The sequence below is a fragment of the Ursus maritimus genome, unplaced genomic scaffold, assembly GCF_017311325.1.
Source record: "Ursus maritimus isolate PB19 unplaced genomic scaffold, ASM1731132v1 scaffold_15, whole genome shotgun sequence".
Taxonomy (NCBI): domain Eukaryota; kingdom Metazoa; phylum Chordata; class Mammalia; order Carnivora; family Ursidae; genus Ursus; species Ursus maritimus.
The window spans coordinates 2,744,509-2,888,687 of NW_024423897.1; the positions used below are offsets into that span (position 1 = coordinate 2,744,509).

Genomic DNA, 144,179 nt, shown 5'->3' on the forward strand with positions numbered 1-144,179 from the left:
TGATTTATTGATTTTTGATATATTTACCCTCTCCATTGTGTTTCTATTCATTTCTACATTTCCATTTTTCCAAATGGGATTATCTTCCCTCTTCCTATAGGAAAGCCTGAACATTTTACGTTAGTACGGTTGTATTGGTGATGAATTCCCTTAGTATTTGTTTATCTGATATGTCTTTTTGTAACGATTTTTAAAGAATATTTTTGCTGGGAATCAAATTCAAGGCTGTCAGCTATTTTCTTTCAGCACATCGAAGACATTCTATTGTTCTCCAATTTCTATTTCTTTTAAGAAGTCAGCTGTCAGTCATATTGCTGCCCGTTTAAAAGTAATGCATCTTTTCCCTCTGCCTGTTTTTCAGGTTTTCCTTTTGTCTTTGCTTTTTAGCGGTTTTATGTGAAATGACTCATTATGATGGGCTTTTCATCTATCCTGCTTGGGCTGCATAGTTCTTCTTGAATGTGTGATTTGATACCATTTATCAGTTCTGGTCAGTTCTAGGCTATTATTTCTTTGGCTCTTGCTTCTGCTTCATTCTTTCCCTTTTTCCCTGAGACCCCACTACACATGTTAAATCTTTTTACCCTGCTCTGTATATCTCTTTTGCTCTTTTCTGTGGTTTCTGTCCTTGTTTCTCTCAGTGCTTCTGTCTGGTTATTTTCTACTCATCTGTAGACTAGTCCACTAATCCTCTTTTTAGTACTATCTAATCTGCTCTCCTCAGGTGTCCCAACTTAAAGTCTAGGGCACTTACTAGAGCCTCCTTGGGTAACCCTGAACACCAGGCTGCCACTCATAAACTGGGCAGCATCTGGTGGGGGAAAGCTCCAGTGTACAGTCACCTTGGTGCTTTTCTTGTCCCTGGAATCTTGACCCCTTGAGGTCCTCTCACCTCAGCCCAAGCTCTCCAGTCCTTTTGAACAGATTCATTGTTCCTTTTTAATCCAGTGTTTGATGATTTTCTTGGCAGGAGGGACAATGGATCTGACACAAACTAGCGCCCTCTGGCCATAGCAAGAAAGGGGCAGATGCAGGGAACGGAGAAGACCAAGGCTACTGTACCTCGTGAGCGTATCGTGGCCTACCCACGTGGCACAAACACAGATTTCACTCTCACAGCCCCTGTCCCCTGGGGCCCACCCAGCGCACCCCTAGCAGTCAATGGGGACGTCCACTGACAGGATCACCAGTGGGATGTCAGGAGAGCCTGGCAGGGGAAAGGAATTCACAAAGCCAGAACCTGAGAAGGAGCCACCCTGGGTCCCTCTCTCCCTGTCCCCAGTCCCTTCCTCACACATTGTCTTCACCACATTTTTAGAAAATATCTAATTTAATGACTTACTTCTTGATTGTCACGCCACAAACCCTACAACTGCTACATGAAAGCAAGGACCTTGACCCTTTTGTTCCCACAACATGTCCCCAAGCAGTTAACACAGTACCTGACACAGGCATTCCAGACTCATGTGCTGTAGCTTTAAAGAAATACGTAAATGAATGACTAGACACGTTAGAAAAGGCCAACAGAAGGAAGTTGCTCAGCTAACATCATCCACCAGGTGGCAGTCACAGCTCCCATATAAAAAAGAATCTCCCTTTTTTTCTCCCCACCCTTTAAAAGAGAAACAACTCGATTTTTATTTTTACCAAGAGTAAGTGGCCTGAATTCAAACCACGGCTCTTTCATTTGAGCTTTTTGAAAATAACACTTGGAGAAAATACATTTCCAATCCCTATGCCCCATGGGGTGAGTGGCCCGGGCTGCCGGTGCAGGGGGCCGGCTTGGGTAGTGCACTGCATAGAAAGACCAGGAGCAATTGTATAAGATGTCATCGCAGCCCACAGAAGAGAGCATTTGCTCCTCCCCCCTCACCCCTCCTCAAACAGCTGCAGGAGCTGAGAGAAAAACAAGGGCTGCATATCCCTAGTCATGAATTTCATTTGGCCAGCCGAAGGCGTGGGGACATATGGTCCCCCAAGGAGACAGCCGCAGAGGACTGCCGGAAAAGGGCCTTCCCACCTCATCTGTGCCTGAAGTGCGGTTCCTTCACCATCCCCTGGTTCTGACAAGGCCTTCCTGCACCTTCCACCACGTTCCTGGGAGTAGAAAGGGTGGGGGACCTGGCATGGTCCCTGCTGCTCAGCCAGCCCCAACTTTCAAACAGCTAACCCCAGGACTTCTTGAGGAAGAAAGGGACCCAGGCCAATTCCATCTCAGGGGGAAGGAAGCAAGAGAGAGGGAAGCTACAATTTTTAACATGAAGAAATTATGATATATTTAAAACTGCTTACATTAAACAAACAAAGCTTTAACTCCCAAAATAGGACAGAACAGAATTATGTGTTTCTCGAGAAAAAAAGGCGTTCCTTTTTAAGACTGGATTCTTTATGTGTTCAGGGCAGAGGACGGAGGACGTGATAATGGTACCCAAGCATAAATACGTATGATGGTTCTATTCTCACACCTGTCGGCGGATCTCTATGGCCATTGTTTACCCTGAGATAATGTCTACTGTCTCTGTTTTAGTGGCCCTTTGTGAATGAGAGAACCTTGTGCCCCAGGGGACCTAGCTCAACACCCAGTTTGTTGCAACCGAATGAATGGGAGGACCCTGCCCTGTGGGGAATGCGGAGAAACTTTGCTAGACCCGGTCACGGGGAAATTGAGCATTCCCTCCCTCCCCTGCCGCCTCACCACCACCGACTCAACACAGGCTCTCACATGCACGCATGCGTGCACACACACCTCGGCCCCTGGTTGTTAAGCCCGTCTCTAAGATTAATTAAATTGTCTGTGTCACCCATCTATCTCATCTTCCTTCCCACAACCCCTCTGAATTAAAATAATGCTTAATCAGAATTAGAGCCTGCTCAAGGCGTCGAAGTGCATTCATTACTTGTTAAAGCGGGATCTCGTGCCCTTTCAAACCAGCAAAGAATTTCAATGAGACCTCCGAGGACAGGGAGGGGAATGGGGTAAAAATTTCCCTTTGTAATCGATATCCTCCTTTTGAAGCTTCTGTGTGTCTAGGTAGGATTAGAACGGCCTTGTTTCCTTCTGGTTCCACGAAGGTTTTGCTTTTGCTGAAGTGTTCCAGGGGAGTGGGATTAGTACTGCATGGTAAATTGTGTTTCCTCCAAAAATAGCACAGCATGTGGGATTTTGCCAAAACCCAAGCCATTCTCCCGTATTTGTCACTGCAGCCTGTAGCCCTAACGTGCCCACCTCTCTCTGTTCTGCCGTCAACCTGTCCCACACCACCCACATCTGCCAACATCCACCGTCCTCCTCACTCAAGCACACGGCCATCCCTCCTAAGTCGTTCTTCTGCTCCCATTCTTGCTCCCCTACAAACTCTTCTCCACGCCATCACCAGCGTGATCCTAAATCAGGTCCCGTCCTCCCCCTGCAGCTACTCTTCAGTGGCTGTCCATCTAATTTAAAATAAAGCCCAAAGGCTCTACCGTGGCTCACACGGCTCTGCCTTCTCTGGCCCTTTGGCCTCTCTGAGCTCATATTATGACCTCTTCCTCTTGTCCCTGTGTCCAGCCGCACCGGTCCTGCCTCAGGACTCCTGCATGGGCTCTTCCCTCTGCCCAAAGTACTTTTCCCTCACATTTCACTGTGGCTTGTTTTTCTCATTACTCGGGTCTGGGCTTAAATCTCACAGGTCAGAAATGCCTTCTCTAACCTCCCAATGAAAGCAGCTGCACTTCTTGTCTCCTCGAATTATCCAGTTTTATTTTCCTCATGACACTTGGAACATTTTCTTGTTTATTTATGCGTTTTCTTGTTGGTTATCTGATTTCCCTTTCCGAATGTAAATGCCAACAGGACAGAGGCTTTGCTGGCTTTGCCCCCACAATATTCCCAGAGCCTGGAATAGTACAAACACTTGGATGAATGATTGAATGAACAAGGAAACCCCTCCATTTAATTCTCCTTTGCAGATTTCCACCTTTGGCTTACAGAGAGCAAGTTCACCATTCAGATGAGTGGTTCCGTGCATAATAATAATGCATTACCTTTGTCAGGGGCTATCTCCTGAGAATCTCCGGCAACTCCCTGTGCTGGGAACAGGCATCACGTTTCATCAGGGCTCAAAAGCTGAAATGACTCACCCAAATCACACACACACACACACACACACACACACACACACACTTGAGGTCTCAAATCCAGGTCTTTGTTTCTAGGATGTTAATGCCAAGAGGACAGAGACTTTACCTCTCCTGTCCCCACAGTGTTGTCATGATAAGTAATGTGCAGATATTTGCTGGAGAAAGGAGTGGATACATGATGAGCAAACTCCTGGATAGAAGTCTAAGGCACATTCCAGCCTCTCACCCCATCTGGCTGGTCTGCTCTGTCCCCTCCCGGCCCCTGGGTCCTGGGTGCCAGCAGCTTCCAGCTAGGATGTGCAGCCACAACCCAGTCCAGGTCTGCTGTCCCAGCCACTCCGCTCACCCTGTCCTTGGTACTCCAAGGTTTAAAAATCCAAGGTTCTCGCAAGGACTGAGTTCTTGCTTTTCCGTATGGTCTCAGAAGCAGCAGGGTCAGGTTCGCCTGAGAGCTGGTTAGAAAGGCAGGGTCTCAGGCGCCCAGCCATGCTGAATCAGAACTGGCGCTGGAACCACATCCCCAGATGGACTTGGTGCCCAGGAGCACTGCAGGGCTCTGAGCTACCTTCCTTTGGCATTCTGATTTCTATTTTACTTGTGAAATACCTGAGCCTTGGGGCCGCATTAGCTGTCAGCTGCCCCCCCCCCCCTTTTGAGGCACAGATCCTCTAGTGGCTGTTTTGAGAGCAGGTCTAGGAAAGAGAACTAATGACCGGATCCCGTGAGTCACTGGTTCAGTAAACATTTATTAAACACTTATGATGTACAAAGCACATGACTGGTCCTGAGGACACAAATATGCCGAAGACAATATTTATCTCCCCCGCCCAGAAAAGCCAGGTAAACAAATTACATATAATGCTAATTACACACTGTAAGAAGTACTAGTCAGAGGGAGTGCTTCCGATAACAAAGTGTGACGGCGGGGGGGGGGGGGTGCTTTAGAAAGAATGACCCAGCAAGTTCTTCTCAGAGGTGATGTCTAAGCTAAGTCCTGCAGGGCAAAAGGGGAGATGAGCTGAACCCGAAGTTGGGGAGACAGGGCAGTGGGGCAGGCAGATAATTTCTCATTTAGGAAACAATGGGACAGGGGCAGAGGGTGGGACGGGGAGAAGACCCTGCCGCAGGAGAGGGGCCTTGCATCAGAGGAACAGAGAGAGGGCCACAGTGTGGCTGGAGTGCACAGTGGAGAGGGGGTGGGGATGGAGGCCGGGACCAGACGCCACAGGGCCTGCGGGCTTGAGAAAACAGATGCAGATTTATCTCCAGGGCCGTTGGGATGGTGTTGGAGGGCTTGGCAAAGCCAGATTCGTGTGCCAGTCCAGCTAAGGAGTGTTACTGTTCCAGGGCACAGTCCCTGGGAGTTTGTGCTCAGATCGGCAGCCCAGATTCCTGACCCTCTGCTGCAGCGTATGGCTTCCCACGTGGGAGGAATCCCATTCCCAGTCCCGTTCCCAGCGCGCAAAGGAGACAGCAAGAACAGGGTGCAGCAACGGCAGGCACTTGGCCGGGAGCCTCCACACTTTCTCTGTCACCATGGCAACTCTGGCAGGCTGGATGGGGCAGAACCCAGAGAAGACGCAGAAGGGAAACGATGTGGGATGGGGCAGCAGAGGGCTCCTGCCTGCCACACGCAGTCACCCTGCCACCCGCTCCTGCCTCCCACCCAGCACAGGGACTGGCACTTGGTAAATGTACAGATAATAGTAGCAACAAGAATCATGAGGATGCTAATCGTAATAGTTAACATATACCCAGGGCACTAGCCGCTATCGGGAACAGATTAAGACATGCCCAGACCCCGCTTGCGAAGGTCCCGGAGCTGCGCTCTCCATATCAACTCAAAGGGGAAAGTACTATAAAATAAGTATAATGAGAGCCAAGAAAGATTCCCATTTTCTGCCACCGTGGGCGACTACTGCCATCAGTGCAAAATGTCCTCGTTCTGGAGGAGAGAGGAGATGGTGTGGAAGGCTGTGGCCCCAGATGCCGGCCTTGCGTGTGGAGGAGGTGCTGCTGACTTCCGACACAAAACTGTGTTTGATAACTGAGTTCCACTCCCCTTCTCCCCCTGTCCTTCCCATTCCCCCTACTGCCCACCTTCACCCACCCTCGTTCCCCCGACCCTGGGACACCCCTCAGGGAGGCCTGCCGATTCTGACGTGAGTAGGACACCTTAGGGGACCAAATCTGGGTCCCCATTTGTATCTCTTCCAATTTTAGAATGTTGTGTTTGGTCTTTGTTAGATTTGAATTCTTTGGGTGGCAAAGAAAAAGGAAGCTGCTGACGACTGTATTTGGCTGTGGCCTTAATGTCTCCCTCAGAAGGGCCTTCTGCGGCAGACAAGGCTATGTTCGAACATTCTACGTGGGTTCTTCTAGGCTCCACGGCATCACATCTGTTCAGGAAGAGCTGTTCAGGCTGCAGCAATGATCGAAGCTCTGCAGGGCTCTAACAATGGCAAACACTACTCTTTCTCTTTTTAAATGTATATATAAAAATCAAGAAATATATATAAATATATAATCTCTGCAGAAATCTATTTGAATGATTCTGACATCTCAGTCCAAAAGCAAAATATTCAAGTGCTCTTTTAAAATTCACCAGGAAAATGCATCAGTAAGAAAGCCTCTCCCTGCTCTTTTGGATTTCAGGACTATTTTTGCGAGATTACAGAGACTTTGCCGAATCTCAAAGAAAGATGCGTGAGGGAAGGCTTGATTTCTATATATACAACGTGTTCAATTATAGTTCCACGGGAAGAGATAAAACCCTTTCTCTTGGGTGGGATTTTCCTTGAATCTAAAAAAAAAAAAAAAAGGATGTATGTATATAATATGTATGTAAATCTGTCCGTCTGTCTGCCTGCTTACCTACTTACCCACCCACCCATCCGTCCATCCGTCTGGCTAGTTAGATATCCTTTCTTGGCACCCACGTGATTTGGTTGGTTGCGCCACTCCTCAGTTCTCTCAATTTAGGAGATGACATAACTACCACAAAAAAATAGCCATCACAGTATTGTTAAAAACATCCTCGTCAGACAAAATAAAGGGAAATGATTTTGTGATGCATTTGTAAAATGGTAGCCTTTCAGTGTAACTTCTTGGTGAAATCTTCACGAAATTCCTCTTTGGCTGGTTGGAAACTCAAAAGGGGCAAGGTGAAACAGGACCTGGAATGTGTGTGCCCGGGTCTGAATCCTGGCTTTGCGGATGAGTTAACCTTTCTGACCGTTAGCCTCCTGAAAGTGACCACACTAACAGTACCTATCGCATGCAGTTATGGGACGTCGAAAAGAGGAAACCCCTCTATCGAGCAAGATGCCTGGCACTTGGTAAGCACGGCATCCATGCCGGTTGTTGTTGTAATTACTGTTGACCTTCTCACTTCCAGAACTGCTTGTGGTTCTGGAATTTGGAGGTTCATAGTACTAGAGAAAACGGTCGTTTTTCTTTGTTTCCTGTCCTGGACTGATCTGAAAAGATCTGCATGAAGAAGTTCCTCAGAGTGAATAGAAATGACACTTCCACTCTTGCCCCTACTCCTGGAATGAACGGTACTCCAAGTCTGGCCGCCGAACCACAGACTCACACTTAAGGGAAGCCAGTAGGCAGGCAAGAACCATAGAGGTAGCCAGAGCCACCCAGGCTTGATGACAGAAGAAGGGCTTCCATCTGGCCTCCTTACCTGGTCTCCACTACCCCACTCCATGACCTTGAGTGAATCCCTCAAGCAAGAGTCAGTTCTTCGGAAGCAAGTAGCCTCATGTTAGAACTCAGAATCAAAACTCCCGTTCTCTCCTGCAACTTTAGTTTCATCTTCTTGTCTCTATACTTTCAAACATGATACCTAACACCCAGATTAATTTTAAGAATGAAGCTTCTGTTTTAAAAGCAAATACCGGGGGCTCCTGGGTGGCTCAGTCAGTTAAGCATCTGCCTTCGGCTCAGGTCATGATCTCAGGATCCCGGGATTGAGCCCTGTCTCAGGCTCCCTGCTCAGTGGGGGAGTCTGCTTCTCCCTCTGCCTCTGCCCCTCCCCCTGCTTGGGCACTCTCTCTCTCTTTCAAATAAATAAACTCTTTAAAAAAAAAAAAAAAAAAGCAAACACCTATTGAAAAAAAACAAAAAAAATCCCATCCATTCCTACTCCCCTGGCAGTGACGTTTATAGGGGAAAAGCGTGGGATTTGGTAGATGGGGATTGAATCCAGCCTTTACCACATACACACTGGCTGTGTAACCTTGCATGTCACCAACTTTTCCTGGAGATAGTTCTGTGTTCTGTTCAGCGCCTCACGTGGGTGCTAATTATGCTGAAGTATGTAAGTACCTGACCTGCCAAGGTGCTCGGCAATTACTGGTCTCCTCTTCCAGAACCATTGCTGAGTTAGGAGAGCGAAGAGTCCCCTGACAGATGAGGCCATTCCACAGCCCAGCCCCCACCTTCACCCCCCACCCCGTGGCCAGTCTTTGGAATCAAATCCTCAGCGAGCAGTTAAACACACAAGGGGCTGTTCACTTTTCCCTCGGCTCTGAGAGGTGAATGATGCCTCCGTTCATTCAAATAAGGAGGCTCAGGTCTGTACTGGACCCTGCCTGAAACCTTTCATGCGGTTTCACAGATCCTGATGACCACCAGGTCTCATCCTGGGTAACTCATTTCAGAACAAATGTTAAATGCCCTGTGTCGCCCTCAGTGGGCTCTGCAGCAGGGCGGGTGTGGAAGGGTCGTTCCTGGGGGTATGTTTGGTTCTTTTCTCTCTCTTTTGGTGTTGGAGGGGGGGTGAGAGAGGAGTTGAAAATAATCTCTTTAAAATGGTGACATTTGCTTCATCACGTTGACATTTTTATGGCATCCAAGCCCTGCTTACTGAAATAGAACTCCAATGAAAAGGATAAAGCAAGCTCAAGCTTCGCTTCTGGCATTTGTATTCACTGATTCACCACCCTCCACCCCCCACCTACCCACCAGCAGTTTTTCACTGACACTTCATCACATTACACCCAGTAGAAAACACTGGTGGCTTGCGCATGCACTGGGTTTGGACGCCACTGTTCATTTTTAACTTCCAATTGAGACAAACTGTACTTTTCCACGTCTGGTCACCACACTGGATCACAATACGACACTTTTTCCAGCCAGTCAACGATGACACCCAACTTGACTAGAAAAAGATTCGAACTTAAAATATCTCGACAAGATTCAGGCATGCCAAAACAAAATGTTCTTTAATAAGAGAGACTGAATTGGTACTGCCGAAGAGCTCGTAGAAGGGCACGAATGTTCATTTTCTGAATTCTTGGAGTTTATGCAAAGCCTGTGGTCCCTATTCTCAGAGCATCAGCAGAGGTGCAGGGGGACTTTTCCAAGGGAAAATTTTCAAAGGAGGGAAATTATATAAATGATCAGAAAGATGGCATGTCATGAAGGGCAGGTTCAAACGAGCTGCTTGTCTGAAGCAGCACGTGGGGTGGCCCTCATGAGAAATAAGGGCTGATCTGAGCCAGGGAGTGGCATAATCAAAATAGCTTTGCAAGGCAGGATGGTTCATTCTGCAAAGCAGTTTCTCTCTTCTGGAACTGGGAGTAGAGAGAGGGGAATTAAGGAGCTGAACTGGAAATGGTGCAGGGGTCAGAAGCAAGGCAACTGTGTGGAAACCCTGCAAAGTCAAATGTGGGCGATGACAACAGCCCTGGGTATGACTAGCGAGGGACAAGAGGGACAGGACCAAGAGCCCTTGCAGAACAAAAAAACAAAGTGAGATTCTTTGACTTCCTGATGCCAGTAAACATACCAAAATGTAGAGCAATGTATCCCAAATATGTCCCGTGGGATCCCATGTTATCTGTAATCAGAGACTGTGGGCAGAGAAATTAGGTGGGAGTGGGGGGAAACACTCTAAACAAAGAAAATAGATTTCTTCACTGTACAACTTCTCAAAGCCTTAATAAGCTAGTTGCATATTTTGATTTTCTATGAAACAGCGTACCCTATTTTCTAAGTTTATTTAAAGACAGAACTTAAAATTTTTTTTGTCTGTTTCTTGTAGAGAACTACCTGAGTGCTCTGAAGATCACAATTTGTGAAATAAATATTAAGAGTTTCTTATTTATCATCCCATCATTACATACTTCAGAAAAAGAATTACTCTTTCAATGTTTTTATTTCATTGACATCTTCACAGTTCTTTAATTTTTAAAATCAGAAATTTACTTTCCCCATGACTTTTGACCAGACCTTAAGGGACTATTTATCAAACTTAAAAAAAAAAATTCCTAAAATAATTATTTTCCTTTTGAGCTGGGTATGGATACAAAGCCATTACCAAAAGAGGTTATGAAATAACTTAATTGTTAAGAATGGGGTAGAGAACTTTCCTTTTTGGGCAAGTTTGGGTGAACTACCAGTGAGTAAGGAAACACAGCCTAGATGGCCTCTCACACCCTTTTCAGATTCACCATTCTGTGATTCAAAACACCAAAGTACTGCACCTACACATTATTTCAAGATTCAGTTGTTACATCAAGATTATTTCAAGATTTAGTTGTTACATCACTTATAGTCAATAGGCACTTGCCTAAAATAAATATTTCTAAAATAAACACAATCTACTCGGGGTTTTTTTTGTTTTTTTTTTTTCCTCTTCAAGTGCCTAAACCGACCCAGAATGCCAAGGGATGTTGTCGAAGGTGGCAACCCCATCTCCAATGTCCCTGGGGCTTCCTTAGGGGCCCTTCAGTGAACTCTGAAACAGAAGTTTGGGCTACTGTCAGCCAAAGCTTCTGTGACCTGGTATCCCTGGGAGATCCCATGCACTGCTGGTTCAGCCCCTCAGGCGCCCCCTACAGTTCAGAGCGCGGCATATTGGGAAAAGACAAATTTAGACGCAAAAGACCTCTATAGTCCATTTGTCTCAGAACGAGAATTGCTTCTTCTAGGCTTAAGAATACTATACTCAAGGTGAGAAAGAACAGAAATCAAATTTGACAAAACAGAATATCCTCCGTGTCATACTTTATGTCATAATAAATCGTTACGTTAAAAGTCTGAAAATGCAGTTTAAAATGTAAATACTAATACATCACATACTCAGTAGTCCACACGACTCATGGACCAAATCAAAGATAGTACTTTCAATTCACATGCTATAGAGATTATTATCCTAGAGGTCATATCCTATGATGTTAGGATCTCAGGAGGAACTGAGGGTTGAAAGTCAAACCATGATCCTCTTGCACGGTGGCCAAAAATCAAGGCTCTTCATTAGCAAAGACCACAAACTAAACCTTAGATAGTGACCTTCTCTATGAAAACACGTGTTCCCTTACTTTTGTTGGACATTTGGCCTTACACAGGTCACTTGGCCTTAAGCTTGGATCCTGACTGAGGCCTCGCACACATACCGAAGGCTGAAAGAAAGAAAGAAAGAAAGAAAGAAAGAAAGAAAGAAAGAAAGAAAGAAAGAAAGAAAGAAAGAAAGAAAGAAAGAAAGAAAGAAAGAAAGGAAAGAAAGAAAGAAAGAAAAAAAGAAAGAAAAAAAAAGGACTCTGCAGGGCAGTGTGTGAAGGAATAGAGCAGATCAAAGACAGCAGCCCACCGACACTTACAAACTTACATAAGCAGGGCACACTTGCCCCTAGTACTTATCTGACCGGACACCTTTTCCTATCAGTTTGTTCTGCCTTGGCCCAAGAGTATATACCTAATATTTTTGAATGATACAGTCCTAATCATGGAAGCATAATCTACTTATGTTGACAATAAATAAGTATATTAAAAGAAAGCTGAGTTAAAAGTTTTATTCATTCAACATCTCACATTACAAATATTTAAAAATTATATGCATACTGGTATAAATAGTCATTTGCAAACTATTTAATAACATTAATTTTCCACTAGCACTTCAACAAATGAACTCTTTTAAAAAAGGAACTGTGTTATATAACTTAAGAGTAGAACATACAAAAATAGGAACTTAACGTGAAAATGACTTTAATAAAAAATGAATTACCCTTATTTAAAATGCTATAATAAATACTACAACCTCCCCATACACAGTAAAAACTATATGGAAATTCAGCCAAGTAGTACAATTAACTGACATACTTAAATAACTTTTCCTTCTGATAATATGAGCAATACACTGGAAAAAAAAACATTAGGGATTAGTAAAAACTAGACACCCACTTGCTAAAAGTTTCACTTCCAAAAAATATAACAAAAATCTGATGAAAATTATAAAAACTAATTATACTTTAAATTTTAAAAATATAAAAAATAAAACAGTTGAATACAATATTGTCCCAATTCTTACAATGCTATCAATCACAGTAGCTTTAAAATAAGATAATAAAATAAAGCAAATGACCAAAACCTCTTTTATTCCATTTTTAAAAATAATCTCAAATTTACATTAGTAGAAAGATTGATTTCTGATTCTTTTCTTTAGAAACACCAGCAAGAAAGAGGATTACTCTTAACAGTAGAAAATGACATTTTTAAATGTCTGCAATTAAAAACAAAGAATTACACTGCAAAGATCTTTCAAAAGTTTGAAATAAGTATTGCACATAACTTGAAGTTAACTTGCCACAATTCATCACATTCAAGTTTTAAATCACCTTTTAACAGAAGATTCAACTCTTCAAAACAAAAGGGGTGAATTATCAAGTCTTTCCAACAGCACTCTCATAAAATGCTAAATTCATTCACTGCAAGTTTTATTTTGCATTCTGCAGAGGTCTGTGTATGGAGAAGTATATATATTATACCAAAGCGTGGGGACCAGAAGGGCAAGGGAGAGGGTTCCTTTACATAGAAAATAATCAGAAACACTTTATTTTACATTGCAAAAATAACCATGTAATTACTCTGTAACTACATTGTAAGTACATGGCTGGTGCCATGCTAGTGCGCTAGAACTACATGCTTGGTAAATTGAAGTGACACCCTAAAATCTGTAAACTAATTACATGTTAATTATGTTTTGAGTTACATGGTAACTCCCAACTACAATCCCATGTAATCTGAAGGACATGTAATCAATAAAGTTCAGAGTAATAGATAATAATTGTTTATGCCCTGTAAATTGAAGTGTAACCAAATAATCTGTAAACACGCTTGTCACACAATCACAAGTAAATATTAGTAGAATAACAATTTCTTACATTAGTCATGCATACTAACATTACACACCTGTCCCACGGCAGGCTATTTTTTTTTCTTTATATATAATTAAAAGAGCAGACATCTCTGAATCAAACACTTAACATCAATTTATTAATATTAAAAATGGCTAAACATTCACCAAGAATGTCTGCGTTATGAATAATTTTAAAAACTTAGTAAGAAGCTGTAGACAATTTTGTTATTTTAAATTTCTACCCTATGCTTATGCATTTAATTTTTTTTTTCTTTTTAGGAACTACAGTGTTATCTGTCATTTTCATGCGAATTTTTTTCATTAATTTGTGACTTTACATAAACTATTTCTTAAATTATAGGTACACCAATAGCTGGTGCTGGGGAAGGATGTTTAAGCAACATGCTTTCTCTTCTCTGCAGACTCTAAAATAGCATTGCCAGTGCACAACATTCATAATTTAAAATGTATGCAGAGCACTGAAATGTATAAAAAGCAGAATATAAGAAAATAAAATTTATTAAAATTATTTATATTAAAAAATGAAGTATATGAAGATCTCTCAGTAATAAAAGTACAAAAAGCTACTCTTTGCAATATGAAAAATTGAGGTATTGCATAAAGAGATATCCCGTCAGTGAAAAGTGTGCCTAAAAATGTTCACTGTTGGAAAAACAAGATATACAAAAGTAGTGCATAACAAATATACATTATGTGCATGACAAAATAAGTTAGCTACAAAAACACTGTACCGAAATTCAGCAGGTCATGTACAAAGGGAAAAATTATTATTCAAAGCTAGTTCTCAAACAGTGTTATTTCTTGTTAACTCATCACACCTGTTTACTGAGTAGGAACAGCACAATAGCACACCCCAAGCCACCTACAAGCATTTAAAAGAATAAGAAGAGGCAAATGAACATTTCGATTAGAATTATGTAGTTCAGGAGAAAAGAAAAAAAAGTCCCTGACCAGCTACACAAGAGCACCCTCCATTCGCATGACTGCTTTCAATATTTGCAGGGAATTCTTTAAAAGCAGCTCCCTTTCTATGTCTGACCATTAGACAGCATATGCCTCCATTTTGACCTTTGGAACTTAACAGGTATATAGTTCATTAAAGCCCGTACTCAAAATAAAGGACTGCTTTTCCTAACGATAATCAGTAGGGGTCATCAGCCAGGTGGTTCCACCGTAGTGCTGGGGCAAGTCTTTGGTTTTGAAGGATCCAAGATGGTACTGTTAGGTAGCACAACTAGCAAGATTGCCATTAGATTTTTTTTTTTTTAACGTTTTGCACACTGGTAATAATCCTTTTAATGGTGGGTAGGGCATTTGATAAGAGAATGTCAATTAAAATAAAAGTTACTTCCATGACCAGGGCTTCAAGAGACTATTTTAAATTTACCCCTGAAGCATACTGTTCAACACATAATAACGCCTTTCAAAGCTAGAATTTTATTTATAATAAAGCATGCATTACTTGATGAAGTTGGCACTTCAAACACTGACTATGTCCCATGCTAAGTTCTGAAACGGTAATGTTATTTTATAGGAAGAGTAAGATAAACATACGTACCTTTGCACAGATTTACACAGTTACTTAGTTCAACAGTGCAAAACACTTTGCAACTACTTAACTTTTTTTTTAACTTTTTTTTTCATTTTCTATGTTACAACTAAATTACAGGATACCCAAAGTGACTTTAAATCTACAAGTAAGCCAATCAGCAGCCAATTTGTATATTGGTTTGTCGTCCAGTTTTGGCTACAATTGTACTCTAACACAAAATCAAAAATGATATCCTTGAGGTATCTCTAGATCCGGTCTGTTTTGTCTGGTTTTTAACGTCAAAATGGAGAGCAAAGGCTGACACCTGATGAGTGTTGGTAAATTAGGAAATAGAGTTTCTATATAACATCAAAAATAAAATTTATACATTTGTTCTTCAGGAGAGGAAATGCTAGTTTTCCCACCAGTTGTCGTTAATTCTAGCTTTGGTAGGTTTCCTGGGGCTGTGACCAGATAAGGAAGTTCAAAAAAGAAATAAGTGCACTCCCCTCAGTAGTAAATTTACCCAATTTTTACATTCTGAAGTTTTAAAAATGGTTGAAAAGAAAGTAAACCTAGCTCTGCCTACTTTAGTATTTCTTTTTTTTTCCGATGTGGTAGTAACTCCGAGGCGTCATGAAATTCTCTTCGGCCTCTAAACCCTTACGATTTGTTCTAATGCTGCTTCAATCTTGCTCATGCATTTGTGTTTGCTTTAGCATGCTCTTTCCTGTTAATAATTGTTAACTTCCTCCACTGCTGTTAAATGAACAAAAAAGGGGGGACGGAAAAACGAGAGGCAAAAAAGAAAGAAAGAAAGGAAGAGGCAAAAGCACTTCTCTGGGGAAAACCTGTGTCAGGCCAGACTGATAGTGTTATTGGTGCATGGTTAATTTTAATAAAAGTATTCTTATATGTTATATTATTAACAATAATTTAATTAAAAACCCAAAATACTCTATTGTTTCATTTCTCTTTTAATATTTCTCTTTCTCCTCTAAGAAAATGTTACAGGAAGTTTGGATCCTCTTGGTCTCCAGCAAAACAAGAGAACAAAACTTCCGTGCAACACGATGGCAATATGAAAAAGGAGTTCTTACATATTGTTTTCAGTGACACAAGAATCTACAAAACACCTATATTATAGGTCATTCTTTTCATTATACTATTGTTAAGTTACGGGCTGCTACAAAAGGACATGCCAGCGTGAAGAGGTTGAGGAAGGGGTCAGAATTAACAGAAGAGTGCACTTATTCTGAGGCCTGAAAATGAGCACTGTAGTTACCCTTTAGTTCCAGCGGAATGAAATATGTCGCGGACGGTCACCGCCTTCCTTCACCAGGGGCTTGTGGAATTCCCTGCCAGCACGAGAATGAATAGCAGCCCAGCAATATTCACAGTAATACTGCAGACAGGTAACATTAGCACAGAAAAATGGAGCAAATTTTCCCCCACAACGGGCCCCCTGACATTCATCACACAGCTGATCATCCAAGACATATGGCTTAACTTCCACCTGCAATCAAAAATAAAAGAAACGAGTTTACATTTTTCAGTGAATGGCCCAGGCAACTCGGACTATGGTGTGTACATTCCCATCCGCTGTCTGAGTGAATCTATGCCAGGCTGCCCAGAAACAAGGGTCAATAACTCTTCTATTGAAATTAAGATAATCCATCTCCTAAGAACCTGGTAAGGCTTTTATACCCATCATTTTACATTTCTGTCTTATTAAATAGCCACTTTTCGAAAGAAAATGGGATTCTACCAGAAATAAAAAAGGCAAGCCAACTGTTTAGAATGTTATGAGATTAAACCCACAGGAGAGTATTTATAGACACAAACCGTCACTTTAATTAGTGGACCTGGATTTTTGTCATATGTGGAGTTATAATTTAAACAAACCAACTAAGAGCTTCCCAGTTCCACAAAACAGCACTTCAATATTCACATCAGAGGGAAGACGCCTGGCTTCTGCGTCATAAGCTTCTAAGTTGTAATAAAGCCTGGGTCAGGGTTTCTATTTACAGTGTACACATCTGGGGTTATAATCACAAACTCAGAACTCTGAGAAAACAAGATGCGGCCATGGTACTCACAATCCAAAACCTTGCTTTGTTCTTTGTCAGTAAGAATGGTTGACTTCAGTCTAGAAGTCAGAGGTGAATTTATAAAACTGGGTCTGTTCCAGTGTTCAATAGGCCAACCTGTCATTTGAGTCTCTCAAGCATTAAAAATAACCTGGCTATTAATTCACCAGTGAGAAAAGAGTTGGTTATTTTTAGTCTTGGAGAGACTCACGGCTCAATTCCCTATACCAAGCTATCACTACCACTCGTGCCATCCAGTTCTGACAAGGAATTCTGACAAAGGTTGGCGGTGAACAAAAGAAGACGAGTGACATGAAGACAGGAAGAGCAGATGAAACTAGAGCATTAGCCTTCTGGCCCTGAGGCCATTCCACAACGTCTGTGGAGTGGCAAGAACACTGGTCAAAGATCTGATTGCAGAGAAATACAAATGAAGTCTGCATTTCCAATGACGAACCTTACACCTCCGACACCTTCGGTGGGATGACGCAGCAAGGCAGAAGACACTGCTTGCGGGGACGTAGATGTTTTTTTAGTGTGCATAAAAAACAAGTGGGCTTGTTAACGTATACTGCAACTTGTCTTGCCCTCTTCCCCTGTGTTTATAATAGAATCTATATCTTTCTTTTTATAGAGTCACAATACAGTATTGTGAATCTTGTATTTTAGACTGACACTGAAGGAGCATACACATGGAATGAAACATAAGCAATAAGTGTAAACCACTATTGACTTGATAGTTTCTACATAATGAATTGGGAACAGCACAATACAATCAATCAATAAGGACCTTTTTGAGCACAATGCTCAGAGTGTTGATATCTAAGTCAGTCCTAATGAAAGTGCCAGTCTCCCATGAAATAAGGAGCTGACACCAGAATATAAATCAACGCACTGCTTCTCTCATCAAGAGGGTCTTTCTACAGGGAGGAAAAAACAAAAAACAAAAAAGTCAGCTGAACTAAACATTATGCTTACTAATGGAGTTGATTCACATTCTGGTGTAAATTCCTATCTCACCACAAGCTAGTAACCATCGACTGCTGGAAGTCGCTACCCAGGCCACACTTTGAGTAGTTTCGGTATAAGATACAATTATATTTATCAGAACACAAACTCCTGAGGACAGGGACTTCTTGTCCTAGGGGCTAAAACATTTGTTGAATGCATGAAACATAAAGATAAGAAACAAATCTGTGAATGCAAAGAAGTAAGATGGATAACGGAACACAGAGTTTCAAATACAGGATCTTAGAAAACAATGGAGAACACTATCTCTGAGGTTTTCTCCAGCTTTTTAATTCAGAAGCTAAACCGACAAAGAGGAATTTAAAGTGCTGAAAATAATGCTAATTACTAGACCTAATTTCAGGTGGAGGAATACACTACAAATAGAAAGATTATGATTTCTTATACTTAATCTGTTATAATGAAATATTTCTAAGATACGCAGTCCTACAAGTGAATTTATTCAGTCATTTGTTACATAGCGCACTGGAAAAATAGGGCTTACTGAGGTATTCATGATTTTTAAAAAAAGGTCAGGGGATCTCAAGGGCATTGGTGTTTGTACTTGATATAATGATATATACTGAATGATTGACTAACTGAATAAATGAATGAATGGAGGCGATAGCTTAGGAGATTAAATTGCCCCAAGTAAATTGATACAGCATTCTGGTTAGGCTACTCAAAACACTAAGGGATAGGAAAACTCATAGGAATCCTTAGATGTATTACAAAGCATACACCTAATTGGTCCTAGAGGCATAGCTGTCAGCTGCCAATTTTACTGTCATATAAAATCCCCCATTCCAATCTTGGTAATGACACACTGAGAGGGCCATTTCTAGAACTTTCCAGAATATAATCTAGGACTTACCCGTTTATCTATCTCTCCATGCTGCAGCTGAACAAAGCGGGCACTGATAGCAGCTATGTAACTCTGTTGATTAGAGAATGCGACTCGCCCAGCTCCTTTTGGGTATTTCAGCTCCGGGTCGGTATCAATCCCAGCATAGCATACACCTCCATAAAGACGATCCATTATCATGGCAAGCTCCACTAAATGAGAAAGAAACAAAGAGGGTATTTGAAATCAGGAAAAGCCATCTAGTTCACCAAAGATTCCATCTAAAGCAATTCATCTGTATTCTGACCTCACATCCTTATAATAATTACTAAATCAATCATTAATCTTTAATCTTTTAAGTAAGGGCAGGGGCTCTGCTGGGTGCTTCACATATGTTCTCTCTTAAGCTTCACAACGACCCTAGGAAGTGGGTAGCAATTTCCTGGGGAAATCAAGGCACAGACAGTTAAGTGATAGTGCTGGGCTTGGGACCCTGGTCTGATGCTCTATACCATGTTGCCACCATAGATTCATAGTTAATAATGTATTGCTTAATATAAACAATCACGTGAACACTAGAAAATTGACTGGCAGACTTTGTGTGGAGGTCCTTCTAGATTATCTCCATCAAATCCTTGTTACCGTTCCCTACAGTTTAGCTATTCACCGATTTTTTATATAAAAACCTGAAATAATGCATGTATCGTGTTCTCCATGAAATATTACAATTTTAAAACTGCGTTCTTATTCATTTTATGTTCTTTTTCTCACTTATATCAATAACCTCATTCTACTTGAAGTTGGGGATGAAATTTCTCCTGTAAGTACTATTAAAAACATGATGCACTGTTGAGAACCCTACTATATTTCAGAGCTCAGTAAACAGCTGGTAAGCAAATGAAGGCATGGGAAACAAACCCCGAAATTCTTGACATATAATCTACTCTTGAAGGGTTTTTCCAGATGATGATGAGAGCAATGCTCACTAACACCACACAAAGCACTTGGCACTTTCCCATCTAATCCTCAGAACAACTCTATATGAAGCACATACACTCCATTTGACTGCCGCGGAAATTGAAAATTAGGGAGAATAATTTGTCCAACATCACTCAACTATTAACTGAGAGCAGAGCACATGAATTCGAACCCCGATACTTTGATTCTAGAACTCTCGCTCTTGGACATTAACTCCAATGCTTGTGGAGAATTTTTCCTAAAAATCTTTATAAGGGATTTCTTATGCTAAAGGGTAAAGGGGTATTTCTGTTTGTTTCATCATACCAGCTCGTAATGGTCGAGGAACACCACCAACAAATATAGTTTTTCGTGGGTCAAGAGGCTGTGAACCATCCATCACAAAGTCACTGTCACTGAGATTCCAAGGCCGAATCTGTACCTAGGGAGCAGACAAACCAAAATGTTTCATTCTTAATGCAGACAATTTATGAGGAAATAAGTTTAAAATTATTGCAGAGTATTTTATTTTAAGAGCAACAATAATCCACATCATTATAAATCAATAAAACTGTAAAATAAGACTTACACACATAGCATAGCCCAACCCTTCATTTCATTTTTAAGAGTAAACCAAGTGATTTTTTTAAGTGAACCATTTTTAAGTGAACCAAAGTCAAAAGTTCAATTTTTATTGTCTTATAAGCTAAATCCCTAACATGTCTTTCAGCACTGGTAAGTTAATTAGCTGTTTTTCAAATTATTTGGGCTTCTATCCTACCCAATCCCCAATATCCACATAACAGTAAGTTAGCACAGTATTTGATGTTGATCAGAATATAGTGCTAAGTAAACGAGGATTATGTGCCCAATCCTACAAATGCAAACGACTCCTGATACTAACAAACCTGTTGCATTATTTCAAAAAGCATTTCAAAGTAAAAATGTTGATATCTGCAGTAAACTTATGATAAAACACTTCAATGTATCCGCTGCTTTAGTCAACCAAGAATCGTGTACCTTATTTTAATTGTTTGCATTTATTAATTGTTACAAATGCCCATACCAAAGGCTATGGATGGGTTCATAGTAGGATATTCCCAATATGCACATCAACAAAGTCCTAAGCCAGAGGTCCCAAATTCAAATACCTATGGGGACTGCAAGGGAACATAAACAAATCAAGTATAAAGAATCTATGCTATGGAAACTCTGGGAAAAGTGCTCCGGACTTAGACAATCCCAAGACGCCAAGAGGAGCTCCATTAATTATTGCTTGAGCTGAACCCACAGGCAGCTCCATTCTGAACAAACTAGATCTGGCTGAGTGATAATAAATTGTTGATTTGCCAGATTCGTCAAAACAGGCCAGTTGCTACCATTCCTAAAGACTAAATTTTATGATAAACTTTTTCAAAAAGAAAAAACAGTATGCCATATACATTTCTGTATATGCATAATTCATTTTACTTTGGGAGAATACCTTGTGCAAAAAGTTAAGGATAGTATTGGGTAAAATTTTGATCAAAGAGAGGAAGGAGACAGACAAATATCTATTTGTGATTTTTGAGTTCTATTATTCAGAGGAAATTCAGCTACTTTATCTTATCAAATGCATTATCAAGTTAAATCTTTTCATGGTAAAGACTTAACAATATTTTAATTGACCAAAAAATTCAATGTAAAAATAATGTGTATAAATAATATAGAATGTCAACATCAGGAGGTTGACAACAACAGCAGTTCATAAGTAGATTACAAACACGTCAATTAACAGATACATCAAGATGTCTGTGGGTTTTCAAACAAAGCAGAGATAAAGGGAAAAACAAGACGTTATTTTCATGTTAGCACTCACTGGCTTATCTTTGATAGTGGGACTTGACACACACAGGTAGAGTTTTCCATCTTCTTCAATACATGCATCAATCAGAGCCTGAACAGAGCTTTCATCTTGAAAGAGCAGGCTTATTTGTTCCCTAATTTTTTTTCTAATTTTTCAACAGAAAGGAAGTATAAGCTGAAACTAAGGAAGGGAAAAAGAGTAAAAAAAAAATTAAGAAAATTTGTATCTTCCTACCCGAAGTCTGATAGTATCAACATTAAGTTCAGTTTGATATCCTGGAACATCTTTTGAAGTAAAACTAAATTTGAACTGAAAGTATGTATTAGGTATAAATTTTAAAGATGCATTTGGGAAAATGGAAGTTTAACAATGGAAAATCTTACAGCAAAGGTAAACATTTATGAAAAGTCTAAACATTAAACAATAAAAGGATACACTGTACATGTATAGTGAATCTTGAGAATTACCTTTAGGAGGAAAATAGGATTTGCTCTCTGCTTTGTGAGGCCAATCCACAATCAAAGGGCCAAAGCGACGAAAACTAGCTGTGATCTCATCTAATGAACAACAAAGTAAAATTTTTAAAAAAGTAAATTTAAATATTTTTATAATCATTTTGGGAAAGTAGTTTAGAAACAAGTTTCACATCTACTATTTACAAGAACAATACAAAGAACTCCCGCATCCCCTTCACCTAGACTCCCCCAACTGTTACTATTTTACACATTTGCCTTCCCCTTCTTCCTTCTTCTTTGCCCTTCTTTCTATCTCCATGTATGCATGATTCAACCTATCTACCTACCTACCTATCATTTTTTTTCTAATGTGATGCTCTATAACCCAGAAATATAACCACTGGCACCTGCTCAAAGCAAGGTCACTTCCTCATATACTACCATGGAACCCTCCCAATCAGGAACTCAATATTCATACATTACTCCCCAATTCACAGACTCTACCCAAATTTCAAACTAACCCAATACTATCTCTTTTCCCCTTTCTGATCCAGAATCCTATCCAGGACACATGGTACACTTAGATGTCCCATCCCTAGCGTATCCATATTCTTCAGTTTTGGAACAGTGTCTCATTCTTTTCTATCTTTTACATCTTTGACAGTACTAAAAGTATACAGGCCAATTCATTCTGTAGGATGACTCCCAGCCTGTACCAGTTCCTCATGACCAGACTCATGAGTAGACTATAGGAAAATAAATTTCCAAAGAACTTCTGGAAAGAGTAGGTAAACATGTATAGATAAGACCTGGGAGGAGGGCAGGACAGAGGAAAAGAAGAGATGGGAGATGTGTTCAAACTCCAAGCTGGTAGAACTATTTTCCTTTCCTCCAGACTGTGAAACAGTACAGTTTGCTCTGCTCTGCTGCCCATTTCTGCAGTACCATTTAGCTCATGTAAGAGAGACTGGTAAACAGAGGAATAAAATTGCTATAACCTGGCAGTTGTACTGGTTCGTAAATGATTATTCCTGGGCAAAGTGAGCTAGCATAGTGGGAGTAGAATTATAACCTTCATCAGGAAAAGAAAGAGCCCCTAGCTTGTCTGATACGCAGGCAGGAGCCCTCCTACTCTCTTATAAGGAAGTGAAAAAGGAGCACAGCAACCAGGGCTCTCTTGCTAGAGAGCTACACTCCCAACCTTGCAGGGCTCTCATCTCCTGGGAGTGTGCACTTTCTCAGGTGCTCAGAGGTCCGGTTACATCTGTACTACCTCAAAGCCTGCAAGACAGCATTTCTGCTCTGTTGGTTTTGTGCATTTTCAGTATTCCTTGAGGCAGCCTCTAACCACACTGAGCTACTTGCCTAAATTGTCCAAGTTATTTCCAAGGTATTAATTCTGTTTTTGTTAGTGCTTCCAGTACAAAGCTCATTGGGTTCTGAATTATTTGGTACTATTTCCCCAGAAACCTTACCATCTCCTTTGCCAGACTAGTCATATTTACCTGTGCTCCTAAGGATTTTAGAAATTGCACATTTAAGATTGCTCAGTAATTTTCCAAAAAGATATAGATTATCTGGGCCAGAGAAGGAGTTTATTCCAGGCTAGGTCAGATAAAATTCAGTCTTCTTTCTCTTTTTGTATGTAAGCATATAATTCATTCATTAAACACCATGTGGACTAAAGACTTGACTTTCAAGGGTCAAAAAACCAAGAATCCACAGTACTAAGGAAAATGAGGATTCCAGGCAAAGAAAAGAGCAGGCCACACCCAGGAGCTTATTAGAGAGGCCAATATTGTGACCACACGGTCAGCCCAGGATGAACACTTTGGAAAGCTAGGTCCTCTGAGAACAGGATGAAGACTGATTCAGTCTAGCCTGAAATCCCAACACAGACTCCACCCGAGATAATTTTTCATAGATTAAACAAAACAAAAAAAAAAACTGTGTTTATTTCAATCTTTGGCTTTTTGAAAACTTTTTTGGTCTCAACCTTCCAAAAGTTTGACCATCTTAAGGAAAATGAAGTGACTCAATACATTTAATCTCAGTCTAAATTGGAAGTTATTAAACCTTATTATTAGACCTTATAGATTTTTAGAGAAAACTATTCTATTCTCCATAACATTAATTGGTTTATTGCCATTTCCATTTAGGAAACCAAGACAAAAGAGGTTAAGAAAACAACCACCATGACGACCACCACTAAGGATATATGGTTGCTCTATGGTCTGCTACTTGAATTTTATTCTGAACTTGAACCAGGGTCACTTAGACCCATAGATGAAGAAAATATTACTGAACACTAATCCTCTAAACCTTTGGCTGGCTCCTAATGCAGGTCTCAGCTCAAATATCACTTCCTAAAAGAGGATTTCCTTGGGGCGCCTGGGTGGCTCAGTCAGGCGTCCAAATCTTGATATCAGCTCAGGTCTTGATCTCAGGGTTATGAGTTCAAGCCCCACATTGGGCTCCACACTTGGCATGGAGCCTACTTAAAAATAAAAAGAAAGAAAGAAAGAAAAAAGGAAAAGAAAAAGAAAAAAATGAGGCTTTCCTTAACCACCTAATCTAAGAAGATATCCTGTTATATCACAAAATAGTGCAATATCATGCTATTTTCTTTTCAATACTTACTCTCGGATATTTTTCTTGCATGATTACACACTTTGTATCTGTCTTCCCCTACTAGAATTGAAATTCTATGCACACAAAGACTTTCTACCTTGGTTATACTGTAAACAAGTCTAAGACCAGTGCGTGACTTTTAAAAAGCCTGTAAATATTTGTTAAGTGAAAAAATATTCAGAAAATGATAAAACTCTTGAGATTTTCTTTCTTGTGGTACAACTTTAGGGTTTATTTTTCAAAAGTTCATCCTTAATCTAAGATTTCAAATTTTCAATTAACTACATTTCTGGAGCCAGTAGGAAAACATACTGAATCTGGCCAAGGCAGCACACAGACAAAAACTCAGTAAGCACTATGTTTGCCCACAAGAGACCCCTTGAGACGGTTTCCCAATGACAGTTACTCTTTTCATTTAGTCCAATCACTTGCTTCAGCTGGCTCCCAAAGTCCTGTGCCCCTTCCTCTGTAAACTAATCTTATATGCCATGATAGAAAGAGGACAAGAGACCAATGCAATCAAAACTGAATACTTGGAGGCAGATAAGATTGTTATTTTAATAACAGCAACCACTATGTATGAGTTACCTACTATGTGCACTGTGCAATTAATGGTTCTTTGTAAATATACCTTCATCGATGTCAGGAGGTAATCCGCCCACAAACACCTTGCGAGAATATCGTTCCACTCTTTCTCCATTCTGGTGAGTGAAGCAGTGAGGTGAACCCAGGCCACTATGAAGAGGTTGATCCCCACGGCCATCATCCAAGAATCCATCTTCCATTGGAAACAGTGAAGACTGACCTGGAATAGAAAGCAGGAAAAAAAGCTAAGAGCAAAGGTTCCTTGCCAATGCTGACCTTACACAAGAAACAAGGAAAACGGCAGATTTAATAAAACGGCTTTTATTTTTCTCACTGAATAACAAATCACTTAGATATGCTCTTGAATTCCCATCACTTTAAAGTCTCACTGGAGTCAGAGAGAAAGTACATGGTTAAATAGAAGGCTGCTCAACTATCCCTCTGGGATCCAGAAATGTCAGTGAGGTGAAATGGAAGTACAGAAGGAGGGAGCACTCTTTTGAAAGCAGTTGGCAGTAGACTGCATTGCCTGAGCAGGGCCCCATGGCCACAGGCAGCCTAGACATGTACACTAAGTATTAAATTTGACTATCAAGATGCTAGATCACTTAAATTTTTTTTAAAACACCAAATAATACAGCCTACACAATTTCCTCTAAGACTGTCCTTAAAATGAACAAGTCGATTTTTAAAGTGAGCACTCATCGTGGTTTACCTTAATGGGATATAACCAAAACCCATTTAACGCTCTTATCCAACCTCACTGTCTAGTCTTATAGAATTTAAGATTTTTAGGCAAGCTAAAGATATATTTTCTTTTAGCTGACTAATTACCAGCTGCCACTGGTACTATCTAATTCTAAAAACTAGTCATTAAGTTTGCTGTTTGAAAATCCTATCATACAGGATATATAAGCAAAAAAGACCAGAGATGTCAATGTGGTTAATATTATTCCCGTGTTTACCTGACAACAAAATATGAACTTTGGAAATCACAAGCAAAACACAGAGCTACAAATAACTAGAATCTCTCAAGCACTGTTTTGTCACTTTTCAGGCTGCCAATTTACTCTCGGTACTAGAGAAGAGGTTTGTTAATGGATCCTATAGAAGTGTAGCTTCAGTGCTCTTCCTTTACTGAAACATTCCATGTCCTTTGTTGCCACACTTGTCTTCCTTTCAACTTTCCTAACTAAACGCAAGTAATAACAGTATATTTTTGTTATGAATTTACCCTACAAAACTACAGCTCAAGAGTTATAGAATGAAGATAAAAATGACTATAAAATTGGAGGTAATTATTTCCTAAATAATGTTTAGAAGTCCCTTATATTTCAAAGTTGAGCTATTTGACTATCTAATTTACTTGCTTTTAAAAAGGCAAAGCTATCACAGGAGGCAAAAATAAGGTTCATTCAGGCACCTCTAGGAAATGATTCTTTAAAATTCTCTAAAATTTCTAGAGCTTTTTCCCCCAATGTTTGAAATTTATAGGAATAGTCATTTATTTAGCTAATCTCATTTTAAACCAAATGTATCATGTTGACTTAGCAAAAAAAGTAGACATAAGGTTTTCAAGTATAATTGAGCTTCCAATATAATCAAGTACTTTGAGACTAGTCACACGTTATATTTTCCTTTTCAAAGATCTTTAATTTTTCTTCTCTCAAGAAATTCCTTTCAGAAAAGAAAAAGGAGAAATAAATCTTCAGATATAAATAAGTTGAGTATAATTCAGGGACATTATTAATTCAAATCCAAATCCTACCATTCTGACTCCTTCAAATTAGAAAGTCTATAATCTTAACCATGACATATAAAGTATGTATGGATCAAAGCTACGTTGCATTTCCCCCTCCCCTCCTTTCCCACAAGGGTAAGAAATTGAGCAAACTCGGGTCCTCTCCAAATACAACTGGTACATTCAAAAGTTAGAAACAATAATGTTACCTCTCCTTCGCCCATATGTCCTTGCTGCATGTCAAATGAGAAAAAAAAAAAAAAACAACCTTTCAAACATTGTCAAAAGAATCAACTGTGATTTCATCTACCAGATTTTGAAACTGAAAAAAAATTGGCTATGTTCCTCATTTTCTAGTAAATGTCTCAAAAACAAGGAATTTGGATGGTGAGAGGTCAATTTAATGCACGCTTTTTTTTTTTTTAAGTTCTTCAAGGACACTGTAAAGCCGTATTGACTTTTACTTGTTAAGAGAAGTAGTTGGCTGTAACTGTCACCCAGGATCCAGACTAGTATGACACTAAGGTAATATGTAACATGAGCTAAACCAATTCCTACCATACTGATCTTAAATGCTCCCAGAATTCCCTGCTAACTAGCAATTCAGTAAATATTGCAATATTTAGTAAATATTTCAATATTTAATTCATGACTTTTTCACCACTACAGGATAAACAGCAATTTTATACCATGACTTTATGATTAATCCCTAATAAAGAAAATCATAACAAATGAAATCTTTAGGCAATTTATAAATTTCCTTTTAGGCAAAGGAAGTTTCTTGTCCCTTGTCAAATTTTCCACCATGTCCCAAATGCTGAAAAGTAAAAGGTTTGGCATTTTATTGCCAAGTAGGTTACAGCTGAGAAGAGAAGTATATAATATATTTATATGTATTTCCCTGAATACTTGGGAAATGGCAGTACAAACTTCCAATCAAGAAACTTTTGAGAAAATGTCTTCCTGAAACAAACTGGCACTTACAAGCCCAGCTTGTCCAATTACCTCAATCCTATTCAACAAACATTGCTGAAATGCCTGATCTTGCTAGGGACTATGGAGAAACAGCACAGGTCCTTGACTACACGGAACTAGCAACCTTAAATGCCAGACAGCCACATAAGCAAATAATGACAATGCAGCATGCCTACTGCTACTGAAGTTACGTGTTAGGGGCAACAAGAACAGAGGAGGAGAAGCAACTGGCTCTCATTAAAGAATCAGAGAGGGGGGTGTGGCATTTGAGGAGGAGATAGGACGGCATTTGAGACCTTAAGGATGACTGGATTAAGAAGCTGTGGTCCATATATACAATGGAATATTACTCAGCCATCGGAAGGAACTATCACACAACATTTGCAGCAACATGGACGGGACTGGAGGAGATTATGCTAAGTGAAATAAGTCAAGCAGAGAAAGACAATTATCATATGGTTTCACTCATTTATGGAAAATAGGAAGATCAGTAGAAGGAAGGGAAGAATGAAGGGGGGGTAAACAGAAGGGGGAATGACCCATGAGAGACTGTGGACTCTGAGAAACAAACTGAGGGCTTCAGAGGGGAGGAGGGTGGGGGATTGGGATAGGCCGGTGATGGGTATTAAGGAGGGCACATATTGCATGGTGCACTGGGTGTTATACGCAAATAATGAATTATCGAACTTTACATCAAAAACCAGGGATGTACTGTATGGTGACTAACATAACAAAATAAAAATTATTATTAAAAAAAAGGAAAAAACAGAGAAAAAGCATCGCAGGCCTGGCAATGCAGCAAAGAAGGGTGTTGTAATGTTCAGGGAAAGATGCCTAGAACAGAAGCATATGGACCTAGTGAGGGTTTGGCTAGAGAGGAGTGTTCAAACAGGAAGCTGGGACAGATTGCGGAGTTAGAAAGTGTAGCACCTTTAAGAAGTCATTATACAGACTGGTCAGGGTTTTAATTCTTAGCCCGCTAGAGAAATGCTCAATATGTATACGTCAGTTATAACTGAGTTATAACTTAGAAGTACCATGTGCGTATTTTCCAAAATAATCTCATACTAAAATATATTTTCTCCCATTACTAGATACATTGAATTTCATCAAAGTACTTGAACAAATGGATTAAAACCACATAAAATTTCCCTCAGCTAGGATTTCACTTTGCTAGAGGTCTTAAATTTGGGGTGGGGGGGGGTATTTTCTCAGTCAACCTGACACAGGCTAAAGAAACAAAAGATATCGTAAAAAACAGATGCTTAAGAACATTCTATTCCTATGACTGCTTCAATGATAAGGGAGTTTGGGAAAATGAATGATTTGAAAATCTTGGTTCTGTCAATTAAAAAGTTGATTGATGCTGCTTAGATTTCCAAGAAAACAAACATTTGAAAAGAACAGACTTTTAAAAGCTACAAAATTAACATAAAGCTCTCACAGCTTCCATTTATCAAAAATAAATATAGTTTCAGGAATAGTAAGTGCTACAGATTAAAGGCAAAAATCAAATAAATCTCAAAATCTTTAAATGCGTACTTTCAAACTTTGATCTTGTACCACAAAATTAAGCTGGTTAATATAAAAGAATTCATGGTTAAATTCTGAAAACTACCTAGAAATGTGTTCCCACATTAAAAGAAAATAAGTTACAGGTGTAAAATGCTTACAACCATAAAGGCTGCCAAATCAGAAAGGGAAATTAATATAAATTAGCACCAAAAAAATAAAAACAATGATACTCTGGAACACACAAAATGAGAGTGTTTAATTTTTAAAAATTCTACTTATTATAATGCTGTTAATAACTATACATTATTTTTAATGTAGATTTTGACATGACATGTATACAGAAAAGTACACAGAGCGTAAGTACAGAATTCAATGAATTTCTGATAACATGAACATACCTATGTAACCAGAACCCAGACAGTAACAAAATGGTAAATGGTGCCCCTTTATCCTACACGTGAAAGATATACTAAGCACCTTTTTCCCAACTATTTCAGATTATACTTGGCTTAAGATTATTATGATGCCACACTTGTAACACAAATCTTTACCACTTTACTGAAGAAAGTAATCCTTTCCTACATAAGAAGACCTAATCATCTTTGTAAAGAAGATGAGGGATAAGATATTACTAGATTTTAGTAGGCAATGAAAGACTGATCATACTCAAGCTACTCCGGCCCACCTCAGGCCCTCCATCTACCTCTCATCGCGCTCAAATTGAGAAAGCAGATAGCAATTCTATTTGGAAAAAACAAGGGGAGAGGGCCCAGATTAAAAGATGTTATCAAATAACTGATTTTTTCCAGTAGGACTAAAAAAAAAAAAAGTATGTAGGGGAATTAGTCAAATTATACTTAAAAAGATATACGTCAAAAGCTGGAGGCTGAAAGAAATTTATCTGTTAACAGAAGAATAAAGATGATAAGAACCAAAAAGCAGACAATCATCATAAAGACCAGGGCATACAATCCAACAAAGATGCAAAGAATTATTTTAAATGATCTTACAAATCAATCCCTAATGTAATGGACTGACTCACTGTCACAAAATTATTTTAAATATATGCCTAGTGGTTAGAATTTCATATGTCACATTGGCTTGTGTTTATGCTAACTTGTTGGTACAATATTCAAAGAATGTTGATAAGATACAATAAAGATGAGACAAAGATATTCTTTGTAAAGAGCTTAGAAAAGGGCAGAGAATGGGACTCTAGTTTCTCTACATCCCTAATCCTCAGTTTTTTACAAAAATGGAGAGCCGATGAGAGAATAACAAAAGATACCCTATGTATACATGATGACCACACAGTCAGATGTTCAGTAAGTAGTAATTTTTTCCTTTCCGCAAAAGTAAACTCCTGTGTCTATATTCTGAGGTTGGTCTTCAATAACTACTCTCAGCTTTTCATTACTATTCTAAGACTAACAATTGCAGAGCACTTTAGAATTTACAATATGTTTTCATATTTTCTTTTTCATAAAGGCATCTTTCAACATCCTCCTCATTGTAGTAACTAGAACCACATTATATACATTTTCAGTAAGTGACTATAATCTACATTTCTCATGGGTACATTATACACTCCCCCCTTTCATAGATTTCTGTGTACCACCCCCCCCCAACCCTTAAGCAAACAATCTTCCTCCTTTCATTCCAAAGAACTATAATTAAGAGTTGTTCTATGCTAACCTTCTTTTAAAGCATCTCTTAACTAATCTCCTCCTCTGGGACAAGCAAATATTTTAGTGGATGTTTCCAAGTGAAAGACATCCACAGAAAAAAGGAAATACATACATGATTCTGTTAAAACCTAATATGTTTTGCTGTTATTCCATAACTTTCCCTGCCAGAAGTTTCATTTTTGAAGCAGTTAATCCTATGGGCTAACGCAATGGAATGGAAGGTTGGGGAAAAAAGCACTATGCATGAGCACTTTTATACAGAGGTGGTTGCAACTGCATGTTAGTTTTCTAAGGCAAAGTAAGTTTTCAAGATGGGTAAAGGGAAAATTAACCTTTCAATCTGATGTCTATCTCAAAGCTACACCAAGACATACCAAAGGAATCTGAGGTAAGTCTGGCCCAGGCTTAGCACTCCTTCCTGACTTGGCTGAGAAACTGAATCAGTTTCAGGCTTGCTTTTCATAATCATAAAATGGATGTTCTAACTATATTCCTATTACATAAAATTTACTAGGAAAAGGTATCTGTTCTGGGATGAATTGTTTTCCCTCCTCAAAATTCATATGCTAAAGTCCTAACCTCCAGAACCTCACAGTAGGACTGTATTTGGCAACAGGGTCTTTGAAAAGGTAATTAAGGTCAAATGAGGTCATTGAGGTAGGCCCTAATCCAATATGGCTGATGTCTTTAAAAGAAGAGATTAGGACATCATTCGTGCACAGAGGGAAAATCATGTGAACACAGGGAGAAGACAGCCATCTACAAACCAAGGAGAGAGGCCTCAGAAGAAATCAACCTTGCTGGCACTTTGATCTTAAACTTCTAACCTCCAGGACCAGAAGCTGAAATTTCTGTTCAAGCCATGAGTCTGTGGTACTTGTTAAGGCAGCTCTAGCAAACTAATACAGCATCCAGAAAGGAGCTATGAAGTTTGGGTTTTTTATATACTTAAAATCCAAGGATTTCCCTCAAGAATGGCCTCTAAAAAAATCTCTACAACTAATAACAGCAATGAACTGAATAATTTCCCCAGAATGTGCACCACAACATTCGTAACACAGTTATCAATTATAATTTGTTGAATTACACTGGCAGTGTCTTTCGAAAGTCATGAGTGGTATATGAAGGTCACTGCATTGCACAAAAACTGATGACTGCGCGTGGCCAAGGGGAAAAGTAATCTGATCCACTCCATGAGTAAGCCCTTCTTATCTTTGCACGCGCAAATCCCAACACTACTCCAGTATAAACTGCTGAAGCTGGTAGACTACTCTGAATTCTTCTTTCTTTTTATTTATTCAGGATTTAAACCCCACTTCTTTTCCAAAAAGCTTTGAGATTGCTCGAAATTTTCAAAACAAGTTATACGATGAAAATCATAGTCGAAATTCAGATGTTCATCTGGAGAAAGTAAACAGTTCTCACATATTTTTATCTAAACAAAAAAGAAATAGCTTTCAGCTAAACAGCAGCTTGGAAGAAAAAGCTCTGAAACTTACAGTAGAGACAAAGTAAAGTAGCTATATAAATAATCACCTTTCTAAAGGTTTTTAAGCCTGAATAGATTATTTATGGTGGACACGGAAGAACAGCTCCTTATAGAGTTCCTTAAAGTTTTAAAACTGAATAATGAACGTAAAGCAACACAATGTACTAGGCTTTTATTTTCAGTTTTAAGAAAACACTGCGTGGATATGAGATACGAAGGGACCGCATTTAAAAATGAATATAGTAATTTTTATGTTATCTATTTTAATAATCAGCCAAAGACAGCATGTTCAATTATAGATGATTTTTACACTCATCTTAATTCCGTTTTGTTTTTTCCTCATAAATTTTTACCACTAATATTCCTAACCAAAACATATGTGTGTATATTAGCACTAATATTCCTAGCCACAAATATTCCTAACCATTCTAATTATTTTATCTATGTAGCAGCTCTACTCTAAGTGATGTACGTGCATTTCATCTTCATCACAATTCTTTGAAATGGGTAGTATTTGTGAGTCCAAAGTTTACCTTCATTAAACACAAACAGTGCTTTACACTAGATTTATAAGATGGGTATCCCCAAAACATGAACTAAATTGCCAGCAAAGTTACTAAAATATTAATACACAAATGAGATTAATTTATCTATAGAAGCAGTCCACCATAGAAGAGGTTTCGTAAATTTGACTGAAGAGAATGGGCAATGCCTACACCCACACCAACATGACTAAAAATTGCCTCAACATCCCTCCACCCCCACCTTGCTTTAATTTCATGATTTTAAAGTAACCTGCTATAATCTGGACTTTGCTATTGGAGAAAGAATGATTCTGTCAGTCACCACCAGCATCTGGTCTACCTAGTTTTATTCCTAATTAAAATTGTATGAATTGGCATCTGGTCCTAGTTGGTTGGTTATTAAGAACTAACACTTGATCAAATCTGGTAAAATCAAGTTCTAGGATCCTCTGAGATGAACACTGGATCTGAGACCATGGCAGTCATAACCCATCTGGGATTATGCTTAAGGAACCAGCAAGTTCTCCCTCTTTGACAACTCTTTGTTCTTTACCGTGTATTTCCATGTACGTGACAGCAAAAACCATCCAGTTCTTTCTAGAGTCTATGGACTAGTAAAATCTCGAAACATAATTATTTGGGGGAAAAATTACCTTTATTTTTCTTTGCCAAGTAAGGGTCACAGAAAATAATCCAATCATAAAAGAAAGGATATTAATGGCAAGAGCAGAGAATGCAATCTCACAATAATAGACTCTTAAAAAAAATGAACTGAATTAGCTTTAAGGAAAACTCATTAGAAAGTCTCACCTCAACAAAGATGGACTCCAGGGGCAACTGATCTAATTTAGCAACTGCGTGAGGAAACTGAGACAAAGAAGAGTGACCACTTTGCCTAAGAGCGCACATCAGCATCTCAAGTCTTGGGTTCATTACCATTTCCAGCACACAGACTCGGGAACTTGTTCCACAGGAAAAGCTAAAATCCTGCTATAATGGCAACCTTTATATTATTTCCCCTTATCTTGATGCCATTATCACCACTGGGTTTGGTTTTCGGTCTACACACATTATCCTGAAATATTATATTTTGGCATTATTTCTGGTAGCTGTAGCATGAAAAAACCAAAGTCTGATGAATAAGTGAGGCTTTTATAAACTATATAGTCTTCAGAGGATCTGATGCACCCATGGCAACTCTCATAAATCAAATTTCCTTTTAACTTTTCCTGGCTCAACAATCCTATGTTCTACAGAACACTGATGTCAAATACTAACCAAAAGTAGATCCAGTCATAAAAATAATTTTTAATCCTCCATTACAATATACCATCGACAAGGAGTACAAGATTTGTTTTTCTGTTTTGATTTTTGGGGTGTTTTGTTTTGTTTTGTTTTCGGAATCATGAGAATATAGCTGTTTAGCCAAGAACACTTCTTAGAGGTGGTGGGACTTACAATGAGCTTTGACAGATGGAAGGCATTGTGAACACACAAATTAAAAATCCATATTCAATAGTGATGAGTAGAAGAGAAGTAAATAGACTTCTGTATTTTACCCAATTAAACTATAGTAGTACAAAACAGATACTTTTTGATTCTTTAATTCCTTCTATGAGGAAATGCCCCTTCCTTGTGAAATTTAGTCTTCTGCAGCATACGCACATAAAAGAGAACTCAACAGCACATTGGTAATATTTAGAACCAGAAAGGAGAATTTACCAAAGGCACCGCAAAAGCCAATAAAACTTCATTTTTCTTGTTCTCATTAGACAGCAAATAGTGAATGACCTTGTCCTTTACAATGTCAAGCCCTGTGGTCTCAGACTGCTTTTTCTGGTTTCAGATCTCTGATTACCCTCCCTTTCTCCTGGAACATTTTTCTAACTACATGGAAATGGTTTTCATGTTGACATTTCAAAGGTCACTCTACAGAATCTAATGGTAGATTAAACCATTCTTCATGTATCATTATGGGATTCTAATTTATTCTGTCATCAATTTCAAGACAGAGACTAAGTTATAAGTTAGTTCTCAAAGTTCAAAGAAGTTACTGCTGCAATTTGGAGGAAAAATAATGATTCATTATACAGCCAATAAATTAATAGCAACTTGCAATTATCATTACAGAATAAACTAATGTCATTTTTCCACTTGTCAAAGCATACCTACTATATTTTCTCATCTAGGACTAACTTGTTTCAGTTCTGGGAACTTCACTAGGGTAAATCAATTATCACTTACCATTAATAAGCAGAGAGCTATCGGATCCTGGATATGAATAGTTTAGACGACCTGAAGGTAAAAGAAGGCCGTTACTAAATTTATTTTTTCATAGATGGTTTAAATGTATTCAGTAACAAAGCTGAATTAATAGCTTTAATAGGTAAGGTATTTTTAAAAAGCTTTATTACGGGATAAGACTTTGCTGTGCTAATGAACACAATGTGTCAGAGGACATAGCAATCAGCATGTTCACAAACATCCACAAAGGGCAAATTTGAAAGTGGGAAAATAAAATATCCCTCATATTTAACTATTTGGTCTCTAATTTCCCAATTCTCATACAAAGTAACTTTCTTTATAACATTATATTCTAATAGAAACTCATAATAATAGTTTTTTTGTCCCATAAATGTGAAAATGTTTTCATGTGTGTAATTTTTGTTTTTTAAAAGTACATAATTAGCAGGAAGATTTCTCTATATAATTCATAACAAAAGTGCCAGGCTTATGCCTACATGTACAGACACACTAATGGGTTTAAATTCTCACTTTGGAGGACAAGTATAGAAAGTAAAGAAAAACACATCACTGTACTTACATGCGACAGAAAATATCAAACCACATAGCACAATGCCCAGAGCACAGCACGTACTCAAAAAATGCTGGGTTAGTTTCCTTCTAATTTTGAAGTGGTTCAAAATCTAGTTTTGAACCTGAAATGGACACCCAAGATGTCCCATTAAAAGAATTTGTGACGGTATTAAATTTTTGGAGGATGCAACATCTTTCCAAATTGGTAGCCACAAATAAAGAGGGGAAACAGCACTGGGATTTCTCGCTTTATCAGGAATTACATTTCTGTTTTGGAAGAGTTTCTACACACTGAGCTGAGGTATCCAGACCATATACTATATCCTCCTTCTGAGTACCATACCATATGCCTAGTTCTATGCTGTGAGTTATAAAAATCATTAGGGCAACATTTTTAAGTCTCCATATTCTACATCTACACCCACCTTCATAAAAATGATGGAAACCCCTCTACAAGTCTTGCTCATCTAGAGAATGAATAGGAGAATGTGACTGTTAATTTACTACCACAATCAGCACTCTGTAAATTGGGTAGTGTGAGAATTTAAAATTGATTCGTAATTACAGGCATTCCATTAGGAAACAGCAGCCTAAACTCTAATCCCACAGAAACACAGCAGACTCAAAGCTGTGGAAAAAGTGGGGAAGCAGAGGTTCTCCCATGCCTTAAGGCTGAGGCAAGCCTTCCAAAATGTCAGGAAGGCTCTATCTAGTTCCACTGAACACTATGGGAACCAGAGCTAATATGTGGTCCTACCAATCCACCAGCCATATATTTACAATTCTTTAGAAAGGAATGTTAGGCCTCAACTCTCCTTCAACTTTCCAAAATTCTGCTTCTTTGAAATAGTCTCTAAAGAAATGAACCCACACCATCAAAAAAGAAAACCGTTTTCTATTGCTAATAGCTTTAATTAACCCATATCCAAAGCTTGGGGGTCTAATATGAAACAAAATCTGAACTTAACAATTTTCCTACAATTTAAAACCAAATACAAGGGTTATTAAGTCGTTAATTAGTTCACTTCAATTTCAGCTTGTTCCTACTTAGAGTGAAGGTAGGGATGGAGATGGGGAAGGAGATGGCAAAAATTAATTTTGATATTTCAATTTCTTCCCAAAAACTGGCTCAATTACTTAAGGCTAATATACAGAGCCAAGTATCCAAATCTAGTGAATTCCATCTGAACTGTTTTCAACTATAAACCTGGATCGTATGACCTGTCACAAGCACATTTTATTTTTTAAAAAGCACAGACTGGAACTACTCGAAAAAGAACATGACCTTAACTGTTACAAAAGTCAGGAGGGGGTGAGTAGTGTTTCCGAATCAGTTAACTCAAAGTAGCAGCTGATTTTCTGGAATGGAACACATGCATAATTTTATAGCTGTAAAAACCCTCTAGTAAATAAACTAACAGAAGTATCACACATACCATTTTTATTTACCATAAAACATTTTTTTAAGTTGATGTAGGTCAATACACAAACAAAAGTATTTAACTATATTAAACAAAGTTTAAGAGGACACTTTTTATTTCAAAGAAGATATTCTAATTTTTTTAATGCTAACATTTCAACTGAAACCAGAACTGTTCCATATGAACTAAATGCTTCTCATCTGATGCCAAGAAGGGATAATCAACAATGAGAATCCAAAAGACAAATTACCAAACTGGCTCGCCCAGTTTAAACAAATCAAGTTCCACCTTATCAAAAACTCACCTTTCGGGTACCTCTTTTAAGGAGAGAGAGATAAGAAGACTATTTCAACTTGACAGGCACAAAAATGTCCCTTAACTCAGTTCTCAGAGTTCGCCTCAATGCACAGCTCCTGAAGAGATCCACCCTCTACCGCCAAGGCAGGTGACCTTTGATACTTTTTCTGCACTTCAGATTTCTGAATGCAGTAATTCTACCCCTCAGCCAAGACAATAGAGCACTAAAGAATCATTGGCAAAGTTCATAGTTTAACTCTGAAAGTGATACTTGTTTTTAATTTTCTAACCTGGTCTTGTGATATGAGTCCTGTCAGGCTGGAATCAATTTTGGCCTCTGAGTAACAAATAAATACACCTGTGACATTTTGTTAACTGATCAGTAATGCTTTCTATTTCAGTTTTAAAAATATAAGCAATGACATTTTTTTTTAAAAAAACTCTTTTTTAACTTCATAATGCTTTACCTGCCTGTCCCATCCCGCTGTAAATTTTTCCTACGATTAAAATATCTAGAGTCATCCATTCACGACATCTATTACGGATAACCCATATCACTTCCTTTCTGGAAATCTGTAAACTCTCATTATAACCACCGTGGGACTTGCAAGTCTTCCTTTCATTCTCCTTGTACACCTTTTCATTCTCCTTGTACACCCTTCATTTCTGCTCTAAGATCCTCTCTGTTCTATAGATGCCAATTTACACAGGCATTTCTGCATTTTCTATCCCACAGCTAGATCACTGACAGTCCCCTCTCTTGTCTGAGACAGTGCCCTCTTCCTTTGTTCTCAGTGGAGGTTCTCTTTTTTTTTTCCCCCTTCAGATTCACCTCTTTCAGGGCAACTTTCCCAAAAAGGCAACCCCCTTTTTAGATTAATTCACCAACTTTTCTTTCTAGCTATGTTGCAAAAGTCAACCTTCTTAGGTAATCATTTTAGCTACTAACTTTTTTCTCTCTTAACCATAATAGCCCCCTTTAAGAATAAGAGCTTTTTTTTTTACCTAGGTACCTTGAGTTTCCTGTTTGAGTACCAGGTAAGCATTCAATGAGTTCATTCCACTGAACTTAAAACACCAGCATTTCACAAATGAATAAAGAGAAATAAAATAAAAATAAACAAGCTATCTGAAGCTGAATATAATCCAGTGTTTGTGGGTTTTGTTTGTTTTTGATAACTCATCTAACTATAAATATAACCCAGGTTTTAGCACATCTAGAATTGAATTTCTCAAGGAGAAGGAGGGCTTTGGGATTTCAGGCAAGTGAACCCTATCTGGTGGATAAAATTCAATCTTTGAAGGCTCTTGGTATTGATTGTGTTACAAGTATAAAGAAATACTGCCTGATCAGCAGTCCTAATCTTATGACAGGACATTATGACAGGAAAGTAGTAGTCTCTGGAGGCCAGCTGTGGCATTTGGAGCCAGAAGCCTGGCATCCATCATGCAGAAGGCATAGACTATATTTGGTGATATGACTCAACCTAGCCAAATATAGGCAACTGATACAGTGTGACTCTGGGGAACTACACTACCAAATTCTACAGCCCAGAAAAGATCCGTACTTCAACTAGGCAATTCTATGCCAGGCATTTGCAAGTTGGAGAACCAATATTTACCAACCAGACTAAGAACTGCTTGGGTGAGTAAGTGCCCAAAAGAACACTATGTACTATCATATTCTTTTAAGACTAAAACTAAAGTAACCTAGTCAATGAGATGAAAGGAGGAAGGACTAGAAGGAAATATTCTAATACATCAGAGTATATAAATGCATGTATTCTTTTCAAAATTACAGAAAAAGTTATTTTCCAAAATGTAACCCAGATATTATTGCTACTGATGATTCAGCATGCTATTTCAAATATACAAACACTGAAAAATATCAAATGTTCTACAGAGCTATTAGATCTCATGCTGTGACCTTCTCTTTTTCAGTCATACAAGCATTGTTGGTGATGTGTGTGGTTAAGGAATGGTAACATGGAATAACTGCAAGGTTATCCAAAATACAGCATACAGTCCTATAAAATAATAAGTAATGTGAAATTCTAAGTTAATTTTTTAATTGACTTACACTATAAAAATTTGGATACTCCAAAGAAAATGGAAGGGTTTTCAGTGGACACCATTAAAAATTTCTAACAGGAAAAGGTAAGCATGGGCTTAGGCCCATTTTTAAGGCAGAGCAAAGATTTACACACACCACACACGCATACATACATAAACATACACATACATTTGTTGTTGTTTAGCTAGAAGAGTTCCTCCTCTTTCTGCTCCTGCTAGTTTTTCTTAGTTCACATTTAAGTAAGTCAAAGCTGTACTGCCACAAATAACTGTTTAAAGGAGGTGCTGCTCCACCTGTCTTTCTGCATCTGTTTTTACCAACACTGCCTGAGACCTGCAGCAAGATGGCGCTGTGGGGACCTGGACAACACAGAGCAAGGCTCAAGAAATGTGAATAAATTCAGTTACTGAATAGCAAGTTTATACTTCTACAGATGCAGAATACATATCAATATGAACTAATAAAATGTGTTCAATATATTCTATCACTTAATTATATAAAGATAATTATTTTTAATAAATTATTCTATTGACCTAAAAATAGCTCCCCAAATCAAAATCGGTACCTTATTCTACCTATCTGTGATATAACTAACTTCCAGTAAAGATGTTTCCATGCAAAATCACAAAGGAGGAGCTGGCTGGGACTGACATCAGCTGGAGAATCTTGCCCCTAACCTACTCAAAGAGCCATTTAAATCACACACACATATACATTTTAGGCTAAACAAAACCCCTCTCCGGTAAAGATGTGGCTTTCAGTTTTTTCAAAGCCAGGGCTTACTAAAAATTCTTGACTCCTCTTGCCTACCTCTCCAGGTTCATCTCTCCACACCACCATTTCCCTTCCCACATTAGGTACTCCAGACATTCAGAACTACCGGCCCATTAATTTTTACTTCTGGGTTCCTCCTTCTGTCTGGAATGGCCTCCTCTCTTTGTTCCCAATGTTTCACCACTCATGCCACTACCCTTTTGCCCAGGTACCTTCTATCTCGGGCCTCACATCTTACAGAAAGTCCTCTCTGCCCCAAACCATCTGTTCTCTGGTTCAGATGACCCCATGCACTCCATACAATACCCTTTACACTTACTACACTATATTTAAGTTACCTATTTCTAAACTCTCTTTCTCTAAGGCAACAAAATCTTTAAGGATAAACTTTGGGTTTTGCAACTCAGAGCTTGGAGCAAAAATGCTTAATAAAAAGCTGTTGAATGAATGAATGAAGCAAAGCCAGCAACTGGTGGTCTCTCTGCCACTGAACATGCAGTGGAAAGAGTAGAGTCAGACCAATGCCATCTTGTGAGCTAGGTCAAATTACTTAGCTTGTATGAACCTCAGTAAAACAAATATTTCCATTTACTTCACAAGGCTGTTGAGAAATTCATGAGACCATTTTTGCAGAATGCTCAGGAAATTCCCCCGGTATAGAATAGGTGCTTTATTAATATTAAAGCTTTTCCCCTCTCAGAATATAAGCCAGAGATAACTAATTATTTCCACTTGTGAAAGAAAGAGGAAGGATTCATTTTAGCCAAATAAAATCCAAACTGAAAACTTGGGAGAAAGGAGTGGCCATCTGGGGGATTTTTCAGCTTCAGAAAAATCAGAGTTTGCTAGTGTTCTTAGTTACAAATGGATGTAATTCTTTAGGGGAAGAAAGAGGGAACAAAATCAAACTCCTTACTTTTATAATAGCCAAACTGGCAAAGTAGCCGAAGTATTTTAGGAAATGAAAACTGAAAATTCAACTGGAAAATGTTCCTTTTAAAAAAAACTAAGGAGGTCTTCCTTTTGTACCAATGGCTCAAATTTACTTTTTCAATTGTGATATGAGACTGTAATAGTGGGGAAAAAAATTATCCATAAGATAAGGAAAGTCAATGGGTAAGTTTCTATAGATTACAGAAGGTTTCATATAAAAGAAGGACGGCTTTGACTGTAAGTCAGGGCAGGTACGAAGTTGCGAGATCTAAAAGCATCTAAGAATTTCAGGCAGAAGGGAATGTCTAGAGAGAAACTAGCGAAGAGCTGACCCAATTAAGGAATTCAAAAGATTTCCTACTGCCAGTAAACCAACAACAAGCCAGCAAGCAGGAAGGCTATTTTTATCCCTGCCAGAGGCCTTCTGACTCTGGATGCTACATTTAGAGGACAGAGCAACAAGATAACTTGCCTTAAGAGGATGTTATGATACCAGTGATTAATGACAATTTTTTAAGCTTAAAACACTAGGCAGAGTTTTTGTCCAAATTTAAACTAACAAAAGCCAGTTAAAAAAAAAAAAAGGATAATATAATGGAAAGGAAAGTGGAAAAACAGACAAACGGGTAGTAGAAAAGTTTTAAGTTATCTAGAAAAAAGTCAAGGCGGTAAGCTAAAATTCTCCTACCTTGCAGAAAAAGGTTGATTAAAAAAGGCATGTGTTACAAGAGACACATTTGAGAAGAACCAGTGAATAAACACAAAGAGTTGTAGATCTGGCCCCAAGGTAAAAATGATTTTTGAGAAATGGCTCTCTGTACTGACATGAACATAAAAGATCAAGCCAAACTTAGGAAATCTCTAGGGACCATGAGCCAAATGCTTGTAAAATATTGAGAACTTTAGAAAGAAGAGTGGTAAACTGCTCTTAAAACTGGTTACTGAAGTCCAACCCCAAAAAGCAATCAGTAAAGTCATTAGTTGGCTTTCTGCATACATACCTATCATCAACTCTAATCACTTATTTAATACAAATTCTGATGACTTATTGAATCTTAATGAAGAATATGCCTGAATTTCATACCTGTTGTAATTTCACCTTTTGTTATTTCTCAGAAGGCCGAGTTTAGATTTTCTCCTATCTATATTCAAGGCACAGAGTCTTCCTCTTACTTATTAGCCTTCAAAACTAAATAATAAACAAGCCATCCAAAGATAATCTGCTAATTATTTGAAGGTTAAGGTGCACAAGGCCAGGAGTCTTTGTTTTTATTCCCTAATACATTCCAATAGCCTAAAATAGTGCCTGGCACGTGGTTGATTCTTGGTATGTATTTGCTGTATGAATGGCCTCCCATGGCTTTATATTAAAGTGGTTCACAAAGGGAGTGAAGATGGGGGTGGGGCAGGAGAGCAGTGTATTTGGATGACTTGGAGAACACACATGCTTAAGTCTCATGACAGACCTGGTGAATCAGAATCAGGGAAAAGAACAAGCCAGTTTGGAAAAGTTCCCTCAGTGATTCTATTTTGACCTCCACCCCCAATATTGTACCCTTCAATAAGATACCAACAGATGTGAGTGAGATCTGAATCTTTTACAGACTATGATAAAGTACAGATCTTAAATTCTATACCCAGTCTCCTAAGTAGAAATTAAGAAACTTTAATGCCTATTCTGTCTAAAGCATACTTAAAAAAAAAATGTTTAAGTTTTTTTTTATGTTGTTTCCTTCTTAAATGCTACACAATAAATATCCAAGTGACTGAATCAGGAGTCAGAAGCTGTGTGTTCCTATCTTGATCCTCCAGGTACCAGTTAGTTGAGTGACTACAGAAGCTGTTGTGTCTCTCTGAACTTCAATTTCTCCAGCTGTAAAATGGAGATCACAAAACTCACATAAAAGGTTATTGTAAGGATTTAAGTTATATAAATCTCAGAAAGGGTACAGAGTAAAAGTCAGAGAAATAGTATCAGAAGTAAGTGCTCTTTCACTTGGAACTGGTTGTTAACACTGCTTTCTATACAGAATGTCCAGGTCTAGCTCAAAAAAGAAAAATATAGACTGGCACCAAATGTGTCCTCTGATCTACTACTACCGTACCAGGTAGTGTGTGTTCAAATATTTGTGGAACTGGAATATAAGCAGGAGCGAAAATACAAGATACTTCCAAACCATGTGACTTCAAGAACGCTGTCTCCCCCTAACACCCAACTCCAGGGTGCATTCCTCTTGTCATATGGCTCCCCCCTGCACCCCAGCATCGTGCCAGATGCAGCCTCAACAGCCCACACTCCTAGCCCTAATTCATAGGGCAAAGAGATGGTTTTAGATGTCAGAGACAAAGTTCCAAAATGCTATTTGATGGAGATAATAATCTAGGATAGGGCAAGTGACCTCCTCCCTCTTCTGTCTTCATCCTCACCATTTCCTCTACTTAACTCCTTCTTACGCTATGTTCTTGTTGGTAATGGTGTACACTGTAATGGCGGTTTAAAGCAGAACAATTAGATAAGTTCTCTAGGGCAGTGTTTCATAAACTTCTGTAATTATTAAGACCTACTTTTTTTTTTTTAAGATTTTATTTATTTATTTGACAGAGATAGCCAGCGAGAGAGAGAACACAAGCAGGGGGAGTGGGAGAGGAAGAAGCAGGCTCATAGCGGAGGAGCCTGATGTGGGGCTCGATCCCATAATGCCAGGATCACGCCCTGAGCCGAAGGCAGGCGCTTAACCGCTGTGCCATCCAGGCGCCCCAGGACCTACTTTAATCAAAATATTTCAAAGAGCCTCCCCACCATGCTAAAACTGAGGTCCCCAACCCCCACTCCAGTGAATACTACAAGTAAAACAACAAACAACCTTAATACAAGGCCTGTGAATTTAGCAATACCTTTAAATGTATTTTAATTGCATTACATCAGCATTCACATGGTTTTGAAAGATAATCCTTCATATGTAAATGACATATCTATCACCTAACAGAATGCTTAGTCCTACCGGATTCACAGGCGCCATCAAATAATTCCCGTGGTCCACAGACTGAGAACAAAAACACTCCATGAGGCTAAGTTTAAACAACTGCTTCTTAAACATATTTTTAGGTCTATCTAAAAAGAAAAGATGCTCTCTAAAAACAAAGCCTTCATTCAACTGACTACATTTGACCGATTTCTGGTATACCCTTTCTGTAACTACTCAGTATTAAAAACTGCCACACCCAAACTCACATGAAATTCATACACTACTTTTAGTCATTAAACTACAAAAACCTTCAATTTTGTCACTCAGGAATACCATGTCAGAGAGACTGTATGGAATTGCTACTAGTAATTTAAAAGTCATTAAGTTCAATCCTTCCATTCCCAGGTGAGGAAACCAAGATCTAGGGACAAGTGATAGACGTAAGGCCATATAACTGCTAATGGCAGGGCCAGGTTCAAACACAATCCTAAATGCTTCTCCTTTTACCTCCTACAATTTGGGAAAGTCTGTTATAAGCTAACACCTACTGATCATTTACAACAAAGAGACTGAGTGGCTAATTTAAATATCTGTATTTAATTAACCATATCAGGCACTTCTTATTTGGAATATTAGAGCTAGTAGAAGTTAGATTTTTTTTTAAGTTCTTTATACTTCAATTAATCATGGCTGCTCTTCAGAATTAAGATTTGCACTTATTGTTGGTTTTTTGAGAATTAAAAAAGGGTCCTCTAATTGGTTGATTCCTCCTTCTCTTTCCCAATGTATAGCAACTGGCCCCAGCCCAATTGGATTCCAAAGAGATTGTAGAACTGCTTTCCCTTCAGAGTTCCACTAATGTTCTTAATTGACTGGTTACCAGGTAATCCCCGGAATAAAACAAAGCCGTGCTTTTAGAACTGAGTGCACTGGCGTGGGACTGAATTCAGAATCAGTCAATTAGACAAAACAATGAAGCCCAAAGGCAGCCTGGCCATCTCAATACCTGACTGAAAAAAAGTAGTAACTAGTTCAAAATTAGTTAAAAAGTATTTCTTTTGCATATTTTTACTGCTGAACAACAACAAATTCATGGAGTTTTTTCTCTTTTCCATCTTTTAATTTTAGTAGTGAGGGCAGTGGCAACGTGAGGGGAAAATTTTTCTGGGGTAGAGAAATTCACTGTATAAGGCATACACAGGTGATAAATGAATCAACTGCATACAATATTCAGGTAGAAATTCCATGCATATCAAGGAAGAAATAATTTTGTGGCACAATTGTGCAATGGTTCCGTCTTTCCTGTTACTAAACTGAATGCAAAGAGAATCTTGGGTATTTTTATGACAGCTATGAATCAGGTGGCATCGCTTCCCTCCCTCAAAGTCAGCAAATAACATTCAACGATTATATAACAGGATCAAGGAAAGTCTTAAGACCTTCACAGCTCGTTATTGTATTACTCCACTATCAAGAGAGCGTTCTTTCATTATGCAGATATTAGTATACAGGCTGGTTTAGTACCTGTCACAAAATCAGAGAGCAAGTCAATTCTCCATAGAATTTTATAATACAGAAGGGGAAAACAGAAAAATAGTAAGTGACAGTACCAAAAGGTGCACATATACTATTATTAAATTGGATGCAGAGCAGAAACAAAATGGATCTCTATAAATACTCTGGACCTCCTTCTACGATTTTTATAGTATAGGGAGGTCCCTAATATTTAACACTGACAAACTGTTGACAAAGTCTGAAAACCTTACGATTGAAATGCCATCCTGATTTCATTTCTGAGTGGAAAATAACAATAATTTCTGTCCATATTGTAATACCTATACTTACTAAGTTGTACACAACACTGTGAAAGGGTGAAACATTACGGAAAAGCACCTATTAATTTGCTACCTGATTGCTGCTTGTTTTCTAAGTTATTATTTTCTTCTTAACACTTTCTAAGTGTTAACTATCACGTGTAGTTTATTCCTTCACCAGTGCCCATTCTGAATGTGTGTCCAACAAAATCAAGTCACAACAGCCCTAAAATATGTGAGCCTTAACACCATTTGTAAAGGAAAAAAACAAGTTAATAAGTTAAAAGCCTCTTTTAAAGAAATGTTTAGGATCTTGAACCTTCTAGTATCATAAAAAGTTCACTCTCACTTACCCCCAACCCCCACCCCCTTTACCCTCACCTCTCACCCAGGTAAAATCAGAGATTAACAATGTTTTAAGAGGACCACTCAATTTTCACGGATTCAAAATAAGATTCTTTGTGCTCCTTGTTCAGGATTAAGAGGACTGCTTTAGTAATTATGGACCCACATCATGGATGACATAAAACAAACCGCCCCTTTGTGACAACTGCTTACATGGCTTTCAGAACAAATAAAAACAAGGGTCAATATTCTATCACAAATGTATGGAGGATAGAGGGCAAAGGATCACTACTTTCTACTTACCAGTACATGTAAAGTCAATAACTTGGGCAGAGGAGGATCTGGACACCACACGAGGAGTGTTTAGTGTGAACTGAGCTGGTTTCAGTTCAGAGATTAGAGTGAAGGGGACTTCAAGCCAATGCTATGAGCACATCAGTGTTCACAAACATCACATTTTGTTCTCCTAGGCTTGCCCTCCCCCACTTCAAACAAAACAAAACAAAACAACAAAACCAAAAACAACAGCAATCCCCAATCTGAAGAAGTGTAATCACACTGTTCAAAATCCACACCTTTGTAAGCTCTCCCTATACAGTGCTGTGAGGAATCCAACAAATTCTGACCAGTAGGAAACCAGAAAGGAGACGGTGATTCAAAATTAAGAACACACCCTGCATCTGTAATACAAAGAAAATCATGCCCCTCTACTTTGTCCTCTCCTTGCTCACAAAAGAATTACCTCAACACAGAAGCCCAGGTCCCATCCTGCGGCACAGCTAAGCCAAGCAAAAGAGAAAAGACTGTTTAGGATGTTCCATTTCAGCAGTCATAACAGGGAGAGCGCAAAAGGAGAAGGAACCACTTCACTTCTAAACAGCCACACACGAAGTTCGTTGTAGCCGAGTTTAAACTGCCTTCTTTGCTATGTACCTTACTCCATTTCTCATGAAGCTTCTAGAAGTAAGGCAAGATTAGGCTCTCCAGAGGCCTCGCCCACTCCCCTGCTTGCTGGTTTGAGTTACTTGGTATCATCCAAACAGAGCTAGAAGGAACCAGCCGAGTTCAGGAAGGCTCCAGCAGGGCTTTCAGAGCAGCTGCCTGGCGGACTCTTAATCTTCAAGAAGGGTAATATTTAAAGATCCCGGAATTCACCAGAAGACATCTGACATCAAGTAATGGTAATTTACTTGGAAGGTGAAATTTGATTAAGAATCACAAGTAAAATTAGCTGGTTTGCACTATCCATTTCTTCTTTATGGTACTTTGTATCCTGCTCCGTTACACCTCCCTTCAAGGAAAATGTCCATCTAGTCCCTTACAAAAGCGATGGAGGAGTAAGTGGGGTGCAGAGTAGTGCATAGCAGTCTTTTCTCAAATTGCCAGAGGCAAACCGATTCAACTAGAAAAAGGTTAAATACTGTAAGAAATGATACCTCTCACCACCATTTGAAATAAATCATTTTAATATTACAGCAACAGAACTTAGTAAGAGCTCCTTTTGTTTTTATATTTTTAGTTACTCCTCAAAATTCAAATCTATAACAATGATATTAAATTAGGCCTATTTTCAGCAACTCTCATAGAAAGTTTTTGGAGCTATCTCAGTCTACATAAAATCGGTATGCGATATACGTTCTAAAACATCTGTATCGGTCTGCAACAACTGCTCTTTAAAATAGAGAACTATATGGCTGCAATTTGGAATATAGAAATAGTTAAAAAAAAAATGTTCCTCAAAGGAAAATTTAAGGTTTCCTGGTTGTTTTTTACGGTATCTTTTTTTAAGTAGCACTAACTTTTTCCTCCCCCTACTGTAAAGATAAAGAATTTAAATTATCCCAACGGTCATTCTCTTACAGTAACATAAAAAAATCTCACACAAAATAAATGAAACAGGCTTTGTGTACTAAACTTTCAACAGTTTCATGATTTTCTTCTAGAGAGATCATTATAAATTCTTTTGCTTAGCAACAAAGAAAAGAGGCACAGATGGAATCATGGCTTGCCTACTCATTTAAGCATTTGTTTCAAACAAATCCACAGCAATGAAAACTAGTGGGGGAAGGGCCCCCAAATTTAATGTGTAATAAAAAAGGAAAAACATACATCAAAAATATTTTAAAACACAAGGTCACAATACCTTTGGCAGTCAGGAATTAAATACATAGCATCTTTGGAGCAGATCCAGCTTTTAAAATAAATTCTGATTAAATGAATGCATGAAACAAGTGTGGCAGTAATGTCTAACTGTGTAACATACTCCCACTACTTACTCTCCATATGCAATAGGTTTCTTGGGCACCATGGGATATGTAAAAGACTGGCACTTGAAACAACTTGCATTTCTGAATGCAATCATTATTGCTTACGTTCAAAGCAAGTATTCAAAATGCCTGAAACTCCAGGGGATTGGGTGGATATGTTGAGCTCCCTCTTCCAAAAAATGAAAGCAAGACACATTCTATAACAATATGAAGAGAAACCAATTTCACAATATTCTGAGGAAAAATAAGATGTTATTCTGACTTATAATTTAGTTAATTAGTATCTAAAGAACAATTACAATGTTTTGACAATTTATAGATTGCCTTCTTTCTCTCAATAATTTTGCTGTCTCATTTGACTTTCTAGTGAAATGAAGCAAAGTGGACACTAAATTGTTTTCATATATAGGATTTAAAATACTCAGCCACTATTATGAAACTCTGGATTGTTCTACTCCATTTGACATCTGATAATTTTCAAGTACTATTTTTTTTCCCTCTTTATTCCAGTGTGGTCTCCCTCTGCTTCCACTCCATAACTGCTATTTCTTGGTTTATATCTATAGTCTTATATTTCCTTCCCGCACAGAAAAGAAAAAAAAGGCTCCTTAATTTTCCAAGGTCTTTCCTACTATACACTGGATATAATACCATTTCATGAATCTTTATTTCACTGTGTCCAACCTATGCTTCAGAAGGCTGAAAACAGATGTACTCGCATGTGGTTTTAATGTATTTCATGCTGCTCCATTTCTAAACAGTAAGTACCAATTTCACAGGCAAGCAAAGGCACAAATAAGATACGATATTCCCCAAATGATGAGCTGACTACCTATAACAGTAAAAGATTCTTCTGTCCAGGTGAAGAAAATACTTGATAAGCCTAATAATTTTGCAGCAATGAGCAAGCTGCCACCTGGGATATCAAAATTCAGAATCTGTCTGTAGCTTAGGCTCTTAGCTTACGAGACTGGTGTGCAGTAAAGAAAATGAAATCAGTCTCAGGGGAAGAGCTTCTGCAGACTGTTACCGGCATTGGTTATGGAGAAGGCAATATACAATTTCGTGGATAAAAATAACATACAGACATGCCAGCTGATCAGAGAAAGGACACGGAGATAAGGTAGGGAGAGGACACTTTTCCTCCCAAAGAGCTAATCCCCTGTATGGAGAAAATTATAGTAGCCTTACAATTCTTAGAGAAACTATTTAAACAATAAGGAACACTAATATAAATCATGAAATGAAACCCAGGTACTCCTTTTGCACATTTGTTAAAATGTTAAAAAAAAAAGAAAGGTTTTCAAGCAAGCCAGTTGGAATCAATAACACATTCATAAAGAAACTCAAAAGCTATATTTGAAGGTTCCTCGGCATATTAAGCATTTTGTCATTGCAAAAATAAAATTTTAAACTGCACTACATTAAGGGAGATTTTTTTTTTCCCCAAAAGGAAAAGCAAAATTCTGTTTTCTGTTTGTATTTTAAATTTAAATGAATAATATAGCCATATCAATCCATTCGACTTGTAGTTCTTGTATCAAGTCTAGGCTTTATTATTTGAACACATACAACAAATCATATTTCAATGAGGAACTGCAAATGTAGGATAAAAATAAATGAGGTCATTCGTAATATACTTTATGAAATTATTTTTAAGATAAAATAAACCCAAATATGAAATTTGCCTGCCTATGATGGGCTCATTTTTAAAACAGTTTTCAAATTAATACTTTTAATTGAAGTCTTATAATTTTTTTCTGAGAGGCATATTATATTCTAGTCTCACAGAACCAATGTCCACTTTCTGTTTTCTTCATTTCTAAGGTAGCAGAGCACATGGAAGGGTTTTTATTTTCAAAATGGGTTGGCAGGTTTTATAGACTTATTTTAAAAGGACAACATGTTGTTGTTTTTAAGACATTCAACTTTTGTTATCACCTTTAAACAAAATCTCACAATAGAATCACTGTTAAAATCAAGCATAGCTTTCTTAATAGCTATCTAAATCAAAGGAGAGTTTGACCAGAAATGAAGTATTCCCTTGAGCCAAACTACATTTTGGTAGTGACAGATTACAGTGATATAAAGTTCATCATCTTGGTTTACAAAGAAATCAAGCATAACTACAATCTGGCATTTTAGGACCATGAACTACCTATGAATTCTTTACTTCTCTTTGAAGGAAAAAAAAGGCACAAAGTTCTTTAATGTACTTAAGTCACTTTGGCACTTAAGCTTATGTCAAAGCTGACTTTCTCATTTGATAAGCATGAAAACAGACTTAATAGATATTTAGTAATAATCTATACCATTTACTGAGTGTTTTCTATAAACTATGCAGTATGCTGCATTTCCTAGATACATCATACCATTTGATCCTAAACAACCACCACAAACTGTAGTGGCAGAATGGCAATTTAAATCCAGATCTACCTGACTCCGAAACCCATGGCCTTTCCACTCTGCTACACTTCCTTTTATAAATAACTATTTTACAAAACCTTTATGTTCCCAGACTAGGCCAATCAGATTTAATGTTTTCTGTCATTAGACTTAACTTTTCATTATCCCTACAGAGTCAGCTTAAAGAAACTTAATTTAAGTAAAATTTGGTAGAAGAAATTAAAAAGGGAATATAGAATAAAAGCAGAACTTCACACAATGATTTAGCAAAGTAGGAGAAGAAATAGAAATAAACCTGAGAGATGTCCTGGCTATATCTGATAAATCAAGGACATGCTACTGTTAATCTTTTTAGAATAATGTGTGCAACTCTTATATCTAACCTAAGTACTAGTTAGAGGCTTGCTTCTTAGAAGCAATACATAATAAATGATTTATATCTGCTACTGTTTGTAAACTGTGTTTTCTCTGAAAGCCCCTTATCATGAAATAAAATAAATAAAATAAAATATCCTGAAATAAAAAGAAGTGGGCTCTTTTCATGAAAATGAGTTCTAATTAATTATCCCTAGTATCAGGTACATAAGAGGTTCTCAAAAGAGAAAGAAAGAAAGAAAGAAAGAAAGAAAGAAAGAAAGAAAGAAAGAAAGAAAGAAAGAAGAAAGAAAGAAAAGAGAGAAAGAAAGAAGAAAGGAAAAGAAGAGTTGCTGAAGGCATTTAATACATTAAGAATAAACAAATGTCCTTTACCTTTAACTACTTTTTCTGTACTTAGCTTTTAATTTTGAAATAATTGCAGATTCACAGCAAGTTGCAAAAAACAGTACAGAGAAATCCTATATACCCCTTACCCAGTGTCTTCAGGTGGTGACATCTTACATAACTATAGTACAAACCAGGAAACTGACATTGGTACAATCAATCCACAGACCATATTCAAATTTCTCCTTTAGCTACTTTTTTTTAAGAGTGTGCAGTTTTTCTGGTGCTAGAAAGGGCCTTAGACTCTCCTCACTTTACTGATGAGAAAACAAAAAGAAGGGTCAAAGAGGCTGAAATACTACCCAAAGTCAGAGTGCTAAGAAATGGCAAAAATAAAGCCAACTCTGAATGAGAGATCATCTTTCCTCAGAAACAGAGTGTGTATTCCGATTAGAGTAACCCATCAGAATTCCAGGAGGAATTCAGTAAAGATCTTCAAAATATTTTTATTTCCAAGTTATCTCAACAGCTGGATGCATACTTTTATCACATATTAATTTTCATCTCTCCAGGCCTCAAACAGCTCTCCTCATTAAAAAATTTACCATTGTTGGTCTGTTGAAAAATACCTAAAAGTTCCACTACATTAGTAACGTAATAAACCAAACTCAAAGGAAAACCAGGCCAGGCTGGTCACCACTTAAAGTACAGGCTGTTTTGCCACCTTTGACCCCAATGCAAAGCTATGTCTGGCACAAAGTAGGATCATAAACACCGAATGAATGAATGAATGAATGAATGAATGAACGAACGAACAAATAAACAAGTGGGATAACCAAATATACCAAACATTCCAAATTTCTAAAAAAACAAGCAAAGAAAAAAAGATCCCCCTTTCTAATTAAAAGATTTTTGTGCAGAAAAATATTTTATTTTGTGGGGTAGTTTTCACAAAATCAGAGCCGGAAGGGCCCTTAGAGAATACCTCCTCTGGTAATTCTCAATCCTGGTTACCCATGAGCATCACATGAGACATTAAAAACTAACATGCCAAGCCCTACCCCACACCTGGAATGGGGCCCAGGCATCTATATTTTATTTTTAAAGCTCTCCATTATAAGTCCTTTACTGCAACAGTGATTCTAAGTCCCTTATTATAAAGATTAGAAATTGAGGCCTTGGGGTGCCTGGTTGGCTCAGTCGGTTAAGCGTCTGCCTTTGGCTCAGGTCATGATCTCAGGGTCCCGGAATCTCAAGGTGGAGCCTGCTTCTCCCTCTCCCTCTGCCCCTCCCCACATTCGTGCTCATGCGCGCTCACTCTCTCTCACAAAATAAATAAGTAAAATCTTTAAAAAAAAAAAAAAAAAGAAAGAAAGAAAAGAAAGAAAGAAAGAAAGAAAGAAAGAAAAGAGAAAAGAAATTGATGCTAGTCAAAATGAAATGTCTTATTCAAGATAACACAGCCAGTTAGTATTAGAATTGAGACCAGAATCCAAGTAGAAATAGCACTATTTTTTCTTAACATGATCCATAGAAAATATTTCATCAACACAGCTTCATCTCAACTTTGAAACTATTGGCCATTCTTTAAAATGTGAAACTAGACCAAAAACTCTATCAACATTTGAACTCTTACTAGTGTATAGTCACTGTCATGGGTGGAGAGACATACAGGTTTGAGGCACTGAACACTTTTTTTCCTCAGATATAAAAAAATGAGGCATATGGTTCATGTCTTTCCAGTTAACTGCTCACCCTTAGCAATGAGTACTCTTGTAGTTCTCTTAATTGGTATTGTGATGGGCGTACAGTGGATGCCCATCAAATATGTCTGAGTTTTTAATAAGAGACGTACATGTCTAAAATTGACGGAACTGACTACATATAAAATATAAATCCATAATATTTGTCATACTGCTCATGAGATTATATACAAAATACAAAATTTTAACTATTCATTAAATCAAATAGTTAGATTTTTAAAATTACCTTTAATGGAATCATTTTCAGCTCTCATAATGTCAATGAGTGAACTCTCCAGTGAGTGCATATCAAATGTTCTGGGGCGATCCTGTAAACACAAACAGCCAGAAACCACTTTTAAAATAGCTTTTCATTATAAAAGGAGACAATAAGCTGCATTCAATGGGACATAGATCAAAACCTCCCTCTGTGTATAAGGTACGTTATTACCGCATTTTATTTTTAACACTTACGAAACATCCAAACCACAAAAGTAGCCAGGGCTCAGCAAAGAGTGATTTGATTTCTAATTATTATTTCAAGAAAAGCATTATTTTTACCAATAAAGCAGAGGCAACTAAAACCAATTTCCATATAGTCAACAACATGAAACAAATGTAAAATAAAATTCACAGTCCTTGTCTGCCATTTAAGATTGAAGTATCATGGCAAAACTTCCCAAACTTGCTCCAGCAGTTCTGTACTAGGCTGGCATTCAGCAGATACTGCTACTGAATAGCAACATTCAGAAGAGTTATTCAGAATAGCTATATTTTCTTATAAACCAAAGTGTGAAAATAGTTAACCAAGGTCCGTAAGACCACTAAGTGGCAAAGTAGTCTCGATTTTGTTGCCATTAAAATTAAGGGGAAGACAGGGTGTCAACACTGTTGGTCTAAACCCTGGCTTAACAAAATGCATTTCAAGAGTGGGTGAGGAATCTTAAAATATACAACGACCCAACTGCTCTGGCATTCTTCCGGAGGAAAAGTACTAGAAATAACTACAATTAAAGTGTGGCTTGATAAATGAAAAGCAGGAGATGAAAACATTTTAAAATTAAACTCTGAAAGGAAGCAGTAATACAGATTCCTGACCCACCTGAAGAATAAAACTGGTACACACGTGGACACAACTGCAAGAATATTAAAGAAAGAGGGGTTTCCACAGGAATTTGCCAAGCAGAATTCTATAACCTTCTTTTCAGCTTTATTTTCTCTTATATTACTTTTTAACTCAAAGCTCTGGCTTTTTTAAAAAGTTCACCTGATTTTACCCCCCACCTCTTTTTTTAAACTTGTTGAATCTCACTTTCCCTCTTTCCTAGCTAACTTCTAGCATCTTAAGGCTGATAGAGCACATTCTCCACTGGAGAGCATTTTTTGATCAACCTGACATTTCTCCTCTGTCCTTCCATAACACTACTTATCTTACTTCCCTGAAATAGGAATCACTTCTCCTGACCCCACTCCACCATGCAGATAATCAGAATGTTCACTGAATGAATTGTTTTACGATACCATTTTTTTTCCACCCCTGCAAACTCAGGAGTCCAAAGACAGTTATATTTGGATATAAACCAATATTTAAAACAGAGAATATTACAGGATTTTTCCGGGGGTGGGGGGTGTGGAGAGGATGAAGATGGGGATGGGGAGCAGGCGCTATTCTGCTCTGAACTGGTATGACACCCTCCAGAACATCTTCCCCACTTTTCTTCTTGATTCTTTCCTCATCATCTTCATCTACTCAACATGATCAATAGAGAAGCAGGAGGACACATGGTCAGAATCAGAATTTCTAAAGGTTAGTGTTCACAAAAAAGAAAATACTGTTCTGTTTTTTCCTTCTTCATCTTAAGCACTGAATTAAATCAAAACTTGTACTGCATATTCTTCTGGAAGCAAACTGGATTTGAGGCAAAATTTGCGAAAGAAATTAATATAAAATTCCACTATCTCATTCTACAGTTACTAGATTTGTCCTCTGTTCTGAAATCTATGAACCACACCCATAACCAGGCCAGCCACTCTATTATCTCCAATACAAAACCAATCTTAGAGGCGATAATTCTCAGTGTCTAGTAACTTGCCTATGTCTTCAGCCAGTTTCCCAAGGGTAGGAAGTTATGTCTTACATCAAATGTTCCCAATGTACACAACACCAAAGGGTGACAGCATGCCAAGATATTCATCTCCTAAGCCCACGGGACTGACAGATGTGGCAGGAACTCCCTAGCAGATGATTCCTGCTGCAATATTATGTTTTCTAGGTGTGCCATTAGGGGACACAGGTTGAGAAGCCTTGTCCTACTTTTCTGTATCACTGTGCCTCACACAGGACCTGACAGGTAGAAGACACACTTGTTTGCTAAAGCAATGAATAAATGAATTTCTTCAAGTAATTTTTAAATGTTTAAAATACCTCTTTCCTTCTACTTCCTTAAGATTTGTTTTTACATTTTCCCTTTCCTGCTGTAGAGTTGTACATTTTCTTTTGCAAAATAACTGTAATGGGTAGTGGGGTAGGGGGTACTCAATTTTTGTTTTGTTTTGTTTTGTTTTAATGCAACTAAAGCAGTAAGCAACCTTGTGAATTTCCAGAACTTGCATTTTGCCAAGCACTGAATCACAAGATCACGGAAGAGAAGCAGTTGATAAAGAATATTACATAGTGTGTTTTGGTTTATGACAGCTGTGTCCATTAAATAAAGAAGCTTCCTTTTTTCCTGTAAGTTTCTAAATGTGGTACTGGAATTTAAGCAAAGCCACTTCTCGTTGCCCCTCTCCCCCACATATTGCCTGAAACATAAGATTTTTGCTAAGAGAACCCCTGACTTCTAATTGGTGAAATACATTAAAATTAAAATCCTAAATGACATTTTTAAATTTTCAAGTAATGCTTTATGGGATTAAAAACAAACCCTCTATCCTTTTTACAGTTTGTCATGATTTAATACAAGAGTGACAAATAAACACCAATATACAAACTCTGATCAACTGTTATCAACCCTCAGATGCAATGTGTCGGGAAGGATTTTCAGGTTCTGTACGGATTCAGAAGGGAACAGTGACTGGACAGACTGCTGATGATTTAAGTGCAAAGTAAGGGATCCTATGGCGCAGTTACTACATTCTTGCCAACCCTTGCCTAATATGTATTCTTCCCCACAGTCCAACCTTATTATAATTATTATAAATGACTACATTTGTAAAACATTTTATTTCTTACGATGCTTTGGCAATTCAAAGAGTTCAAAAGCCATATATTTTGTTCAAGTAAACATTCTGTTCTCAGAGAGGGTCTGAAGTTTATCCCTCCTGATTTACTCCCTCTCACTGATCTTTTCCGTCCATTTTTAACCTCGAACTAAAAACAAAAACAAAAAAACTCAAATGTAAGTGTGCCACTAGGAAGTAGGTAGAGGAGTAGACACAAATAAATAAACCCAAGGAATAAGAACAGCAGCACAAATCATGCTGGTTTTCATACCCGATAAACAGTGCCAAATCAAGAGGGCTCTGATTTCCATATTTCATTCTCTGATTTTACCCTTTTTGATTGCTAATTGGGCCAAATATCATAATCACTTATCTGTTTTCTTGGATCCATTTCCCAGAAAGTAAACTAACTACAAAATAGAAACCTTGCTAAGTGACAACTCTCTGGCTGAATGTGAGCTGATAACCAAAATATGAACATCAGCATAAATCAGAAAAATGAGCATTAGACACTAGGAAGCCCCAACTCCAGCACTGTCATGTGAGCTTGGGCCCTTTCATAGTCTAGACCTCTTTGCTGGTCTGAAAAAGAGTTTGATTACATCTCTAATGTCCTTTTCCTAACTCCAAAATATATTTGTATTCTAGCTTTCTGGTATCCTTAGCTTGTGCTTTCCCAAGATTTAGTTTAAATTATAGTGATGAGTATGGCAGGAAGCAAAGCATAAAGGAGAACGACTAATGAAAACTCATCACTTTGTGCCCACAAAAAGGTGAGGGCCAATCACAGGTTAATAAGAAAATGAACCCTTAGCGTCTTATGACAATCACTACATCTTCTTAAGCTATTCATAATGCAAAATGACAAGCTTTTTAGATAAAAAATTTTCCTTAAAACAATTGCTTGAAGTGGGATGTCCTGATTTCAGATAATGGGGCAAAAAATCTATCATGAAACAAAAACACCAGCAACCAAATTTGCTTCAACCCACCATCGCCAGTTTCTCTTGGCAGCCTAAAGGGAGAAAAGATAGAAAAACAGAACTACCTTTTATTGAGCATCTACTAAGTACCCACATTATTTTAGGTACTTTATTAATACTGTTTTAATTAATATGTCCGTATAAGTTAGATGGCATTATTCTTGTTTTAATGATTAAAACTAAGACCAAGGAAAATTCCATAATTACTGCACAGACAAGTTACTGCATAGTTCAGCAGCTTAGCTGGGATTCAAGCCTAAGTCTCCCTCCAGAGCAGGCGATAATTCCTTGGGTAAGGTAATGGTCATGGAAGTCAAAGGACCACACTAATTAAGACATACATATGAATGAATGAGACACTTTGCTGTAAAGGTCCTGGGAGCAGGAACACGCTGGCAAGTGCCCAGCAAACAGCAGGCACTCAAATATTTCTCAATAAATCAAAAAAAGAACAAAATGTATATATAAGAATAATATAGGAATGATATCAGAGGTACTAAAAAGATAAGAAGCCTTATCTTCCTTCTTCCTAAGGAGGTGCACAAATTAGAAAGCTACCACAAATACCTCTCTAGGTTATCTACTGCCAATCACAGAAGTAGAAGTGGTAGTAAGAGTAGTAATAATAATCATAATATCAGCAGCTAACACTTATCAAGCTCCAACGCTTTACATGCATGATCTTACTTATTCCTCACAAAAATCCTACACAATTAGGTATGTTCAGTAATTATCCCATTTCACAGATGAAGAAATGGAAGTTGAGAGTGATTAAATAACTCTATCAGTGCAAAGTAAGTGGAGGGGTAGAATTTGAACCTAGGCCTTCTGACTCTACAGCATGTGAGCTTAATAATCATGAATGAAAACAGAAGAGCACCAACTCTCTTTCTTCAAGGCTCAGCAAAGCAAACATGATTACCATACTTAGACCTCATTTTACTTTGTAATCTTAACTGTTGTATTTAATATATTGAATTGCATGTCAGTAACTGGTTGGCTTCGGTTTCTGTCATCTCTACTTTACAGGACAATTTCCAAAGGAAAAACCATACAAGTCAATATGGAAATCAAAGTTGGTAAAAGTAATAATAATAATAATAGTGTTCCGATAAAACAAATTAGTATTTCAAAAATCAGAACCCATCCTTTTAATTTACACCTGAGTAATCCTGACTGCCATGGCAAGATAGGAAGACTTACATCAGCAAATACTGACGACATGACTTTTCACAACATGCCAGAAGTAGCCCAAAGAAACACATGAACCTGTGGATCTATTTATTACCAACAGGAAGAACAACTACACTGCAATTATACCACAAACCAAAACCATCATTCGTGGCTTTTTTTTTTTTTTTAACCATCCAGATGGATACTCTAAGACAGTGTTTCTCATACTTGACAGCATGTAAGAATCATCTGGAGGTCTTGTCAAATCAAAGATTACCCGTAAAGTGTCTCACTCGGTAGGTATGGGTAGGGTCCAAGAATTCACATTTCTAAGAAGTTTCTAAGTGATGCCACGGACCACACTTTGAGAAGCACTGAGTTGATCACTTAAATTCAACAGGTTAATTTTCCTTAGATACGTAGCTTTGTGACTTGTAGCTGACTGGCCATGATACAGTCCAGCTTAAATATTCTACATCCACCATTTTAAGGTTTCTGCATGAAGAGGTAGCCTTTGCTCTCAGAACCCAAAACAAAGCCCTCTCAAAGCTCTGAGATGCCTAACTTGGAAAAAGATTACAATCAAGTTCAATTTCAACAAATCAACCACCACAACCACTCTATTATTGGTCTTGTCTTTTTGTATTTGAGTTAGTATGTTTTCGCATCACTAGACTGGGTCTAAAACACAAAAAGTACTTAACCGAATATAACCACATTATTAAGAACCAAAGCCAAAGGTCAGCTACTCCCTTTACTCACTCTCTCTCTATAAAGACAGATATTACTGTGACCGTCACTTCCCAGACAGCTATGTATCTGTATCAGCCGATGAGGTTTCTCTTTCTGGCTTAAACTTTCCCTAGTGAAGAAGGGAAAAGAAAATATTTTGGTTTGAAAGGAAAGTATATGCCAGTATGTCAGCTGCCAAAATAAACAGGAAGGTTGAAATGCCAGTGAACCCATAATTAATCAAAGGTACTACAGGAGTTTTAATCTGAGATTTGCCAAAATATAAATGCTCTTCTTGGATAAAATATTTAAGCCCACAGGCCATCAAAAATTGACTACATAGTCAACTTTCAAGATTCCACTTCCAGATGACCCTTCATCCCTGTGCAGGCACAAGTCCCTTTTTCCCTCACCCCCCTAGTGTGATGCCATCCCATATGATGTTGACAAGTTCCCTTACAGCTATTCCCCGAGTGCATTGTGAGCACCACTCGTCTCTCCACAGCCACAGACTGTAGCATATGTGTAGCATACTGTCAGTCCATCATCGCCACCACCACCATTATTGAAGTGGCTAACATGTTCCTCCTGGTTCAGTGTTGTGCATCTCACATGAATTATGTATGATTTACATAAAAATTAGCTCCTCACAATCATCACGTAAAGTATATACAAGTATCCCCATTTTAGGCAAATAATGCTATGAGAAGTTAACTAATTGCCCTCAAAGTCATACAGTAAGTGGAGGCGTCAGACTTCATAGCAGAAGCTCAGAAAAATGGTTCATTTAAATAAGTTTCATTATGACCTAGAAATTTCAATTTATAAACAAACACCTGGCAGGTATGATGTACTTCACTATATAGGGGGCCTGAATGTTGAGAACGAGGGTCAGAGGTTAAAGTCAAAGAGGTAATTATCTAAAGTAAAAGAAACCACATTCAGTAGCATCTTGTATTTCTTAACATGTTCCCTCTTCAGTCAGTACTTTCTCATTACGATGGCTAAATAATGAAGGCAGAATCTTATAGATCGTAGGCTACCAAGTGCTCCCTATAAAAAATTATAACTAAATAAATGAATGTCTTTGACGTATTACTCTGATTGGAGCAAGAGGTCCATTTGCTTCCATGTGAACTGATGAATCAGATCTCTTCAGAAAGCCTTTGAGAAAACTTTCTTTAATTCCACCTTCATTAAATAAACCATACCCATTTTGAGGGCTAGAAATCCTTGAAATGGTAAACATTTCTTGTCACCACTTAACTGAATTTAAAAAACAAACTGCCATTCCAGGATTGATTAGTCAGTTCCTGGATCAACAGACCACTTCTTCTCTTGACTATGTGTGCATTCTCACCTTGCCTGGCAGAGAGAAATAATTAAAATCTATTCTATTCCAAGGGACACCTGAGTGGCTCAGTTGGTTAAGCATTCGACTCTTGATACCAGCTCAAGCTATGATCTCAGGGTCATGAGATCAAGCCCTACGTCAGGCTCGGCACTGGGTGTGGAGCCTCCTTAAGATTCTCTCCCTCTTCCTCTCCCTCTTTCCCCGCAACATGAACTCTCATGCTCTCTCTCTAAACAACAACAACAACAACAACAACAAACTATTCTATTCCAAGACCTGAGTTTAAATTACCATTTACTAGACAAGTGGTCTTGATGCTGCAGCATCTCTGAACCTTGGTTTCATCAACAAAATGAGGATGATACCCCTCCCTTATAGAACTGGGGAGGAGAAATGAGATAAGGTATCTGAGAGATTGTACAAAATGTGCAGCAGTTAGTAGACCCATTCAAGAAACATTCCGTCTGCCCCTTCTCTCTCTGGTGAAATGGCAAAAGAGCCTGAAATTAATGTATTAAATTAGATATTGTTATATCTGAATAATTCAGCTGCTCTGTGCTATTTCCTATAGCCCATTTTCATAGGCAAATGAAATAGAAAAAAACATTCCTCCTACTTAATAAGCTACTCAGGGCAAGAAGTCACTAGTTTCAGGAAAATAGGTAAATACTACTAAACTCAACTCTAAGGAATGAAGTCATTTAGACCCTTCTGGCCCTTCCTCTGTCTTTGGCTGCTTACTGGCCGTCAGAGTTCCTCTGTTCCATGTCTGCTGCGCCTGATCAGGGTCCAGAGCCAGCAAAGAAAATGGTCACCCAAATGCACAATTTTTATTCCTAAACTGAGGCTTGCTTGTGTCCTATATAACGCATGAAATCTCTCTTGTGAGCCTTGAGAGCAATGTCAAAAATCAGCCTATACCCCGTGTCAGCCTTTCTGGCCCTCACAATTCCCACCCTCATATCCTTAGCTCTCCAGAGTTTCCTGAGCAGAGGGCACTTCTAAACACTCAGGTACAAAGAGGTCACCAGACTGTATACATCATGAGGAAAAAGGGGCATGCTTGCCTTGGTCACTTATTCTCAGCATATGGGCCACTGAAAGTATCAAACATTTGTAGGTTGAAAGACAGCAAGAGATGAAAAAGTTTGTTGCAGTCCAAAGGCCAGCAAAAGGCCCCAAACCTCTAAATTCTTCTTTTAAAAACAAAACCAGACAAACAAAAATACAACCAAAGAGCTCCCAGTCCTGTCCTATTCACTCTCCTTTCAGAGATCCTTCCCACAAGTCCATGGAAGCCCTAACCTGGGCTAAGAAGGTAAGAATAAGCTGGAGAAAGGAAAACTAGAGAATCTCCTCCCAAATTTTCAGTCACCAATTAATGTTTTGGCACTTTTGTTGGATCTCTCACCCCTCCCTTATTTTTTATTATTATTATTATTATTTTTTATGGCCATGTGACCACCAGCATACTTCTCTGCCCAGAAGGGAGATGAGGCCAGCAGTGATTTCCTTAGAGATTAGTACCAGCTTGAGTGGTGAAACAAGCTGAGCAGGTGCAACAGAAATGTGGGCCTTGCTTCGGTTTCTCACTATCTTTTCTTAAAAACCACTAGGAAATTTCTTTGTTGTTGTTTTTATGGGGGAAAAAAGACTCCTAATCTTTTAGAGACACATACTAAAGCACTTACAATTGGGATGATACAATATCTGGGAACTGCTTTAAAATAACATGAAAGGGGAGAGAGGAAGAAGATACAGGAGTTTGTCCAGAAGTCGATCATTGTTGAAGCCAGATGACATGCACATGGGAGTGTGTTATACTATTTTGTCTATTATTGAATATACTTAAATTTTTCCCTAATAAAAAATTTAAAAGACATGAGGGAAAACACTTTACCAAAATAGAGACAGGAAAAAAAAAGAAAAAAAAATGGTTGATCACTAAATTTTTTTAGCAGTGTTCAAGAAAATGAGGACATGATCTAGCCTGATTCCCACTATTATTTAAGTATAGTCACTTTATTTTAAAAAATTATAGTTCGGTTTATGAAATTCTTCTTTAAAATAAAGCTCAAATTACCACACACAAGTTATAACATATTTCATATTTTAAGAATATGTACTATTTTCAAGATTTTGAATTAATATTTCTATTTGATGACCAGTCAAAAAAAAAATGAGAAAATGAAGGATCAGGAAGGTTAAGTAGCTTGCCCTAGGTCATATAGTTAGTAAGTGGCGACCCATATTTGGAACCCAGATCTGACTTCCATACTATAATTAGGAGATTTTTCTGAATAGCAACATTCTTATGCTGACTCTTTTTTTAAGGTTCTTACAGATGTAAGATCACAATAGCTATTTTACTGATTAGCACTAGATGCATTCTTCAAAAACACCTGGAAGGACTACTATCAAAAGTATGTTACATAATATTAAAATATAAATATGGCTTTAGAATGTATAGTACTGAGGGATCAACTATATCTTAGTTTAGACGTATAAAAAAATAATTATTGGGATATTTCTGGGAAACATTCAGCAAACAAAAATTGCCCAAACTAAATACTCTATAAAATGAAAAGTACTTGTACATCTTAAGACTTTGAACTTTAATAATTCAGTTTGCAAACATGAGAGAGGACCTATAAGTGGCTGATGGAGTTTCTTCCTTGACATGCAATGAGACTTGAACTCTGCTACCCATAGGGTAAAGTTTGCCTTTTGTGGTACCATTTTGCCACAAAATTTAAACAAGCACATGCCACATACAAGTAATACATTTATAAATGTGACCATTAATAAAATATTTGAAAATACCGCATTGTTTTTGTTATACCTAAAGCTGGATCTGTTAATTTGCCTTAAAGTTTAAACAACTCATGGATTAAAACGACAGGAAACTATCAGTTGTTAATTTGTTTATAATGAGGGGAAAAAGCATGGTTAGTATCATTCAGGGATTAGCACGGATCAGAAATACATTATAAATCAAACCAAAACAACGTTTATGAGATATCTAGCCTTGTCCCTAGTCCATAACATAGGCAGTACTCAATAAATATGTACCAAATAAGTTAATTAAAATATAAAAACAAAACTGAATTCCAGGAAAAAAGCTATAATATCTATATTACATAATATAATATAATCCAATTCAAATATATATATAATTCAAATATATGGTACCTTTTCCTATCTCTTACCCAAAAAAATCACAAATTCTCCTTTGAAATAGTCTCCTTTAATGTATACAAAAGCAATCAAATGTTCTAAATTTCTTAAAATAACCATAGGCAAAATCTTTCAAAATACTGAAAGATGTAGTCTGCCAACACTAATGAAAGTTTAGATATATACAATTATGAAACTTCTCAAGAAAACTGATAATTCTGCTAAATGTTTATCTGTCCTAGGTTGCATCTAGCTTATTCAAAAGGAGTACTCTAAGAAGTGAAGTATATATAATAGATAAGCACTACAAAGGACTGTTCAAAATCTTTCATAGATACTATATTTGTGATTAATTTCATTATTTTACAAATTTTAGAGAGCCATACTTTAAATTAAAAATAAAATTTAAACTACCTACTATGGCCACATACTTAAGGTACCTCACAAAAACCCTTCCCTATTGGTATTATTACCTTGATGAGCCTTTCTTCCTGAATTTAAGCGATTTGCTCAAGGTAATTAGAGTGCAGAGTCAAACTCAAGTCTGCTTGGATCCAGAGCTTATGCTTCACTCTACTACATGTTTGGCCTCATAAAATAGACTATCTCAGTAATTCAAGTTTCACCTTCGGAAACTGATTAAAGATAGGACTACACCTTTATTATTCTATCTACTAAGAATATTCTCAAAACCTGAAAGTGGAGTTCCTTCCGTCCCAATAATATAAAATGTGATGAGAATTTATACTAAATTGGAAGTAAAAAAAAAAAATCACATATTGCTATAAATTTATCATGGTAAAAATATACTTTAACTTCTGCAAGAGTAATTTTCTTTGAACAATTAAATATAAAATGAGTTTGCCAGGAAATATTAAAACAAATGCTCATGTTATGGGCTCCCTGCCTTAAAGAGAAACACATTATACACATTATCTTATCTGTGACGGGACCAAAAACTGAGGTACAATGTAGTGCTGAAAAAAATGTGATAATGGATCTTCAAGCTAATTTTCCTTATAGTAAGAGTCATTAAAAAATAAATATAGGCTGTAAAATTTAAACTAGGCATATGTTAACTCTAAGACTACTTTTCCATTTCTTGCTCATGAACACCAACAAGGATTATTCTTAAAAGCATAAACCCATGAACTAAGCATCTTTCTAGTTGAAACTAGCAACAACCACATTCACTAAGCTTGCTATTAATAGGTTTTTCCTGAAAGATGTGGAACAATGTGTTGATCATATTCCATGGCTTCTGTGAAGACAACAAAAAGTAATCAAAAAACTCTACCCTGCCTAAGTTTTGATTCCATCAGAGAAGCAATTAAACGTAGCTCAAAGGCTTTCTACAAAAAGGCATAACATTGTATTTGGTATGCTTTCCCAAAGTTTTTCCAATATCTCAATCCTGCTGGAGCCCAAACCACCCAACCCATACTTTATAATGAAGAAATTAATTTCCCTTCTTCTAATATAAATAAATAAAAAGTCAAAGAAAATGTTTCCCATACAAAGATCCCTCCTGGGACTATATTAAAAAACAAAAAGTGTAATGAGGTTATACTTGGACAATTGTAATAATTCACCATGACTTTCAGAACTGAAGCAATGCAGTAACTTTCTATTTTCAAATATAAGGTGCCATATATAATTTTAAGTATCAATAAACTGATAACACAAGCAGAGTTATTAAAGTGACATGAATTATTTGCCTGGTTAAGACAACTTAACAAATCCATGGTGACTGTGTCAAGAGCAAATGGGCTCTAAATCCTAAAATGTCTCCCTATCAAGTTTTATGATGGTGTTTGTGAAAGATTTTGTCCACCATCCTCTTTTTTATTTTTATTATTTTTTGTTGTTGTTTCCTATTTCCTGGTTTTTAGCCAATGGAGGTGTGAGCATAACTGAGTTTAAGATAAGAGATTATCAGAATATAAGCTACATAATTCTCCTTTACTTTCTGGTAAGGACAGAAGATCTAGGCACCCCTCCAAAGAAGTGCTGTATTCAAATAAAATTATTGGCAAGTGCCCCAATATATTATTTGGTTTGGACATTGGAATTCTAGGATGTGTTTGGCAGGACATGGAGAATTTTTTTCTCCTTAATGTAAGGGTCAAATCATGCCTTTAGTCACATGAATACGGACCTTGTTTCTTCATTTTGAAATTGAGACAATCAAACCAAACCTCATAGGATGTGAGATAACATGTAAAAGTACCTAGCTCAGTGCCTGGTATATAGTATGTACTAAAAGTAAAAAAAAGAATTGTTTTTGACTTGAATATTTTCCAAGTTTAACATTTTAAAGTTGATAAGTATATTCTATTATTTTCTATTATTTTTCCACTTTTAAAACTTTATTTATAGTCATCTTTTGATTATCATGCATCACTCATTCAAACTATAAAATGTTTCCTCTCATCTTACTTGCTTCTGGGAGGCATTCCCTTCCCAACCCCCACACACCTGTACTATGTTTATGTGCAGTATATCGGTTAAAAGACAAATCTTGTATGTGAATAGTAATAATAATTTCTACCTCACAGGACTGTTGAATAAAATAAATGAGTTAATAAATATAAAACATTTAGAAACCATAAGCATGTTAGCTATTATTCAATGCATATTAATTTAGTTGTATCTGAAAACAGGAGTTGAGGCATGTCATTTGAGTTCATATAATGAAAGCTTTAAACTAAACAAAAAAAGAAAAAAAAACTAGAAAAAGAACTCATTTTTTTGTAATATAAAAAAATTCCCAAAATACATTGCTTTGCCATATCAATTATTTAGAGGATTATTCACATATTTGAAATCTCTGGTCTTGCTCCACAAACATAGATAAAAGAGAATGTTAAGACTGCACCAAAAAAACGAACTAAAAATGTGATCATTAATTTTAATTCACTATATGTACCCAAATCTGCATTAAGCAAATGTAAAAACCATTCAGATTAATTTCAAAATAAAACAAACATTGCTCGGTATTAGTTACATATCAGGTAAATTCTTTCCTTTCAATAATACTAATATTATAATGTAGCCATGTAAACTGGATCCTGTCATTTCTGTGGTATATTTCCAGATCTCTCTATAACACCTAAGGAATTCTTGACAACAGCCATTAAAACTGAATTACTAATATCTGTAAAATTTCTTTCCTAAAATTAATAGTGCTTAGGGTAATAAATTTAAATAAGATGGCAGCGGTACGGAAAGAGTGTGGTTGTGGTTGCAGCAATTTCAATTTCACAGTAGCTCACCTCAGGACCATAAGGAACTTAGACATCACCTCTGTCACCCCACACATTTTACGGAGAAACTGAGGCCCCCCAAATGCTATACTGATAGGGCCAAGAGCACACATAGGTCTCCAGGCTCCTAGTCAAATAAATGTGCCTTCAAGTTTTTCACATCAAACTTAACCAAGTAATTCATACCAACCCCAAATTGTATTTTTTCTTTTTTGCCAAAAACCAATTCAAAAGAGTAACTGTTAAAACATACACACGCACAAACACAGAACTACATTCACGTAAGTACTCAGTTTACTAACTTCTTGTGTTTTTTTCTTTCAAAACCCAAACCCTATTGTGACTTTCAAATCACCCCCACACTTGCTCCTGGCTCCCTGAAGCCTCCCTCCTGTTCCTAAAAATGGTGGGCGATGATGAGCAGAAATCAGCAATTTACTTTCTAATCCTACCATATTTGAGCCAGGTATATGGACTCACCTTTTTTCCATCCTCAGCATAATAGACAACAATTCTAAGGGAAGAGTTAGTGTCTAACAGTATTTTTAGTATCAATCTTAATTTTATTATTATCTCATAAACCAGCTTCATCTCCAACTGATCCAAAAGATTTCACATGTAAACACATTCCATTAACCCCCCGAAATATTGATAATATGCATGTATATAGTTTCCTCATTTTCTGAAATTTTTATTTTTCCCAAAGCAAACCTTCATCAAAAGTCAATAAACTGAGAACAGAAAATAAACCATGAAGTCATATAAGTTCAGTCATGTAAGTTCGTTCTTTCAGTGAACTGTAGCAAAATAAAAAAAGGGTATTCAATTCTGAGCGAATCTTCACCCAGTTAAAATGTATAGAATGCCACCTTAGATTTAAAACTTAGCAACATGAGTAATTCAAAAAAGTCACCTTTGCACTAAATTTTCTTTAAATTTATGTTCAAAATATTAAAAGCAACTTTTTAAAAATAGACTTCATGAAATTGCCAATGTCTAAAAACCTTTTACCTAGCCACTAACACAAGATAATTACTTTTCAGTTTGAGTAAAAACCCTTTTTAAAAGCAAAAGCCAACAGCTTTTTGATACTTAGGCAAAAAATTATTTTTAAAAATCTAAAACTAAACTTAATCAAATGTTTTAAGATACATCCTAACTATTCTACCTGAATCCTTCAGGGAAGGGGCATTTAATTCCTTGGAATGACATAGGATTCTCTTAGCAAACTTGCCCCCCCCCCCCACTAAGCAAATTATTAATCAAAACAGATAGTTCTGCTTGTGCTGACATCATATTTGGGGACATTGCAATTGTTTTGAAATCTGTTTTAACCCTCGCAAAAAGATCTCTAAAATAACCCTCTATCTGTGGCGCACATGTATACAGATATGTATTTTAATCCTTGTTTTTTAACCTGGAGTTTGTACTCTTAGCTGTGTGCTTTTGGGCAAGTTATATCTTTCTGATACTCAATTTTCTCATCTGCAAAATGGGGGTAATAATAGAACTTACCTTGTGAGGTCACTGTGAGGACTGATTCAATGTTAGCTTATTATCCCATAAAAATTTCCTAAACACATATAAATAATCATACCCTCAAATATACAAACTCAGTGGGGCATCTGATGTTCAATTAACTATGAAATTCCCTTATCTCGTATCTATCAACTAGACTGGCTGCTCATTAATTCAAAAACATCAAACCATGTGATTCTTGCAGAATAAGGATACACTGGTGGCAAAAAAGACAAGTTGATCTTTGCCTGGATCTATTTTTAGGAACGGTTTATCTACACCCCTAGTGTTAACACTGGAAAGTAAACAAATGGATGAAAGGCATCATAAAAGAGTCACTCTGAGATCAACAGTTTCATGGTATTTGAAAATAAATGGGGATGAAGAAAACATTTAGATCATTTCTGTACCAGTCCTTACTGACACAGGGCAGGCCAGAATTTGCAAAGAGGTTTAAGAGGAATTGCTGAATTGATGAATTCAGACTGTTCAGACTGCAAGGTTCAGAAAGGTTCCAGGTTTAAAGTGTAACCAGTGAGAAAACTGTAATTCAATAGTTGGTTTTCAGTGAATCACTATCCTACAGTGGAGGAAAAAAATGAATTTTTTTGTTATACAGTTACTTCATCCGGGCAGAAAATGATCATCAGTTTCCACAATGAAGTATACTTATATCTATACATTATTTATTCTCACCTAAAAAGTAGGGAAAAACCAACCCTGATGATCCTGTCAGGCTAGAAAGATATTATAGTTAATAATTATGACATTACTAGCTACCTGATATTCATGATTATACCAACTCATGCTATCATCTATGGGGAAGATTACAATTAGAAATTTATCAAAGAAACAGCTAAATATTTTGTTCCAAATTATACTCCTGTCCTGCCAAAATAACGTCTGGTAATTAACTCATTTTTTAAGAAGAGTTCTGATATGTACATGGACCATTCAAACTCTCTGAGTTAAATAGACATTACACCATGCAATTTCCTTATTCATCTTAATCTATTAATGGAACATATTCTTACCGGAAAAGGAAAAATGTTGTCAGCTCTGTTCAAGCTATCTTCCATCCAGGATTTAGGAGCAAAGGCAGAGCTGGGGCGAGCGTACTTCTGCAGCTGAATATGATTGCTTGCAAAATTTTTCTTCAAAGGCGAGATGGAATTCAGGGGCGTTATTCCTCCATTCAGCCCTCTGCGGTGATCTCGGCCTTGGGAACCTCCCCAGCCCCCATATCCACCACCTCCCGGGCTCCACGAAGAAGATGGTGTCGGAGAGGGACTCTGGTAGCTGCTCCATGGAGAGGGGGGTTTGTTAAGATTATTCGCCAAATGAGGCAGCTGGTTAAAAGCAGCATTTCTATGTGTGAAAGGTGGGGGATGGGGACTGGCAGGAGACCTCCTCTGCTGCTGATGCTGGCTGTGATGATGCTGGAAATGAGGGTGATGAGGGTGGTGCTGTGAGAGAGGCCCGATCTGAGGGGAGAAGCTGCCTCCAAAGCCAGGGCTGACATGGTGGGGAAAATTTTGAAACAACAGAGCACCGTTATTAGCCGAAGCAGCCGGGACCCCTCCCTGGTGAAAGAAACTTGCATCTTCATTGATGATTGTGGAGGAAGAAGGTGCTATCGCTGCTGACCAGTTACTGAAACCAGTAAGAGACGATGCACTAGACGTCAAGGGTTGGGTCGAAGTACCTAGCCCCGTGGCTTCTTGATAATCAAACCCTGTCAACACTGGTGACTCGATTCTCATTTTCTCCTTCCCATTGCCATTTTCTGAAGAATTGTCCCCTTGATTTTCTTCTGATTTTGCCTTCTCGGGTTCAGGCAGTATTCCAGCTTCCTGACCTGGACTGGGGGAGAGCTGCTGCTTTTCTAAAGGGTCTTGCTGTTCCTGTTGCTGACTTTTTGCTTTTTCCGACCCCAAGATCTCATCCTGAATGTTATGGGTAGCTGGAGCAGGAAAGAGCCAAGCTGACCCGGCACTGCTGCCATTGGCAGCTGTGTTATTATTTATAAAAGCAGCAGGGCTGGGGGTGGCATTTTGGTGATGGTGTGGAGGCTGCAGATGTGGATGGAATCTGACTGGAAAAGCAGATTTATTCCCAGTATTGCTTTGCACTAGCACTCCAAACCCGTAATCCCCCATTTATTATTTTTAGGATCAGATGCTTACAATAAAAAATGACAACCTGATGTCTCACGTCTTTGTATCCTCTACCCAAAATTTAAGTTGTTTGTTTGAAATGTCTTATTTATAGCTAGCTCAAAAATCGCAGCTTATCACTTGAAATAGCTCTGATTTGGAATTCTGGTCTCTGAAAGGAAAAAAAAACTAAAAAAAAAGAATCTCTTAAAACATTGACATGAATCCAACTGGGCTTATTTCTAGGAGGGAATAAAAACGAAGAGGGTAAAAATCAAGTCTTTGGTTAGTAAAATAGGCGCTTTCTTTTTCCAAAGGAAAATGTACATGAATGACAAAAACACAGCTTCTCAAGCATCTATGGATGTAGAAGAATAAGCATTGCGCGGAGTAAAAATATATATATATATAATTTAACAATCACATATGGTCTTCCTCAGCAGTTTAGATTCACTCACATAAAAATTAGAATAGGGCTAAGAGGAGAATACGTTCTTTTCTTGGCAGCTTGGTTAAAAAAAATCAGGAATAATTTAAGAACATTATATATTATATATTTATATATATATAGATTATATTAGTTATCTGGGGTGGGAGGTGAATTCCTGGTTGCGGGAGAGGAAATCAGCATTGACTAATGGAAAGATGATTGCAGGGAGGTTTCTGCTGTTCCTGGTCCTGTTTCTGCTCTTTCACAGGGTGCAGTTTTGGCCTCTGGGGCTGTTCCTGAGGCTTTGGGTGCAGATCTTGTTGCGGTCGCTGTTCCTGGGCTCCCCCCGGCCTCCTCTCCCCCATGAAATGGGTTGAAAACACCCGTTTCTCTCTCTTGGGGGGATCGCGATCAGGAAGGATTAGCGAGACTCGACGAGGGCGAGCTGGCGGCCCGGGGGTGCGGGGACCAACGGGGCGACCTGGAAGGTCCTGCGGTTTCGGCCTCTTCCCCTCTCTGCGGCTCCGGGGTTTTTTTCCCTCATGGGACCCAGGGGCGGTTTGTTCAGTTCTCTCAGTTCGATTCTCCGCAGGGGGAAAAAAAGAGGAAAAAAAGGGAAAACCCGCTAGTGTAGTTATTCTAAAAGAGAAGGGCCTCCCCCCTTTGTGCTCTCTCTCTTTTTCCCCCCAGATTTTAGAAAAATCTATAATTTAGAAGGCTTTTGTTTCTCCTCACGGTTGCTGGGCCGCCGTCGTCGTCGCCGCCGCCGCCGCCGCTTTACCCCGGTCCCGCAGTCCCCGCTGTCGTTGTTGAGGACTCCGCCTGGCTCTTCTTTTTCTCTCCTTCTTCCTCCTCTTCCTCCTCTGCTGTCGCCGATGCCGCCGCCGCCGCCGCCGCCACCGCCTCCCGGTGCCCGGGTCCCGCAGCCGCGGCTGAGTCCTTCTCCTCAGGACCGAGCCGAGTGAAATGACAACCAGCTGGAAAGACCGAGAGACACTTCCGGTTCGAAGAGGGAGGGGTGGGGTACGGAGGGCACTCCGCCCACCTGTCGAAGTACCAATCAGCTGTTAGAATTTAGGCGAGGCCACGCCCCCGGCTCAGGTCCCCTCCTAGGAAGGTCGAAAACTTAGCTCGAGAGACGCCTCTTCCGTCTGCGCCTCGCCCAGTGAGGCCTGGCGCCTGGAACCCGGTCCCCCACCCAGAGTGAGCGCAGCAGGTTGCCATCTTTAGTGTGGGCAAGAGACTCCTTCGCCATTTCTCTCCCCTCAGCACGCTTTGGAGGATTGCATATAGGGATGCACGGAAGAGAACGGATCCCTCGAGCACTAAAGAAAGAGTCCAAAGGAGATCCAAAGGGCGACCGGTGAAACCGCGGATGAAGGGGAGGCCTGCCCACAGTAAAGGTGGGTCCGCAGGCGTCACATGCTTTGGCCCGAGCTCCTCCCCAGAGGGATCTGGAAGGGGGGGGGCGGGTCTCCCTAGCCGCTGTGCGGAGCCTAGAACTGCGTACGTCTTTGTCCTGCCTGGAGTCCTCACGCGGGACTCTCCCTTCACCTTCCATTCCCCCCACCCCCACTCCCCAGCTTGGCTTAGTTACCCGTCTGGTGCAGTCCCTCAGGCGCAAGATATAACTGCTGTAGGCGTACGGCGTTGAGTCCTCTTCTGCATCCTATTCCAGCCCACGGTACAGGCTGTACCAGAGGGACGTTTCCAACGAAAATCTTATCGTGATCCTCACCTGTTGAGATCTCTTTCTATGAAAGAGGCCAAACTCCTTGGTCCGGTATTCAAGGCCTTTCCGCTCTGTGGGCAGTGCATCCTAACACCTCCTCTCGGAACAAATGCCCCACACCAAGCTGCTCCAGAGATACTCTCAGTGCCTTTTAACATGCCCTTTCCTTTCTTCCCCACTTGGTAGACTCCTGTTTCGTTTTACGAATCTGTTCAAACGCTACCAGCTCTACCTTCTGAATTCTCTCTTAAGAGCATACACGGCTCGTAAGTCCTGTGTAGGTCTCTCATGCTTGTTTGTCACACTATTGTAATGGCTGCTTATGTCCGCCAGACCTGGGCTCCACTGTGAGCTCGTTGAGGAGAGGACCTTGTGGATAGGAGGCATTGCTGAGTGAATGCTGAAAAAAACGAATCAACAAACGAACTACAGTGGAGTTACCTTGAATGACAGTCGCTTTTCCAAGTCTGAATTATTTCATTACTTCTGCTGTTTGATTTGGAGTTCACAGCTCTGAAACTTTTATTGTTTAGGTTTTCATTAGCTGCTCCCGAGTGTGTCTTGTTCATCTTTGTATGTTCCCACTTAAGACCACCATCAGGGACCGGGGTAATGCCTTGCTCTCAGCACACACTCTAAAGACGTTGAATAAGTGTTTTCCTTTAGAAGGAAATGAAAAATGAAAAATGAAGAGAAGAAATCACGGTAGAGCCAGAGTAGGAAAACAAAGAGACATCAAAGACTTTAAAGAAGAATCTTATGAACAAAGGTGGCTTCCATTTCATTTCTATAGCCCTCCCTGAATGGCCCTAACTTCTACTGCGTCAGTTCCTCAATCTGCCAACACTTCCATGTAGAATACCTGTTTAGAGCCTTAAGAAGTGATTTTTATTCTCTTTTCTTATATTATGACCATGAGTCTTACCTCTGCAACTCTACTTCGAGTTCTTTGAGCTTAGGGACTGGGTCTTACTCTGTTGTTTATTCCCCACGACTGGACATACCTTGAGACTTGCTGGTTCAGTTAGGTGTCATTCCTCCAGAATGGTTTCCCTGACTGCCCCTCTCTCTAAAATCTTGCAGATTCCCCTCTTTAAATTACTACTAGTTGTCAGTGGGTTAGTTTCTTAAGGGCAGCTTTATCTGCCTTGTCTTTGTGTCCCTCGTGGCCAGCATAGGAGCTGGCACAAAGCAGACTCAGAACATCATTGAGCAAATGAGTGAATGAATGAATGTTCAGTATCCAGGAGATGGTCGAGTCTTTTGCAGCTACCGGTTCTCAGTGGCTAAAATGGCAGCCATGACTTGAAAGAGAAAGGACTACCTTTGGAACCCAACGTTGTAATTTGAATCTTACCTCTGCTACTTCCTAGTTGTCCTGCCCTGGGCTTTACCTCTACCAGCCCTTAGTTCCTCATGGATAAAATGTGAACGATATTTCCTCTCTCACTAGGATGGTAAATTACATGAGCTACATGTAAAGTGCTGGGCTGAGGTTTTAAAAAAATATTAGTTCCTTATTAACATATGAAGCGTAGAGAACTTGTACTTTACAAGTGTCTTCTGCCTTGAAGCAGCTGTGTGCATGACTGAATCCAGGAACCTGTGTTGGTTTGTAGAGGAGGACGCACACCCAAGCCACAGTCAGGATGCTGCTAGGTCAGCCTGATCTTTTAAGACTAAATCAAATGTGGGCAGTAGGTTGGGGCTGGACTGAAGCTAAGATGATCACTGTAGACATCAGGCTTCCGGTTAGGGAGTAGGAGCATGAGAGAGCGAAGGGGGAGACAATTCTTTTGGGTCAGTTGTCTGCTCAGAAACCCAGGATACCCAGCTCAGGGCTGCCCTCCTTAAAAACATTCTGGCCTCAGAAACTGGCCCAGGTAACCATGACAACAATTCAGCAGCTCCATTTAGGATCTGCAAAGGGATCTACAGTTGCAGATGAGTGCTGGCTTGAACGCTCTGCTGGCAGAAGAGAGCCCCTCCATGAAGCATACTCACTGGGAACCTTTCAGGTTGCCGAGAAAGCAAGCTCTGTCTAAACATTAAGGTGCTACCAGATAAAAACAACAACAACAAAACGAAACAAAAAACCTCCCTCCCTGTCCAGCAAGGGGTTGACACATCTTCAGAGAACTCGTAGACTAGTGAATGCATGTACCCTGTTGGCTACTGCCCAGCCCCCTCTGGGGTTTGAGGTCAACCACACCCCAAACCCAAGCCTCCCAGGAAGCATGGCCCTAATATCTCTTTCACCAGCCTCTTTTAAAGCTTGGCAGGTGATATAAATCTCACCTCATAACCACACAGAATGCCCCATTCTAATTCTGATGTCCTCCACCACTGCCCTTGAAGCATTTGTCAGCCTTCTCCCAACAGCACATACTCAACTCCCCAGGGCCTGCCTGGTGACTTTAGTAACTAGGGCTGCCACCCAAGGCCGCTCATGTTGTGCACTATACAACTCCACAGGGCACAACAGACTATTATGTGAATGCCACCCCCTGGAGTTGTACAATGTGGCAGCTCTGCTTCAGTTAATCTGAGTAAAACAGAGGCACCTTATGGAAATATGACACCCATACAAAAAAGCGACTAGGTGCCATCATAAATTACATGAGCACATGGTCGTCGCATGCAGAAATATTTAAAGCGGTTGGTCCGTTTAGAGTTTAGAGTTGGTGGCCCTGGAGCTTTCTGTGATGGAATTGAAGGACACAGTGTCCTTGGTGTTGTTGAGTAGTGAACTGTAGCAAGAAGACAAGTCTGGGCAGGTCCACGGTCCCGTCCCCTAAGAGATTAATACCCAGCCGTTGCTTTGCCTAGCTTTGTTAATAAGCCTTCTCGTGTAGTGGTGGAATATATATTTTGCTGAAATTTAAAAAATATAACAATAATATTTAAGGGCAGGTCCTATGAAGGTAGAGGAAGAGAGAAGAGTGGAATTACTTTTGGAATATCTTCTTTTCCAAAAGTCTCTGGACGCTCACTCCCAGAAAGCAAGCTGGACAGAAAGAAACAAAGCCAAGGCCTGAAAGCAGGCTTTATTAAACCTCACCTCTCTGCTCTTCACCCTGTTTTAATATTGAGAAGTGTGCACGTTTACTTAGAAAACACCACTGTGTTTTGCGTTTTTTTTACAGTTAATTGCTGGGTTATATTTTCCCTTCTTGTATGTTGTTTTATAATCTGCACAAACCCTCTGCACTTTAAATACTGTTTTCCTTCTGCTTTCCCATTTAAGGTATTATCATTCACATAGAGTCCATAGTTAACAAGCCATTTTGGTGGGGGTGGTGAAGCCAGTTCCTCCAATGCATTGTTACTGAATAAATGGCTTGGAAAGGTCCAAGACACAGACATGCTTCACTTGAAATTGCCTTATCCTGGCAAAGATTTAGGTGAGCGGGAACAGGGGGTTGACCTTCCAAACTGTGACATGCATCACATGGGATGACTTGGATTCTTTCGTGGCCTCGGCCACCTATGTGGATGGGCTGCTGACCTAGATTACCCCTTACTGTTTTGATTGGACACACTTCACTTCCCTGCACCGAACCCCGGCCATACTGCCGAACAGCTGCAATCTCACACGCTGTGGCTAGGCTGGAGGATTTTCACCTGTGATACTGGAAAAGAATAGCTTTTTACAGCTTGCAGGGAAGTTTCAGGGTCCAGAGGTCAGAGACTAGGAGTCAGAGACCAAAATTCTAGCCCCAACATATCCATAAATTCATAGATACTGGTTCAATTTGCCTGATGCTTTCCTTTTGGCCAGAATTTTTACTACCTAAGCAGTTTCACTTTGGAAACTTGAAGGAATAAAGGTTCAAAGAAAGGCATCTATTAAAAAAAGTTATTAAAGATGCTCCTTTTCTTTTATGTCCAAATTTCCTGGTCCTCTATTCTCAGAGTATATATATTCCTGAAGAACAGTTATAAGAGTTGATTCACAAGCATCCAGCCTTACACTTGACTGTGCGTCGGTCCCCAATAGGAGCCCATCAAATGCAGATTTCCAAACCCTGGCCCCCCAAGATATTCTGATTAAGTTTTCTCATACTATTTTCTCATAAAATTTTAAACTTTAAGAGATTTTCTCAAAATAGTATAAGAACACTGGAAAACCAAACTAAGAATGGCTAAAACAGAAAAATTCCTTTCTTATATAAAAGAGGTTTGGGAGAGTCAATACAAGGCTGGTGGGGTGGTTTCAAGATGTCATCAGAAGCCAGTTTCCGTCTATCCCATTGCTTCCCTCCTCAAAATGTAACCTCTGCCTATGATCCAAGATAGTTGATCAAGCCCCAGCCATCATGCCTGTGTTTTAGACTGAACTAAGAAGGAGAAAGATGAAGAAGGAACATGACCCTTCTCTTTGAGGAAGCTTTTCAGAAGACATACATATCACTTCCATTCTCCTCCCACTGGCAGGAGTTTGGCCCTATGGGCACGACTTGGGCAAAAGAGGTTGGGAAGTATGGTCTTTATTTCACACGCATGTACCTAGTTAAAAAGTGACATTCTATTACCAGTGAAGAAAAGGGGAGGTGGATACTGATGGGTAAGGCACTTGGGCCTAGAGAAGTTTAGTGACTGACCTGAGTCTTATAGCCAAGTCAATGCCTTCATTTTGCAGTTGAGGAAACAGGTCCAGGGAGGGGCCTTGTCTAAAATAATTCAGTTATTTTGCCCAGGTATCTTGATTCAGAACTCTTCCTCTACCCAGTGGTCCTCAAATTTTAGCATGCTTCAGAATTACCTGGAGGACGAGTTAAAACAAACTAGAGTCTCTGATTGAATAGGTATGGGGTAGAGCCAAGAATCTGTGTTTCTAACAAGTTTTCAGGCGCTGATGCCACTGGCTTGATGAGCATGCTTTGAGAGCCAGTGATCCACAGAACACGCCCACCTGGGATGAAGAAGGGCCGTCAGTTCTGGGTGGCCAGCCTTAGTCCTCCTTCCCTTTCCTCTGGTTTACTCAGTGGCACCATGGTTCATTCTCTCAGTTTGCTAAGCCAAATGTAAGAGTCATCCTAAACTTCTCCTTCTCCTCCTCCATCCTTTTCTAGTTGGTCCCCAGGTTTTCTTCATTTCTCCCTTCAGCATCTCCTCCTTCTCTCCATCTCCTGCTTTGGTTCAAGTCTGATCATTTCTCACCTGGATTCTTTTTGTGGGTGCTATCTTCGGGCTTCGTATCTGGCCTTGCTCATTGAATCTTTCCAAATGGGGAGTCTACTTACCTTACTCCGTTGTTCAAACACTTTCAGTGCTTCCTGATGTATTCAACTGTATTTGTCTTTTTCTTTTTTAAAGATTTATTTATTTATTTGAGAGAGAAAGAGAGAGACTGGAGGGTGGAGGGGCAGAGGGAGAAGGAGAGAGAAACCCAAGCAGACACCGCACTGGGCCCAATAGGGTGCTTGATCTCAGAACCCTGAGATCACTACTTGAGTCAAAACCAAGAGTCAGACGCTTAACCTACTGCACCACCCTGGCACCCCCTCAACTATATTTTTCAAACTTAAGTGGTTTTCATTCCAGCATCACAATTTTTGCCATATTGGTATAGTGCCTGCACCGTCACACATTTAGTGTGTCCATAAGTTGGCTTACCTTCTAAAAAACTTAAAAACTTGTTTAAGGCAATGTGATTTACCACTCAAAATGAAAAACAGTGATCACTTACAACTAAAAAGTAATTGTCATGTTTAAATATTGAAAACAAAATAATGGTATGAATTCCTCCTAGATCCTGTATGCATTTCAAAGGCTCTAATGTTTCTGTTAAAAAGGAAGACTAATAAGGTTAGAAAGGTGCTAAAGTCTTACTAGCCCAATCTTGAAAGGTCTTCTTTACATCATTAGAGGGACTGACAGAGAATGGAAAGGGAACTAAATTTCTCCCTGTGCAATGTAAGAGTACGCACTGCCTTGTCTGGGTGCCACCTGCAATCATCTTGTGTACCCACTGGAAAGGGACCTACTGTCTGAAGAGCACTGCCAGTCTCCTTAACATGCCAGCCCACGCACCTGACGAGATGGATGACCTTTCAGCATCGTTTTGTACCGCTCTCCCAGAACACTGTTCCAAGCACCCTGAAAAACTTGAGGTTCCACGAACTTGCCATCAGTCATGAATCCTATTTGCTGCAAGTAACAGAATGCATGAGTAAGAATGACCTAAGCAACAAGAGGTTATTTTTTTCACACATCAAGGTGTCTAGAGGTGGATGGTTGCTCGTGCTGGCTGGTCAGTCATGTCAGGACTCTGGGTTGGAATCTCTAGATGTTCTTGGCCTTGCCTTCAGGATCTTAAGATGTCTGCCACAGACCAGGTCATCACACTGTGGCTTTCAGAGGCAAGAAATCAAGGGCTTCAAAAAGTTGAGTTTCTTTCTAGTCATGAGCTTTCCTCTGATCAAGGAGAGAAGGTCTTTCCCAAGGACCCTTCAGCACACTTCCTGTTACATCTTTTGGGTCAGAACTGGGTTACATACCACAATCTAGACCAGACCTGGGCCCACCATCCCTGACACTAAAGAATCTCCAATATGAAACATAACCCCAAATGAGAATTGTGCCAGCAAATGTAAAGGGAGAGTCTTTGGAGAAGTCAAAAAGTGTCTCCTGTGCTCACTACACAACTTCCTTGGGCCTTTCCATGTGTGTCTGTTTGCCAAGAACACCTGCTTTGTTTGCCAGGGGGCTCCTACTCAAGCACCTTCATTGGCCTTCTTTGACCTCCCTGCAAAGGTGGGTGTCTTCTCCTCACTTGGCAGAGACACTCAGCCATATAATTGACTATTATGTAAATGATTATTTAGACCCCACTCACTAGACTTGCTCCTGTGGGTCAGGTACTCTTTTCTCTCTTGTATCCTCTGGGCCTGGTATTATGCCAGCACATAGTAGGCCTTTACTGAGTGTATGTTGAAATAAGGTTGAATTAATCAATTTTTTTTCCCTTCACATATACAATTCACAAGTATACCCAAAGTAATACATGTTAGGTTGAATTTAACAATAAGCATACTTTGGAAAATCTTACAAATTACAGACTTTATTGTGGCTATTTTGTGTTGTTCTATGAAAAATACAGCAATCCCCTATTAGCATACATCAAGTTACTATTGGCATAACACTTCTACCACACTGCTGACCTTCTGGCAAATCAGTCACTGTAAATCCTGGAGAGTGGTTTATAAACTTAGTAAACTGCTTCAATCTTGTGTAAAACACATTATACATGGTAATAGCTTCATTTGGCTGAGTCCGTTTCGGTACAGTTCCACGATTGCATTAAGCGAGTCTCTATTGATATATCCTCAATGTTAAACAGCTTCTTAATGAAGTGGATTGCCTCGAAGCCATTGGATAGTGCACACACACACACATGCATACACGTAAAGTTATCACCACCCAAAAACAACTGCGGAGGCAGTAATTATATAATATTAACGAACAGTATCACATACAGTTCGATGTGCCAGTTTCTAATGTGGTTGAGTTGATTCTCAGTAATGGGTTTCTTGAAATGACCTGGCCCCCACAGAAGTACCTCCAGGTTCAACAGCCCATGTAAAATAAAATAAATGCATAAATAATTTAGCAAGGGAAATAGGTAGCATTATGGCCACACTTCTGTGCGGCTGTTATTTAAAAGCCTGGCAGCTTGGCAGTTAGAAACCCCTATGTCCAGGGGTGTTGTAATTCACCATTTGCTCGGAGTTGAAATGAGGCAGAGGAGAGCTCCAGGCCCCTAGCTCATTTTTTATTTAGAGGCAATTTTTTTAATCCATTCGGCCATTGAAGTTCCAAAAATAGAAAAAGGAAAAAGAAATAAACATGCTTCAAATTTAGAAGTTTAGAGGCTGGTTGGAGCCCTCATTAGGCAAGGTCTGGGATGCATTTTCTAAGCAACGTTTTACAAACTTGTAAGTGCATGGTGAGAGTTTAAACATTCGTTTCATCGTGTGTGTGTGTTTCTGTTGAATCCCTATGTGGTGGTTTATGAGGCAGAGTTTTTCAATTCTAGTCTTTTTTTTATATACTCAAGCACATGATTTTTGCTGTATTATTATATTACCTATCTTACTATTCGCCCGTTATTTGTAAATGGACTCCATTTTTTAGAACTTAACTAAATAAGTTTAAAAGGAAAATTTTATATCACTAATGTAAGCAGAAAAATCAATGTCATGTCATAAACAGACGCTGCCATTTATTTTTTCCTGACAACACACTGAAATAAATACATACAGAGTCGAACAAATGCCTAGTGATTCAGTGTTCCCCTATGCACCACCTGAAAGCGTCTCAAGGACTGTTAGTGGCACTTTTAGGGAAATACTTGCTTACTGGTTAAGAACACACAGCTTTTGAATCAGGCAAGATTAGTTAAACCCCATCTCTGCCATTTACCAGAGTGCCATTTGCTGTTTGCTGAATGACTCCTGAGCAGGTCTGTTCATCTCTCTGAGCCTCAGTTTCTGCATCTGGAAAATGGGGATAAAAATTGTTAAGCAGTTAGTTGAGAGGATAATATGAGGCAGACCATGTAAAGCTCTTGGCACAGTGCCTAACCTATAGCAAATGTCCAAGAAATGTCAGCTATGATTATTATTAATTTGTGATCGGGGAGACATGGGTGATTACAGAGCACCAACCACCAACAAATTCAGTTCAGAACAAACAAAATAGATTAGGTGTCTACCCTGTGACAGGCTCTGTGGTCGGCCTTGCAGATATGGAGATAATTCTCGAAGTGACAGGCATAACGAGCTAATGACAGCAGTATAGGGGAAGTGCAGTGAGAGGTGCATGCACTCAGGTTACGATGGCAGGCCAGAGCAGAACATGAGGACAGCCAGCATCACGAAAGCAAGAGGTGCAAATCCATACATCAGGCCTTTCCTGCTGGGTTACAGGGACATTCATCAGTCCTGAAAGGTACCAGGTAAATTGGATTTCTGCTGGAGAACAGAAGATGCATGCCATTCAAACATATATACAGCAATGGAGACATATCATCATTTACTTATGGGTTTCAGTGACACTAATGAATTGGTGAATATCATTTTCAAAGCCAAACAGTAGTCAAGCAACGTGTAAATGGAATTTTAATTTTCTTTCCTTCCATCAAGGTCACAGGCAGGTGGTTCACAGATATTTTAGATTGAGCCTGCAGAGTAATCGACTTTTGTAAAGTTATTACTTGCTAACATGTAGAAATTATGCAATGTTATAAGAAAACCCAGATTTGTATCTTAAAAAAAAAAAAAAAAGGAAGATGTGGCCATTTAGATTCCCACGTATGGCAATTTGGGGCTGGAGTTAAGTAGTTGCTTGTAAGATGGGGAGTTCATCATCCAGTTCACCATAGTCTCTACCCATCCAGCTGATAGTGCTGCCTTAGGAACCAGACAGGTGGGGCCCTTCCTTTGGCCCCATGCCCTAGAGGCACCACTCTGCCCCTCTCCAAAGGTACCCTTCCCCCAGGAGTTCATGGAGCCAAGGGACGCCTGTGCTGCCTCTTTTAGATCATACTGCTGGCGCCAAGGGACCCTGGATTCCCTGCCCATGTGACCTGTATCTGCTTCCACAGCCTGCAGAGACCTCTTTCTCAGTTAGTTCTTCCCAAGGTGAATAGCACTGCTAGACTACATACCCTGGGCCTTAGAGGTGGCCGAGAGAAAGCTGGGGTGTTTTGGTGGGGAGGGAAGGGAATGAAGTTTGAATGTGCAGGCCAAGGTGCCCATCCACTTGCGCAAAGTCCTTTGCTGTATGAGCTGGAGTCAGGCAAGGGAGGAGCAGAAGAGTGGATGGTGTGTTGCCGGGGGGCACCTTGGGCTAGGGACCCTGTTATCATCTTCAGGTGAGGAAGTCTGAGAAGTCTGAGAATTCTAACGTTGAACTTGGCCTTCCAGGTCATTATAAAAATCTATTTGTCAAGGTTGGAGACTAGACCATACTTCAGTTTGTTAATTCTATTTATAACATAAGTATTTAGACATATGGTAGATGGACTTCCATTTATACTCTTTCCCTGGGCTTGCAAATGTTAGCAAATATTAGGAGCAGGCCACTGGGTGGATTTCACTTCTTTCTTTTTGCTGCCTGACCCCCATTAGTACTCGAGTGTATGGCTCCCGCTAGGTGTGAGTGTCATGAGTGTGGACTCTGCCCCTAGCACAGTCCTCCCCAGGTAGCCAGTGAATATTGAATGAGTGACTAAGTAATCTGAGAGCTGATATCTCAGCTTAGTCCTGTTGGAATTATTTTCTTCTCTCAGACATGTAAACACATCACAATTATTTTAAATTTTCTCTTTAAATGCCATTAATTGGGGACACCTGGGTGGCTCAGTTGGTTAAGCCTCTGCCTTTGACTCAGGTCATGATCTCAGGGTCCTGGGATTGAGCCCCACATTGGACTCCCTACTCAGTGGGGAGCCTGCTTCTCCCTCTGCTGGTCCCCCTGCTTATGCTCTCTCTCTCTGTCAAATAAATAAATAAAATCTTTAAAAAAATAGAAGAAAATGCCATCAATCACTAGACTTTTTTTGGTGATTTCTAGTTTTCTGGTTTAAAATGAATTTATACACACAGCAAAATAATCCGAAAGGTTTAAAAAAGCAAAAAGAACCTCACACCTTGCCCTAACTCCACTGATGCCACCATTATTCACATTTCGATATCTTTATTTCCAGTCTTTTTTCCTCCATTTCTTTTCAGAGTTGAGACCCTACCCAGAGACTGACGACGGGAAGCTGCCACACTCCAACTATTTGAGCAGGTTTTCTGCTGCCGTCTGTCATCCCTGCGATGCATTTTAAAAGATAAATTGCCGAAGAAACTTCTCGATTTCGTGGAGAAGTATTGAAGTGAGGAGTGTTATGAACACTTTCCAGAGAGGTGAAAGACATGGTTCTAAATGTGTGTGTGTGAGGGGTTCGTGATGTACTCTACTTACCGATCGTTCATCGTTGTTATCCACACGATGACCACCATCAAAGGTCAACTATTAGCCATCTAATTGTTTACAACCCTTTCCTGTGAAGGTCTGCATGAAAAATGCTGCATACACTTGGCCCGTTCCCTTTCGAAGCTGACACACTGCCATGGATACGTGCTTGTGGTTCAGTCAGCAGTCCGCACACGTGTATCAGGTGATGCCCCAAAGCCGTGCGCCAACAAGATCCCGAGACTATCCAGTGCAACAGGGGAGAGATGACTGAATTCCAAATTGCAGTAAGCATGACAAGCCCGTAAATAAGGGTGCCGTGGGGACACGGGAGAGAGGCTGCCTTACTCAGCCTGGGCTCCAGGGAGGGCTTCCAAGAAGAGGGGAAATTTGAGCACTGTCTGGAAAGCTGAGCTAGAGGTTGGCAGGTGTGGAAAGGAATCGGGTGTCAGGTTGGAGCCCCTCGAGGGTGTGGCTGGTGAAGAGAAGAGCACCTAACCCACATTCATTGATGACTGTGTACTCTGTATTGAAGGGCCGTGCTGGGTCCTCAGAAGCTAGAGATGGACGGGCTAATGAATGAATACATCAATAGACCTTTGGGTGACATGCCACCTGATAGAACATTTCAGATCTGGGGGCGCCTGGGTAGCGCAGTCGTTAAAGCGTCTGCCTTCAGCTCAGGGCGTGATCCCGGCGTACCGGGATCGAGTCCCACATCGGGCTCCTCCGCTATGAGCCTGCTTCTTCCTCTCCCACTCCCCCTGCTGTGTTCCCTCTCTCGCTGGCTGTCTCTCTGTCACATAAATAAATAAAATCTTTAAAAAAAAAAAAAAGAACATTTCAGATCTACATCCTGATAATGAAGCCTAAGTCCGAGGCATTCTAGAATATCCCTAATAAAAGTAATTGAAAATGCCCTCTGTCATTTGGCAGTATCTATCAAAAATGTGCACAGCCCATGACCCAGAAATTCTAGTTCTTGGTTTCCGTTGTATAAAAAAAAACTTGTTCAAATAACTTACTTGTGTAAAAGGGTACACATCACAGCACTATTTGTAAAAATGAAAAAGAAATTAGGATCACCCAAAATATTTATGCATAGATTAATGTTTGTCAAAACAAGGCTATATCAGGGCTCCTGGGTGGCTCAGTCGTTAAGCATCTGCCTTCTGCTCAGGGCGTGACCCCGGCGTTATGGGATCGAGCCCCACATCCGGCTCCTCCGCTGGGAGCCTGCTTCTTCCTCTCCCACTCCCCCTGCTTGTGTTCCCTCTCTCGCTGGCTGTCTCTCTCTGTTAAATAAATAAATAAAATCTTTAAAAAAAAACAAAAAACAAAAAAACAAGGCTATATCTATCACGAAACTGTATGGAAAGTTAGAATGAGGTAGATTTATATATACCCAGTAAAGACTCCAAGACAGACAGCTGAAGGGGGAAAAAAGGCAAGTAACACACATACAATATGATATCATTCGTGTAAAAAAGTGATTTTTACATTTTGTGGACACAAAAAATATCGTGTTTTCTATAGTTACAGAGACATACAAGTTTTTACTTGTTCAGAGGTACTCATTTCATAGAAGCACTCAGATAACAAATTAAATGCGTTACCAGAGGACGTTTGCCAAGCTGCCAACCGCGGCTGCCTCTGAGGGATTCAGAGATTGGAGGAGGTGGTTGAAAGAGATTCTGGCCTTACCTCTTAAATTCCTTTACAAGGAGCCCGTATTCTGTGAATTACTTCTGCGATTGAAGACTAATTAAAACAACGAAAATGTTCTAACTTTCGTGGTAAATCACTACCACTGATTTGGGAACAAATTGAGCAACATGAAACAAGACACTGCAATGTTCCTACCCTGTGACTCAGTCATTTTCCTTTCAGAAATCCATCCAAAGGAAGTCACCCCAGGGACTCACAAAGGCTTTCCTATAAAGATGTTCGATGCAGTATTATTTATCATAGTGGGGCAAAAAGGAATCCTCTGAACTGTTCAATAACGGGTAAAACCTTAGGTGGTAAGTTTGCATATGGAATGTTGGGAAGCCATCAAAACTCGGTTGCAGACGAATTTTTTTTTGAGTCGTAAAAATGTTAACAAAGTACAATTAAGTCAGAATAGAAAAATGTGAAGATAGTATGATCTCTAATATAATAAAAGCACAAACACACATATACAAACCCCGGGGGGGGGGTGGGCGACCCCAGAGAGCAATTTGACTGGGTCTCATGTTTCCTTAAGGTCTCAAATTTAGCCTTTTGACATGATCTCTAAATGCAGTTTTATAAGTAATCACAGGGATACTCTGAATAGTTACGCATAGTCACAGATATACTCTTGCCATTTAACAATCATGTGACTCTGATTGTTGCATGTAAACATTTAAAATACAGCACAGTTTTTCCCATCCTGCTTTACAGCATTGTTTCACAAATAGAGGAAGCCCAGACTGCTGTCGCTCACGGAGAGGGTCTGTTCTGCCACAGCCACAAAGGGGCACAAGGAAACACCCAGATGGGAATGTATGTGCCGGTTGTCTCTTGGTAGTGGGAGTATAGACTTGTTTTAATAGTCCGTTTTCTGCTTTTCCTGAATTTTCTACAATGAGCGTGTGTATTTCTTTCATAACTTAAAAATAGCTCCTAGAGTAAAAATTAAAAAAAAAAAAAAACGGAAGAGGAAATGTCCTTCTTTAAAACACAAAAGCAGCGCCTGGCTCTAGAATGTGCCACATCAGGATGTCCCCGGGCGGAGACCGAGGCAGACTGGCACCAGGGCTGGACAGAAAGAATGCAGCTGGACCCTGCTCCAGTATGTCACAGAAAGGCCAGCGATGACTTCTGCCCCCATCCCTCCCCACGCCGCGCTTCTGTGTGAGGCCAGAGCAATTCAGAGGGGCAAGAGGATTCTGGTTCAAAGCAGGACCTGACAGTTGGAGGGGTGGGGAGATAATCCAGGCTCCTGATAAACTGGGTGAACCTGCAGCCCTGGTTCCAGGGCTCTAAATCAGGGTGCGTGGGAGCAAGGAGGAGCCGCTCATTTGCAGGAACAAATGGGATACTCAGGTCAGGCTGATAAATAAATCCCTTTATCAGGGGACTTCAGCACAGGATTTATTTGCATGACAGACAAACAGCACATGGGATGGCAGGCACAATAGGGTGAGAGGAGACAAGAATCACCAGATCACAGCGGAATCTCTCATTAATGGATTTGGGCCCTATTCCTGATGGGTTCAGGGTGTGTGTGCACGAGCGTGCATGCGTGTGCGTGTGCATATGCGTGTGTGTGTGTGTGTGTGTGTGTGTGTGTGTGTGTGTTTTATAGCCAACAAAAGTGAACACTCCTTCCCACCACACTCCACCCTCGTGCTCCAGGCTTTTTCTTCCCACTAACAAAGCGTATGTAACTGGTTCTATCAGCAGAACAAACACAGTGGCATTCAGTTTTTCCCCACGCGAGGAACTCGCTCCTGCCTCTTTGCAGGAGACACACAAGCGCTGACGGTCAGGGAGCAATCAGAGTGTCTAGTGGCGAACAGCTGGGGCCGGGAGCCAGCACCCTCATTAGAGGAAGCCGCCACTGTTTCCAGGCTGCTTCTATTCAGTGAAAGCAGGTCATTACAAACACGGAGCGTTTTTGCATATTAACCAAATTAAAATAATAATATGTTCTCTCCTTTCATGTGCTATACTGATAAATCCCAATTTATGAATGAAACATGCTGATTAGTTAGTTAAAAAATAATTAGTCCCAGAATGTGTTTCTGAGTTGGAGACTTAATGAATGCACACAAATACGTTTTCCCAAGTCCTCAGCACATTAGTCTTTTAAAGCAAAATATTCATAAGAGGCGTTCATGAGAGAAAAATGATGAAGGAGCCCGATTTTAGTTTTCTTTCTTTCTCACTGTGTAGGGTATAATTTGGATGTTATTTGGTACCCGTCAGGCTGGGTCACTTTAGAATTATGGATCCAAGCAATGGCTGTTATACTCGATTGAGTTTTGACATTCAGATGGTAAACAGAAAAGGTCTCAGCTCTGACGCTCCTTCTTGTCCTGGAGAGGGCCTTCCAATTCTGTTATGGAGCCTTCATTTCTGCGGTCAAGAAGTTAATTACACAAAGACTGGGGCAGTTGAGAATCAGAGGCTAGCATCCCAAGACCAGAGTGGGGTCAATTAGATTTTCATTGTGTTCCTACATCTGGGAAAACCAGTACTGGGTTTTGGACAAAATCTAGGTATTTGGGCCACTAAGAATCAGAAGGTTCCAGATAGTCCAAGGACAAAGGGGCATAAGGATGACCACCAAGCTAAGGGCCTTTAACCTGAAGACCAGCTGACCCATTTCTAGCCTGGGAAGCTGTACACAGCACAACTGCACCTTACTGGGGCATTAAATTTCACAGCTTATACTGCATTGAGTATTGTAAATACCACCCTTGAAACTTCCTTGACTTGCCCATCAGATGTGCGTCATACAGTAAGATTGTTTAGTTTCCATTGTTGGACCAGATCACTATTTCTTTGATTGAGCCTCCAATGAAGTACAGGCTTGCATTTAGGAACTTCGTTGTGTTGAAATCACACACCAGACTCTCTCTCTCCTGCCTCTCTGCCCTGACTGTTGCTTCCGCCTGTAGTTTCCCCTCTTGCAGTCTGTCTGTCTAATGAACGTGCTGTCACAATTCAGCTCAAGCATCTCCTCCTCCAAGATGCTCTCTCTCCGTCCAGTACGGGCCGACATTAGCTCAATTCTGTGTAAAGGCTGGGATCTGTTCTGACGCATTAGGCAACCACTCAGCCTTGTCTGTCTGTACCAGTCATAAAATATCTCGAAAATCTCCTCGATCCCTCCCCCCTCCTGCCCACTCCATGGTCCCACAGTGCTCTGCATGTATCTCTATCTTTATTATCCTGGATTTTCAGTGTTGGTTTTTCGTTTCCTGCCTCCCTACCTGACTCCGAGGCCCTAGAGGGCAGGTTGGACTATCACTCATCTCTGCAGCTAGCCCAGGGCTGGCCACTAGGAAGGTATCAATCAAGGAGAGAGAGGGTCTAGGAGAAAGGAAGATGGGTAGAAGACGAGCAACATGGGGGAAAAGGGAGCTGGTGTATTTTGGGCCCATGTGCTGATCACCATGAGGAAGTGGCCACAGGCTATAAAGCTGTCTTTATAGACACCTCCCCCAACCATCTGCCCCCAAAACTCTGGCACAAGAAATCTCTGCCTTTCCTATAAAAATTTCAGCTCATATGCAAATTGTATATAAGTGTTGAGTATTATCTGGGTTTTGCATTTGGAAATTAAAAAAAAAATCTCTTGCTCTTGCCTGTGTCTGTTTTATTGTCCGGGCCTTTGAGGCTCTGGTCTGTGAGTGTTTGTGCCAGTGTGTGTGGCTGAGAATGGGTGCTTTATGTGCAAAGGAAGCAAGGCTTTTCTTTGGCTGGTTCTCTGAACCCAGCTGCCAGTCACAGGGCTGGCCGCCTCGATCCACATAAGGAAGTCTCGGTCTGTGTTTGAGTTTTGTACCGAGGAGGCTGCTGCCTTGCAGAGCTGGCCTCTAGGACATCCCTTGAATCAGCAGTGCTCTGGGCCACGGAAGGCTCACAGCCCAAGTGCCAGGCAGCACAGAGCAAGGGCACAGAGCCCTCCCATGCCTTCCTCATTCAGGAAGCTGTGTGCCGCTATGGAAAGGAGTCAGGCAGTCAGTGCAAATGTGCCTTCAAATCTTCAGCTGTGTGATCTCCGATAGGCTCTTTGACCTCTCTGTGCGTCACATTTCCTCATCCATAAAATGGGGAGAGCGGAATTGCCACCTTGATAGAGTTGCTGTGAGGAATTGAGCAATGCACCTGATCACATTTTGTGAACGGAAAGGTTAAACATACACGTCAGTTTATTATTAACAGGAGATCAAAATGGGAGTTTTAGCAGAGGCATCAAGGTACAACAGCGGCTGCATTCCACAGGCAGGGCAGGGACCGTCAAGTAAAGAATTTACAAAAGAAAAATCCCAAAACCAGTCCCACACCTCTTAAATCTCTTCACCACTTCGGAGGATAGAACGGGGTTGGGTGATTGAGATTTAGGGAAGATTTTGTGAAAATGTCTTTGGAAAAAGAGTTTGTGCTTCAGCCTTAGCCCTTTGTCATTCAGGGACTCCTGGAGAGCTTGTTTTGAGGGCCCTGCAGTGGGGGATGCGGTGCCCCTGGGTCGACGCACGCTCACAGTGGCTGATGGCAGCAGAACAGGGAAGGTAGGGACTTGACCCTACCATGGCAGGTGAGAGGTTGTCATCACAGGTGGTCCGGCAGGGACGTCTCCAGAAAATCTTGGGTGCGAATCTGTGAACCTGAAACATCTGTCACACTCAGAGAGTGCAAAGCCAGCCTTTAACAGTATATGAACAATTGAGAACTTTCCTATCCCCATTACCGTCCTTCTCTAGTCCCACATGCTCCTTGGAAGATCCAGAAAATAGGATAGCAAATAATAGGGGAGCAGAAATGCTGGCAGCAAGCCCTATGGGGAAGAGGGGGAGAAGACATAAGTACTGAATTGAGGCAGTGTCCCCAGTTAAAGTGATCACAGGACCTTCTATTACCTAACAGTGGTTAGGAAACTCATGCGATTGATCATATTCTCATTCTGGAGCAAGGACAGATTGCACACAATGGGTAGGTATAAAGGGAAATGATAAACAAAATAAAATTGCTTTTATAGGAATCCTGCTTGTTCAATGTATTGGATGCATTATTATTACTTATCCAGCACTAACCCTGTGCTAAGCACTGTGCAAAGCACTTTAGATTTTCAAATAACCTGTGGAGGTAAATGCTACTAACATGTCCATTTTGCAAAGAGGGAAATTGAGGTTCAGCAAAGTTAGATAGCCTGCCATAGGTTGCAGGATGGTGGGAGGGAGCCAGTATTTGGAGCCAGGTAGTGGGGCCCTAGAGTTGCCCTACCGCCTACCCACCTCAGTGTCTCAGTAGGCAGATCAGACAAGGTATTTGGTGAAGGATTAAAGTTGTCCTTCATGCCTCCAAGTGCACTCGGCTAAAAATACTTCAAGAGTGCATAGGAATTCTCAGCAATCCCTTTAGGGAGGGACTCCGAGGAGACATGCTGTTTTGGTTAGAATGATTTGGTTTTAAATATCAAGACCCACTCAAGCCAGCTTAGGGTGAAAAGGAAACGTTATCAAGAAGATACAGGCATATGTTCCTGTCGCCTGTCCGGACTCTCTCTGCTTCCATCCCTCTGGTTTCCGTTTCTTACTCCTCCTTTTCCCTCTGCACATTCCTGAATCCATTTTTGCAGAATGTGACTGCCTCAGATCCCAAGTTAGGGCAGGCACCTCAGCGCCAGCTCTGCAGAGACCAGTCGGCAGAATCCCAGTTCGAAGTGAGGAGAGTTTCAGTTAAATATACACGCAGTACCTACTACATTGCCAGGCATTATCGTTGACATTTGGGATATAGCAGTGCACAAAATAGGGGGGAAAAAGAAACAAGACACATCAAAACAAACCCTGGGGGGGGGGGAAGGGTCCCCTTCCAGTGACATTCTGATTGGTCTATCTGAGGTCAGCTGACCTCTTCCCTCGGCCCAATCAAACGTGTCCAGGGGCGGGGTCACAGAGTACTGGATGGTGGCTGGAAGCCCAGGCAGGAGACTGAGCTAGGTGTGGAATCCAGGGCTGCCTGTCCCTGAAGCCATCTGAGACAGATTTCAACCTATAGTTGAGCTAGTTACAGCAAGATTTCAGCCCTACAAAGTGGCAGCTGCCTCCTGTTAGGTCCCACTGACCATCTCTCTCAGGAGGGTCCCCACCTCATCAGCCTCGTCCCCAACCGCTTTCATGGCAGGTTTGACACACATTGCCCTTTTGTGGTGGACGAAGCCAGATCTTATTTCCCCCTTGCTTATTGTTCTTCTGTCTCCTCCCTGAGTGAATGCCTTTCATGGGGATATTGGGCAGTCCCCCCCGCCCCACCGCGCTTGTGCTGGCAGCAAGCGGAGGCGGAGCTGGAGAAGACAGCACACCCCGAGGAGGAACTATATACGGGGGTTCTCATCCCCCCGCCCCCATGGTCTCCTCTAAGGCAGTGACACTGCTTTGTACAACCCAGCCTGGCTGTGGGAGCCTCTCTGAACAGGGCCTTGTCAAAGTGGCCTCATCTTCCATTGTCCTGCAGGAGGGAATTCGGATGACCTGGACGGTTAGGGTCCTCCCCTGCTTCCTGTTTGATGGCCACTGTGATCGGCTTCTGTACAGCCAGCTGCTGCTTCTCAGTTGGCCGGCTTCTACGCCTCCCCCCTTCCGACCATTTCTACAGCCATTTTCCTTCTTTCTTTCCTTTTCCTTTTTTTTTTTTTTTTTTAAACATGAGCTACTGCACACTCAGTAATGGAATAGATTACATCAGATCCTGCATTTGCCAGCCTCGGCGCTAAGCTAGCTTCTCACTGCTGCAGCCGAGGACACCCATCTGGTTTATAGTGGAATGGAGCTCCCAGTGCAGAACCCCTTCCCCAGATGGGTTTCTGCGGGATCCCCAAGTTTTGTCAATTGAAAAGTGTGGCATTTTCTTCTCCTCATGGTTAAGGACACGAATGTCTGGGTGGGGGACACCAGGATTCCATCCACCCACCCCCCCAGCCAGGCAGTTCGCATGACCCCTAGGCGTGTAACTTAACCCCTGATGCCCCGGTTTCCCAGTGTAAAATAAGGTTGATAATAGTTTCCTCGTTGCATAATTTTAAAGATTTTATTTATTTATCTATTTATTTGACAGGGAGAGAGACAGCCAGCGAGAGAGGGAACACAAGCAGGGGGAGTGGGAGAGGAAGAAGCAGGCTCATAGCTGAAGAGCCTGATCTGGGGCTCGATGCCATAACGCCAGGATCACGCCCTGAGCCGAAGACAAACGCTTAACGACTGCGCCATCCAGGCGCCCCCTCGTTGCATAATTTTAAGTTTGAATTGGGATAATGTATGTAAGGAGCTTTAGCATGGTTCCGGGCACATAGTAACGGCCTGACACTGGCGGCCATTGTTAATATATTCTTACACCCCCTCCCGAACTCCTTTCCCCCACATCATCTCCACAGACACAGTGTGCTGGAACCAGGCTCTGAGATCAGACAGACCTGCGAAGTTGAGACAGTCACATACACTCAAGGATTGTGATGAAGATTAGATGAGATCATGTCCATAATCATCATAAACATGTGTAAGTGCTTTATACATCTTACTGCTTTAATCCTCCCAGCAACTCTAAGAGGACGATTATTATATGGATTTTATATATGGGGAAGCTGAGGCATTAATGGGGGGTTCTTAAGTGGCTGGCTTAAGGTTAGAAGCTAGTCAATGGATAAGGCAGCAAGTGGGTAGAGAAAGTATGTCCGTTCACTGTGTCAGTTCCACTCTCTACCACATGGCCTGAAGTACCTGGCACCCAGTAGAGTCCAAAGAAATGTGAACTATGTTTCTTCACGTTGCAGATCTATAAATGACAGAACTACAGAGCAGAGATTGTTTGGGACACTATCTTTGTGAATCATTAGGGAATAAAGTCAGGCCGATGACATTACCAAGTAAGGTTAACAGTACCTACTGTGTGTGTCGGGGTGCTCCTGAGGGCCTGGTGTGTGTAATTGCTAATTAGTCTTGAGAAGCACCATATACGGTAGGTCAATATGCCCCAGGGGCTCATGTGAATTCTGTCCCCATATACATCTGAGATTACTGATCTCAGATTAGGCCTGAAAACCACTTTGCCTCAGAACTGGGAGGAAAAATGACTCTTATGACTGGCCCAAACTGAACAGCAAACAGGATGCGCAAAGATTTGGAAGGACAACCTTGTCATGGCCAAATTTCCAGCCTTATTTTCCACTGGTCCAGAAAAATATATGCACAGAGTAAAGCAGTATCCAGGCTGAGAACCTGGAGGTGTCAGTCAGGGGCTGGCAGGAAACAGATGGCACACTTAAATTAGTGATTCGAGAAGAGTTGAATAAAGGAGCTATTTACAAAGATGTGGGGAAACCACAGGGCTAGTGCAGTTCCCTGGGGCTGGTAATAGCTGAGTGCTGTCACCTCCCCTTGGCCTGAAGAGAGAGGGGACAGAGTGGTGACCTGAACCCTGAGACAGTACTGTGTGGAGAGGCCCACCTGGCAGGAGCTGTGGCTTTTGGTAGAGGGACCCAGCCAACCCACAGTGGCCCAGCAAGGCGGAGGCAGGGGAATAAATAAATAAAAACCTTGCTCTCCTCCCTCCTTCCCATCGCCTGCTCAGGCTCCCCATTGTTTGAGCCCAACCAGGAACCAGAGGGCAAGTGGGCTCCATTGATTCAATCCACCTACATCAACCTCCCGGGCACAGCACAGGGTGGAAGAGGGTGGACAATGGGACTGGAGCCAGGAGCCTGACATCACCCTGAGTCCCTTACTTTGGATGGGGTCTCTTCACCAACTGGAACTGAATGCAGTATTGAATTTCATTTTTCTTTATGGCTATGTTCCTCAAAGTCAGAAATAACCAAAGAGGACCTTGCAAGCTCAGGAGTATCCCTGCCTGCAAACCCATTCATGTCCTTTAAAACTGGCATAAAATCGACTTCTTCTGTGACTTCTTTTCTGATGTTTGTGTATGTCCCTCCCATTGCCTAAAATAAAAACCCCACGATGGCGTGTTTTATTCATCTCCGTATGCCCAGAACCTGACACAAGGCTGATATTCCTTAGGACCCCCCAAAATATGCATTCGATCTTTATCTCCCTGTAGTCCTCGACAGATTCCAATTTAACCAGCATTTAGTAAGCCCCTACTACTTTCCAAGTGCTGTGTCAGGTCACTTTCATCTCAGTTCTCTAACATAATATTCCCCACAGCCCTAGCTGTTATCCTTATCTTTACAAATGAGGAAACTGAGGCTCAGAGAGATGAAAGAGGTCGAGCCTGGATTTGAACAGAGGTCTGCTTCCCTGGTGGAATGGCCTTTCCTTTCCTGCTCAGAAGATGTCCCTTGATTAGTCATTGGACAGTTACTTGAAGCATACGCATGAGCTGACTGTGTGAATGAGCCCAGGGGAGCCTGTGTGTGTGCGCTTTGTGAAGCTCTGTACGTCATTGCTGGTGCTGCCCTCACACAGGGCTTGCCCAGTTTGATGGTTGCAGCCAAAAAAGTGCTCCTGAATATCCTCCCCATCAAGTCGATCTTAAAACCACCCTGCAAGGTGAACACGAGAGCAAGTCAGATGGGTGCTGCTCCTAACCTCGGCTTTTGGGTGTGGGAGCCTGGCTCTCTCCTAAGTAACTTGCTCCCATTGATTCAACACACACCTGTTTCTGAGAGTGTCCTCTGTTCAACATCGAAAACATAAGATTGTCAGGCGCTTACCCTTTAGTTGTTCGGGAGCTGCCAAATTCTAATAAGCCAATAAAATCCACCTGTCTCAGAAGAGCCCCCCAACAGGCCCCCACTTACCAGGAAGAGAAAGAAAGTTAAAAGCTGGTCCTTATACGTATTCCATATGCCCTGAATTTGTGTATAGTTCTGTCTACATAACGGCCCTAAAGATAGGAACCATTGTTGGTCATATTTTGTAGGTGATGGGCTGTAGGATGGTGGTCCACTTGTCCAAAGTCACACGGTTAGGAAGTGGCAGAGCCAGGCTCAGGGCAGACTTGGACTTGTGGCTCTTGCCAGTGGAAGTGAGCAGCCCGAGGGAGCTTTCTCAGGTGTCTAAGCCCGCTGGCCTCAATCACAGGTAGGATCACCTCGATTTCTTCTCATTACCTTCTGCCCTATTTTACTGAGGATTCAGGGCAGATTCAGATCTGGCCTAGAAAAACATCATTCTGACCCCTCAGAGAAAGACAGAGAGAGGTAGAGAAAGAGAAAGAGGAATGTGTTTCTAGGCTGTTCTGTGGAACCTAAGGCATTTTCATGACAAGCCTTTCTCCTTCTGCTAACCCTCAGGACATTTATCTTCCCCTTCCTATGGCCCTGTCACAGCCTGCCTTGTTTCTGCCCTATCTCCCTCTCTAGGCAGGGGGCTCTCCAGGGGTGGGGTCTGTGGCCCATCCTCAGCCTCCTCTCACACCCAAAGTCTCAGTGTCCATCAACATGGACCGAGCACCATCGCATGCCAAGTTCCCTATCAGACACGTTCGCCACTGTGACTATGCTGCTTTTTTGTGACCACCCGTGAGGAGTACATGGCAGGATTAGCCCATTTTACAGATGGGGATGCTGAGGCTGGAGGGGGAAAGAACTGTCCAAAGGCACAGAGCTAGGTAGTCAAAGGCAGTGAGCACTGGCCGGTTCTGCCCCTGATTCTCTGCAACATCGCCGCCGCTGAGCACGTGCGCGATAGATATTGGCTCAATGACAAAGGAAGGAAGGCAGGGAGGAGAAGAAAGAGGGATATTGAAAAAATTCAAAGACAGCAAAATAAAAAAGAAACAATAGACTATTTGAAAGCAGTAAATTGATGGAAGATTAAAGAAATGGGCTAGCGTCTAACTTCCTTTCTTCTAAGGTCATGAAAAAAAACAAAACAAAACCCAAGATCAGAGAAAGAAACATGGAAGCAGCTGGAATTTTGGCTTCGGATGAATCTTTCACCAGGCTTTCTAGGGGCATGGCAAGCCCAGTCGCATCATGACGCCGTGTGCAGCACGTGCGCTCTATCTTGAAACAGTAATATTCTTCTCAACGAACTTGAGCAATGTAGACATACGGTTTCCATAAATGACTAGGCACAGTGCAGTTAGAGAAGTCACCGGCCCTGGAGTTAAATGACCAAGGTTCAAATTCTAGGTCTGTCCTTCCCTAGCTGCCCAGCCTTAGATAAAACCTCTTCTCTCCCTGAACCTCTGTTTTCTCATCTGTAAAATAGGCTGACGAGAGGCCCCATTTCATAGGGGGTTGGTAAATCTAGTAAAGTAGTAACTAGAAGCCCCTAACAGGGATTTAGTTAAATGCTTCCCACATTGTTCAATCTAATTAATTCATTTTAAATGAGAAAAAGCAAAGTAGCCTCTTCTGCTACCAGCTCCAACACCCTACCTGGGATAGCGCATGGAGACAATTCAGAGTAGTAGGTGTTTCCATGGAGTCTGGAGCCAGGCTAGTGGCATTTAAACCTGGATTTGCCATTGTTAAGCTGGATGACCTGGGGCAACGTACTTAACCTCCTTTTGCCTCAGTTTTCTCACCTGTAAAGTGAGCATAATTATAGGACATCCGTCTTAGAGTTCTCAAGAAGAGTATGGTCCCTGGGAGCCCTGCCTGGCACCTAGCAAGTGTTGAGGAAATGTTTATTATTACAGTATTATCATCTTCATTATTACATGCTGAGTGTTTCCCTTATGGCTGCCTTTCAACTGTCGCATCCTCTTCTTCACCTCCCCCGTATCCCCACTGCCGAGCTGGAGGGTTACTTAAGCTGGAGGCATTACTTAAGCGAGGAGCAAGCCTCATCGTCTTTCAGTGATGTCAGGAGGGCTCCTTATCAATAATTGAGCAGTTTTTCTAGGAACCCAATCTAGAGAGTGCAGTGCTCTGGCTACAGCAGGGCCTGGCTGGCTGGGGCCCCCGGAAGGCTCTGGGCACAGTGGGGATTGTTATCTGCCTGCTTCGCGGGCGGAGAGATCTGCTTGGGGCTGGAAGGGCTCCTGCTACGGGGTGGGACTGGAGACTCGGGCCTTGTCACACGGCCCTCCCTCTGCCCCCAGGTCTTGCCCTTGAAGTCCTGCTCCAGCAGCCCCAAAGAGATGGTCCTATTCTTCACCTGGTATGCTCAAGGGAGCTTGGGTCCTGGAAGTCGTTCTGAACACCAACCCCCACCACTGCTCACTTTCAAGCCATCCACAGGCTCTGATGACTTTGTTTTTAAACATGATCCAAATCTCCTCCCTTCCTGCATTCTCATCACTACTACCCTAGTCCAGGCCTGCTGGAGACCCCACAGCAGCATCTTGCGGGCTTCCTTGACCCCCACTTGCAACCCCACCCCCATCCTCAGGGTGCATGCATGAGTGAGCACGTGCGCGCGTACACACACACACACACACATACACACACACACACACACACACGTGCACACAGCAGCTAAGAGTAATCTTTCTAAACTGCAAATTGAGGTCCTGTCACCTCCATGCCAAAACCTTTCAGTGCTTCTGTGATGCTCTTAGGAAAATATCAACCCTCCACCTGTCCTCAAGGCCTGTAGTGAACTGCTGTCCGGCTTGACCCAAAGCTCTTGGTTTCTTCATCCATGACCTTCCCGCCACACCACCCTTCTATCAGTCCCTGTCACAGAGGCTTCACAGCTCCAGGCCCTCACCGTCTTGTTCTCTCCTCTGTGTCTGCCTCCTACTTATCATGCAGCTCTCAGATAACGTCACCTCCTCAGAGAAGCCTCTCCTGACCCTCCTCGTCTAAATCAGTGACCCCACACCCCAACCCTTCTTCCCTCTTCAGCCCTTGAATATTTCTACCATGAAACGCATCTCAACCAGAATGATTTTGCTAACCTATTGGCTTCCTTATTAGTAGTCTGTCTCCCCTACTAGAAGGTGAGCCCATGTGGACACAGATCCTGTCTGTCCTACTCACAGCTGTATCCTTAGGACTTCCAGTAGCTCCTGGTGCCTGGGAGGTGGGCAGTAAATATTTATTAAATGGATGACTGGAAGCTGGATGCTGTGGAGTGTTGTGGAGTGAGCACTGGACTTGGAGTCTAGAGTCCTGAGTTTGAGTCCCAGCTCTGTGACGTGCTCACCGTGTGAGATCAAGCACATCATTACCCTTCTGAAGCTGCAGCTGGAGTCAGGAGCCCTGGGGTCTGGCCGCGGCTCTGCCCTTGGGGACTGTGCGAGCTCGGCAGCACACCTTATCTCTCTGAGCCTCCTTCTCCTCTGCTGTCGAATGGGGATTGTACTGTCTACCTCACAGCAAGGTTGTCAGTGGAATGTGTGAATGGAGTGTGTGGAATCCATGCATGTAGACACTGTCTGGCACGTTCTGGGGTGAGGCGGGAGGGAACCGAGGGCCTGCCAGATCCTACGAGCAGTCTGCACTGAGCAGGAAAGACAGACCCTGCATTTACCCTACAGTAACCACAACCAGAGAAGCAAGAAGCAGCCTTACAACCTATTAGATGGCATCCCACTTCTAAGGAACCAAGCCAAAGCAACAATCCCCCCAAATGTGGGCTTCCTCCCTTTAGGGAGGGAGAGCCCCCTCCAGACTTCATTGAGTTTCCCTTTGGGAAGGGGCTGCTAGGGAGCTCAGAGACACTTCAGACCCTCAGCCACAGGCTATTCTCTTGCAGTGTGAGTGTCCATGATACAAACTGGATATAACCCAGTGGATTATTTACCGGATACAGCTGGCTTCACGGGGTCCCCTGGGGAACCAAAGGGGCCATAGGTGAAAGGCTTTGAAGTTGTGACATTTGCTTTGAGACTTTATCATTGGCTGGAAAAGAGGATCAACAAGGTAAAAAAAAAATAAAATATATATATATATATATATATATGATGCTTTACACTGAAGCGAGAGCTGGTGGCCATAAGGGGGGTGGCACTTATTCTGACGGTCCTAGAGCTACTGACATTTAGCTCTTACTGCTATGAACTCGCAGCTACAGAAACAGCTTGACTGCTGGGACTCCTGTAGGAGAAATTATTTTTATTATTGTGACTCTAAAGAGCTCTAGTGCAAAACCCCCTTTTTTGTTCTTGCTCCCACTGAAACCATTTCTTTTATAACTATGACCCAGGACTCATGGTTGTGCTGGTGTTAAAGCCAGAAAGGGCCATCAAGGCTTAGCAGATACGTTCCCACCTGCTTGCCAGGATGTTGCTTTTTTTTTTTCCCCTTATCTTTGAAAAAACATTAATGCGGGTAAGTCACTTAACTCAGCACTTGGTATATAGCACGCATTCTGTAAACATTAGCTGTTATCATTCCCACTCCTGTTTTATTAACGGTAGTATATATAAACACACTTCATAGTAAACCACCTCATGAGGTGAATGGTGAAGAAATTCTAGGAATGGAGGTACGTTCTAAGTGCCTGGATAGAGTGAATCTTGTTCCAGTGTCATATGACCCTTAATGCGGTCACCCTATATCCATCAGATGATGCCTGGCTCTCTCTCACTCCTAAAGTTGACCTACATAAAAAGAAGCCCCTGATTAGAAAAGAGGAGGAAACTTGCATAATGTATATATCTACCAAGTCCCTCCAAATACTGTATTGTATTCAAGGAAGGTAGGCCTTATTTTCTCCCAGTTCAGTGTAGAAAAACCGAGTCGAAGTGAAATTCACTAACTTACCAAAAGACTATAGCTAGGAAGCGGCCACACTGGATTCGAACCCAGATCCTTATGACTCAAGCCTGTAATCCTCCACTGCCTGGAATCGGTTCTCGGGCCTCGGCTCCTTCTTCAGGAGCCTGTAGCAAGTTCTAGCCCGCCAAGTTGCATCTGTTTAAAGAGCGGCATCCTGAGTTCTGATTTACTTTTGAGTGTTCATTCCTCATTTTGCAAGTAGCCCTGCTCCAGACCTCTGACTTCTCTTAGTTGGTCAGACTTCTCATCTGTAACCCAACCTACGACCCTAGCAGAATCCAGTCAAAGTAAGCTATCTGCTGTCAGGGACGCTTGAATATTTCATGGTGGCCTGGATGGTGGCGGAGGACAGATCACTCTGCTCTGGGGTCAGGCAAGGCAGCTAATGGATTGGCCGCAGGCACCAAATGTCCAGGGGCTGGGATAGATGGCCCATCAGACAAGGCAAGCAGATGACGATGCTTTGGGTTAAGTGTCTTGCTAAGGACAGGGCTGCAAGTTTGTAAGAAGTCAAATTTTTAAATGCCCGATTTAGGTGGTCCCTCGAACCTGGACTTAGAGGACAAGCTGCTTTAACATTTTTTAACCCTTGTATCAGCACTGAAGCCCACACACACACACACACACACACACACACACACCAGAGCAGGCTGGTTGAGCACCCCAGTCTGCAGATGGGTAAACTGCAGCTCACAGAATTTACACGACATGCTCTAGGTTACCCTGGAGGTATTGGCAACTCTGGGATCTGATCCTGGTTCTCTCTGTCTCCATCTAAGAGAAGGGACCAATTATTGAAAAGGTCTTGGGACATGGAAAAAGAAAGGAAATAGGTTCTGTTGCCGTGTCTTCCACTCACTGCCTATGACCCGATCGCTTTCCCTGTCGGAGCTGTAATTTCCATCTTCTGAGGAATTCTCGGGCTCCATGATGTTATCGCCAACATGACTTTTTCATCCAGCAGCAGGTTAGGTGGGGGCTATGGCAGAGAAGGTGGGGAGGTGGACCAGGGGGATGGGAAGGCCATTCTAATTCCGTGCCCCAGGTCTCCACCTAGAGAGTGCGGTCATCAGTTCTGGGTGGAGAAATGAACTGCCCACCAGGAAGCAGCCTGTGTGTTGGCTGTTTTCTTAGAGTTCAGATGCAAAGAGAGAATGCTGATGGTGAGGGGGAGATGCCTGGGAGGCGAATCGACTGGATGGTGCCTCTGTGAGCCATGCAGTCTGTGCTGCTAGGGAAACAAGGCACCCGAATCCAAAAGGAGGGAGGGAAGGGTTCTGAGAGGCGGTGTCTAGCAAGGGGGGAGGTGCTTCAGTTTAGAATGCCAGCTCTCCACGTCTCACTCATCCGGAAATGATTTAGTGAGTGACTACTATGTGCCAGGCACTGAGTGAGGTCCTGGGAACACGAGATGAATAAGACAGACACGTCCGTGCCCTCCCGGGGCCTATATTCTAGTGGGGGAGGGGCGTGCTCTCCCTAAAAAAGAGCAATTTAAGGGTTCTGCAGGGACTAGAACAGGGTGGAATGGAGGGACTGGCAGGAGGCAAGTCCAGCAGGGAGGTGACTGGGAGTGGCCTCGGAGCTGGACCTGAGGATGAGACGGAACCAGCTGGGAGGAGAAGGCCAGCCAGAACAAAAGGCTGTATGCATAAGGCGGGATGACTTCAGCTCAAAGTAACAAAAAACCCAAATGCAAGGTGGCTAAGATGATAAGAACATTTCAGACCTCCCCAAGCTGGGAGTTCTCAAATAGAAAGGACGTTCATGTGTGGGAGGACAGGGCATTGCTCAACGGTGTCATCAGGACCCAGGGTCCTTTCATGTGTCACTGCTCTGTCAGTCCTTAAAGCAGAGCAGATGTGTTTGACACACACCCCGTAGAGTGAAAACAACCTAAGTTTGCATTTGTTTTGGGCCACTCAGCAGCGATGGGACCTTAGACAAGACCCCTGTCCTCCACGCACCTGTCTCTTCTTGTGCCTCTCCTGGGCGCTGTGAGGATCCGCTGAGGCCATGTGCAGGAGCCTTCTAGCCCAGCACTCAGCACGTCAGGAGGGGCCCAGTGGTGCCCTTCTTTCTGTCTTGCAACTGGGGAAAGACTCGAACCTAGTGCCCCAGAGAAAGAGCCTTCGGTTTCAAATCTCCCCCTTCCAAACCCACTGGCCCTAAGGAAACCCCATCTTGCCTTTGCCTTTGAGTCCACAGTCCCTAGAAGAGGACTGCTCTGGACGGTGGCCGAGTCAGCTCGGCCCACCCTGCCATGCAGCCCAAGCACTCGCTACTTCAGTCACGGTCACTGAGTGCTCCGTCTAAACCTCTTGAGGCCACAAGGTACCAAATGTTTTGAATTAATTGGCTTCTATTTTCCTTCCTGTGCGTGTGCCTCGGTGCCTTTTTAGGGCAAGATTGACTAGAGGAATCCTTCCTGAATTCTGGCAGCCCTGATTCAACTTGGAGTTAATTATCTCTAATATGCTGTACGATTCCCTCTGTACCTTTTATGACATGGAGTAGAGGCATAACTTATCCAAGTCTATCATTTGAGGCTTTTTTTTTTTTTGCTAAAAAAATTATTGTGTGTGCTTTATAAAAGTATTCATTCCATCCATCATTGTTTATTCACAAGGTGTTTATTGAGGACACATCTCTGTGCCAAGCATCGCACTGGTTAACTTCTCACAAGCCTATCGGGTCAGTGGTCTTATCGCCGTTTGGTAGAGAAAAAACAAAAACAAAAAAACTAAGTTCAGAATGAAGAGAAGGTTGGAAAAAAAAAAAAGAACTAAGAGAAAGGTTGACGTCTTTCGTCCTCACCCCTACCTGCTTGAACATGTGTCTACAAGGAGCTACGGACCTCCATGACTACGGTTCCCAATAACACGGTTTCCTCCCTTTGTCCCCTGGGCCCGATGGCTGGTCCCAGCTTCCTTCTGTTGCCTCACCATCCCTGGTTTGTCTCCTCGCCCTCTCTGTGGTCCTTTCCCGTGGATCTCCTCATCAGAACCACGGGAAGGGCATGGCCTTCCCCCCAGGACCCTAACTGCTCCGCCTGGGGAGGAGCGGCCCCTCTGAGATGCCACGTTCTCCCTCTGTCCACTCTTTGTCATTCTGCCCTCCCACCCCCTGTTATCCTGAGAACTTGTTGTTTGTCTGTTTGTTTAGGAAAAGAAAAAGGGAGCCACACTGTATCTTCAAATGTCTCTGCGTTTTTAAGAGAACGGAACGGGCCTTTTTTAGAATCCAGTGCGAGTGTGTGTGTTTCACTTCCAAGATTCTATGCCAGTTGACCCAATTGAAATCAGTCACCTGGTTCCTTTTGAGCCTCTTGTCCTACTGAAGATCCAAAGACAGCTGTGGGGAGCCCTGTTAACTAAGTTTCCTCGGGCTGCCATAACGTAATACGTACCCTGGGTGCTTAAAACGACAGGTATGTGTTCTCCCCCAGTTCTGGCGGCCACAAGTCCAAAGTCACCGTGTCAGCAGGGCTGTGCTTCCTCTGACAGTCTGCATAGGATCCTTCCTTGCCTCTCCCCGACTTGGGGTGCCAGCAGTAATCTCTGGCCTTCCTTGGCTTGCCGCTGCCTCGCTCCAGCCTCCGCCTCTGTACTCACCTGGCCTTCACCCTGTGAGTCTGTGTGTCTCCCTCCTCTCCTGGTAAGGTACTTAGTCCTATTGGAATAAGGGCCACCCACCTCCAGTTTGACCTCAACTAATTACACTGTCAACAGCCCTATTTCCAAATAAGGTCACTTTCCAAGGTACTGGGGGTCAGGACTTCAACATAGCTTTTTGAGGGACACAATTTGACCAACAGCAGAGCTCTCACTGAAGTCTGGGGATCGACTTGGGGGGAATCCCACTTGGAGAATGGCTCAGGAAAAATGATTTAAGAAAAGAAAAGGATCAAGAGCTACAGCAAACATCCCCCCTCCCTCCCTCTCTCTCTTTCTTCCTTTCTTTTCTCTTCCTTTCCTTCTTTCCTTCTTTCTTTTTTAAATGACCGCAGGTGATGTTTTCACACATCAGCTCACATCAGCTCATGGTCCCATTTAGACTGACAAGGCTGGCGGTGGTGGGGACTTAGAGAAGTGGGTGGTGGGGCTAATCGCCATCCTCACAGACCTAACAGCACCTGCAGGTGCAGTGACTGGGGATGTGGAAGCCTTAAAAAAAAAAATAGAACCCTTCTTCTTGTCTTTCAGAGTAATATTTATTGATCTGTGCTAGTCCGTGCAATATGCAAGAGCAAGAGAGGGCCAAGGCGGAGGGACAAGAGAAGCTTGGGGCAAATGGGGAGGGGTCGGGAGGAAGAGAGGCTTTGGAGAGGCATTCTACACAACCGCAAGAATCAGCACTTCTCCCTCCCTCCTTTCCTTCCTCCCTCTTCCTTCTTTCCTTCTTCCCTTTCTTCTGTCTCTTCCTCTTTCAGGCTTCCTCTCTCCTCCTTGACTGGCTCCCATATCATGATCTTGCTTACAAAAGCAGCACAGACGTTAGGCTGCCTGGAACTCACAAATCAAACAATCAAGCCCAGCAGCAGCGGGGGTGGCTGAGGTGGGTGTGTGGTGAGGAGGCCGTGACTGTGTAGTCAGCATCGTGTGCAGCGAAGACAGGGCATCACCTGAGCCGTCCCCAGCCTGAGCAAGCATGTAATGAACAAATCCCAAAGTGGTCCAAGAGTAGAGCGTCCAGAAGGAAACTGAGTCAGGGTACAGAGAGAAGAAAGACCCTGGGGGTTCTACCCTATTCTTTTCAAGACTTCCCACTATAGGAAAAATGGAATTCATGTTTCCGTAAGCTGTGAATTATATTAACGACCAACTCTGGGCTCATCAAAGTCCTTGTGATGGGAAGACATCGTTTCAATGGTGCTTGAATTTCTCATATTTGAATTATTTTGCTAGAAAAAGAATACATATACGGGAGAAAAATATTCAGATGATGTCAAAAAGTAAACAGTAAAACATGTATTTCCTTTCCAGTTCTAATTCTTGGTCCCCGAGAGGCAACCTCTGTTATGGGTTTTCTTCAATTAACTATCTTTGTAAATCAAAAGATCAATGTCTTCTTTGCTGGTAATGTTCCAACTATTTATTCCAAATGAAAGTGCTCTAAAGTAATTCAAGAAGTTTTTTTCCTCCTCAAAATAAAACTTGTTTCTCTGGGGACCAACTACTCTTTTCTTCCACTCAGTCCTACCACCTTAAGGCTGACCAGGAAGGCTAGGATGCATGACCAATGAAACCCAGACATACCTTGTGAGGCGGGTGTTGCGACACTCAACTGTAGGTGTGGTTATCCTCATTTCACAGATGAGCCAAGTGAGTTCCAGAAAGATGGAGTGACTTTCTCTAGGGTCATAAGACAGACAAGGTCTGACCACAGGTCTCTCTGGCTCTCCTCAATACATGGAGCTGCCCTCTCCCTTATTCCAAGAAGACTACTGATCTATTTCATGGTCAGTAATTCCTACATAAATTAATGAGTAAGTGATTTAACCAATTGATCAATCAGTCAATCAATCAGTCCCTAACAAATATTTCTTAAGCACCTATCATGCATCCTATTCTGTAGCAGATGATTTCAGAGGATAGGCAAGCAACGGATGGTGCATAAAGATGGCTGCTAAGTTTTACGTCTTCTTCCATGAAGAGGTGGAGTCTATTTAGAACCTGGATTGGCCTGTGGTTTGCTCTGATGAATAGAATCCAGTAGAAGCGAATTGTGGAACCCCCAAGGCTGGGCCTCAGGACATCTGGAACTTCCATTTTCACACCTTGGGAATACAGAGATGGAGAACCTTGGAGACAGAGGTCAAATATCAATTCCCTCTTTCCTTAGCAGGAAATAGTACTCAGCATTTGCTGGGTTCAAATCCACTGCCTTCTGTCTTCTACTCTCAGAATATCTGAAGACTGGGCGATCGTTCCAATGAACGCGATGAGTCGCGTCTCTACTGAAGACCCTTCATGGCATCTCCATTCTCCCAGGAGAAATCTGCAGACCTCATGACTTGCTCCTTACTCCTCCAGCCTCCTCCCCCACCTCCCTCCATACCTTTCCCTGTGAGTTCCAAGAACATGCAGGGGCCACCATGCACCACATTCTTACCTATTTCAGGCTTTGCTCCCAGGCCTCCCTTTGCTTGATCATCCTTCTCCTCTTCCTCCCTTGGCTGATTCTTCCATTAAGATTCAATTGTCGCCTCCTCCAGAGGCTTTCCCATCTCAGGTTAGGTGCTGATCCTTCCAGATCTGAGAACACCCTCTGCTTACTTCTGGAGCCGCCCTCGTCAGATTCCATTGTAATGGCCTGTTTATGTGTCTGGGTCTCCCACCGGACTGACGGAGAATTCCCTGAGTATTTGTGTCCTCAGAGCTGGCACAGAGCTGAGCTAGGACTTTTCCCGTGCATTACCTCATTTCTTATTTATCATCAGCATTTTTATCATCAGCATTTTTATTATTGCTGTGGCTTCTCCTTTTGTAACGGAGTGCTCCTGGGGCAACACTGTCCATAAAAAGCCCTAAGTGTCCTAAAGAAAAAATAAACCAACAGTATTTCAGAATTGAAAAAGAAAATAAATAGGCCCAAAGTTTATATACAATTTCCTCTGGTAGTGGTTTAAGTGAGAGGACAATTAGTCCCCAGGTAGTGTTTGCAACTAAAACAAGTCCTAGAGGACACATCAGCGACCCTGAGGAACAGGACATTGCACAAGAACATTGGGGAGTTTTCAGCAGAAACCGGCTTCTGGGAGGTAAAGTAGCCCAGCTGGTCCTACCACCTTGATTTCAGATCCCTTGCCCAAACCACTTGCAGCCTTGGGGTCCACTCCCATGCCATACACCTGGGGGTGTGTGTGGGGGTCTCCCACACCTACCTCCTGGGGCCATGTTTCAGCCAGAAGCACTGGGACCATAGAGAATTCCTACGGAGTTCCAGTGCTGCTGGTCCCAGGGGAATACTCAGATGTACCTTCAAAAGCTCCCACCACCCCATCCTTGCCCTTCCCCAAGGACTCTTGGCTGCAGATTTGGGGGGGTTGGGGTGAAGAAGACATCCCACCATCAGTGTTGCAGGCATTGGCCCCACGGGGACAGGCCTGGGTGGGGGAGCATGCAAAATGCCAAGTGGGCCAAGTCCAGTGATACAAATAGGTGAACTGACTCAAGGGTAAAGTGGTGGAGAATGGTGGAGGATGAGAAAAATTAGGCCACTCAGCTCCTACCGATTCTTGCCACGAAGGGATGTTGGGTCTGTGGCAAGAGCTTCTCATGTTTCTTCAGATACACCTACAAGTTGGAATTTGAATGTGAAATTTCCCAGTATTAAATATTGAACATGAATTATAAAATTTAAAAAATCTCTTGCCAAATAAAGCACAGGCCCGCAGGTGTCCCGCTGGTGACCTCTCTTCTACTGACATCATGTGTTCCGAATGATAATCCATACCGGAATGTTTGCCACTGCAGGAAGTCACAGAATCAATCTTTTCTGCCTTACCAGTTCTGGGCAATTGTAAATCCATAGGTGGAATGAGGCAATGGAAACATTTGGGGAGTCAGAAAGAAGTGAGTTTGGATCTCAGCTCCACTATTTCCTAGGTATGTGGTGTTCCCTGAGCTTTTATTTTCCATGTCTGTAAAATGGGGACAATCATTGTAACAGACACTGTTGGTTACCTGCATGCAACCATCCCCTATCCCCACCCCTGATTTGTTCTTGCTAATAGAGAAAGATTTTGTTCAGGCACTAGAAGAACAGCAGTGAACTCAAGGGGTTGAGCTGTGCTAGTTTAAGTTTTTGTCAGACTCTATCCCACTTTGCCAATGATTTGCCTGGGGACAGGTATGAGACCCAGGTTTGGGCAATGAATTGAGAAGGGAAGTCTGCTGAGGAGGTTCCTGAGATGTTTTTCCTCCCTGATAAAAGAGAAGGTGTTAAGGAAGAGGAGCCCCCTTTCTGCCATCACCTTGTCCTTCCCAGTTGGGACACTGCAAGGTGAGTACAGTACATGATGCTTCAAGCTAAGGCAGCCATTTTGTGACAATGAGGGAAAAGTCAAGAGAATCCCAGAAATGCTGCTCCACAGTCCTGGCAGTGTGGAGTCTGCTTCTAGACATTTCAAGAAGAAACAGTAAATGTCCTGATGGTTTAAGCCATTCTTTCTCAAACTCGAGCATGCATCAGAATTACCTGGAGGGCATATTAAAACACAGATTGTTGGCCCTATCCCCGAGTTTCTAATTCAATAGGTCTGCAGTGGGCCCAAGAACGTGCATTTCTGACAAGTTCCTGTGACGCTGATGATGCTGGTAAACCACATCTTGAGAACCACTCTTTAAGCCACTGTTAGCTGCATATCCTATTACTTGCTGATGAAAACCCCAGCAGATAAAATGATACTTACTTGAGAGAAGCATTTGGCCATTCATGGACATCCCATATGTGACTAGCAAAGCCATAGTACTGGTAGACCTTTGTTTCTTTCATTGTCTTTCATTTTCATTCCAGGTGTTCTCCTCCCATGCCAACCTGATACAGGTCCAGCTTGAACTAACAGTCTGCAATACACCCAGGATGCATTTCTCAAAAAAATATCCATTACGCTAAGAGCAAAGACAATGAAATTTCCACTACGTAACTTCTTTTTTTTTTTTAAAGATTTTATTTATTTATTTGACAGAGATAGAGACAGCCAGCGAGAGAGGGAACACGAGCAGGGGGAGTGGGAGAGGAAGAAGCAGGCTCCCAGCGGAGGACCCTGATGTGGGACTCGATCCCATAACGCCAGGATCACACCCTGAGCCGAAGGCAGACGCTTAACCGCTGTGCCACCCAGGCGCCCCTCCACTATGTAACTTCTAATAGAACCTCTCATCTCCAGCATGTTTGAGAAATCTCCATGAAAAGTACATGATGGGACTGGCTTCTAGCTTCAGGACAAAATGTCACTTCAAACCATTGGCAAATTTAATCTGTTGAGACATAGCTCCGATTTTGCAGTGTAAGGGCCTGTGATCAAGAATTCCCCTGCACGGGGCGCTTGGATGGCTCAGTCGATTAAGCATCTGACTCTCGATTTCAGCTCAGGTCATGATCTCAGGTTTGTGGGATCAAGCTTCCTCTCTGGCTCCATGCTCATCGGGGTGTCTGCTTGAGATTCTCTCTCTCTCTCTCTCCCTCCTCTGCCCCTCCCACCATGTACACTCCCTCCCTCTCTCTCTCTCAAAAAAAAAAAAAAAATTCCTGTACAGGTCTTTTCAGAAGACTCCCCTGTCCCACCTTGGACCTCTCTCATTTACTAGACACCCATACAGTCAGGCTCAGAAACCAGTACAAACTATTTATCTCCCAATTTCTCCCAGCAGAAACAGGCTCCTCAGAGCGTCCTTCCCCAGACTTGCCTGCTGTCCCCCTGCGGCCATGTGCTTCCTCCTCTTCTTCCCTTTACACAGATGCCTCCACTCCTACTTCCTATGTGCCCTTTTCTTACTCTCCAAGCCCCCCCCCCCCACATTTTCCTTGTCTACACGGTGCTGCCTTTCTGCCCAGCTGGAAGGGCCTCCGGGGAGGCGGTGTAGACCAACAGGAACAGTCTGGCAAAGCCAGCGTTAGGAAGCACCCCTGCCCTGCTCCCAGTCCGGCTCTGGCCCTCTCTGGCTGGAGTCAGCGGGTCAGGGAGCCTTCTATAGAAGCCAGCCTGTTAAGCTTTCGTGTCCATCTCCATCACTTGGGGATCTTGCTAAAATGCTGGTTCTGCAGGTAAGATGCTGCTGGTCCTTGGAGCACGCCCGGAGCGGCAGAGGCGCACATCGGAACCGCGGGATGAGGCAGCCACTAGCTGGTAAGTAGCTGCCGAGCTCCTGAAATGCGGCGAGACCCGACGCGGATGTGCCGTCAAAGCGGAATCCTACCGCGATGTCCGATTCCTCAGAAATAATTGTTTATAATTGATTACATGTTCAAATGACGGTAGTTTGGAAATATTAGGTGACTCCATCGCTAAAATTCATGCTGCCTGTTTCTTTTTACTTCTTTGTTTTCTAATGTGAGCTAAGAGCAAAATTTAAATTCCGCACGTGGCTCGCACGTGGGGCTCATGCTGTATTTCAATCAGACAACGCTGTTCTGGAGCATGCTCTGTGCATGCATAGCGGGGACCACGGATGCCATGCTCAAACGGCTAAAAGCCTATTTCTGGAAACTGCATAGAGTTCTCTCTCAGGTCCATCCTCCCGAAGGCTGAGCACCAGCCGCCCTTATGCAAATCCCGAAGCCCAGCGGAGGCCAAAGGGCAGCTGTGGCGGGGTGGGGAGGGGGGGGATTGGACGATGCAGTCTGGACGTGAGGCTGAAGTCGCCTCAGGTGTCTGCCTGTCCAAGGCTCACCTCGGGATAGGACAGAGACCAAGGTTGGGGGCAGGGGCCAGGCCCCGGGCTGGAAGCAGCCGTCCTATGTCACCAGATTCAGTTACAAAATCCTGAGGCATCTGAGAGTCCTCATTCCATCTGGGCCTTCCGGATTGTTAGGCATATATATTTATCAAGGTATGCGGATGGAACATATTTCATTTAACAGTTTGTTAGCTTGATTTATACCTTTGAATATTTAGACATATGATATGTGGGTCTCTATTTCTGCTCTTGCCCTGGGCAAGTAAGGTAATTACCGTATGGTTTTATAAGGGCTGTGCTATGGGATGGACACGGTGCCGTGCGAGCCCAGAGGAGGGACATGCTCTGCCTGGGACCCAGTGCCCTTGGAATATATTGTCACCCAGAGGAAAATGTCAGTGCTGAGGGACCGCTAGGTGAGTGGGAGGAAACCCATTTACTTTCCCATGGCAGAAAGGCAGGAGGACTATCCCGGGCATCTAGCTGCTGGGTCAGGAAGCCGGTGAGCAACACGGCGGACCAGCTTTGCCCCCCTCCACTGCCTCCCTTTTGCAACTATTAAGCATCTGGTTGTGACACTATCCATCTGCTTCCTCGCGGTAAACAGAAGATTGATTAAATGCTGGGAGGGCCCAGCCTGGGCTCTGGTTCCTTTAAGATTCCCCGACCACAGCATCGCACATAAGACATGGGAATGCTTGAATTTGAATGCCAGGTCATCCTTTCTGGGTCTCAGTTTCCCCATCAGTCTAATGGGCTTGATGAGAATAGTGCAAGAAGAGGGTTCAAAGGAAGATGAATTGAGATACTATTTATAAAGGACCCGGAACAGTGCCTGCCTCAGCCTAAGCGTTACACAAACGCTGGTTCTTACTAATGCTATTTACAGGTGGGACCCCGAGGTGCAGAGAAGTGAGGTAATCTTGCTGAAGGACAGCACATTCCTTACTGACAGAGCTGAGGTTCAAACCCAGCTTCCCTCCCTTCCAAAGCCCGTGCTCTTTCCTGCCATCACGTGCCTCTCACATGTGAGTATTTCTCAACCACAGAGATAAATTTGTCTCCTCTTTCATGTGGGGTGCATTCACTGAGCTCGAGAGAGAAGGCTAAAAATACCACCGGGTGTAAATCTGATCCAGTGAGAAGGGGTGAGCGGTGGTTGGGTTGGGTAGGGAAGGAAAGGCCCCTCTCCTGCTCCTCTGCGATTTTTCAAAGGCCTTTGTTCTGAAAGCGCACCTGAGCCTATGACGAGCTTCTGAGACCCGCGCTGTGATGGCAGAGCAGGCCTTCCCAGGGCCCTGCGTCCTCTTCAACCTCTTCTCCAGCCTCCAGCCGCCTTTTTCGGGCCCTCTCCCTGTGCTCCGTCCAGCCGTGCTGAGCATGTTTCCCACGCGGCCAAGCCAGTGCCCTCTCCAGGACCTCACGCACATGCCCAGAGCCAGATGTTCCCAGGGCTGGCTGCTGGCTCGAATGTTCCTGCCAAAGTGGCCCTCGCCGACCACTCTAGCTGACGGGGCCTCAGCCACCTCCCCACACCGGCCCACTCACTCTCTCGCACGGTGCGCCTTTGTGGCCTGTTTGACACTTAGCACAACCTGTCCATTTCTGCATGAATCCGCCCCTCTCACCCGTGAGCCCAAGACAGCAGGCGCTGCGTCAGTCTCACCCATGCTGTGTCTCTGGAGCCTACAAAATGCCTGATGCCTCTTTGTCTGCAGAAGTGTCTTTTGAATAAATAGATTATGCATGTAGGAATGAATGAACAAAGGAATCAAACCTCAGTTCTTGTCCCCACGCTGCTACTCACTGCGTGACCTTAGGAAAGTCCTTTTGCCTCTCTGGCTCTTATTCTTCTCAATTATAAAATGAAGGGATTGCCTGAATTAGGAAGTTTTAAGGTTTACTTTGTGGGTAACACTGAAAGGCTCAAGCAGGAGAGTCACATGCCCATATTTGCATTAAAGACAAAAAGAAAACTACTCAGGAATCCAGTAGTATGTGGATTAAAGGTGCCCATTCTGGAGTCCGGGGAGTGGCCGGAGGGTGGGACAAGTGCACAGACCAGCAAGAGATGTGTCACCCAGGTTTATCAGAAGATAGCAGATAAAGCTCACCAACTGTCCTAGGTGACAAACTCACCAGGGGCTCAAGCCCACTGTAGAGTCATATATGCTGTGGTTGAGGCTTCTGTCTGTCTCTCAAACACACACACATACATACACACACACACACACACACACACACACACACACCTTCCCCTCCTACAACCTGTTTCATGACCATCTGGGTTGGCCAGATTATGTGATTATGGCAGATTAAAAAAATATTTAATATTTTGATAAATTATCTTCCCAATGACTGTGTATAATTGACCCCGTTCTATGGAAAGCTTATAATAATACATTAAATATTATGTATGTGCAATAATATGATGCAATAAAATAATACAGTAAAGAGCAGAAAACTATAAGTAGAGACTAAATCAAGATCGGGTAAAGGTAGATTTAAAGACCAAGACCAGCAAGGCGATTATAACATAAACAAGCAGAGGGTTCCAGGCCTTTATCAAAGTTGAGCCCCAAAGTTGGCTTTGAGTTTCCTCATGGTCAGACCAAAAAAGAAACATGACCAGCCACATTATTTACATTCTATAAGAAATAAGTATCTAATATCTCAGGAGAAAAACTTGCCTTGGCATCCAACTTGGAGAGAAGTGTCTCACGTGGGTTTTTTATAGAGAGACAACTAAGTGATGCCATGTGCATGTTTCCAATTAAAAATATAGAAATCAGTTGTATTAGCAATCATTTTATGAGAGAAAAACTTAATTTTATTTATTTTTATTTTTGACTTTTTTAGAGAGGAGGGCAAGTGGTGGAGGGAAAGGGAGAAAGAATTTTTTTTTTTTAAGATTTTATTTATTTGACAGAGATAGAGACAGCCAGCAAGAGAGGGAACACAAGCAGGGGGAGTGGGAGAGGAAGATGCAGGCTCCCAGCGGAGGAGCCTGATGTGGGGCTCGATCCCATAACGCCGGGATCACACCCTGAGCCGAAGGCAGACGCTTAACCGCTGTGCCACCCAGGCGCCCCGGGGAGAAAGAATCTTAAGCAGGCTTCACACCCAGCCCAGAGTCCAACGCAGGGCTCAATCTCACAACCCTGAGATCATGACCTGAGCCGAAACCAAGAGTTGGATGCTTAACTGACTGAGCCACCAGGCGCCCAAGAACTATGTTTTGATTGGGAAAGAGAGGCATGAGGAAGAAGGATGGGGCTGCTTATGCTTCAGCAACATGCGTTTGGACTTGAGGTTATAAATTAATCAAGTAATCCTAAGTTTAAAAAATCAACTCTTCCTCTCAGTAGAAAAATGAATAGAAAGAGCTACAGTTTACTGAATCTTTCTTATAATGCCAGGCACTATGCTAAGCAGGTGACCTACACGAGCTCAGTTCCCCACCAGACCTGAGAGGTAGGATTATCATTCCATCGACTGATGGGCTTAGCTAGTTTCTGTACCTTGCTGGAGATCAGAGAGCTCTTAACACTCGTCCTCCCGACCTCAGATTCCTGCTCTGAAGCACGAGACTCTTCCTCTCTCGGGGGAGTCTGTTCAATGCATTGAGGGTGTGAGTAATGGTCACAAGGCCAATTTTGTTTCATATTGAACCAAAAAGGAAGAATCTTGCAGGAGATGTCATCCCAGGATGAATGCACAAAAATGTCCACATCAGTTCCAGAGGGAGAAACTGATCAATCCACCAAGATGGACCAAAATCCAGCAGATTGCTATAACGGGGTGGCATTTTATCCAGAAAAAAACAAAATACCCATATCATCAGACAGAAAACATGTTGCCCTCACATTGCTGGTGGGAGGAGGAGAGGGGCACACCCTGGGCAGCCAGGCTGTGCTGCAGGACCCTATTCTCCTTCATTTTGTTCATACTGCTCCACAATGCTGGCCACACTAGAAGACAAAGTCTTAAAACCACAAATTCTATTGTTTGGAGAAAACATCCACATGGTGCTCTGTGTCCATGCTTACACTTGAGTGCAAGGGTGGGTTCTGGAGTTGGGAAGAATTGAGTTCAATTCTTTGGCCGTGCCCTCACTGGGTTCCTTTGGCAAATTCCTCACTCACTCTAATAATAATAGCTCACAAGATTATTGTGAGGCTGAAGAAGTGAGATGCTGCTGGTAAAGGGTCTTGTCCCGCATCAGGCACATGGCAGGTGCTTAATAGATGAGCGCTTTAACTCCTCACTGGCTTGGATTACAGCCCATCCCTGAACTAGGCACGCTGGCCAGGGGCATGGTGTACTCCACTTGGCCAGAGGTGGGTCAGAATTCTGTTCTGAGGATTGATACTGACTGCTGTGTGGACTAGGGGTTGTGGGAAGGCAAGGGTGAACACGTGGGAAGCGGTGATTAGGAGACCATTGCAGGTGTCTGAGCAATGGATGACAGCAGTTGACCAGAAGGTGATGACGGTGGTGGTAGAGCTGAAGTTTAGACACTGCGCTTCTGGTAAGCTGTGGGCCGTGAGTACTGAGGACTCTCAACTGTACTAGTAGCTCTCCTGCTTCTCCTCCCTGTGATAGGGAAGGAGAACACCAGAGGAGCAAAGGTGAAGTAACATGCCACGGGTTCACGTAGAAACCCAATTAACAGGCTGTCTTTCCCACCCCAGGTCAAGCAACGCCCTTCTTGGATCTCGGATTTCTAAGAAAATGCATGCCATAGAGGGAGGGTGTGTGGTGAAGCCAGAAGCGGGCTCAAGAGCACACCACCAGTCAGTCACGCCAGCCCCGGCGACAGGCAGCCCTTTATGTCTGGGGTACTGGTACTGTCATCCCCAGCTGCTGCTACTCATCCTTGGTTGCAAGCAGGTCCTTGCATTTCAAAACAGGAAGGAGCCCAATGTGGGTTGCTCTTCTTCCTGGCAGCTTCTCTTCCTGGCAACCCCTCCTTCAGAAAAACAGGCGAGGCAGCTCTTCCACAGAGTGAGACAACACCCTTTGTGGAGCTCTGGGGCGGAAGACTGAGTGTGCAATGGCACTGATTAGGGGACCCGGGAAGGGTCAGCATGGCAGGGCTTCTGCATGGCCCATCACCTCGCACAAGGCCCACTTGGGGCTGATGAAGCAAGTCTGGCACGGGAGGGGAAGGAACAGGACAGGCATTGAGAGCCAGCCACCTACCATGGGTTGGGTTAAGATATTTTATCTTGGAGATGCCTCTCAACAACCCTGAGAGGTGGGCATCGTGTCTCTTATTTGACGAGCTCAGAGCTGGTGAGTGGCACGGCCAGGACTCACATCTCTGGTGGACTCCAAAGGTCCTTACTCTCTTACCCATCACCTAGTCATTTTCACCTCTAGAGTGACCCTGTGACTCTGGCTGATTTTTCCCCCACGGATTTGGATGAACCAGTAGGAGAGCAGTTAGAGACCAGGAGCATCTACCACCAGGAGATAAAGAGCCTTGTCGCTGGATGCGCACATACACGTATATGCGTGTACTTTGCGTATTACAGAGGGTTATGAAAATGTTACGGCTTATCAATGAGCAGCTGTAGCAGCTGTACCATTTATCATCCCAATTCTCCTCTTAAATTTGGACAGCCTAATTTCCGGGAAGTGAGGAAACATCTCTATCAGTTTCATCCTGTTCACCCAAAGGATAGTCCCCATCAGTATCTCACACATGGCAGGTGCTCGCTGTATGTTGCCTAACCGGAAATGAATTGAATTACACGTTTTATCTGTGCTTCACAGTTCTTTGGAATTTAAAGGGACCTGATACTCCACAAATTTTAGTGCCCTGTCAATGTTAAAGAGCTCTTCAAAGGGGAATATTTTCTTTAAACTCCAGTGGGCAAACATTAGTTTGAAAGAGTGTAAGGGCATGATATTCGGGCTCATTTCTCAGAAGAAGGCTTCATATCTAACACGTACACAACTGTGTTGCATCCAAGACACTTATTGTGGTTTTCAGTTTGACCCTGACGAGAGCCTGACCGACACCCAAAGGCCTCTCCAGCTGAAACTGAGGCTCGTCTTGCCAGAAACCAAAGTTCCCAGCCATTAATCAATGTCTAGTCCCTACCAGGCTGAGAATAGACCACTTGCCTGTAAAGATGTTCAAGGAAACCGCCAGTGGCTTCCGGTAATAACTGGTGTGAGTGGGAAAGACATAAATTATCAGGGGGGTGGTGTTGAATGGCCAGGAAATGAGGGACCATTGTCAATAGTTTCATCCAAAGCACGGTGTGATTTTTAAGAATAGAACAGCATAGTATAGCCTAGCATAGAAAACTAAATATAACATAATATAAAATATAAAAAATAGAATGAATGCAGTAAGGTCAATGTCACTTTCCAGTTCATCCTGAATTGGACTTCAAACAGTGATTCTTTGTTTTGGTCTTTTCTATGAGGCAAGATGTGATTGCAACTGAAGTACATTGATTAACCCAAAATAACTTTCCCTCAATTTGCTGAATGCTCAAGAAGACTCTGGAGACCCTGCTTTTGTTTCGAGTTAGCCATTTGGGAGCTTGGCGCCGATCCTTGTGCAACCATTCAAACTGAGTGAACCAGAAAAATGTCAGGAACTACACAAGGACATATAGTACAGTTTAATTAGTTTAGAGAGAGGGTGGGTTCCCCCCCTTCCTAAACATCACTCAAGCAAATTGTTTTTTTTATGGTCTTGTTAAAATAATTTCATGGTTGCAGTTTTGTTCTCATGCTAACTGAGCAGGAGCGCGTGGGTTATTAAAGAGGGTAGTCAGTCTGGCGAAGGTGGGTGCATTCTCTTTGCTTTTAAAAAACATAGGGCTTTAATCACCTGGCTTGTGGAATGACATATGAAAGAGCCCAATCTGGAATGTCAGAGCAAGGCCGAAGGTCCTATTAATAATAGTCGCCAGCTCGGAAACTCGCCTGCTGACTTTCATCCGGAATCTTCCATAGTAACCGAGGCTGCCCACGGGTAGCCGGGCAATGGGGATTTTCATTCCATCAGGCACATTCTTCTGTTCATCATGGCAAGGAGAACATTACTTATTGGAACATGTGAGCAGAGCTGGGCTCTCTGCAAGTGGAAACCTTGCTGTTCCTTGCCCTTCAGACAATTCCTCAAACTGATTGGAGAAGTGTTCTCTTTAAAGGCAGGCAAGCCACCACAATTTCAAAAGCTTGGTCTGTTGCATTTGACACCAAGCCCTCAAGTCTTTCTGGGGCTGCCGGGTCTCATTATACAAACCTTGCGGGTGTGATGGCAATCAGGGCGGCCCTTCCGCCTTCTGTGGGAACCAGGGTGCGATTGCACAGATGTCACGTCCCTGCTAAAGAAACTTCCATGGCTCCCCACGGCCCATGGGATAAAATTCAGATTTTTTAGCCTTATGTTCAAGGTCATTCATAATCTAGCCACAAACCCTCTCTGGCTTTATTTCCCTGTCCCCATGCTGCCTGGCTACGCTGAGGGGCTCTTCGGAGCTTCCTTAACAAGGCTCTTCCCGTGGCCTTAGAATGCCCTTCCCCGGCCTCACGCCCATTAGGATGGCCACTATCAAAAAACCCAGAAAACTAACAAGTGTTGGTGAGGATGTGAAGAAATTGGAACCCTTGCGCACCGTTGGTGGGAATGTAACATGGGACAGCTGCTGTGGAAAACGGTATGGCAGTTCTTCCAAAAATTAAAAATAGAATTACCGTATGATCCAGCAATTGCACTTCTGGGTACATCCCCAAAAGAACTCAAAGCAGGGTCTCGACGAGATGTTTGTACACCGTGCTCACAGCAGCATCGTTTACGATGGTGAAAACATGGAAGCAACCCCGTGTCCAATGACAGATGAGTGGATAGATAGAACATGGCGGGTACGTACAGTGGCGTATTCTCCAACCAGAGGGACACCCCGACACAGGCTACAACGGGGGTGAAACTTGAGGATATTGTGGTACGTGAGATAAGCCAGTCACACGAGGACATAGACTGGACTTCTCTGAGGCACACTGAGGCGTGAATATCATAGACACAGCGAGTAGAACAGAGGTTGCCAGGCGCTGGCGGTGGGGGGAGAGGAACGGAGATCGGTGTGTCTTGGGTATAGAGTCTCCGCTTCAATAAAATGAAAGAATTACGGAGATGGACGGTGGTGATGGTTGCACAGCACCATGAATGTACCTACTAACACGGAACTGTACACTTAAACATGGTTCAGATGGTACTTTTTTTTTTATACATATTTATCACAATAAAAAAGAATTGGGGGAAAAAAAGAAGAATGTTCCTCGTCTCCAGGTTGGACAAAGTCCTTTTCATCTGTCGTCTTTCGGGGCGAAGCTCAGACGGCATCTCCCGCAGGGGCTCAGGGTCTGTGCAGTGGAGCGCCCCCCTCCCCACAGCGGTGGGGTAGCTACCTCAGATTGAAGCTTTCTAGAAGGGCGTGCGTGGGTTTCTGTGTGTGGCTGTGTGACATAAAACTGCCTTTTAAGCCATTTACCCTTCAGAGGAGACGGTGACGGTGACTCCCTTGAGCTTTGCTGCTTTAGGTGACGTTTGCAGCATCCGTGGCAGCTGGGAAAGGATGAGGAGAAGTCATATCTCCGACCCAACCCCACATCTACCGAATCAGCATCTGCCTTTTTACCAAGGCCTCAGGTAAATCATTTGCACCTTTATGCATTAAGCCCTGGTCTACAGGGTCCTACTTCGTGAGGGATGTTTTTAATTCCTGCACGGGACATGGTGGACCAGAGTCAGCACGAAACTCTATATGTGTCACACACGTCTGACCTCGCCTCACTCAGGACTTCCGGGGCATTCTCTGAAGCCAGTGTATGTTGAGTTCCCAGGAGATTAAGACGCACAGTTAGGGTAGAGAACCCCTGGCGTAGCCCAGTGGTGCTGTAATTTGAGGGTTGTGTCAGAATAACTCAAAGGGCTTGCTAATCCAGGTTGCTGGGTCCCACCTCAGCATTCCTGAGGCCGCAGATCTGAGGTGGGGCTCAGAACCTGCATTTCTAACAAGTTTCTGAGCGATGGCGACACTGCCGGCGGAGGGACTTTGCCAAGGGCTACTGGCTTCACACATGGGAAATACTTAAAGGAATAAATTGAAGGAAAATTAGAAAAAAATAGATTCAAGAAATGTCTAGTGTTTTAGTGATGAATTGTGTAACTTGCCATCCCCAAATGTAGGAGTTTAAAACAGCAATAATATGGGGCACCTGGGTGGCTCAGTCGGCTAAGCAGCTAACTTTTTTTTTTTTCAAGATTTTATTTATTTATTTGATAGAGAGAGGCAGCGAGAGAGGGAACACAAGCACGGGGAGTGTGAGAGGGAGAAGCAGGCTTCCCGCAGAGCAGGGAGCCCAATGCGGGGCTCGATCCCAGGACCCCGGGATCATGACCTGGCCGAAGGCAGACGCTTAACGGCTGAGTCACCCAGGCGCCCCAGCGGCCAACTTTTGATTTTGATTCAGATCGTGATGTCAGGATCATGAGAGCCCCGCGTAGGACTCCAGAGCTGAGGGCTGGAACCGTCACGACACCCAAGATGGTCTCTCACCCTCAAGGCCTCTTCCCATGCCATGGCTTCTCACGCCTCAGTAGTCTGGCCTAAGCTTCTTGGAAGCAGCTGGCTTCTGAGAGGGAGAACTCAGAAGCTGTCGGTTTTCCTTTTAAGGCCTGGCTTTGGAAGGCCTAGAATATCACTTTGCCACATTCTATTGGTATAAACCAAGTCTCGAGCCCAGCCTAGATGCCAGGACACAGGAGCTAGGTTTCACCTCTTAATAGGAGGAGTAACAGAGAATTTGTAGCTATCATTAACCCACCGCCTCTAGTTTATTACAGAGGACAAATTAAGGGACCTAATGAGAAATACCGAAAATCCTGCTGGTCTGTCGGTTGGTCACATTAGCGATGTCTGTGGCAGCCATCTTTGCTCTCCATGCTGGACCTGCATGGCTGGGAATTCAGTGGTGGGCGTCAGCTTTGCTCCGCGTTCCTACTCAGTCATGCCCTTCTTGTGATCTCATTTTTGGACCAACGCTTTCTTCCTGTTTCAGCCACAATGCCAAAGATGGAAGGGGCTCGGGGGAATCAGTTTATGGGTATAAAACACTTCATAGGAAGTTCTGTAAGGCTCACATGCTGAGGTAGTGAAAGCTCCTAATTGGTGTAATAAAACACTGATGAATCCCTTCACCCTTGATGATCAGATGGCAAAAAACAAACAAACAAACAAACAAACAAACAAACAAAAACAGAGAGTTTGGGGAATGAGTGACAACTTGAATGACCGTGACATAGGACTCTACGATGGTCTATTCAGCTGGGAGTTATAATTAGTAATACTATTATTTTGGTTTTTAGTACTTTAATAGCAATTACTTTAACACCCATACTCTCTGTAGCGTCTACAGAGAGCCCTTTTCAGGGGCGGGATCTCATCTGATCCTTCATAATCATCCATCGAGTGGTACTCAGCCTCATGCTACAGATGAGGAAACAGGGTTTCTGAGTGGAAGTTGCCCGAGGTCATGATCACTAAGTCATTGCTGGAATTCACACCCAGGACTCTTAGCCACGAGCCTTTTCCGTGACTTATTTCAGGAAATTCCTTCCAGAAAAAAGTTAAGTGAATATCCTATAGCAGGAAGAAATATAATTTTCTAGATCTTCGGTACTTAAAGTCTGTGCTCCTATCAGCCATATCATCACATGAGAGCTTCTTAGAAATACTGAATCTGAAGTCCTAACCCAGATCTGCATTTTAACGAGGTCTGCAAGTGATCTGTATGTCCCAAAAAGTTTGAGAAGCACGGATTTAGGACACAGATTTGGACTCAGGAAGGCAGGCTGGTGTCAGATCCTACCTTTGTCACTTACTGGTTGCCTGATGTGGGCAAGTAATTCTCTGAGCTGCAGTGTGTTTATCTGGAAAATAGTGATTAAATAAAAACCCATCTGCCCTCCCAAGGTTATTACAAACATTCTCCAAGTTAATTCACATAAAGTGCTTTTTAGACTGCCTGGCTTATAATAAGTGCTCAGTAAATGTGAGCCATTATTATTATTGTTAAAACAGATAACCTTCCTGATCAGCCAGCCAGATGGCCCACGACTCCCCTCTGTGAAAAGCAAAATTCTCCGTACATACAAACTGCGAAAGAAAGAAGACACAGAGCCCGTGCCCTTGAGATGCTCGGAGCAGTGAGAACGGGAGGACAGACGCATAGAAAACCAGACAAGCAGAGTTCTCCCACAGAACTATCCCCACGGAGCCCGCACTCTCACAGGCGAGATGGGCTGTTTGTTGAGTTGCCACAGGGAAGAGGAATGGTTCTGGAGCTTGTTAACTAACTGATGAGTCAGGGGCCACAGCGACTGAAGCGTGAAGGTGGGAATACACAGACAAGGCTGAGCGTGGCAGGGCCACCGGGGCACACTTCCCCTCCCCCACCCGTGAGAGTGCAGAGCAAGTGGAAGGGGCGAGCCTGGGGTGGGTGGCGCGGGGGGCGGTGTGTGTGTGCAGGGAATGGGGTCAGGGCAGGTCCTACCTGGGGCAACAGGGGACACTGGGCCTGAGGGACTGGATAAACCAGGATCCAGAGGGGAATGCTGGTCTCCAAGCCCTGAGGCAAGAACATTGATTCCAAATCCAGAGCAGGTAATGGCAGGATGTGTGCCAGAAGCTAGGAGTACCCTGGCCAAGACTCGATTTGTGTACCATAAACTGGAGCGGAGTCTAAGTAAGGGTCAGGGTCCTGAGGGCTGCCTTGAAGCATGATGCTACCAGTAACAACTGATAAAATCATAATACAACGATAATAACGTCATGTATCAAGTGCTTAGCACATGTCAGCATTTCCTAGTATTAATTCACTCCATCCTCACAAGTATATAAAATCAATCCTTTCTTAATACAGATGAGAGAACTGAGACCTAGAGGTAGTAAATTATTTGCCCACAGTCACGCTTATAAGTGGCAGAAACAGGCCATTTGCATCTTGTAACTGGCCTTCTTAACTCTTAAACTAGATTATCAGCTGGGTTTTGGTGCTGGATTTGGGGGGGGGCAGGGGGAGGGATCTGGTATGTGAGTTGGGTCCACCTGGCTCAAGAAAACTGGGGGAGAAAAATCTTTTGAAGAGGTAGCCACTCTAGAGATGAGGATACCCCTAATTTCACCTTATCTTAAGTTGTATTTACATGGGGCAGATTCTGGTAAATGCCTACTCTGGGTCACACACGAAGCCAAGCTCTGAGAGACAAAGATGCGTCAGGCACTGTCCTGGCCCTGAGGAGCTCAGGGTCTCCTAGATGCCTGTCAGAGCAATGTGTGTCGGAGAGATGCAAACCATGGAGAGTCAGGAGAGAATGCTGTGGCTGTAACTTACTTCTCAGCCAATGAAACCAAGATGGTGGAAGGTTTGGCACCATTCTTCCTGTTTCCAGTTCCCCCGTGTCCTGTCTTTGTGAGTCTCTCCCCCAAGCCAATTTGGCCCTAAGTTGCTTCACCTTCTCACTTTCTGCAATTTCTTCCCCCACCTCCTCAAGTCTCCTTATTTACGAAATTCACAGATCTAGTTTCAAATTAGGAAGAAGCTTTGGCAAAATCTCAATTCATCCAGCATGCAGTTAGAAATAACCCATGGGCCAAAACAAGCCATGAGCAAGTTGGAGAGGAAAATGCCCTACACAGCAGGGGGAAGAGGCTTGGTCTATGGCTTGGCAGATCTTTGTGCAAATCCCAGCTCTGACACCTATTAGCAGCTGGATCCTAAGTAGTGACTTACCTTCTGTAAACCTGAATTTCTTTTCCCTATGCAAAGTCCTTCATGTGCCCCAATTGTCTTTAGGGATCCCGCCTAATCTAGGCCCTGCTAACTTCTCCAGCCTTATTTCCCACAATTCCCTTTGGACTTCAAATAACAGATGAGCAGTCCCTTAAATCACAAAGACATATATTGTTTACTTGTCGGGATGTCTGGGGGTATGCGCTTCCGGGGTTGCTTTAGCAGCACTTCAAGGTCCAGATATTGGGTCCATCTCTCTCCAGTTCTCCTGTCTTTCCTTTTGTCACAAGATGGCTGCCACAGCTCCAGACATGACACTCATGCATAACAGTGAGGAGATCTCTTCAATTGGCTTCTTTGCTTTAATCTGAAGCTCCCCCAGGAATCTTCTCTTGACATCTTTTTGGATGAGACGGTGTCACACGGTCATCTCTAGCAAGGTGAATTCTGATAAAGCATATATCTTGCTTTTCTCTATGTGGTATAGTTCGTGAGGCGGAAGTGGATTGCAAATGTCTGTTGAGTGGCCAGGCAACATTGTCTGCTATATTCCTAATCAAAATTTTGTCTCACACACCAAATCCACTCAATGTTCCCCCAAAAGAGCATATAATTTCAGCTTCTATGTCATTGCATATGCTGGTTCCCTCTGCCTGGCATGCCTTTCCTTCCCTTCCCCATCTGGTAAAACCCCACTTACCTTCCAAGATTCAGCTCTGCGATGCCTTCCTATAATATCACTTCCACTCCAAAGTCTGAGTTAGACAGATCTCCCCTCTATGAGCCAAAAGCTTCTCTGATTTATTTCTAGACCCTAGAGTCTAGTGTATTACCTACCATAAAACAGGTGCCCATTAGATGCTTACTGAACAGATAAATGAAGATAACAGTCACCACCTCATAGTCATTGCGAGCTTGAAAATGAGGTAATTTATGAAAAATAGTATACATTTTTATTAATAGCAATTGACATCATGATATTAGTAATTTCGGCTAACATGGAGTAGTTACTATATGCCAGCCACTATTCTAAAGGACTTACACGCCTAATTCACCTAATGTGAACAAAAAAACCGTGAAGTGGGTCAGTTACCATAAGCTAGGTTTTGTTGAAGTGACAATGCTCAAATCTCATCAAAGATTTATTTCTCACTCAAACATCCTTTGGGAGTTGGCATGGGGGAGGCTCTCTAACCATTTTAATCATTCAAGAAACCAGCTGCCCATCCTGTCATTGGCAACCCAGGCCACGTGGTCACCTTGGTCAATGTGGCAGGGAAGCCCACCCCAGCTCTAAATGTTTCTGTCCGGAAGTGATGCACAGGAATTTCACTTACACTTCCTGGCTCGAGGTAAGTCCCCCGCTCATGCCCAAGTTTAAGGGGGTGGGTGCTACTGAAGGAGTCGGTGAGGGCTGCTAGCCTCTGCCACACAGATACTATTATTACCTTTAATTAACAGGTGAAGAAACTGAAGCAGAGAATGGAGATAAAGCAGTGTACCCAAGATCACACAACTGGTGAATGCTCGATCCAGGATTCAAACTTGGCTTTTGTGAATTAGAGCAGAGGTCAGCAAACTCTTTCTGTCAAGGGTCAAACAGTGAATATTTTAGGCTTTGAGGCCATACAATCTCTGAAGCAAAAGCAGCCACAGACAATGCAAACGAATGGGCACAGAGGTATTCCAATAACACTTTATTTGCAAAAATCGGAGGTGGGCCGGATTGGCCAGTGGGCCATGGTTTGCTGACCCCTTGGTGAGAATTCTTGCTCATGACCCCAAGGTTACCCCGAGCTCTGAAGATTGTGAAATGATGAACGAATGGGAGTTACTATAACCATTTTCTATCAAATATCTGCTACATTACCTCCCTAGCCAGCCAGAGTGAAATGACTTCACAGACTTTAATGGGTCACTGAGCCTTCATCCAGCCGAGGTTAAAGGTAACCAGCTTCTCTTTGGGGCCTGGCTAATTATTACTGTGCGAGTTTAAAGGGAATGACAGACAGGTAATTTTCTTACTAAGAATGAGAACAGGAACCATACCAAGGACCAAGCAAGCCAGTATTAAACCCCCATTAGCTGTGTAGGGTCATTTCTAATGGCACGTTCACCGATGGGACAATTATTCTGCCGGTCTGTGCTAACCAGCAATTGAAATCAATGGGAGGCTCTGGGCACCGAGGCAGGTTTTTTTCTGGGCCACCTAACCCAGACCTTGTTTTTCCAGCTGACACTCTGCCTGTGTCAGCTAATTCCTGCTTTGGAAAATGCATTCCAGGGCTAATAAAGACTTTAAAGTCACACCATTTTCTCACCATGTTATTAAAACCCAAATGGCTTTGCTTATTCCTAATAGGACCAGGAGATTTCCCGGCTAGCTCAGAAAGGGCTGGAATGTCACAGAATCTGGGTTTTCCAATGGGAAGACAAGGCCCGGGGTTTATTTGTGGATTGATTGTTTCTAAATAGTTCAAGTAATGGAAGGGCAAGGCAGTGCGTTAGGCACAATAAGAGAAGCGCATGGCAACCTCTGTCGTGCTGATACGCGCGTGCGTTTGGCCATCTGGAAGGCGGCATGCACCTTCACTGTTCACTTACTGCCGGCGGGAACCTGGGCAAGTCCCTCTGCTTCACTGAGCCTCAGTTTCCACTTTCGTAAAATGGTGACAATGCGACCAGTTTCACAAGGGCTGTCGTGAGGGCGGCAATGGGGTGTAAGTGCCCAGAGGGCCCTCCCCGAGTGGCAGCTAGCATGGAAGCAGGAAGGCTTTGGGTCTGGCCAAGCCAGAAATAGCTGAGAACTGGCTCCGGGAAACTGGCAGAATCAAACCCAAGCTGGGCTCCCTAGTGCTAATTGGAAATAAATCAGGAGAAGCAATAAGCAGCCAGAACAATTAGAAGAATGAGCTAATGGAACCCGCCCACCCTGAGTTTTGCTCCTTCTGGAATGGCAACCAGTCCTCCCCCAGGCCAGTCTGCAGCTGCCTTGAGGGAGGAAGGCTGCGTGGGGCAGAGAGAGAGAGAGAGTGCCTCATTTCAGCATGTCTATCTTTATCTCCACCATCAGTTCTCACGAATGCTGTGCTGAGCTCACCAGAGAGGGCAGCTGGGGCCATCCTTGGAGGCCCGGGGAGACTTGCACATGTCCCCAGCAGGACAGGGCACCAATGAGCAGGGAAGGGCCAGACGTGGCCCTGGGCAGTGGCTCTTCTGTGGCAGAGCTGCAGGCAAGGGGCCACGAAGCTTTAGAAGCACGGGTGGGCTTCCAGAGCTCATCTAGACTCTACATACCCCTTTTTCAGATCAGAAAACTGAGGTCCAGAGAAAGGGAGTGATTTGCCCGAGTCAGGCAGCAGGAACTGAACCCGGATCTCTCCCCTTCGGCCTGTGTACCGTGCAAACCCTTTAGAAATGGGTGAGGCACCAGAGCTGGGTTGGAGAGACAGGGGCTTCATTTGAGCAGAGAGGAACAGTGTGAGGTCAAGAAAACAGATTTCTAAAATTCTGAGCTAGGAAAAAAGAAAAAGCTTTCCCCATCATAATGATACCCACATTAGACCATCCAGTTCCCCTCACTCTCGGATTTCATTCCATTCAAGTGGCCCTAGCCAGAGGGAAGCGTTAGCTTTGGATCCAGAAGATTCAGCACAAACACTATTTTTGCCTCATTTGGTTTGTGGAAAATTTTAGAATCCTGGCCCTGCTATTTCCTGGCTGTGTGTCCTTGTGCAAGTTACTTCCCCTCTCTGAGCTCCAATTTCCCCACCTGCAAAACTGGAGTGGTGGTAGAATTGAGTAAGCTACAAAATGTTCGACAAATGTAAGGCTTTGATCGAGAGGCGTTTACTTCTTTGTACATGAGTTTGAGGCAGAGAACTCCCAGTTGGTAGCAGGTGTCTCCATTCCTTAAAAAAAAGAGTAGAGAAAAATGCCAAGCAGCCATCCTGCAGAGCGGGGACCCTGCTTCCTGTTTTAACAACCTCCCTCTAAACTGTCCGGGGGGTGGCCAACTCCCCTCCATTGCAAACTGCGGTAAATTGCATTCCAGGCCAACTCACCAATCATTAGCCATGCAATCTTGTTTATCCTGCCCCAGCCTGGAATTTGGCCTCTTACAAAACCCCAGCTACAAAAGGAGAACAGGTTGGACCAAAACTGCATAGCAAGTGAAAGAAGCCTTCCAGGAGGCTAGGGGATGTTTATTAAACAGACACGGGCCAGGACCCACCCAGCAGGTCTCAGTCCAAAAGTGCCAGCTGACCTTTCTGTTGACACTGAGTTGAGAGTCTGAGGTGTGATCTGATCCCCAGAAAGGACAGCTCCCAAGTTTGGGTCATTGTCTAGCCCAAACTGAAAGTCAGCTCTTCACTGCCGGTGACGGCAGCGTCGCCTTAAGTTATTCACTGGTCACCTTCGGTGGGGCCGAGATTCTGTCATCCTCCTAATTTCTCTAGGAAGCTTTTACAATGTGGAAGTTGGGCTTCTGATTCATTGAGCCACTTGCCCAAGGTCACAGAGCCAAGAGGGTGGAGTGGATGGGGCAGCTGCTGGCACACTTCCCTGCCTCTCCCCTTTCTTGGGGTGACAGACCCAGCCGCCTGCCTGTCACCTGAGCTGGGCACCAGACTCAGGCTAATCTAATTATAAGACTCTCCAGGCAAAGTGAGGCCAAGCAGGACCCAAGAGACACTGCTCGAAGCACTTCACAGCTACGGACACACTCATGCCTCATAACCCAATGGCATAGTTACAAATGATAAATAAAAGCCCTCTTTACAGATAAATAAACTGAGACCCAGCAACGTTAACTAACTTACTCGAGGTCACACGGGTAGTTAGCAGAGAAGTCAGGATTTGAACTGAGCCATCTGGCTCCAAAGCCCATCTTTAACCACGAGGCTAGTCCGTGCCTGAAAATTGGTGGTGTGAGCGTGGGCCACGCCACTGTCGGCCGTCTCCCCTTTCAGTTCCACTGCACTGCTTCTCGGGGCTCTGGGGACTCGTGAGAGCCCCGGTGTCGCCTTCACTCTGCTTTTCGGCGCCGTGCCAAACCATCTCATCGGGCCAGGCGGCCTCGCACAGCTGCTGAACCGCCTGCCCCCGGGCCTCCTCTGCCTCCCTTCAGTGGCTCAGCCACACTCACACTCACACACACGTACAGATACGCTCGCACACATCCACAGACACACGTGTGCACGCACAAGCACTTGCTTTCTCAGACACAGACACACACACATACACACCTATACACTCACTCTCACACACACATACACTTGCTCTCACACAGATACACACACACACAACACATATATACTCACTCTCATACACACATAGACACACACTGTCTCACACATCAGTATGCACACACACATACACATCTACGCTCACCCTCACACACATGCACATAGACACACCTCACCAACACACACACACACACACACCTTGCAGACAGACACAACCATTAACTCTTTGTGCAGAATGTTAACTTTCTTCCCAGGGCAGCACTGTCGCTACTATAATGGAAGTCACATAGGTCAGTTTAATTTTCTAGTAGCCGTATTGACAAAGTAAAAAGAAAGTAATGCCCATAATTTCAGCAGCACATTTAATATATTCAAAATATATTTTTAAAGATTTTATTTATTTATTTGAGAGAGAGAGAGAGGGAGCGATAGACAGAGAAAGGGCAGGGGTGGGGCAGAGGGAGAGGGAGAAGCAGACTTCCCGCTGAGCAAGGAGCCCCACATGGGGCTCGATCCTAAGACTCTGGGATCATGACCTGAGCCTAAGGCAGACGCTTAACTGACTGAGCCACCCAGGCGCCCCAATATATTCCAAATATTAACATCGCAGTATGTAATCAATATAAAGCAACTTATTAGTGAGTTTCTTATTTTTAAGGTTTTGAAATCTGGGATGTATTTTACACTTACAGCACATCTCAATTTATACTAGACACACGTTTCTATGAAGTGGACATGGCAGCTTTAGGGTAGGACTTCCCAAACATTTTCGAGTCACAGCGCACAGAGGAAATGATCATATGTATATGGTATCCTGGGGTAAATAGTTGCACCTCATTGAGGCCAGAGGCGACAGGCCAGATACTCCAGTTTCCCCCACCCCGCCCAACCCTGTGAAGGGCTGGACCATAAGCATATTAGGAAAAGGCAGCTTGTCTGGGGATTTCAGCCCCATTTGCTCTTGCAGCCGAAGTCCGATGCCCCTTGTTCTGTGCACAGCCTGTGCATTGGGGCTGGAGCAACCCAATGTCACAGGCTTGAAAACTACAGCCCGTCTCCATTCAGTTTGGACATTTCTGTGGGCCTGCGCCTTCCCGGCCCTCAGGGGCTCCCGCTGCTGCACGCCAGCCTCCTGCCCACTTCACATCCATCTGGACTGGAAACTGAGCCTCATTACTGGTTTTCACGAAACTTCAACTTAAGCAATTAAGTTAGCTGAGTAGATTCTGGGACATTTGAAGGTCAAAGGGAGGAAGATCCCTTCAAAGCACATGACCCTCTGACATCTTGCTGGCTCTTAAGCTGGCTCTTCTCTTCTGTTATGGCTCGAGTGCTTGTGTCCCCCCCCCCCAAATTCATGGGTGGAAACCCTTACTCCCAAGGGATTGGTAGCAGCAGGTGGGGCTGGACAGTGATTGGGTCATGAGGGTGGAGCCCCATGATGGGATCAGTGTCCTTACAAGAAGAGGAAGAGAGCTTGTTCTTTCTCTCTCTCTGCTCTCCACCATAGGACACACCGAGAAGACAACCAAGCAGGGGAAGAACGCTTGTCAGACACTGGCATCCTGACCTTGGGTGTGTCAGCCTCCAGAAATGTGGGAAACAAACGTTTGCTGTTTAAGCCACCCGGTCAGTGGTGGTCCCTTGTACCAGCCTGAGCTGCCTGGCGGTTTGGTCTGGTCCGCGGGTGGCTGCCTGCTGTGGCCGATCACTTCGACTGGCCTTTGGGGCATTGTGGGCCCACCCATCGCTGAAGTCCATGGTCCTGGCCACTCACCTCTGATTTCAAAGTCCACCCACACTAGCCCTTCTCAGTGTCTCTGCATTCCTTGCTGGGGCCCCGGGAACTCACAGAAAACTTGCATGTCTCCTGCTGCCTCAGGCTCATTTTTCTGGCCACTTATTCCTGCGCGGGCTGCACAGCTGTCCCTGCACAACCGGATGCAGCCTTGTGCAGTGCCCCCTCCTACAGCATCACCTGCTCACCGTGTCTGCCACAAGCACCCCTTCTCCCCCCCCACCGCCCATATTCTCAGGATCCTCCGTCCTACCTGGGTGTTTCCCCCATACCCTCTTTTAGGGATCCTCTCTGATCTGGGGAAACCGGGCACATGGTCCTTCTGGCCTCGTGCTCCCACCACCATCCATCTTCCTGGCAGAACAATCACAAGGGAGCAGGGGGCACTGGCCTCCCCTTCCTCACCTCTTCATGAAAGTCTAATTCTCTCCTCTATCATGGGGTGGCCTTCCCCTTGCCCTTCCCGGAGACCAGGATAGACAGGTGCAGGCGACAACAGCAGCAACCCCAACACCTTGCCCATCAGTAATGAAGATCCACACGGATTATCCTGGTTTCGATTGCTTTTCCAAACCTTTCAAAGTGCTCCAAAGAATAAGGGATCCCCCTTTAATAGTTACCACCTGCCTGAAAAGGCAGTCAGGATTAGAAGTGACACTTTTTTCCCTGTTGCATACATTCAGTGGTGATTATTATGATGTTAATTATTCATTTAGTCAGCCACGGAAGAGAGGGGAGATACAAACAATGCAATTAAGAAATGCAACTGCGTCAGCAGGAAGCCTCTTCTCCTCCCGCACCTCCCCAAGCCTGGGCTTGCAGAAATCCCAGAAATCCCAGAAATCCCGGGTCCCAAATCCGAGTCCCAAACCCGAACCCGCAGCCACAATTTCCCGCACTCCCCTTCCCTTATACCTGCCTGAAGTACTCATCCTAATTCAATTGCCTCCACTCTACAACTCAGCAAAGAAATGAAACTTGAAACAACACTGAATCCCAATTTTGTCTATTCTGACAAAACACATACAATTATGCTGATATCCAGTATGTGAACCTTCTGACAACAGCTTTGCGGGGAGTTGCGCGAGCTATTAAAACCCGTCCATCCCCTCTGACCTAGAATTTATCCTACGGGAGTAATTCCTGAAAGGAAAAACTGTCACAGTCATGTTCATTGTGGTGATGTCACTAATAGCTCCAAACTGGTGACCTTAAACCCAAGTGACGGGAGAGGTGAGGGCAAGTACGGCACCCCCCGTAGCAGTGTAATACTATGCAGTCATTACAAAGGACGGGAAGATTTTGTCGAAACGTTTCAAGTGCTCGTGATTTGGTGTTCGGTATAAAAAGACAGAACCCCGGCCCGTCTCTTTGCAGGTTCTCCCAGGCCTCCCCGCCAAGTCTGCGTTAACCAAATCCTGACCAGCCTGGTATCTCCTTCCCGTGTCCTGGTCCCGCGGTCCGGCTCCGTTCAGGCCTCCTCGTCGCTAGCACGCGTGCTGGCACAGAGACGCTCCCTGTCCGTCTGCGTGTTCGTGTCTAGCTCTGGGGGATACATTTTTGGAGGTCAGGGTCTCTGTTTTCTCTCTCCCTGCTGCCTGGCACTTAGTAAATGCTTAATAAATGTTTGTAGAATTAAAGAATCGATGGCAATAATGTTGGCTTCTGTTTATTGAGCACCAACTGTGTGGCATGCATTGTGACTGGCCTGTAGTATTTCACATGATTTTATACTGATAATCTTTTGATGTTGGTCCTATTGTTATCCCATTCGTACAGATGAGGAATGATCCCAGGGCAGTGGTCACACACCCAAGGCCATGCATTTGGTAAAGAAGAGGAGACAGCCTTTGAATCCAGCTCTGCCGGACTTTCAGACCAGTGTTGTCTATTTCAAGATACGTGCGCATGCGTGGGTATGCATCGACCTATGACTGGTAGATAAATAGGAAGAAAACACGGAGAAATGGAAATGGACGATCTGCTTGGCTGGTGAAGAGTAAGATGGTGGGTAATTTTTCTCTTGTTCTGTATACAATTTCTTTAACTGCTAGGGAGGGCTGAGAAGAGAAGACTTCACCTAGGTTCCAAGTCCTTCTAGAGCTGAGTCCTGGTAGCCTGAATATCTTAAAGGGAGACAAGCCATGCTGATCACTTACCTCCTTTTCTAGTTACCTACGAAGGCCCAAGGAGCGTTCAGTTCCAGAGGGACCATCGTGGGCAAGTCCCAGGCTTGTGCTCAACGCCCGGAGCAAAGTGTCTGCTGCGATGTGGCCTTGCTGCCCATGCCTGGCCCACCTGGCCCGTTGTATGGGGACAACCCCTGCCTCTCTGCTCGCTGCCTTCCGTGGAAGCTGCACCGTTGCTGTTCCGGGGTGCATCTCCTCATGGGGGGTGTGTTCTGGGTGGAAGCAGGGGCACAGGGAAGGTAGAAGCATAGCGTGGCCACCATATCCACGGGGGTCCTCAGACCCGGTAGGCCGATGTTATCTCTCCCCGAGTAGAGGTAGGATGCAAGGAAGATAGTCATCACACTGCTTTAAGCTTACATCTCCTTACTGTACCACTCTGCCTCTGTGTTATGAATTAATATTTTTAATAAATCCCGTAATTATCTTGTGAATGGCATAATTATATTGCTTTGTCATTTTTTTTCAGTGTGGAAACCATGAATTTGATAAATGCAATTGTTTAAAAAATATCTCCATTTTCTTAACTTTTGTTCCAGCATGTCTTCATTTTTAAAAATGTACTCAGAAATACAAAAAAAAAAAAATTGAAGTGATTCAGGTCCCTTTTATTCCCTGAGAAATCTGGGCCCCTGGTGTCTGAGCTTATATAGGATAGAGATAAGCTCATAGCTCTTAGCTATTTTGGAGTGTTCCATGTGCTTTCAATTCTTCATGTGGAAAATAAAAAAAAATGGGGAAAAAGCAGAAAATAAGATGAAAAAAAGCAAAATCTAGGTTTTTAAAGGGCAATGGAGATCAAATCCATCCACTTATATCTGCTTCTTTCTCAAACACCACTAACATGACAAAGGCGTATACAAAATATAAATTTACAAAAACAAAAAGAATAGAAGCTTAGATACGTCAATTAATTTTATGAAAGCAGATGGGTGAATAGTCACCGGCTTTGCCAACTAGAGAAAGCTATAACCTAACCCTACAAGAGAAAAGCCGGAGGCCCCCAGAACGTCTCAGGAATTGGAGACACTGGGTAGCTCAGAGGTTGAATGAGGAGTAGAGCTGAAAATAGTAGGGATGGTTGAAAAAGCAGGAGACAGCAAGAACCGTCACTACCACCAGCACCACCAGCAGCATTATCTCCCCTCATCACCACCACCGTCACCGTCATCACCAATACCACCGTCACACCACCACTCCCTCCATCAACTGCTAAATCCAGACAAATGTCTCTCCTCTAACACAACAAAGCCTCGATGGTTTTTTGAAGTGGAGCTGGAGAGACACTATCACAGCTAAGAATAGGGCAAAAGACTTTATTTTCCAAGGATAGCAAATCAAAGTCTCCATACTGAATGCAGAGATCTGTACTGGGTGCCAGGGTAATAATCCCCAGGCAGGAGATTGAAGGACTCCATTCTAGGGAAGCCAATGAGCCTAAGAACAAAACCACTTCACTATTTCTTTACTTAATAGTGAAACTCACCAATAACAAGCCTCACTGACGAGCTCCCAAACAGCTTTCCAGCTATTAGATATGAACACCAGCCAAAGCTACAGACAACCAAACAAAGCCTCTGGAACAAGCCAAATAGAAAAGAGGGGACCCAAGAGTGACAGAGACGATATAGAAGCATTGTCTGCCATGGAATACTGCCAAGGAACAACAAGGAAAACAATAGCAATGATTTTCTCAGGAAGAGAGGAGTTACATCGCAAAGATTGAGGCTATAAAAATGAAAGCTCAAAGAATAAGAAAGAACCCTTGTGAAAAATGAGACTGGGATTATGGGGCTCAAAAGGCTGTGGCCTCCCCAGAGTCTAGGGAGGATAGCACACCGGAAACCAAGCAACGAGTTCTAGGCAGCAGGGTACCGTATTCCTGTTCATCTGTGGCCAAGATACATCTGGAAACCGGTGGATTTGGCTACCAGGTTAGGTCCTGGTATTTGTCCTTCATTTAATCTCCACAACGGTCCTGCGGAGTATGAGTTGTTACCCTCATTTTATATACAGAATCTCAAAAAGATATGGTATTAGGTCAAAACCTATGGAATAGTTTTGTAGGTCATTGCAATTTCCGTGGTTCAATCCAACATACGGTCTAAGGTCACACTGCAACTTTTTTTGGCCAAAGATAAAAAATGTTGAAAAATAAGACATTATCATCTGGGGTCCCAACCACAAAATTTTTTTCGCATGTTATCCATAAGTCTAAAAGGAAAAAGAATATGTATTTTTGTAGTGGTTTCTGAAAACCTCTTTCCTAGTTTGGCTATGGTCGATTTGCAGCAAATGCATAGCATTAGTGGTGTGTGTGTGTGTGTGTGTGTGTGTGTGTGTGTGTGTGTGTGGTTTAGGTGGAGAAATCAAATGAGTGTATTGCCCAGAGTCACAAAGAGGCAGGGGATGCTGGTTAATGGGAGTGTGGGTTGGGACAGAAGGCTTAGCCCTGGATCTTCTCATCAGGCTGACTCTGTAGCAAGCATAATCCCGGTAGAAAAGCACAATCCCTCAGGTTCCAGACATCGGCCAAGGAACCTCAGTTTTTCTTATGCCTGCCCTTGTAAACTGGCTCGACTCCTTTCTCCCTGCCACTTTGGTTGAAAGCTTTGAGGGGTGGAAACTCAGCCATAATTTCTTTGGTCACTCATCTTACATAATAACAGATCCTCCCCAGACACTTAGAGTCCCAAGAATACTCTCATTTCCATAATTAAAATTTCCAGTCTGGGTAATTGAAGAAACTCCAAATTTTATTTAAAGTGATGGCATGTCTCCTCACCCAATCAGGGCCTCCTGAGGGACGGGGAGGCCACTGCCTAGGTTTCCTCTTGCTCCTTCAGGTGAAATGGAGGGTGGGGCGGGGGAGAGCTGATCTCCCTGGCACCCACGGACCTTGGCTGTGGTTTCCTCTGGCTTTGGCCGAGGTTTACACCTGACTTTCTCTCCTGGGTACTCTGTAGGTTCTTGTCCCTGGGGTGTCTCCCAACTGCAATTTCTGTGAGGCAGGGACTCTCCTTGCTGACTGGTGTACCAGCCCCCCTCACCCACTGGAGACTCATCATTCGGGTCATGGCACCTGGGCGGCCTTTTTGGGTAAAGCTGTCCTGCGTGGTCCACATATCCACAAAAAATACCCATGTATTCTCCGCCTTGGCAGACACTGGAGTGTGGGCCATTCCCAGCTTCCTCTCCTTCCTCTCCTCTCCTCTCAGTCCAGCCTCCTCTTGCCTGTAGGCCACTCAGATGAAGGGCCAACGGCAGCCCCATGTGTTCCCTCAAACTCCAGGGACAGGCCAAGCTCTCCTCTGGTCCTTCTTACAGCTGCATAACCCACAGGCTTGCGATGACAAGAAAGCACATCCATCTCCCGTCTGGAGGGGAGGCCAAGAGAAAATGCCAGAGCATTCCAGCAATTTTTCCTAGAAGTGCCTTTCCCCCAAATCTCTTCAACCTCAACACCCTTACACCCTCAAGTGTAAAGGGCTCAGGGTTGAAAAGCTAGGTTCGCCCCCATCACCTTCGTAAGACCTGCATAGGTGGAATGGCTCCTCACCTCGCAGTGGCTGGGGAATGTGTCACCTGTTGTTTCAGTGTCTTGGGATCTCTGTCAAATTATCGCAGAAAGGGTCCCATTTTGCTCTGTTGTTAGGCAAACGTGCTACACATGCGGGTGTGTGCTTGGTAAGTATCAGGGAAGAAGGTACGCGTGTATGGGTCCATTCGTGCCTGCGGAGTGGGGGGGGGGGCTGGGATATGCATTTAGGCATATACACGCATAGATGGACACATGGACACATACACCTGTACATGTGTGTGGTATGTGGATATGATCGCTGGAGACACACGCATTGTGTGCACATTGGCGTGAAGCACGGACGCGGGCTGTGCGTGCGTGTACAGATCTCATCTGTAAATGCCAAACCATCCGTGTCTCCCGTGGCTCCACTTGCTCCAGTACACAAGACTCCTTGCTGCACTTTGAAGGCCCCTCTGGTAAGTCAAGGGAAGCAAAAAAACCCCGAGTCCCTAGTGGCTCAGCAGCCCGGGAAGCATGACACCCCCTTCTTACCGCTGTATGTCGGGAGCAGCAGGCGCACTGCGAGGGGAAAGTGATCACGGCCGCCCTTAAGTGGAGCGAGGTGTTGGTCTGCCTTCTCCCCACTGAGGAGCCCTAGAACAATGATGTGATTTGCTTTACAGCAAAAGGCCCCTCCCCTGGTTGTGCCTCTTAGCTGAAGGCCAGGGGGTGAGGGCGAGAGATTCTTGCAAAGATTATCGCATTTGTGAATCGAGGTTATATCCCCTTCATCTTGGCGCGTGAGCCACACCAGCAGCCCACGTGAGGCTTAAGTACCTGCCATGTGACAGTCATTCTCATGCCCGTGGTGTCACGGGGCCGTTGAGCGATTGCACGGAGGTCAGTGTATGTGTGCGTGTGCATGCGTGTGTGTGAGTGTGTATACTCAGCCCTCCGCGGGGGCAATTGGACGTGTGAGTGAGCGCCACTGGAATATGTCTTTCTGAAGTGCCCGGGGCCCATTTCCGTGGCAACGGAGAGAGAAAGCCAGGGAATCGGGGAAACGCTGCCAGCTGCCGTGGCCGGGACAGCCTTGCCATGGCACACAGGAAGGAAGAATCGCAGCCTAAATGGGGAAGGGGCAGGGAGGTGTGTGCTCTGCTTGCAAAGAATTCGCTGTTTATTCTGCTGCAGGCGACCAGCAAAGCCAGCCTCCTGGGGATGAGCCTGCGCATTTCTACTGCCCTTTTCCACAGGATCCAGGAGTCCACCCTGGTACCATGAGCAAACAGCACCCTGTTAGTAAAGGCACCAGCTGGAGGGGCTGGCTATGAGACAGGGACTTGAGTCAGTCAAGGCAGAAATGGGGAAAAGACCCAGTAAGTCTTATTCTCCAGTTTGGTCTGGGGCCATGGGATTACCCAGGAAGCTCCCCCGAAGCAGTTGGCTCTGAGCTGATTAAGACAGTGATGACCTTCCTCTAAGAAAGACCCAGCACAGCGAATCTCAACCGTTCATAGACTTACAGCTCAAGAGCCCCTGCAGATTCCCCCCTGTTTACAGAGGAGGGCACTGAACCCATTTATTCATTCACGGGCCACATATTTACTACAGACCTACGTACGCTTGAGATGGGCTCTGGGAAGACAGCAGTGCAAGAGTCGGGCAGCATCCCTGCCTTTATACTGCTGACATTTCAGGGGGAGCATTAACAACGAACAAGATTAATAAGTGACATACAGAGCATGGCAAACAGTGGTAGATGCTATGCAGAAAAACAGAGCAAGGTCAGGGCAGAGAGGGAGGTGGGCAATTGGTGGAGCGGTGTTACTCCTTATAAGAGGCAGGAAGTCCTCGTGGATAAGATGATCCATGAGTAGAGATCTGAGAAAATGGAGGGAGCACACCATACAGATCTCAGCAGGAAGAGGATTCTGGGCAGAGGGAGTGGAAGTGCAAAGGCCCTGGAGGAGAGGCCCACTGAGCGTGTTCAAAGAACTACAGCAAGGCCAGAGAGGCTGGAGCAGAGTGGACCAGTGGGACGGTGGTAGGAGTTAAGGTCACCGAGATCGCAGTGCCAAATTATGGGGACCCTGAAGGCCTCCGTAAGAACTTTGCTTTCACCCTGAGTGAAGGGAGAGGTCGTTGGGGGGTTTGCTCACAGAAGACGCATGATTTCACTTGTATGTTTTTTTGAAAATTTTTATCGTGGCAAAATACACATGACATTAAATTTAAATTAAAAATAGAATTTATCGGGTCCCCTGGGTGACTCAGCGAGTGAGGTGTCTGCCTTCGGCTCAGGTCGTGATCCTGGGGTCCCGGGATTGAGCCCCACATTGGGCTCCCTGCTCAGCAGGGACCCTGCTTCTCCCTTTCCCCCCTGCTTATGCTCTCTCTTGCTATCTCTCTCTCTCTCTCAAATAAATAAATAAAATCTTAGAAAAAAAAGAATTTATTAAATTTAAGTTAAAAATGGAATTTAATTTGGATTTACCGTCTTAGCCATTTTAAGTATGTTAAATGCATTGCTAATGTTTTACAACCCCCACCGCCATCCAGCTCCACAGTTCTTTTCATTTATAAAAGCTGAAACCCTATGCACATTCAACAACTCCCTATCCCTCCCATCCCCTGGCAACCACCATTCTGCTTTCCGTCACTAGGATTTTGACAACTTTAAGTACCTCATATGAGTGAGATCATAGAGTATTTGTCTTTCTGTGACTGGCTTATTTCACTTAGCATAATGTCCTCAAGTTTCACCTATGTTATGGCACATTACAGGATTTCCTTCCTTTCTGGAATTGAATAATATTCCATTGTATGTATATACCACATTTTGCTCATCTATTCATCTGCCAGTGAACTCTTGGACTTCTTCCACATTTTAGCTATTGTAAATAATGCTGCTATGAACATGGGTCTACCAATATCTCTTTAAGACCGTTCTCAATTCTTTTGGGTATGTACCCAGAAGTGGAATTGTCAGATCATATGGTAATTCTATTTTTAATTTTTTGAGGAACCGCCATACTGTTCTCCACAGCGGCTATTCCCACTTTACATTTCCTCCAACAGTGCGCAAGCTTCCAGTGTCTCTACTTCCTCACCAACACTAGTTTTCTGGCGTTTTGGTTTTTGTTTTGAGGGTTTTTAAAAAATATTAGTCATCCTAGTGAGCATGAGGTGGTATCTAATTGTACTTTCGATGTGCATTTCCCTAATGATTAGTGTCTTGGTTCCTTCTGGCTGCTATAACGAAATGCCTCAGAGTGGGCCATTTATAAACAACAGGAATTTATTTCTCACTTTCTGGAGGCTGGAAGTGAGACGTCAGGGTGCCAGCCTGGTGTGGTCAGGGCTCTTTTCCAGGCCACGGTATTCTCGCTATGCCCTCACGTGGCCAAAGGACCTCGGGAGCTCTCTGGAACCTCTCTCATAAGGGCACTAATCCCATCCACAGGGCTCCACCCTCATGACTTCCCATTCAGATCATGGCGTTAGTGATGCTGAGCACCTTTTCACGGGCGCACTGACCATCTTTACATCTTCTCTGCGTTGGGGAAATGGCTATTTAAGTCCTTTGCTCATTTTTGAACCAGGCTGGTTTTTGTTTTTTGCTGAGTTGTAGGAGTTCTGTATATATTTTGGATATGAATCCCTTATCAGATGTATGATTTGCAAATACCTTCTATTCTGTGGGTTGCCTTTTTACTCTGCTAATAGTGTTTTTGGTGCACAGAACTGTAAAATTTTCATGAAATCCGTTTTGTCCATTTTTCCATTTGTTACCCGTGCTTTCGGTGTCATAGCCAAGAAATCATTGCCAAGTCCAATGTTGGGAAGCTTTTGTCCTCTGTTTCCTTCTAAGAGTTTTAGTGTTTTGAGTCTCACATTTACGTCTTTGATCCATTTTGAGTTAATTTTTGTGTATGGTGTTAGGTGTATAACTTTTGCATGTGGCTATCCAGTTTTCCTAGCACCATTTGTTGAAAAGACTGTCCTTTGCCCATTGAATAATCTTGGCACCCTTGTCAAACACCATTTGACCGTACAGATGAGGGTTTGCTTCTGGGCTCTCTACCCCAGTCCATTGGTCTATATGCTCGTCTGTGCCAGGGCCACACGGTTTTGATTTCTGTTGCTTTGTAGTAAGTATTGAGTGTGACTCCTTCAGCTTTTTTCTTCTATTTCAAGATTGTGCTATTCGAGGTCCCTGGAGATTCCATACGAATTTTAGGATGGATTATTCTATTTCTGCGAAAAGAAAAAAAAAAGGTCATGGGGATTTTCATAGGAATTGCATTGAATCTGTAAATCATTTCTGGTTGTATTAAAGTTTTAACAGTATTAAGCCTTCTAATCTATGAACAGGGGAAGTGTTTCCATTTGTTTATGTCTTCCTTGATTTCTTTCAGCAATGTCTTACAGTTTTCGTTGTACCAGTCTCTTATCTCCTTGGTTAAATTAATTCTGAAGTGTTCTATTCTTTCTGACACTACAGTAACTGAGGTTGTGTTTGTAATTTCTTTTTCAGGTTGTTCATTGTTAGCGTATGAAAATGCATCTGATTTTTGTGTGTTGACTTTGTATCCTGCTACTTTGCCAAATTCATTTATTAGTTTTAAAAGTTCTTTTTTGGAGAATCTTGACAGTTTTCTATATGTGAGCTCTATCATCTGCAAGCAGATAATTTTACTTTTTCCTTTCTAATTTGGATACCTTTTATTTCTTTTTCTTGCTTGATTACTCAGGCCAGAACTTCCAGTGCTACATTTATAGAAATAGCAAAAGCAGGCATCCTTGCCTTGTTCTTGATCTTAGAGGGAAAGCTTTCAGCCTTCTACCATTGAGTATGATACTCACTTTTGGCTTTTCATATTTTCTTACTTACATTTTTAAATCCCTCTGGTTGCTGTTTTGGGATTAAGTTATTGAGAGAGAGGGACTCAAGATAGAAGCAGGGAGACAACTCACGGGCAATAGCAATAATCCAGGCAAGGAGTTTTGAAGCTAGAAGCAAGATGGTAGCAGTAGAAGAAAGTGGGTAGTTTCTAGATATATTCTGAAGGCTGAACAGATGGGATTTACTGACAGATTGAATGGGGAACATGGGAGAGAGAGAAAAGTTAAGGATGACTTCAAGGTTTTTGGCCTGAAGAATTGGAAGTGGACTTGCCATTTACTGAGATGGGAAGTTTATTTTAGATTATATTAAATTGGACTTCTCCTACTTGTTTACCAAAATGTTGATTTAGACATCTATATGGAGACATCGAGTAGGGAGGGAATATATGAGTCTGGATTTCAGGGGAGAGGTCCAGTGTGGCGACATAAATTTAGGAGTCATCAGTGTATGAATAGTATGTGAAGCCACAAGTTTGGCTGAGGTTCTCTAGGGAGTGAGTGTAGAAAGAAGAGAGGGGAAGGGAAGGGAAGGGAAGGGAAGGGAAGGGAAGGGAAGGGAAGAAAAGGGAGAGAAGAGAGAGAAGAAGAGAAGAGAAGAAGAGAAGAGAGAGGAGAGGAGAGGAGAGGAGAGGAGAGAAGAGAAGAGAAGAGAAGAGAAGAGAAGAGAAGAGAAGAGAAGAGAAGAGAAGAGAAGAGAAAGAAGAGAGAAGAGAGGAGAGAGGAGAGAGGAGGGGAGAGGAGAGGAGAGGAGATCGAAGAGAAGAGAAAAGAGAAGAGAAGAGAAGAGAAGAGAGAGAAGAGAAGAAAAGAGAAGAAAAGAGAAGAAAAGAGAAGAAAAGAGAAGAAAAGAGAAGAAAAGAGAAAAGCCATCACTGGGTTCATTAGTACTGAGAGGTCAGGGAGATGAGAGGAATCCAGCAAAGGAGACTAAGACGTTAAGTGATGCCCCTGAAGCCAGGAGAAGAAAAGGTTTCAAGAAGGAAAGAATGAACAACTGTGACAATCACCACTGATAGTCAAATGGGACCATTGGTTTTAGCAATGGGAGAGGCCATCCCAGGTTTAGGGAGGGGACTTCACTGGAATGGGGAAGACTAACAATGGCTCCAAACACAAGTCCCCTTGTGATGAGTCAGAGTTACTTACTCTTCACATATTTGCTTCATTCATTCATTCCGGCAGATACTTATCAAGCACTTAATGAAAATAAAAGCCAAGATAACGTTTATTAAGTACCTACCATGTGCCAAACATTGAGTCTTACGTGAATATCTGATGCGATACTCATCGGTACAGCTGTTGTGTTGGAGTTCAGGGGGTCACTTAGGCCTCTCTTCTCAGAAGCCTGGAGTTTTTTTTTTAAATGTGATAAAAAACACCTAACATAAAACTTCCCATTGTAATCATTTTGAAGAGTACGGTTCAGTGGTGTTCAGTGTATTCACATCGCTGTGCAACCAATATCCAGAACTTTTTCATCCCGCAAAACTGAAACTCTGTACCTATTAAGCCATTCCCCACTTCCCCCTTTCCTGAGCTTGTGGCAACCATCATTCTACTTTCTGTTTCTATGAATTTGACTACTTTGAATACCTCATATACCTCGAATGGAATCCTGCAGTATTTGTCCTGTGACTGGTTTATTAGCATAATGTCTTCAAGATTCATCCGTGTGGTAGCAATCTGTCAGAGTTTCCTTCCCTCTTAGGCAGAATAATATTTCGTTGTTTGCACACACCACGTTTTGCTTATCCATTCATCTGTTGACAGGCATTTGGTTGCTTTCACCTCTTGGCTATTGCAAATAATGCAGCCATGAACATGAATGTGCAAATATCCCTTCAAGATCCTGCTTTCGACTATTTTGGATTTATACATGAAGTCCACAGATCCCTGTGTTAGCAGGACACCGGTTCAGAATACCTGGGGGAGGGGTGGTCCTTTCTTAAGGGAGCATGTCTAGCAGGAAACACAGACACTGAACACCTAACTCTGGATGCTGTGAGCGTATAAAGACCAGGGCGTTAAGGGACATAGATAGGAGAGCCTCTTGTGTGACCCAAAGGAGGAAAACAAGATGAAGTTCCAGAACCTGACCCTGAGATGCTCATGGAGTATAAAAAAGTAGCTAACCTTATTAATCAAAGGGACTTACACTCTATTTGTAACCTTCAGATGGGGAAGTCTCAGGGTCTTAAGGTACCCAGAGCAGACTGAATAAATGTGTTAGATTTCCAAAGCAAAATAATGATGGTGATGATGATGATGACAACATCTTTCACTGAGTGCTTACCCTATGCTGGACCTTATGGGGCAAGCTTGACACTCATTACCTTATTGAACCTTTGCAATGAGCTTGCAATGTGAATCCTGTTATTACCCTGCTTTTTCAGATGAGGAAACTGAGGCCCAGGGAGGTGAGCTCACTTGCCAGACTCTCAGGCCCAGG

General features: G+C 42.4%; 1 protein-coding gene and 4 long non-coding RNA genes across 5 annotated transcripts; 3 read left to right on the forward strand and 2 right to left on the reverse strand.

Moving 5' to 3' along the window:
* Positions 1 to 11,913: 11,913 nt before the first annotated feature.
* CPEB4 (cytoplasmic polyadenylation element binding protein 4) lies at positions 11,914 to 72,631 on the reverse strand. Its single transcript, XM_040630613.1, has 10 exons — positions 70,188 to 72,631; positions 53,976 to 54,057; positions 35,415 to 35,465; positions 25,285 to 25,458; positions 21,936 to 22,124; positions 21,802 to 21,808; positions 21,580 to 21,712; positions 20,049 to 20,163; positions 18,795 to 18,976; positions 11,914 to 16,338 (listed from the first exon to the last, which is right to left on the reverse strand). The coding sequence occupies exons 1-10, from the start codon at positions 71,310 to 71,312 to the stop codon at positions 16,111 to 16,113; spliced, it is 2,286 nt and encodes a 761-aa protein (XP_040486547.1). The 5' UTR covers positions 71,313 to 72,631; the 3' UTR covers positions 11,914 to 16,110.
* A 50-nt stretch (positions 72,632 to 72,681) lies between these two features.
* Positions 72,682 to 85,359, forward strand: LOC121102742. Its single transcript, XR_005834812.1, has 2 exons — positions 72,682 to 73,142; positions 84,211 to 85,359. It is a non-coding gene; the product is annotated as an uncharacterized LOC121102742 (long non-coding RNA).
* Positions 85,360 to 104,977: 19,618 nt separating this feature from the next.
* On the reverse strand, positions 104,978 to 107,177 carry LOC103664471. The gene is made up of 3 exons (XR_569028.2): positions 106,950 to 107,177; positions 106,094 to 106,614; positions 104,978 to 105,738 (listed from the first exon to the last, which is right to left on the reverse strand). It is a non-coding gene; the product is annotated as an uncharacterized LOC103664471 (long non-coding RNA).
* Positions 107,178 to 110,357: 3,180 nt separating this feature from the next.
* On the forward strand, positions 110,358 to 112,959 carry LOC121102732. Its single transcript, XR_005834802.1, has 3 exons — positions 110,358 to 110,688; positions 112,128 to 112,266; positions 112,470 to 112,959. It is a non-coding gene; the product is annotated as an uncharacterized LOC121102732 (long non-coding RNA).
* A 12,230-nt stretch (positions 112,960 to 125,189) lies between these two features.
* LOC103664472 lies at positions 125,190 to 133,775 on the forward strand. The gene is made up of 6 exons (XR_569029.1): positions 125,190 to 125,412; positions 125,522 to 125,630; positions 130,820 to 130,938; positions 132,485 to 132,673; positions 132,887 to 133,114; positions 133,279 to 133,775. It is a non-coding gene; the product is annotated as an uncharacterized LOC103664472 (long non-coding RNA).
* Positions 133,776 to 144,179: the final 10,404 nt, after the last annotated feature.

Coding starts and splice junctions, on each gene's coding strand:
- CPEB4 (XM_040630613.1), bottom strand. CDS start 71,312: ATGGGGGATTACGGGTTTGGAGTGCTAGTGCAAAGCAATACTGGGAAT. Junction 54,058..70,187: donor ACAACATTTTTCCTTTTCCG/GTAAGAATATGT, acceptor TTGTGTTTACAG/GATCGCCCCAGAACATTTGA. Junction 18,977..20,048: donor TCCTCGACCATTACGAGCTG/GTATGATGAAAC, acceptor TTTCTCATTTAG/TGGAGCTTGCCATGATAATG.